This window comes from Lates calcarifer, linkage group LG6, assembly GCF_001640805.2.
Source record: "Lates calcarifer isolate ASB-BC8 linkage group LG6, TLL_Latcal_v3, whole genome shotgun sequence".
In the NCBI taxonomy this organism is placed as follows: Eukaryota; Metazoa; Chordata; class Actinopteri; family Centropomidae; genus Lates; species Lates calcarifer.
In genome coordinates, this window is record NC_066838.1 from 15,963,175 (window position 1) to 16,105,160 (window position 141,986).

The 141,986-nt window shown below is 41.6% G+C and overlaps 8 protein-coding genes across 13 annotated transcripts; 7 read left to right on the forward strand and 1 right to left on the reverse strand.

Moving 5' to 3' along the window:
• Positions 1 to 2,590: 2,590 nt before the first annotated feature.
• Positions 2,591 to 12,749, forward strand: LOC108877935 (tumor protein p53-inducible nuclear protein 2). 2 transcript variants are annotated; one of them, XM_018668190.2, is made up of 4 exons: positions 2,591 to 2,893; positions 7,114 to 7,493; positions 8,236 to 8,809; positions 8,920 to 12,749. In XM_018668190.2, the coding sequence occupies exons 2-4, from the start codon at positions 7,370 to 7,372 to the stop codon at positions 9,185 to 9,187; spliced, it is 966 nt and encodes a 321-aa protein (XP_018523706.1). In that variant the 5' UTR covers positions 2,591 to 2,893; positions 7,114 to 7,369; the 3' UTR covers positions 9,188 to 12,749. The 2 variants fall into 2 exon arrangements, with proteins under 2 accessions (XP_018523706.1, XP_018523707.1); XM_018668191.2 differs by having other exon boundaries at positions 2,593 to 2,893; positions 8,653 to 8,809.
• Positions 12,750 to 14,006: 1,257 nt separating this feature from the next.
• LOC108877921 (glutathione hydrolase 7) lies at positions 14,007 to 23,633 on the forward strand. Of its 2 annotated transcripts, none has more exons than XM_018668170.2 (16): positions 14,007 to 14,567; positions 14,971 to 15,571; positions 16,147 to 16,373; positions 16,554 to 16,705; positions 16,821 to 16,938; positions 17,025 to 17,092; positions 17,641 to 17,714; positions 17,885 to 18,078; positions 18,602 to 18,689; positions 19,631 to 19,758; positions 19,856 to 19,944; positions 20,044 to 20,196; positions 20,322 to 20,436; positions 20,528 to 20,665; positions 20,940 to 21,039; positions 21,780 to 23,633. In XM_018668170.2, exons 2-16 carry the CDS (start codon positions 15,352 to 15,354, stop codon positions 21,950 to 21,952), a joined length of 2,037 nt encoding a protein of 678 aa, XP_018523686.1. In that variant the 5' UTR covers positions 14,007 to 14,567; positions 14,971 to 15,351; the 3' UTR covers positions 21,953 to 23,633. The 2 variants fall into 2 exon arrangements, with proteins under 2 accessions (XP_018523686.1, XP_018523687.1); XM_018668171.2 differs by lacking the exon at positions 14,007 to 14,567 and adding an exon at positions 14,600 to 14,724.
• Positions 23,634 to 24,167: 534 nt separating this feature from the next.
• Positions 24,168 to 36,508, forward strand: ncoa6 (nuclear receptor coactivator 6). The gene is given in 18 exon segments (XM_018668169.2): positions 24,168 to 24,303; positions 25,146 to 25,483; positions 26,088 to 26,243; positions 26,387 to 26,509; positions 26,818 to 26,940; positions 27,050 to 27,865; positions 28,023 to 28,154; positions 28,895 to 30,197; positions 30,304 to 30,422; positions 30,576 to 31,105; positions 31,194 to 31,292; positions 31,294 to 31,434; positions 31,535 to 34,586; positions 34,902 to 34,958; positions 35,097 to 35,127; positions 35,592 to 35,633; positions 35,877 to 36,010; positions 36,123 to 36,508. Coding segments are annotated over 17 exon segments (7,203 nt in total). The 5' UTR covers positions 24,168 to 24,303; positions 25,146 to 25,185; the 3' UTR covers positions 36,170 to 36,508.
• A 1,752-nt stretch (positions 36,509 to 38,260) lies between these two features.
• On the forward strand, positions 38,261 to 51,237 carry top1b (DNA topoisomerase Ib). The gene is made up of 21 exons (XM_018668215.2): positions 38,261 to 38,424; positions 38,751 to 38,775; positions 40,912 to 41,008; positions 41,694 to 41,826; positions 42,170 to 42,225; positions 42,385 to 42,486; positions 42,591 to 42,681; positions 42,770 to 42,855; positions 42,994 to 43,109; positions 43,199 to 43,320; positions 43,447 to 43,569; positions 43,657 to 43,844; positions 44,821 to 44,965; positions 45,079 to 45,222; positions 45,366 to 45,551; positions 46,197 to 46,265; positions 46,401 to 46,515; positions 47,296 to 47,423; positions 47,529 to 47,623; positions 47,857 to 48,006; positions 50,009 to 51,237. The coding sequence occupies exons 1-21, from the start codon at positions 38,392 to 38,394 to the stop codon at positions 50,109 to 50,111; spliced, it is 2,307 nt and encodes a 768-aa protein (XP_018523731.1). The 5' UTR covers positions 38,261 to 38,391; the 3' UTR covers positions 50,112 to 51,237.
• A 1,563-nt stretch (positions 51,238 to 52,800) lies between these two features.
• On the forward strand, positions 52,801 to 79,625 carry plcg1 (phospholipase C, gamma 1). Of its 2 annotated transcripts, none has more exons than XM_018668120.2 (33): positions 52,801 to 53,069; positions 54,455 to 54,742; positions 61,726 to 61,878; positions 62,245 to 62,338; positions 62,497 to 62,544; positions 63,100 to 63,184; positions 63,346 to 63,429; positions 63,838 to 63,860; positions 63,959 to 64,028; positions 64,122 to 64,223; positions 66,223 to 66,341; positions 66,907 to 66,992; positions 67,390 to 67,510; positions 67,741 to 67,909; positions 68,001 to 68,123; positions 68,515 to 68,616; positions 68,844 to 69,031; positions 69,682 to 69,882; positions 70,097 to 70,216; positions 70,406 to 70,586; positions 70,795 to 70,872; positions 70,985 to 71,088; positions 71,340 to 71,433; positions 71,627 to 71,699; positions 72,546 to 72,709; positions 73,010 to 73,106; positions 73,240 to 73,464; positions 73,565 to 73,713; positions 73,933 to 74,047; positions 74,929 to 75,090; positions 75,189 to 75,277; positions 75,944 to 76,212; positions 76,328 to 79,625. In XM_018668120.2, exons 2-33 carry the CDS (start codon positions 54,526 to 54,528, stop codon positions 76,368 to 76,370), a joined length of 3,948 nt encoding a protein of 1,315 aa, XP_018523636.1. In that variant the 5' UTR covers positions 52,801 to 53,069; positions 54,455 to 54,525; the 3' UTR covers positions 76,371 to 79,625. The 2 variants fall into 2 exon arrangements, with proteins under 2 accessions (XP_018523636.1, XP_018523638.1); XM_018668122.2 differs by having other exon boundaries at positions 52,802 to 53,069; positions 71,630 to 71,699.
• Positions 79,626 to 82,071: 2,446 nt separating this feature from the next.
• zhx3b (zinc fingers and homeoboxes 3b) lies at positions 82,072 to 98,449 on the reverse strand. Of its 3 annotated transcripts, none has more exons than XM_018668123.2 (7): positions 97,875 to 98,449; positions 90,523 to 91,429; positions 90,332 to 90,433; positions 88,663 to 90,243; positions 87,334 to 88,071; positions 84,663 to 84,945; positions 82,072 to 83,481 (listed from the first exon to the last, which is right to left on the reverse strand). In XM_018668123.2, the coding sequence occupies exons 2-7, from the start codon at positions 91,264 to 91,266 to the stop codon at positions 83,471 to 83,473; spliced, it is 3,459 nt and encodes a 1,152-aa protein (XP_018523639.1). In that variant the 5' UTR covers positions 91,267 to 91,429; positions 97,875 to 98,449; the 3' UTR covers positions 82,072 to 83,470. The 3 variants fall into 3 exon arrangements, with proteins under 3 accessions (XP_018523639.1, XP_018523641.1, XP_018523640.1); XM_018668125.2 differs by lacking the exon at positions 97,875 to 98,449 and adding an exon at positions 92,176 to 92,380; XM_018668124.2 differs by lacking the exon at positions 97,875 to 98,449 and adding an exon at positions 91,571 to 91,854.
• On the forward strand, positions 97,646 to 105,611 carry rab5if (RAB5 interacting factor). The gene is made up of 5 exons (XM_018668129.2): positions 97,646 to 97,794; positions 101,532 to 101,716; positions 102,791 to 102,894; positions 103,001 to 103,130; positions 104,046 to 105,611. The coding sequence occupies exons 2-5, from the start codon at positions 101,609 to 101,611 to the stop codon at positions 104,085 to 104,087; spliced, it is 384 nt and encodes a 127-aa protein (XP_018523645.1). The 5' UTR covers positions 97,646 to 97,794; positions 101,532 to 101,608; the 3' UTR covers positions 104,088 to 105,611.
• Positions 105,612 to 106,587: 976 nt separating this feature from the next.
• Positions 106,588 to 114,533, forward strand: dhx35 (DEAH-box helicase 35). Its single transcript, XM_018668127.1, has 21 exons — positions 106,588 to 106,651; positions 107,060 to 107,187; positions 107,327 to 107,419; positions 107,803 to 107,880; positions 108,024 to 108,128; positions 108,207 to 108,268; positions 108,527 to 108,596; positions 108,725 to 108,784; positions 109,196 to 109,308; positions 109,401 to 109,497; positions 109,662 to 109,820; positions 110,235 to 110,445; positions 110,643 to 110,767; positions 111,021 to 111,075; positions 111,234 to 111,424; positions 111,528 to 111,605; positions 111,743 to 111,872; positions 112,013 to 112,094; positions 112,207 to 112,278; positions 112,445 to 112,556; positions 112,753 to 114,533. Exons 1-21 carry the CDS (start codon positions 106,612 to 106,614, stop codon positions 112,789 to 112,791), a joined length of 2,100 nt encoding a protein of 699 aa, XP_018523643.1. The 5' UTR covers positions 106,588 to 106,611; the 3' UTR covers positions 112,792 to 114,533.
• The last annotated feature ends 27,453 nt before the right edge of the window (positions 114,534 to 141,986 follow it).

The window sequence follows — 141,986 nt, forward strand, 5'->3', positions numbered from 1 at the left end:
AAAAATCTGACATGGATAAAGGAAAAGAGGAAAACAATGGGAAACCATAATCTCCTATCTTTCTGTATCCTTGAGCAGTGTGTATTTGTGAATGATGTAGTTGTGATCACATCCATTAAAGGATAACGTTGTGAATTGTATTTATTGTGCATGATAAGTTGCTGACATGGTAAAACGTGCAACAAGGACATGACATAACAAGTTCTGCTCGGCCTGTTTGCGACTTCTTCTGATTAGTTTGGGAGCACAAACATTAACCCAAGCGCAGATGCACAAACTGTTCTTGCTAAATGTTTGTGTTCACCGTGTTACCGGGGGTTTGGATATCATCATCACTGTAGGGTCAATGTGTGTGTGTCTGCGTGAGTTGCCTAGCACCTGGTAACTGTATAGGCCGAAACCTTATCATCCTTCCTTTAGAGAGCTCATACTGTGCTGGATTCTGGCTATCGTCTCTCTCGCCGGTGTGGTAATAACATGACAAAGACTAGTAGAAAAAAGTGGATTGAAAAGAAATCTGTGTGAGACATGGGCAGCTGGAGGCACGAACCTGTTAGGTCTCGTGGTTCATTTGTTTTCAAAACATCCAGTCGCACAGCCAGGCCTGATTATTCACATTCACATGTATTATAAGACTTAAGATGACATAAACTGAATGCCATGCATAGTCCAACAAAACATGTCATTTTCATAGTCAAAAGCTTAAGTATGCAGCACACCAAGAGTCTGTGTTAATCCCAGTTAGCTGTACTGAAGTAAAAGTTCCAGGTAGTGTAAAGTAGACTTTACTTAATATAATATAACCACACTGTACCATAGGCTCTCTACTAACCATAAAACTACAGTTTCTTCTTGAGCTGTGGTTGACTAATATAGGAGGAGATATATTAAGATCTCAAACCAGGCGTAACTAGCACCACACAGTAACTGATTAAAGCTCAATTGCAGGCATTTTTCTGATTAACAATATGGGTGATATCATCATGAAGGCTCCTACTGGCCTGAGTTTCAGTGGGCAGGGAGGAATCCTAACCCCCCACCTCCCCACCCCCGTACAGTACAGGATAATATGCACCGACTGTCTGGGTGACCCCTCCCAGTTTTGAGCTGGCTAGTGCAGATGAAAGATCTTGAAAACCTGATGTCCTGGCCAGATTTTGATGATAATTAAGTGATCAATCGTGTAGTGTGTTCCTGCTTTACTAGAAGAATTCACTGTTCCACAACAAGCCTTGTCAGGATGCAAGTGGACATAAACTTTTCTCATCTTTCAGTGTGTTTTTGATTGTCATTTCTTTTTCCTTGTATTCTGCCAAATCATGTTTAACGGGTATGTTTTGTTTGTTTCTTGCTTCCTCCATGGTATAAGTCTGTGGATTCTTGATCTATCCTGTCACATCTGTTTTATTCTGTTTTTCAGTTTTAGACTGCTGCATTAAATGTGCATATGAAATAAATCATCAATTAAAATAAACACAAGCAAACTGTGAGTATAGGATATAACACTCTTGAGGTTTATGTGTAATATTCTATAGACTTAATACGGACACAACGCAAGATAATCTTTCACCTAAAAACACACCCACAGTTATCAGTTTTCACAATCTGCTATAATAAAAGAAGGTGGATATTCTTTAAGCTTTACAGACTGCAGTGTGTCAGAGTGACCACCAGGGTTTTTTCCACAGCTCATTGGTCACTCAAATGCTGCATTCAGAGAAAGCCAATGTGATTGGCTGGTATAAGTTGAATGGCACGTGGAGGTCCTCCCCATCAAGGCACAGTGAAAAGAGGGATGTTGAGGGGGAGGGGAATGAGGATCTATTTACAAATGAAATTTAAAGTAACATCACCAGCATCTGCAGACAAGGAAAGCTGTGAACTGGAACTATTCAATAAATAGAATATTTAAGGGTTGGCATCAACATTTGTTTCAGTAAATAATTCATTTTATGACACTGACACACAGATGAGAATATGCAAAGAAGATTAGCTTGTTTATTATGTTTTACAATATTCAGCACCTGATTAGAAATAAAAACTAACACAAATAAATAAATACAGATAAAATGAAAATTATGTAGTGTCACACTTTAAAATAAGAATTCACATATACATATACAACACAGAGATAAATGTGCGCTGTCTGTGGTCCAAAGTCTGTTCAGTGACTGATATAACAGGTGAGTTGCAGACGTTTCAGCTTCTGCCTCTCTGTGTGTCTGAATTTATTTAATTAAGCACCAAGTTGACAATTTAATCACTCTGCTGTCAACAGATCTTCATCTTTCTGCTGTAGGAGGCCTGTATTTGGAGCTATGTAAGCACAGACCCGGGATCAGTTTACCATCCCCCCTGTCCTGACTTAGTGCAGCAGGGGATGGTGAAAGTAGAAGCTGATCACGGATCAGCCTTCGACCGAAGTCAACGTTTCCATCTGGGTTGCAGGTTGACAGCTCCTCTCGCCCTGCCCCCACCCTGTTACCTAGAGGCCCTGCTTGTGGCTGGTGTAAAATTCTGATTGGCCGGTTTGTTTGCTGTGGGCGGGGCGGAGAGGCGGGGCCGAGAGTATTGTGATCTCACAATCAGCTGTTTTGTACGTTCTACATTCTGATCCGAGGATCAGCTGGAGGCAGCAATAAACAGAAGCAGAATTTGCAGCGGAAAAAAATAAGAGGAAAGGAGGAAAAAAGCTGCAGATGTTATGATCTGAAAACATCCGTGTAAAATTTTTACACGAAGCCCTTCTTCTAAGAAGAAAGCCTTTTATTTTTGTATAATGGTGTTTTAACTACCTCACTTAAAGGCTATCTAAAGCTATGCTTTAAGAATTGTTGTCGTTTCTACTGTGTGTGAGATCTCGTTTACAACTTGAATAATATTGCAAAGGCAGGTAAGCCATTCTTTTTTTTTGTGCTTTAAATTTCATAACTGGTGTCTTTTGTGTCAAACTATGTGCTCATAGAGGTATCAAGCTACATGTCTCTGCCAGTGAAGCTGCTGCATTCCTCACAGGCTTATCCACAGAAAGTATCCATCAGATATATCAGCCATCACGAAATCATAGAACATGTATCATAACAGAATTACGTCGCTTTGTCTGTCACTGACTCATTACATTACCTATCTTTAACTGTTGTGCGGTATAATTGGTAATGACCTATTATTAGGTCATGAATAGAGCTGAAAGCAGTATAGCTAGCGTCCCAAACCAAACGGTTTAATGAGGTGGATTCGACGTCCTATATTCTGAAAAATGACACCGGCCTGTATACGTGTTGGCTGTATCCTACAGGACACCAGCAGCCGTTGTTTTGCAAATTGCACCAAATACTGATGTGGAGTCAAGTCGATGGCGGATGTTGATGTTTTTTTTCTGGGAGGCGGACCTTGTATATATATATATATATATATATATATATATATATATATATAGTCACTTATGCTATCCAGAGAAAAAACACTTTGATTGCATTGTCGTGAGCCTATCCAGTCGATGTCTTTCGTGCAGAGTCGCTGAGCCACAACTGTCATTGCTTTGACCCTTCAGCTGGAGAGAGCTTATACGGATAATTCATGTTTAACCTGGATACCATACACAGAAAGTCTTGTCTTCTCTCGGCTGTCGACAGTCTGCGGTCGAGGTCGATGTATTATTTTGCTACATAAATCCAGGACATCTTCGTGTATTCGAGATGTAAACATTGTCGCTGTGAGCTGCATTTTTTTTTTCCTAATGTCAGTGGATTCAAGTCCAGACGATAACCGTCGACAGTAGCGACCGTACATATATCGATTGATTTCGGCTCAGTGTTGCAAAATGCAGATCAGATAGAACAACCCGCGTAGGTTGCATATACACTGTCATAAGATCTTATATTTTCGCTATGTTCGCTTCTCAGACTTTTTTTTTCCTCCGGTCGCCTAATAAGCTGGAGCCTCTCTGTCAGCGTCAGTGACGTAAAGATGACGCCACATGCGTCTTGTTTTTATTCCGCGAGTTCCCTCCCATCTCGCTCCACCACGCCCACTTTTTTTTAAAGGACCAATGTCAAAATAAAGATAAATCAATCAGTCAATATCCTTTCTATATAACAGGATGTGCATTTGTGCGTGTTTATAAGGTGGCTTTGTGGCACATGTGCAAATAAACATAAGACAGTATCTCTTTCAGAAACATGGGCTGGTGTAATCCTGTGCTCACTGATCAATGGAAAAACATGAGCCAGAGTTAGCCTGGAGGGCTAATTTAGACCTGTTGTGCCTTGCCAGATGTTAAATTGCATCCTAAGAATAGAATAAAATAGACATATAAAACAGCATGGCATCTAAATTTGATATTTCCAACATGATAAATATGCACAAGATAGTTCCATACTCACAAAAAGATTAATGCGATACACATGAATAAGGACAAATGGGGAACAAAACAGAAAAGAGTTATTGAAACCGGGCCAAGACAGTCAGACTTAGATCAGCCAACACTGTCTTGAGTTTTCAACTGAATGCTCTGCATTTATCCCTCTGCTCTCCCCCACTGAATCCTTATTTCAAAGGACATTTATTAGAGTTTATGGGTGGTAGTTGTTATGTAATGCTTCTACACAACCTATGCCATATATTCAGGGACTTTCTCCTCCAGGATATAAGCCATATCAATGTGGCTGTTGTTTGTTCCCTGTTGGCACTATCAGTGGCTATATTTACACTAGTCAGATAGCCCTGAGTTAGCTTGTACAGCCACTTAAGTGATTATATATATACACAACACTCCTTTGATTATATGTATATATATATATATATATATAATCAAAGGAGTGTTGCGTTTAGTCCATGTTTGAGTGTGATGTCTACTGCGCCTTATTCAAAGCAGCCCTCAGGCCTTTTCACCAAAATTTTGTTTATCTAGATTTTTTGGTCATGGTCTCATGACTTAAGTTTCTATTAGTCTCGGGAATGCATTTAAAACAATCTCAGTGTTGAGGATGGACTGCAGTGCCTCAGTTCACAGTAACTTCTTGGATTTTCTCAGCAAATTCCCCCAAAATATAACAACCATTGGTCTTTTTATTTAATTGACCAGATAGCATTTTTTAAAAAACATGACCTGAAAATGGAGTCAAAATGAACTCATATAACCCAGAGTATTACAAATACAGTTAAGAGCCTGCTATTTACCATAGTAGGATAATGATTTTTTTTTTTTTTTTTTTTTTTTTTGGAAGAGGCTTCTCTCTTTTTGGCTTTTGCTCCATTTTATCCCCACCTTTCATAAACAACTGGTGAACAGTTTCTCTTGTTTTCTCAAGCATACACCCATGAAAACAAACTCTTTGACAGTGACTTTATTCATTAAAATGACTATTATTCCTTCTGACACAAGAAGTCTCAGAGGAATGGTTGCAATTAGGATGTCTTTTCCATGATGAGTCTCCTAATATGGACAGAAAGTGTCAGCTTCCCAACAAGCATCCATGCATATCTCCTTCCATGTTTAAAAATCTGTCACAGATGCACTTTGTTTCACCTTTTAATCTGTGCCCCTTCAGTTTAACTAACCTCTGTCAATTCATAAATATTCATTTAAATGAAGCTAATCTGATTTAAAATTCAAGCGATGTCTTTAAGTGTGTCAACAGGTATTGGCAGAGGTTTCACACTCTGATCTGTTCAGTCATTCCCTCCTCTGCACTCAGTTTAAATAAACACAACTCAGCCTTTGAACATGTATTGTCAAACATCTGTTCAACATTACATCATCATATTCACATTTAGGTCAGGCACTTGTCCTTTGCCTCTGCACCTTCTGTCCCCATGTTTCTGTCTTTCTTTGCATTTTAACACTGTGCACACTCACTTTGTTTGACTTTACAAGAGTATGGCCCTTTGTCTCACCTCCTTCCACCTCCTCCTCCTCTTCTTCTCCAGCCTGTCCATCTGTCCTGAGACTTGTGCTGATTGGTTATCTAAATTTCATGGGGGAAGGGACTGCAGCCATTGTCCACCAGCTCCTTATTTGCTGATGAATTTCTTTCTACATTAAACACATTCTCATTGATGACCACATACTGTAGCTCAGTGGTCCTCTGCCAGTGTATTTCACACTTCAGGTTACATGCTGTCAGGTGCAAGTTTAAATGGAGATATAATTTCATATACATGCTCCATTATGGGTTGAAAAACTGTCTGACCTGTTGTGCATTACTCTTTCAGAGCCAAAATGTACAATCAAGCTTTTAAAGCCACTATAATGACTATTTTTATATCAACAATGGCTCAAATAACTATGTGTATGTGAAACTGTTCACTCGTAGTGACAAACCCACTAATTAATAATGGAGCCAGACTCTGGAGTTTCCCTCAGTTCTTCCCCATTGTTGTGGTTTTGTGGTCCCCAACTTCAATGTGTAGGTTCAGTCTCACCGCTCTCATTATCATCCCAGATGCACCAGGAATCAGTTTCAGTTCAGTTCATTTACAGTGAGAAAGCTCAGACAAAACCATCTGTATACAGCAGACAGACAACATTAGCCACTAGCTGGCAAACCTATTGGAGAGTTTAGCTGCTTAAGAGCCAGATATTTTCCTCAGAAGCTAGTGGAGACCAAAACATCTGGTGGCCAGAAACATCACTTCAAATGAATGATCATGCTGTCTGCTGGATGTGTTAACTGGTGTGTTTGCATGTTCACCATATCAGTTTTATAAGGTGATAATATGTCAGTGTTTTTATAGCGTGTTGCACTATCCCCAAGTGGACAAAACACCAAGTCATCAGGTTTTAAGAAATGCAGTTTTCACTTAAAAAATAACTAAACTTCTTCTGTTTTCAATGACACATTGTTAGTGTCAATCTGTCATATCAACATGCACCGAGGCTGGAGTGAGAAAAAAAAGTTTCAGCTTGTAATGTGTCTTGAAATAACCCTAAGGAAGCTCTTACCACACACATTGCACACTCACGCTGCTTATCTAATGTACTCTGACTAAGCACCAGGAAATTAACCCAATAAATGACTTGTCTTTTTTTAGATAGCTTTTTTTAAATGTGTTGACAGTGATGCACCTTATCTTCTTATTACCACTAACCACCCTCTCTCTCTCTCCCTCCAGGCCTTTGCTCCAAACCAAGTGAAACCTTACATTTGCACTACAGAAGCCTGTCCACTCCTGTTTGTCAAAACTGAGATCCAGCAAAGGGCTTCAAGTGAAAAAAAAGAGAGACTCAAAAGATTAGACGACAAATTGCATAAAACAGCAACAAGCGATACATAAACACAAATAAGAGACTCAAAAAGGCAGCTACAGCTTTTTCTTTGTGGACAACAAACAGCACCCAAGTCATCGACCCTTGACAGTACAAGCAGTCATGTTTCAGCGTCTGAGCAACCTGTTGTTTGGCGAGGTAGAAGAGGTGGCAGCTGAGCTGAAGGGACCCAACCCGTGCGTGACGGAGGCTGACGAGGAGGGATGGATGCTCGTCAATCTGCCTGGTGAGTCCCAGGGTTGGATTGGAGGGGTTGGTGTGGCATTTTAAAGGCTACGCCAAACTGGGAAATAGTCAAATTATACTAAAAGATTTAGGCAGCTGAGAAATACGTTTGCTCTGTTTTGCATGTCTGTAATACTGACTAACATTTAAAGTGTAGAGGCAATGATGGGGTGGGGTGAAGAGTCAGTCAGGGCGTGGCGCAACCACAGTAGTGCTCACCCATATGGCTGCCATACCAAAGGTGTTGTCTGCCAGAGGACGGAAACACGTGATTCTCTGTGAACATACATCTCCTTCGTCTTTGTTTATGATCTCAATCATGACAAAGGCAATTACTGAGTATGAAAATTTGTTTTGCCTGTTCAGAAGCCAACCAAAACATCAAACGCAATATAAAAGTACCTCTCAGCAGAGTCGAACATTACGTCGCTGACATAAACACAGCCTTAGAGGGTCAACACAACTAATGATGTGACTCTTTTATGTCTTGTGTTTCCCTACCCCACCCCCCACCCCCCTTCTTCCCCTCCTCCAATTTTTTTAAACACCCTTACATTCTCCACACTGGTATGTGTGCGCGTGCGTATGTGATCCCTTTAAAATTGCCCCCCTTCAACCCGCATGGCTCTTTGAAAATCTACTACATTTGCATCATTTCTGCAACTCCCCCTGCCCCCTCCCACCTGAAACATCTGTCTTGACTGGCCGTCCCATCCCTGATCTCATCACTGCCATGCGCCCAGGAGAGTCTGACTGCATGATGCAGACAGAGGATGAGACGGGAGCCCTGCCAATTGCACAATCATTCCCAGACAGTAACCTATCACATCATCAAGACACACGTACGAGGACTGAGTGCCAGGCCCCCATTCCCCGCCCACCTCATAAACGCCGTAGGACGCATAAAGGTCAGGCACGAGGTGCGGTAGCATCATCAGACCCCCTGTCTTGCCCCAGCGCTAGCCCATCAGACCTGGGTGCCGCTACACCTGTCACCCTTCCGAGGCGGGCCAGACTGTCCACGCCCTACTCCACCCCGTCAATGTCCCCTGGCTCTGGGAGTGAGTGTGGGGGCAGTGGGGGTAGCAGTAAGGCAGGCTCAGAAAGAGGCTGCATGGATGAGAGCTGGTTTGTCACCCCTCCCCCCTGTTTCACTGCAGAGGGAGCCACAGCAGAGGCCAGCCCGATGGAGGACCTGCTCATTGAGCATCCCAGCATGTCCGTGTACGTGTCCCCAAACAACCTGTCCATGGTCTCCAACAGCAACCTGTCTGTGGTGGGAGAGGAAAGCATCATCAGCCTGGCAAGCAGCGTGAGGTGAGAAATAGCACTTTAAAAAAAAAAATGCTAGCTTCGTTTCACCTTCACCTCCTTTTTCAGCATCAGCATGAATGTCACAACAATCACACCTCCTCTTGTCCTTGCAGCAGAGTGGCTGAACCCGCTGCTGTCCCCGCCGCCTGCAGCACTATGCCCACCAGGGTGACCCGCGGAGCAGCTGCCCAGGCCGGAGCTCTGGCGAAGGTCACCCAGGTGGCTAGGGTCCAGCGTAGCAAAGCCCGCATGGAGAGGCGCCATCTGGGCCGCAACCGCATCCAACGCCAAAACCGCACCAGGGAGCAGGTCCCCCGCCACGCGGCCCACGCCAGAAACACCTTCCTTCACCAGCCCAGCAAGCGTAACTTCTGCCACTAAACTCCCGAGCAACCAGGGGGGCATCGTTTACTCTGAGGGCATTAGACACAAACCCGAAGACACATATGATTATATATTTTCACCCACAGAATATTTGCTTTCATTTCTGCACATTATATCACATTAACTCAGATACCAGTAGACCAGTAGCTCTTTTGTTTTGGTTTATACACAAAGTGGCTCCATCTGGTAGTTTTATGCCCCATTCTGCCGTTATAAACTAGCCCTCTGAGTAGATCTGTGTAGACCTTTATATACTTATTGTCCATTGCAGTATCCAAACAACTAAAAAAAAGTCTTCAAAAAATATTTACACAGGTTATACTTAGCAACAATAATGTCTGAAAAACAACAAAAAATTTTAGCTCTACTAATTTTTTCCTATCTTAGTAAAATATTCTCCTTTCTTCTGGTTTTCCTGAGGTCATGATTTTTCCCAAATCCCCAAATACTTAATGATTTGAAACTGAAATAACCAAGTGTACTTTACTCTTTAATGGAGGGACAGACTGTTCTGGTGGAACTGACACAAGACAGCGACAATTTAAGTCTTATCATCCTTTCAGCGGAAACAACTCATCATGTCTTCAACACTTTAAGTTAAAAGTGATTCTATCAAAATATGACTTTATTTTTATTAAGGGGGAAGGATATATACCGTGTGTGCTGAGAGTGAGAGGAAAATGACTACAAATTTGTTTCTCTCCACTTTGGTTTGCCGACATGCAAAGTAAAAGGCAAAGGTGGGGAAACGTGGGGCAACCCATTTCATCACAGGAAACAAGTGTTGTGAGATTCCTCTCTTCTCATTCTGTGAAGGTTGAGAGCAAGTAGAAGGTGGTGAGAGAATGAGCAAAACAGACTAAAGAGTAAAAGAAATGACACGATGAATTAGAAGTAGTATTAAAATGAACGTGGTTATAATGAAATGGGAAAGGAAAGTGTTATGTAACCCTCAGAGCAGCCTGGGAATTATTAAATTCAACAGGAAACTCTTATGAAGAGCATGTAGAAAATAGCTCTTTTTATGTTTCTTGATAATGAGTAATCCTTTTGTGCAAATAAAAGTAGGTGTAATGGGCAGTCATAAAATTATCATTGACAAGGATTATGAATGCAATGACAGGATGTATGGCTTGCCTTTGGGTTACAGGGTATGGCAGGTTATTGTAAGTAAAGAGCGGTATTGAGGGTAACTCTTTATTTTGTTTTGTCACACTGTTTTCTGCTCATTTTATCTTGAAAATTATAATATTATTTTACAGTTTTTGGTTCCACGAAAGAAAGAAAAGAAAGTCTGTTCCTGTCAGACAAAGAGAAAGTACACATTTGGCTTTTAATGCCAACAAATTAAAAATCACTCCCCATATGGATCATACACAGCATGATGATCATTAAATGGGTGCTTTGTAAACTAAAGTAATGTGCCCAGCACACATCGGTCACATTCATCCACACAGTGTGCTGTGATCTTATGTTATCCATGTGAACACCAAAAAGAAAGTACGATCTATTTACACATCAATCTCTTTCGTTGAATAAAGTCACTGATGTCCAATTGTTAGGAAAAAAAGGGGGGAAGTAAACATCTCCTTATAAAGCCCAACAACAAGCATCTTCCCCCCCAGCACCTTCCTCATGGACGTGGGACTCATTTCTTTCCAGCATCTGCTCCATTACTGTCTGTCCCACTCTCGTTAGCACATCGAGCTCTAACAGTGTCCACTTAAAGATCTAGCTTACTGATATGTGTTCAACAACAATAGTAAACAATGGTGCTGAAGTGTATACTAATGTTTGTAAATTATTTGAGACATGGATGTAAGTTTGCACTGTCATACATTTTGTGAGTCAAAGTTTTAGCGGTGTGCTGTGTGCTTGTTTTATTTTTGTTTTTTTCTTTTGTGATTTTTGTTCCTTTTCTTTTTATTTTGATTCAAAATGTGTGTGAGAAGGTGTACTGACACGTTAAATGCTAGAAACTCTTAAAAAAACATGAATAATGGTCGTTTATTTCTCTTGTAAATATTTAAAAAAAAAAAAAAAACAATTTATAACGCTTCGTTAGATGTCAAAGCCTCTCAGGATTTGAGTCCACAACGTTGTGTCCGATGGGACTGATTGGAATCCTCTCTCTGCCTCACCTCTGTGCTCATTAACAAACCAAGAGGGCATTTCAGTGGCCAAAAGTGGTGGGCTTTTTTGCCCCAACTTCAGTCTTATTTTGTTGAGACGCACCATACAAGCAGCACTAGACTCAGAGTTGATGTGCCATAGGCAAACACTGCCCTCCAGAGGGTCCACTTAGCACAGCATTTGCTGCATGGATGCTGGTGAGGATACAGTACAATGACATGATTTTAATAGAATCTGTACTGGTGTGTTCAAAGGACAGACTGAGAGTCTAGGGATTCATTCAGATTGTTTGGAAAATGGAAATGTATTTTCTCATTCAGAACATCCAGATAAATAAGATTAATTATTTTCCCTTGAATTACATACCACACATTTTTCATTTCCGCCAATATTCTTTTAAATGTCTCTGATGATTTATCATGTAATTATGATTCTTACCTTTTTTGTTATGTTTTCAAAGATGGCTATTATGTATCCTGTTGAATCCTCTGAATGGTGCCAGGGATGCATCGGAGATTATGAGTCTTATACGCACACACCCACATAGTGATCTCTTTGACAATTAGGCTTCCTCATACCCTAGAGGCTTACTATTCTGACTGTGCCTCAGAGGTTGAATTTTGTTTGCCTGTTGTAAAAAAAAGAAGTGAGTGCAGAGTGAAAACATTTGAAAGAGATCAAATGAGGATGTGTGAATAAGATCACCGCAGATACCTCTGCCACTGCAAACCTGTCCTGTTTTCCTCCGTTTTTATTCCTTTTCTCACCAGTGTCATGTAAAAAGGCGACGTGTTCTCAGTATGTTGTGTGTGATTATTGAAAGGTGTGATTCAAGAGTGGAGGTCATCCTATAACGGGGAGAGGGAGTGGTCACCTAGTGTGTGGAGCCTATATTACATGAGAGATGTGGGCAGGGAAAGGATGAGGCAGGAGACAGATAGTTTATATATTTAAAAAAAAATGATATTAAATGTATCAGAAAAATACAATAAAATATGCTTGTATTTTCCCTATATAGGTATTAGAACAGTTGTTCACCAATAGGATGTTTTAAATGAAAGGCGTTGAATGTCTGGGGAGTTTCATATGTTTTTTGTTGTGCCCTGAAATGATGGCAGCTTAAAAACACTTGGGGTTTTGCCCATGTTACATCTCAATTAGTACACCCCTCCCCCCCATAAAAATGAAATATATAGACATATAAAATTTGGTGTATCTGATATCTATGGTGATTGTGCCTTTCACTATTTCTGCATGGTTTTTGTGATGTACTGATTTTTCCATCCCCAAAGTGGATAGTCGTCCACTGACAGGCAAGACCTATGCAAAAGTCAACGGATGGGTTTTCCAGCACCCATTCAGAAAACACAGGTACCCGCCAAAAAAACAACAACAACAACAATAAATTCTCAGGTTAACACCTGAATCTTGTGTCATTATTTTTCTGCGGGAGAGCAGAGGGGAGTGGGATTAGCATTCGCATCCTTTACTTAAGTAAAATTAGCAACATCACAATGTAAAAACACTTAACTACGAGTAAAAGATCAGCATTAAAATTATGCTCGAGTAAAAGTAAGGAAGTATTATCAGCAAAATGTGATTACAGCACTTATTATGCAGCAGAGTGATCTCCCTCAGTATATATATTATATTAACATTTTTTTAATATAATTTGATAATTATTACTGAGCATTATTTTAATGTTGTAGCTTATTTATATACATTTGGGTGGTTAAATCTTTAACAATGCATCATATTTTATAATGGACTTAATTTGCAAAGTAACTAGCTATCAAATAAATGAAGTGGAATAAATAGTACAATATTTCCTTTCAGGACCTGGAGAAGCAGAAGTATGAAGTCATCTTAAAGCATCTTAAAATGGAAAGTAAAGAACAAGTACCTCATAATTGTACTTAACTACTGTACTTCAGTGAAGGTAATTTGTTACATTCCAGCACTGTCAGCCTCAGAGGTGACTGTATGAATGCAGGCGGAAGTTTACAGTATGCAAAAAAGAGAAGAGGTGAACAGACGGGTGTGGTAATGGAGTGTAAATACAGTCTGTGGACTGAATATGGGTGGGGTGCTATCAAGTACAACATGGACTTGCTGTGTATTGTATTAGACAGAGGAAGAAAGAGGTTTGACAAAGAGAGAAAATAAAAGTAGGCATACGATGTATGAAGGGTGACTGGGTTTAAATGAGCCAAATAGAGCGTAAGAATAAGAATAACATCTATTGCTGCAGCAGAGTGGATAAGCTTTGGTGTGGTGTGCTGTGCTGTGCTGAGACAGATGCTGAGTCCATTGTATCTGATCTCTGACCTTTCTGTGGACTGAGGCAAGTAAAATAATTTCCTGTTGAGGGATCACAGCATTGCACACTGAGACTCCTAGAGCTTCTGCCACCTATTTAAAAGCTCGAGAAAAAGAAAAGATTAGGGCCAATTAAAGGGCTGGATTATAACGTGAGAAAAGCAGGCAACTGCCCAGGGGGCCAAAAACCATATCTCCACCACACTATCAGCTATCAGCAATATCAGCTAATGTGTCCAGTAGGTCCAGTAGGAACCGAAATAACAGTTGTTGCCCCCCCAGGAGGTTTATGGGAGGGACAGGTTTGTAATTGGAGCTGGTACTCTGCAAACCCTCTATAACCTGTTTATCCGGTGGAGCAGTCACAATCAAAAATACTTAACGGGGAAACTTGGATGACTTGCCTTCTTGGATAGTTTCAGCATTGCCAAGAGTTACAACATTGAATGGGAAATAACTTAACCCACCTGTGCTGAAAGGGGATTTGGTCATCAGCTGTGGAGATGAGATTTAGTGGATCATCATTTGCCATGAAGCGAAGTCTGATATTGGTACCAAGGCGGCAGTACGTCCAACAGCCGTATTTCGGTTGCGAATATATGCAGTCTAAGAGTACTTTAATGTGAGTTGCATATTTAAAAATATTTCTAAGTTACCCTGGATACTCTGACAACAGTCTAAGGCGTCTTCAAAAACATGTGCCGAAAGTCCAGCTAGCTATCTACTATACAAGTCATACCGGTTGTGCGGAGCTGCAATGTGAAGCTAACTTCCCTGTGCTGAGGTGTCGTGATTCAGGAGCTGTTGTAGTCCTGGTGACGGAGAGCTGCACTCACCTCACCTACACCGGCCCTGCCAGAAACCCCTCCATAATAACACCGTCCAGGGATGGTTTTTATGTGACTACTGGTATTTTACAGCAACTGTAAGTAACACCGAGTTAGCTCCGAGCTCTCTGTAGCCGCATGTTTCTTACAGAATTAACAGAAAGATGTGTTAGCTTGTGACAGCGCGGTGAAGAAACAGGATACGCAGATAGCAGCTGCACCTTGTGGGCTGGCTTTGTGTTTGGTGTTTAAAAGGTAAAACAAATGTTCTTTTAAAATATAACCAACCATCAATATAGTTTATCGATTTCCTGCGGCGTAGACACACAGAGGCAGACATATTGTCGCATGTCAATATTTGCAGCAAGCTATGTTTGCTTAGTGTAATGACCCTGCAAGTTAAACCGAGGAGGATATAAGTTGAAAGGTTGGACGCTTGCTTCTCGTAGGAAATTCCGTGTCGATAACCAGTGAAGTTACATGCTTTGTTATCCTCCGCAGGTGGCAGCTTACAGGGCTGGAAAAATGCATCATCATCGGAGCTACACACCCGTGTCTTGGCCTATAAATATTCTCTGAGAAGAAGCAACTGCAGTGATCTTGTAGTAAAGGTGTCAGCAACACTCAAGGAAACTACAAATCCCTGTTGTAGGAGAATTGTGATGTTGCAGATGAAGTAATTCCTCAGGACAGCACAGCAACAGTAGTGCTTCATAGGGGTGTATTTTAGGGATTTTACGGCTGGATGACAGTGGCAGTGGCTGAGCATCCCAGGCAAGAAACAGATGTGACTGGAAATATGGATGTTCTACTTTAATTACTTCCTCACACCCTCAAAGATAAAGATAGGTTAACTGTGCGACTGCAAGATCAACAGTAGTCATGCACAGTCCTGCTCCTGAAATCATGGCAGGGTACCCGAGTGGATGTGTGGCGGATAAAGATGCAAATCCGGAGACAACCTTGGGAAGTGCCTACTCTCCAGTGGACTACATGAGCATCACCAGCTTCCCCAGGCTGCCAGAGGACGATACGATGTCCGGGGAAAACACCCTCAAATCCCGTAAAGACGATGACAACGTCCTAAGTGAGCAAGATACAGGTGAGTTAGACACCATTCTACGCAATGCCTTCCACAAACATTATAAATTTATGTCTTCGGGTGCCTGGATGTGGATCCATGAAGCAACACTGTCATTTAAATTATGCTGTGTTGTTTTCACCACTTACTGCTGCAAATTATTTAAGGGTTGAATTCAAAGTAGGGCTGCAACTATTGATGGTTTTCATGATCAATTAATTGATTAATTAAAAAAACAAAGATATTTATATATTTATTGTGGCAAATCCTCATATCTTTGTCATGGGAACCTGAAAATATTTGGACGTTTTAATCTAAATAATCCTTAATCAATTATCACAGTAGCTGCAGGTCAATTTCTAATCAATCAATAAATTGTTACAGTTCAAATTTGAACTACACAGGTGCTACTTTGCACACATGCAGAATTCAGAAATAGGTTTTTGTCCCTCTGTCCTTTTGTCCACTTAAAATGGACAGAATTTTGAATGGAGTTTGGTGTGAAGGAATAGAACATATTCAACATATCAAAAATGGTGGTTGTCCAGCTGTTTCCTGTTTAGTCTAAGCCTTTTGGTTTATGCTGCATGTCCCAGACCCAGATCTGTTTCTGAAGTCAGCTCGCCTCCAACGTCTCCCTTCCTCTGCCTCTGACCTGGCCAGCCATGACATTGCGCCCCTGCAGGAGACCAGCAGAGACCCCTTTACGGACGAATGTGCTTGCCAGCGAGATGGACTGACAGTCATCATCACTGCCTGTCTTACCTTTGCCACAGGAGTTACTGTAGCTCTCATCATGCAGATCTACTTTGGAGACCCACAGGTAGGGGTGTGTGTGTGTGTGTGTAGGTGTGTTCCCTTGCAGATGTACTTTTGTAACTATGTCGCAATGTTGTTGCTTTTCTCAACTAATTACGGGATTGTGGTACCTCCTCCCACACAAGCCCAAATCATTATAAAGACATATTAAGAGCTTCTCTCTTCTGTCTCTGTTCATTGTAAGGTTTTTAACCAGGGAGCGGTGGTGACAGATGTGGCTCAGTGCACATCTCTAGGCTTTGACGTTCTGGGGAAGCAGGGGTCCAGTGTCGATGCTGCCATCACCGCTGCCCTCTGTTTGGGAATCGTCCACCCTCACACTTCTGGTATAGGAGGGTGAGTGCCAGGAAAACATACCCATCTCTTATGAACAGGACTACCACTGCATTTCTTAGACCTGGCTGGATACAAATGAGGAGACAACTTAATGCTCTGTTGATGTCTTATACAGTGGTGGAGTTATGTTGGTGCACGACATCCGTAAGAATGAGACGAGGGTCATCGATTTCAGAGAGACGGCCCCATCTGCTATCCACGAGGAGATGTTGCAGACAAACCTTGATCATATTGTATGACATTTTTCTGGAGTACCCTTCAATCTAATTATTGTTATGTATCAATATAACATCTGCACACTGTTCTTGTTGCATTTCAGCCTGGTCTGCTGGTAGGAGTACCAGGCATGCTCAGTGGGATGCATCAGGCACACCAGCTCTATGGCAGGTACAGTAACTATAATTAGTTCTATCTCTTCTCATGCTATTGATAGTTTCAGTCCTAATGCTAGTTTCTGGATTGTCTGCATTCTTTTATTCTTACATATTGTTTGTTTCACTTTGTGACACACCTGTGTTTCAAGTGCCCTCTATAAATAAAACAATATGATATATTGTGTTCCTTCATTTTGTCTTGTGTTAGTAAGACAAGAATAGCAAAGCTTGTGCTTGTTTCAGTGCTTAGAAATAAAGGACTGAGATTTGATAATGAAGGTATCACCAGCTGTGTTAAAAGAAAAGACATGGGGTGTTGGGCTACAATTATACTGATGCTGTGTAATTACCGTTGTCCTGATGCCTCAGCTGCTGAGGATGATGTTGCAGCACTATCTAACTTGCCTGATCCATGCATGGAGAATAAGCGTTATGATGGGCTATTGTTGGTCATCAGCTTGGCAATATAATCTCTCTGAAAAATGAGGAGTTCAGATTGTATGTGTTGGTTTTAAACACTTGTAAGCTAAGCCAGACTCGCACAACCTCTGATTTCCTCAGGATGCCGTGGAAGGATGTGGTTACCATGGCAGCTGATGTGGCCAGAAATGGATTTAATGTTACCTCTGACTTGGGTAAGTGTAGTGTGATGTAGTATAAATCATTGGGTGAAGTCACTGTCGCTTATGTCACTGCTCATGCGGTTAAAAGCACGCCAGCCTTATGTCCCGGCCTCAGTGTTGTTCCTCAATAAAATGAATACAAAGATAAGATGATCTCATCTTTCTCTCCCATCTCTCTGCAGCTGAAGCTCTCTCTAAAGTTGTACATCAAAACATCTCTGATGCATTTCGGGACTTGTTCCTTCCCAATGGCCAGGCTGCCCGCTCTGGATTGTTCACCAGGCGGCTTGATTTGGCATCCATATTGGATGCTGTTGCAGATAAAGGCATATCAGAGTTCTACAGTGGAAACCTGACTCAGGAGATGGCAGCTGCAGTAAGGACAATTTGTTTCCCCTGTCTCCCACTATGATTATATAAGAAGTCATGAATTCTGCACAGCCCTAGTCATACTTGACTCAAACACTAAATCCCTGACTTCAGCTTTTTTACATTTTGGCCAGGGTGTGATAATAATTCAATATCTGTCATATTGTGACAAAATATGATGTCAGGTAAATATTACTCATAACTGTGGGGCCTAAATGAATGATTAGAATCTTACAAAATGAGATCTGAACCTAAATATGGAATATTATTTGAAAATTTGCTCTGTAATTAACATGCAGTTCAACAAAAACAGTGTATTTAAAATCAGCTCCTTATATATGTAAACATGTACTGTTATCATGAGAGCTGTTCATTATTTGACTATGAATAAATGTGTGAGTCTACTGGGTAAAATAGTAGAACATCAAATGAGTGAAATATTTTTGACTCTTGAATTGCCCTGTTAGTGACGACAGTGGACAGGATAACTCATCAACTTTACATTTAAACTCATCATGCATTTTTGATAGGTGCAAGAAAAAGGCGGAGTGCTGACAGATGATGACTTTGGAAACTACAGCACAGTCTTACGACAGCCAGCAGAGATCACCTATCAGGGTAAATCCCTGTTCAGACTTTTTATTTATTTATTTAATCCTTTATTTAAACAGGTTTTCTCTATGCACACATCTTTCAAGTTAGACCTGTGTATGAGTAAACACATAGAGTTACACAGAGATAAGAGGCTTTAAGGTGGTGGGAGATGCATGCATGTATAGAATATCACCATTATCAAGAATGTCATTCTAAATTACCCATTGGGGAACACTTTGTTTCTATACAAAAAGCCAATATTGATCTTCGGTTTGCTTGACAGGTGTTCCACATGGGTCTTGAGAGTGAGTATAGTGTTCAGCCAGATTTCCAAGTATTACAACTCCCAGCAAATTCAGTTTGAGAACCCTGAAGCTGTAGGTAGTAAATACTGTATATCAGAGCTGTGAGAGGAAAACTCCATATGTTCACACAGCATTAACTTGACTTAACCTGAATAGTTTAAGTTTAATGTTTCTGTAAAAACACTTTCATTCAAATAAGTATTTCGTAATGCTCAAAGACGTGCATGTTGACAAGGTAATGCGTGTAAACAGTGTACACCTGCTAATGTGAATATTTTGTTTACATAAGCATTTGCTGTTGTTGACCCAAATGCAAATACCGTAATGTTTAATGGACATGACTCGCATCCTGTGTATGCTGTACATTCAAATGTTCTTTTTCCTCACATTGTTCCATTTTTCTCATCTGTTGTATAATTCTGGTTTCATTGCATTTTTGTAATTATTTTAGAAGGTTGCTTTCTTTAGTACACAGATGCATGCAAAACGTTTGTTGCAGTATGTTGAAGTTTTAGAATTCTCCTTTGCATTGGAGTTTGTACACATCATTTCTGTTGTTATTCTGTGCCTTATCATCTTTCATTTTACCACTGAAATCACTCAATGTCACTATAGAAATCATTAAATCCTCCTTATTATGATTTGTTGGTGTTTCTGAAGGACATCATGTGATGTCGGCCCCGGCCCCACACGCAGGTGTTGCCTTGATCACTGCGCTCAACATCCTGGAAGGCTACAATATCACCAGCCAGGTTCCCAGGAACAGCACCTACCACTGGATTGCAGAGGTAGTATACTAACTGCTTCATCCCTATACAGCATAAACAATATACCAAGTGCAGTAATTGATGTGATATTTGTCTTCATTTTGTTTTACTTTCCTAGTCTTTGAAGATAGCTTTGGGCCTGGCTAGTGGGCTTGGAGACCCTATGTACGACTCTTCTGTCTCAGAGATTGTCGCCAAAATGCAGAGGTAGATATTATTCATCTCATATATAATATATAATGTTTATGTCCATCCTAATTCAGTGAGGCATTTTCATCAAACCCTGTATTGTGTTGCGTCTTCAAGCAAATCACAGGCGTCCCTGTTCCGCCAGAAGATCAATGACTCTCAGGCGTTCCCTGTCAGCCATTACACTCAGTCATTTACCCTGGAGGAGGGTGCAACAGCTGCCCAGGTCATGGTCATGGGCCCAGACGATCACATTGTGTCTGTCATGAGGTATGCCAAGCTTTAGCTGAGCTGCTATTGCACATTTCCGGTTTAAGCACACCCCTGTGATACTTAAGGTTGAATTGATATCATTGGAAAACTTAGACTAAGACCTTTCCTTTTGGCTTTTGTAGCTCCTTAAACAAACCATTTGGCAGCAGGATAGTGACTCCTTCAGGAATCCTTTTGAACAGCCAGATCCTGGACTTCTCCTGGCCTAATAAAACACAGGGTTCATCACCTAACCCAGTAATTGTGCCTTTTTTGTTTGATTATCATTTTCTCATTGGCAAATTTATCATACTTTCTCTTGGTTCTCATAGTCTCTCATTTTCTCCAGCACAACAACCTCCAGCCTGGGAAGAGGCCCATGTCCTTTTTGATGCCCACAGCAGTGAGGCCAGCCGTGGGGTTATGTGGCACATACGTGGCCGTTGGATCTTCCAATGGAGACAAAAGTCTCAGTGGCATTACACAGGTTATTTACATACTGGGAGCATTCATTACATTCATGACTGATTTTTGATTTTTATCACTGTGTAAATACATCTTTCTAGAAGTGCATTTTGTTTTGGCCCCATTGTTCTGTCAAATGAAACATAAAATATAACAGATAATCTATAATTTAGAGAGATTATATATCTCTCTGGATCCCCAAGAAGGAGCTGGAAAATGCTGTGGCTGAAAATGGATGGATGGATTTATTTATTCTGCATTATTCTATATATGTATTGTTTTCTTATCCTTCACAGGTGCTGATGAATGTTTTGTCTTCACGTAAAAACATGAGTGACAGTTTATCATATGGGAGACTCCACCCACAGCTGCAGCCCAACATCCTCCTGGTGGACGGTGAGTTTTTTAAATTATTCATCCATTGTGTGGTTTTGGCCTAAGTTCTTTCAAAAAACTGTGAATGGTTTGGGACTATGTTTCTAATTACAGTTCTTATATAATCATATTCCTACACTGCCCTTGGGCAGCTATTTACAATGTCATCAGATCACAGTTTTGTGTACACTATGCAAAGCAGATAAGTAGTTGGGAAGGTAGCAAGTACCTCTATTCTCATCAAGAACAAACATGGCATACATTGTACAGTAGAGTTACCATGGTATAGCATAGTGTTATGACTCCCCTGTGAAATTGGCATAAAATATCATGATATGTTCAAAAATGCTGCAAAACCCATATCACACATATATATTCACATTTTTTGCTGGCACCAGGAATGATCAATATTAGTTTCTGATACATAAGCAAGGTGATCCAGCACACAGCAAAGATCAGGATGTTCCTGGATCTGAAGTTTTGGATCGGGCTGAGGTCTAAATATAATCTGATCATAGTTTTAAGTTCTAAGTCAAGGCTACTGGAAATGTGCTTAGTTTTAAACATGATATACTGTGACCTGCATGACTCAAAGTCCTCATCGACATACAATCTGAACGCACTGTGACTGCTACACCTGCTGTGTGAACTTGCACTGAGTGTTATTTTCCTTGACCAGATCTACATTACATTTGAATAACAGGCGTAAAGGAAGTCTTACACAGTTCCTCCCTCTCCCACTTTCTTCTTCTTTCTTACAGCTGAGTTTCTGATTGAAGACGTGGAGGTGCTGCAGGCCAAAGGTCACAAAGTTGAGACAAGAGATGTGCTCTCATTGGTGGAGGGCACCCGCAGAACCAATGACCTCATCATTGGGGTAAAGGACCCCCGTAGCCCTGATGCCTCTGCCCTCACTATGTCCAACATCCCCTAATGTGCTCCCCATACTAACACATAAAGAAGGGGTAAGAGTAACACTATAATTCATGTTTGTTGAAGGGAGTAAGGAAGATGCTGATCAATCAAAAGCAAACAGCAGAGTATTACTCTTTGACAGAAAAAAACATTCAACAAAATGACATACATCTTTCTCTGGGATGATTTTGTAGGAAACTAATAGGGATCCACTGATAAATTTGTTTGCTGACACATTAAAAACTGCAAAGGAGCACTATTTCATATACCGATGTTGGTCTGCCCTCTCTGACAGCCTCACATAATGTTTAGTCCCAGCCTAGATAGTGTTGATAATATATGTCCATCCCCTAAATGGCATCAGTCAAAGTCTGCAGCCTGTATTATGCAGAGCAGGGTATAGAAATGCAATGCGTGCTCATAAATTAAGACCTGATGCATTCCAGTTCCACTTAAAGAAAGCAATAAACTTTAGAGGTTTAGGGTGGATTTACTTAGTGGGTATGAGAAAAAGGAAGTAGATGCAAGTGTAATGGTTTTTGAAGCTATTGCGCTCTGAATTTATGATTAGGAATTCTGGAATAAATTAATGGTGAAGAAATGGATTCTCCATAAGAATGAGCAGATATGGAAAACGCAATGATGCCACACCAGGAAGCCACCATTTACAGCACATGCATGGTCCTGGGTGCATTTATTCCACCTTTCTGCTTTTCAGTTCTTCCACTGAATTTCACCATTATTCCAGATAACACAAGATAAATCACATGGAACAGTGAAAGTAGTAGTATTTAAACCACTGATTAAGTCCTGCATTATTACATCCTAACTAGATGAACCTAAACTGAACACTGAGGCTAAACCGTCCACTCTTTTGCTCTCTATATGGTGTGTGACTGTGATTAGATGTTGTTTGGTACACCTGCTGGAGTTTTAACTCGAACAAAAAGTGGCTCCTTGGGACCATGTTAAGACTAACATGTTATTTACACAATATGTCATACAAAAATGTGGTAAGACCTTCACATCTCAGTTGATTTCCTCCAACAAGAGGATTTGCTTCAGTTTGACAGGTGTTAAATATCACTAATCATAGAATAAATGTATTTAAATATATAGTTTAAGAAATTTGAGTTGTTGCATGATTTTGTTCTTATTCAAAGCTTGTGGCATAGAGCTTTTTTAAGAGTGGGGATACTTGTTTTTAGAATGGGAATAATCTGATTCTTTAGAGATGGATTGAATGTAGTCTGTCTATTTTTATATTAATATTTGTTGGGCTGTATATATTATTTCTACTGGTGTAACACAATGCATTGGACCAGCAGATTCTAGAAAAGGCTGTCATCTTTACTTTTTACTTTTTCTTCTTTTGTGTACTGGTGTAATTATTTTAGGTAATATATTTGAAGTAAGAACCAACTGCTTTTGTAAAGCACTTCATTTATAAAAATGGTTTGAATTAACTCCAGAATGACCAATGCTGACTGATCAAACACTTCCTCGACCTCATTGTCTCTGTTGTTGGATACCAGTGCAATATGACTGTTGATACTTGTTTCCTGTACTGTAGAGTACCATGCCTTAAGGCACCCATTTGCACAACACCTCATGTTTGATTCCATTTACATTTGTATCTGATTTTAATAAAAATCCGCACTGTCCAAACCCAAGAAATAAAACGTTTGCACACATCCTAATACTTTGCCACTTTTTTCATCCATACATGTGCAACCCTAACTCTAACCATATGACCTACTGTAGAATAATTGAATGAGCTTGCTTTTTCTAGATAATGGGCCTAGGCATTATTGGATGGCTGGACTTTTAAATATGAGGTGATGTATTTTACCAGTTCCACTTAGCCTAATTATATATCAGCCTATTGTCATTATTAATGAAGGCCACTGTCCAATGAGTCAAGATTCTGTTGTACATATTTTAGAGAATATGGCAATGATTAGACACAAGTGTGTATTTTATTTGTATCCACAGAAAAATGTTAACTTTGGATCTCTGGATTTGTTAAAAAAAAAAAAAAAAAACAAGTTCTTAGACTTAAAGAAATGCTTGTAAATATGGTAGGAACCAAAATTTTAAATTTAAGTGGAAATACCCAACATGCTATAATTTTGCAGACGATACGTTTGGACGAAACATAACTGAATTTATTTTTGAACTACCCAATTATTAACTTCCGCTCAGAGGCGTTGCTATTCCTTCCTCAATTGGGTTTTATTTTGAAAAGCGCCACCGGAAACAACGTTCTGTTAGTTTGATGTCGTTCACTTGCTTGTGATTCATGTTTTGTTAGCTAATCTAGCTAGCAGATGTCGACTGGTTGAACTTATTTTCAGATGAATATATGTGGTAAGGGTTTTGCTTTTTTTGGGCGTAATTTACTGCTGATAATATTTAGCATGTCAGCGCTAAGGAATATGGAAGCTAATAAGTTGTGGTCCAATGCATTCATGATGAATTACCTGCAGTACTACACAGCTAACGTAGCTAGCGTTGGCTAACCGGAGCTTTCGGAGAAGCCAGCAGGAACCGCCTTGGCGTTATTTTATCCTCTTTGATGATGCGGTGTCTGCTAGAAACTTAATAATTTGAGTTTTAAGTGACGCTCATACAGGCGTGAAAATGCACAATGACACAGGGCACGCAATATTTTTGTTCGTCGTGCGGATTTCGAACATTCACTGTTAGCTTTCGTTTGCGCTAAGGCCCGTGCTACTGCTGGGCCGATCATATTAACTAAGCTGTCCACCGTTTACGATAGGGTATTCATACAGTGTGTTTGATATCAAAACAAAATCACACAGCAGTTTAGATATCTTGACTACTTACAGTCCTTTTGTATTCATTTGACACATCTGCTAAAAGTTTAGAATCACCGGTCACAGTGATGTCAATGACGTACAGGTGTTTTGTTAACGTTCACTATAACGTCATCTTATTGACTTTACATAGATTTGCACAAAGAGATTATAAGTTTGACCTTGTCTCACTCTAAGCTTGCAGGGAACAGCGTATAACATGCAGCTACCTCCTTATTCCGCTTTTGATCTGCTAACTGTACGTTTTCAATTTCTGAATGTTTCCGCTTTACTGTGACATCCCTGTCGTTTATCGACCATGACAATAGTGTGGGACAATAGTGGTTAATTAGGTGGAGTAGTGATCTATGTCTTTGTCGTGTGGAATTTCAGCATAAAACCGTTCAAACGCCACTCCTAGTTAGAGGGGAGGATGGCACATCAACGTACTCCACCCGAGCTGTCCCAGAGGACAGAGGACCTGGAACTAGATAATGATTCCGACAGGGACTCTGGTGTTGGGGATGATGCAGGAGAGGATGCTGACAGTTGCCATGGAAGCACAGTAACTGAAGAGGAGAAAGTCAACAATCAAGATGGCTTTGAAGAAACCTGCCAGGATGGAGAAGATTTTACAGTTTTTGTTGCCTTTCAAGGGAATATGGAGGATGAGGACTTCACACAAAAACTTGACACTGTCCTCAGTGGGATACCTAACATGCTTGATATGGGTTAGTTTTATTATTGTTATTTAATTATTATTATCAGATGGGAGCTGCCCAATATGGCTATCAACTGATGGCAGCACTTGCTGTCAATCTAGGAATATGTCCACAGATTCTTGTTGCCCTATTGAATCGAGTGCTTTCCTTTGAACCTTTACATGTTTTATCTGTTACAACAACCACAGTAGTTGTGAATAAATTTTTTGGACAATGGTCAATAAAAATGCAATGCCAGAGTGTGGTTATGTGGGCATGTCAGAGTTAATAGGGTGAATACATCCCTCATTTGTTTTGTATTTTATATTTGTGCCAAATTTAGATTCAATTGTGGAGATTTGTTTTGACACAGAGGAGTCTTTTATTCTGTGTCAGAATATCTGGGATTCATCCAGTTTGATTCTTGGCTGTAAAACAAGTTTTACAAGCACTGCAGATGTGCATTTTATCATGCCCCCACTTCTAATTGCTCTTGTATATTCCAGCAATAGTTTATGCCCATCCTTTCCTTGTAGTTCTCTGACCAGTACTTCTCTATTTATTTATTTTTTTAAAATTCCATATTGCAAACACTGTAATTGCATCGTGTATCCATTTATTGTCCCCCTTTCAGGCTCTGAGAGGCTACAGCCACAGCATGTGGAGCCGTGGAACAGTGTGCGGGTTACCTTCAACATTCCTCGGGATGCTGCTGAGCGGCTCAGACTGTTGGCCCAGAACAACCAGCAGCAGCTCAGAGACCTGGGGATTCTCTCTGTGCAGATAGAAGGTAGACAGTCTTCAAAGTCTTTGTCACTTCAAAACAGGATGAGAGGAGACAATGTTTGTTTTGTTTTTTCTCCCATCTGTGGCACTTAAAACTAAGAGATACGAACTGGACCTCCTGTAGTAAATCTCTCTGTTGATGTTCAGGGGAAGGGGCCATCAATGTGGCTGTGGGACCAAATAGAGGACAAGAAGTCAGAGTAAATGGACCAATTGGAGGACCCGGGCAGATGAGAATGGATGTTGGCTTTCCAGGTCAGCCTGGTCCAGGTATGAGTTTTTGGAATTCATTACACAAATTCACTGTATATTAACTAGACTGAAACTGGACTTGAATTTTTGATTGAAGTAGTGATTATTTGGGGCGCCCTGATGGCTGAATGGTTAGGGCGTGTACCACATTGGCCTTTGTGCCCTCAAGAGGCATACTCTGGTTCCCCTTCTCCCTCAGTTACAACATGGAATAAAAAGTTTGAAATAAGCATTAATTAGATATTGGCTTATACAGTGTTAAGTCATTTTAGTCAAGTGTTGGCTATTTTCCTGTTTGCGCTTAATGACTTATTAATTTCCTGAAGGAGGAATTAGGATGGCTAATCCGCAGATGGTTCCCCCTGGGCCTGGCATGGCAGGTCAGGCTATGGTACCAGGCAGTAGTGGACAGATGCACCCACGTGTTCAGAGACCATCTTCACAGACAGGTTCAGGTCTTTATTTCTTGTGCATCAAATGATGCAGGTTGTAATTTAACTATGGTATGGCTTGGCCAGTGCAGTAATGGGAAAAAAAATGCATCCTCCTCTCTCACAGATGTGATGGACCCAATGATGCCAGGTATGTCAGTTCAGCAGCAACAGCAGCTTCAGCACCCTCAGGCTGGTCCCCATGGCTCAGGCCCCATGCCTTCTCAGGCTGCCCATCACATGACTCTGCAGGCTGGGAGACCACTCAACCCTGTTGCATTGCAGCAGCTACAACAACAGCATCACCAACAGCAGCAAGCCCAGCAGCAAGCTCAGCTCTCCCAGCTTGGACCTAGACCTCCATTCAACCCATCAGGACAGATGGCTCCTGGCTGGAACCAGTTGTCCACTGGGGTCCTCCAGCCACAAGCGGCTCAAGGAGGCCCTGCCTGGAGAAAGCCTCCACCCCAAACCCAAATGGTTCAACGGCCACCACTTGCTACAGTTCAGACACCCAGCCATCCTCCGCCTCCTTACCCATTTGGCAGCCAACAGGCTGGGCAGGTATTCAATGCCATGGGGCCGGGTCAATTACAGCAACAACAGCAACCAGGAATGGGTCAGTTTGCCGCCCCCCAGCCTAAAGGCCCTCAAGGTGGCCCTGGTGGTGTCGCAGGACAGCCCAGACCCCCTCCACCCCTTCCACCAACTTCTGGACCACAGGGCAATCTCACTGCCAAGTCCCCTGGCTCCTCCTCGTCTCCTTTTCAGCAGGGTTCGCCAGGAACTCCTCCCATGATGGCTCAGAGACCTACAACTCCACAGGGTTTTCCCCAGGGTGTTGGTTCACCAGGAAGAGCAGCTCTTGGCCAACAGGGTAACATGCAACAAGGATTCATGGGAATGCCCCAGCATGGACAGCCTGGGGCCCAGGTTCACCCAGGTGGGCTGCTTTTGATAAGTGTGTCTTGTTAGACTGAAATGCACCTTTTAAAATAAATGTGTTTTCTGGTCATCGTAAATTAGTATGTTATGCTAAGTCATTAGAAATTTTGTACTCTGATGTTTAAAATAACAAAATCAATCAATGCTGATTACAGGCATGCAGAAGCGCCCCATGGGCTTTCCAACCCCAAACTTTGTCCAAGGTCAGGTGAGTGCCAGCACTCCAGGAACGCCTGGTGGAGGAGCCCCTCAGCAGCTACAGAACAGCCAACCAATGACTCACACAGGTAAAGTGTCTAAAGCACTGATGATGTATAGAAATATGTCTTAAGGGAAATACATATGTTTTGACTGAGTTAAATAAATGAAAATGACATGAAATGAGAAGAGACCAAACTGGATTTTTGAGGCCAGTACCAATATTTTAAGGGATCTGCTGTTACATAATCACAAACATTTTTGGCAAAGATGCCTTAACATTGGTTATTACATAACTGATATGGGTTTTGTGGTTACTGGCAATACAAGCTGCTGACATCATGAAACTTTGTCACAGTTTAATCAAGCATTTTCTGTGATCAGTAATCCTCAGAGTTCACCATAGACTTGTTGAGATCAAGTAGTGTAAGACAAACAAATTTCACAATGGTCCTATTTTACTGATTATTTAGTCTTAAGTTAGAATGTCACATAATATTTTACATATATTTCCTATGCTGTTGAGTAACTCATGTTTAAGTGAAATTTAAAGAAAACACTGCGTTGGGTCATTAGGCGCAGACTGCATCAATTTGTTGCTTTAAAATTAAGAGGCTTTAATATTTTAAGACTTAACTCATCAAGTACTGGCTATGCAGTCTATTGGTTGTTCACACTGAGACTTGATGAACTGCTTTGACGTGTCTATCACCTCATCTGACATGCCATGTCTTAACACATAGCCAGCAGAAGGCATAATTCCTTGGTACCAGTTGTGAAACCCATTCAAGTATTTTTAAAAATATTTTCCCTCTTCATTTTGCATCAGGAGCTCAGCCATCAGCCTCCACACCAAACTCAATGCAGGGTCCACCGCATGCACCACCCAATGTTATGGGTGTACAAAGTAGCATGGCAGGTCCACCCCCTGGTACAACCACTGGGCCTAGTATGGGCCAGCAACAGCCTGGCCTCCAGACCCAGATGATGGGCCTCCAGCATCAGGCCCAGCCCGTGTCCTCCTCCCCCAGCCAGATGGTTCAAGGCCAGGGTGGAGGTCAGACTGTCCTCTCAAGGCCTCTCGGTCAAGGGCAGAGAGGAGGAATGACCCCACCCAAGCAGATGATGCCTCAGCAAGGCCAGGGGGTGATGCATGGGCAGGGTCAGATGGTTGGAGGCCAAGGGCACCCGGCCATGCTCCTGCAGCAGCAGCAACAACAGCAACAAAACTCGATGATGGAACAAATGGTTGCCAACCAGATGCAAGGCAACAAACAGGCATTTGGGGGCAAGATTCCAGCTGGGGTCATGGCTGGTCAGATGATGCGCGGCCCCTCGCCAAACGTTCCAGGTAACATGGCTCAGTTCCAGAGCCAGGTGGGCCCACAGCAAATGATTCCACAGCAACAGCAGCAAATGGCTCAACTCCAACAACAACAGTTACAACAGCAGCAACAGCACCAGTTGCAACAGCAACAGCTTCAGCAGCAGCAACAGCAGCAACAACAACACCAGCAGATGAATCAGCAACCGCCCCAACAGGTTCCTATTGCTGGCAATCCTAATCAAGCTATGGGCATGCATGGGCAACAGATGAGACTTCCGGCTGGTCACCCTCTTATCCAACAACAGTTGCAACAGCAGCAGTTACAGCAGCAGCAGAAACAGCAGCAACAGGCCATGTTGCAGCAGCAACAGCAACAGGCAGCTCAACAGCACCCACATCCTCTGGGAGATCCCAATAGTGGGACAGGGGACTTGGGAGTCCAACAGATGGTCCCTGATATGCAGGCACAGCAGCAGCAAGGCATGATGGGCGGCCCTCAGCACATGCAGATGGGGAATGGCCACTTTGCAGGACACGGCATGAACTTTAACTCACAGTTCCCAGGCCAAATGCCAATTGGGGCACAGTGTGGACAGCCAGGTGGCTTTCCTGTCAGCAAGGATGTTACACTGACTAGCCCACTGCTAGTCAACTTGCTGCAGAGTGATATCTCAGCCAGCCAGTTTGGGCCAGGAGGGAAACAAGGAGCAGGGGGAGGCAATCAGGCCAAGCCTAAAAAGAAGAAACCAGCACGAAAGAAGAAGCCCAAAGAGGGAGAGGGACAACAGCAAGTAGAGGGACTTGGGTAATATATGTACTTGTGTTTAGCTTCTGTTATGGCAGAAAGTTAAGTAAGTTTTATCGCTGTTACATTGATTCTTTGACTCATCTATTTATTTTCTCTTTCTTAGGGGTCTTGATGTGGCTGCTGGCTTGGAGGATTCTGAGCTGCCAAATCTGGGTGGTGAACAGAATCTGGGCTTAGACAACTCTGGTCCAAAACTACCTGATTTTGCCAACAGGCCTGCAGGTAAATGACATTGAGTAAATGAATTTTTGCAACTGTTTTGTCCCTGATTTTGGTGGCTGATTTTTAAATTGTAGCAATTTCGCAGTATTCCTTACTTTTCAGTGTTTGTAATTTTATCTTTTTTGTACATATGCTTCTCTACACGTTATGTAGGCTTTCCCGGCCAAGCTGGAGATCAGAGGGTATTGCAGCAGGTACCCATGCAATTTATGCAGCAGCAGCAGCAGCAGCAGCAACAGCAACAGCAACAGCAGCAACAACAACAACAACAACAACAACAGCAGCAACAGCAACAGCAACAACAACAACAGCAGCAGCAACAACAACAGCAACAACAACAACAACAGCAGCAACAACAACAACAACAAATTCAGCACATGCAACAGCAGCAGATACAGCAACAGCAAATGCAGCAACAGCAACAAATGCAACAACAAATGCAACAACAGCAAATACAGCAACAGCAGCAACAACAATTACAGCAACAGCAGATACAGCAACAGCAGCAGATGCAACAGATGCAGATGCAGGGTCTCCAAAATGCTCAAGGGCAGCAGGGGATGACAGGGCCGCAGACTTCAGGTCAAGCTCAGCCCCAGATGCACCCTCATCAGCTGCAGCAACAACAACAACAGCAGCAACAGCAGCAGCAGCAAACTCAACAGCCACACCTTCAACAGCAGGTAATACTATTATTTAGTAGTATTATTATATACACTAATGACAGTGTTTGGTTTATCTGTTCACACTTAATCTTCATCTTTATTTTAGCAGCAACAGCAGCAAATGATGATGATGCTGAAGATGCAGCAGGAGCAGGCAAAAAATCGCATGTCCATCCCACCAGGAGGCCAGCTCCCTCCTCGTGGTCATGGGCAATCCATCTGAGGTGCAGAGGCTTCCTGTCTCACAGCAAGGTAACATGCCTGTAATGATCAGTCTTCAAGGACATGGAGGGGTACCACCGTCACCTGACAAAGCCAGGGGGATGCCCCTGATGGTGAACCCACAGGTGGGTGCTGTGGCATGTGAAAACATGATATTGCCATTTACATCTCATATTCTGAATTTTAAGTATTTGTACATTACATACTTTTTGTTCTCTTTTCTAGCTTGCAAGCACTGCACGAAGAATGTCCCATCCTGACTTAGGCCAGGGTCCCCAAGGCACTGGATCTGAAGAGGCTGCTGCAGGGGCACACGCCAAGCAGGACAGGCCTGTTGGCCCAGAAATGGGGGTGCAGCCTGGAAATGGGACCCAACAGATGATGGCCAATCAGGGCTCTAACACTCACATGATGAAGCAAGGCCCTGTTCCATCACCAATGCCCCCCCACACTGGAGCCAGTCCCCAGCAACAGTTACCCACTCAGCCTCAACAAGGAGGCCCCATGCCTGGCATTCATTTCCCTAATGTCCCCACAACCTCACAGAGCTCCAGGCCCAAAACACCCAACAGAGCTAGCCCCAGGCCGTACCACCATCCACTCACTCCAACTAATCGCCCACCCAGTACTGAGCCCTCTGAAATCAACCTTTCACCTGAGAGGCTAAATGCCTCGATTGCAGGGCTGTTTCCTCCCAAAATCAACATTCCTCTGCCTCCCAGGCAGCCTAACCTAAACAGGGGATTTGATCAGCAAGGTCTTAACCCAACAACTCTGAAAGCTATTGGGCACGCTCATAGCTTAGCTCTATCAGGCAACAACAATAATGGCAGTACGGGTGGAAATAACACTAACAACAGTCAGCAGCCTTTCTCTACTGGCACTGGAGCAGGGGGGGCAGGTGCTAAACAGGACAAGCAGCCTGGAGGGCAGGGTAAGAGGGCAAGTCCTAGTAATAGTCGGCGGTCAAGTCCAGCCTCTAGCCGCAAGTCAGCCACCCCAAGTCCAGGAAGACAAAAGGGGGCAAAAATGGCCATCGCATGCCCTCCCCACCAGCAGCAGTTGGTCAACCCTCAGGGGCAAACCATGATGCTAACCCCTACCTCAGTGCCCCCAAGTCCAGTATCAATGGCTTCACAAGTGAGTGGGGGCATGGAGGCACAGCAGACTCAGAGCCCTCTTCATGGGATTCAAGGTAACCCTGCTGAGGTAGTCAGGGAAAGTCAGGGAATGATGACAGCAGAGCAGCGACAGATGCCTCAGCCTCAACAGCCCCAACCACAGCCTTTGAGGGAGTTATCAGCTCCCAGGATGGCAAGTCCTCGTTTCCCCATGCCTCAGCAGCCTAAACCTGATGGAGAACAGGCTGGCACAGTTGACAGGCAGCCAGCACATCCGGCACCCATGCAGGACTCTGAGGTCTCACCTGCTCTCAGGGCAGCTCCAACCTCCCTCAACCAGTTACTGGATAACACGGGTATCCAAAACATGCCTCTTCGGCCCATACAGAATAATACTGTTAGGGATGTCATGGGAAAAGACAGTCCCAAGTCTGCTTTGGATCCAGACAGGCCACTCCACAGTAATTCCCAGAGTACAGATGTGTCAGCCTCTGTCCCTACTGCTGCCACTGTAAATGAATCAGAAGCTAAACCCAGACCTGCTGTTCCAGTCCCTACCAGTAGTCCCAACTTGCAGCCTGCTTTAGTTCCCAGCTCACACCCAAGCACTATAGCTAACTCCAATACTACCCCCAGCCTTAACCAAAACCCCATCTCCAGTCTTGGTGTCAGTCCCAGTCTGAATGTAAACCCAACAACTACTCTTTGCAACCCCCTCAGTACTAACACTAATACCACCCAGAGTGTAAGCCCCAACCCAGTCACTTCCAGTCAGAGCAGTTCTGCCCCTACTGTTAGCACCAGTTCTAGCTCCAGCTCTGCTCTAAACCCAGTCAGTTCGGCTCTAAAACCAAACCCTAGTCCTAAACCTGTGACAAATGTTCACTCAGTCATACAGATCCCTGCCTCCTCCAGCAACATTTCTCCCAATCAGATTACTGTCTTTGTCACCTCTAATCCCATCACCTCTGCCCCCACTCCCCAGGCACCCACATCTATGGTCTCCACCATGGTGGCTGTCCCCAACAAGAACATTAGACCTCAAGACATTCGGCAGCAGACCCCTGTCCCCCGACCTCCCCAGTTCATTGCCACCACCCCTGTATTTATCAACCCAATTTTCCAAGTCCCAGGTGCATCTGTGGCTCCCAATACCACAGTGGTATCACAGTCAGTGACCATGGTGGGGCCTATCCAAGTGTCCACTACAAACATCCAACTCTCTCCTGCTCCAAGCTCCACCCAGTCCTCAGGGGCAAACATGACCAGCACTCAGTCTGCTAGAAGTGCTGTTGGACCGGTCCAGATTGCCACCAGTATGTCTTCATCAACTCCAACTGGTTCTCTCACAGCTCCTCAGCAGATTAACCCAGGGGCTGTAAAAACAGAAAATCTAGGCGAGGCAGGTTCTGCTCAGAAATCTAGTCCCCCAGTCCAGCAGCCGTCTCCCCATCCAAGTCCTTCAGCAGCATCTCCCTTTCAACCACCCATGGCTTCTCCTCCTCCCTGCTCTAGTCCTGGGACTGTAAACACAATTCGAAAACCTCCCATGTCTCCATCTCCCACTGCCCAAGTTAAAAGTAAACCTGCACAGGCTGCTGCAGCTGCCTCTGCTACAGCTGATTCCCAGCAGAGTCCTGTAGAAAGGCCTGTGCAAGGGCCCACTGTGGCTGTGCCACCACAGGTCTTTCATCCTCCAGCTAGTCCTGCCATTCAGACTGAAGCACCAGCTCCCCATCCTAATGCTACTGCTCCGAACAACATTTCTCTGCCTGCAGTCTCCTCTCCAGTTCCAGTTTCTGGCCAGGTCACTGTTCCTTCTCAGATTGTTACCCAGGCTCCAGTTCCTGCACCAGCTACAGTGTCAAGCCCAGCCCAGGCTGCAACTCCTCAAGCTCCTGTTGTAACTGTAGTTGGTACTACTACAGAAGTCGCTTCTGCTACCTTGCTCTCTACAATCGCTCCTGTACAAAGTCCCGTGCCGTCCATTGTTCCAATTGTTGCTGCACCTGCACCTGTCCAGGAGGCTCCCCCTACCACAACCTCTCCAGTTGCTAACCCCCGTGGAGTTGCACCAGTTCACTCTGACCCCCCAGCTATGGATCCTCCTGTGCTGCCAGCTGCTGCACCTCATGAATCCACTCAGACCACCCCAGGTAAACACACAGTTACGAGCTAAAAGAATCATTGGGAACATCTGCAGGAATCGAGTAAAGACGATTAGAACCATATCCTGGCCGTGATCCTTGGTCAGGTCAAGCTGACAGTCACACACACTGTGTGTCATTGCTGCAGTAAGGGTTAATTATTACATGCCATAGTGACATGTTTAATGCAACCTCAAGTGTCAGGCTTTCTTGGGTTTGAAAACTTTGCATGTTTTAGTTACGTAATCAGTGATTTGTGATCATTTGTTTCACATATTCATAATCAGATGTGTCAGTTCAACTATTTCACCCCTTTTTGCCCAGCGCCTATTCAACAAGAAGCCCCACAGTCACAGGAACCTGTTGCCAGTGAGAAGATGGGTAAGTGTGGACATACTTGTTTTAGAAATTACTGAAAATGCTTGTCTTTTCAATAGAAAAGAACAGTTCCATATGATCTTGTATGAGTCACTTGGTAGTAGATGACATAGAAATAAATCTTGTTTTTGTTCTGTTCAGGTGAAGAGGTCTCAACAGGTTCTGAGCCGGGGTAAGACACCTTATAACATTTCTGTTCTTTTAATTACTGTGTTGTTGATTAGCTGTGAAATGCTTAATGTGCTGGGGTTTATTAAGGTGTCCCTTACTATTGATCTCTGAAAAGTTGGCCTAGTCTTAAAACCTGTGCTCTCGAAGGAGAAATGCTTAGACATTTCTAACTCTACTGAAACTCAGGGAGTTCATTTGGTTGGCCAAGGGGGTACATGGTGAAAACAATGAGCCACGTGGCCTCAGCACTTGGTATGTATGATTAGCATGCAACAATATAAATATACTAATGCATGTCAGAAGCTTAAACAAAGAACAGCCTAGTCACAAAAAAATTGTACTACTCCTCTGACCTTTATGGCCACATCTCTTTTCCTGGGGATTGTCATAATATGATGGGGAAGTGAAGCCATGTTTGTTCAGCACAGTTTATAGTTTACCGCTGTTTTTCCACTTCTATCACAGATGGGCAAAGAAAAGAAAGACGCCCATCAACTTAGTCCCAAGGTATGTATTTTAACATGTTTGCGCTGCAAAGACACAAGCAGTGATCATGTCGACGTAGTGGATGCTGTCGGGATGAAGACGGACAGTATCTGTGGTAGACGAGGAAAAACAGCAGTCCTGAGTGGTATTATATCTTTCTCTGAGTAGAACAGAGTTAACTCACACCCCTGCGTGTTTAATGACACATCCTTGTGTTGTCCTTTCCTCCTTGTTGTCTGTTGTTTTTCTGTCTGGTCCTCCCAGAGCTGCTGTGGAGAAGCCCAAGGGACCGAGCAGGCGCAGCTCCCGGGCAGAGAAGGAGGTGGAGGAGGAGCCAGTAGCAGACAGTGGCATTAGGAAGAGATCAGCCAGGCCTGGAACCAGTGCTGCTGTAAAAGGTAAACACTCAAGCATCTGTAAAAGACAGAATATCTATCACTGCACCTAAGCTATACACATGCCATTACTACCTTTTCCCTAATACACTTGTATGCACTTGCTTTTTAACAGAAACTGGAGCGAGCCCCACCCAAGCCAAACGAAGGAAGTCTAAATAGGCACAACTACAGTTGTGGCAACCTGTGAACTGTACTGTAAATGTTTTTGTTTTCCGCTGTGAATCATTTGATATCGGTTTCTCTGTCCCAGATTATGAATTTTCGTTGGAGGAGGAAACCATGTACAGATTGTTTTAAAAAGAATTATGCTATTGTTTTGTCCATGCTATCATGTGAGATTGTAGTTAGAATGTGTGCAAACAGTATGTGTTTGTGTGAATGTGCTTTTTATATTAAATGCTGGATTAATCATGTGAAGACTGATAATGGAGCTCGTCATGATTGTATAATTATGTTGTAAAACTGAATTAAATTTTCTACTGCTTTTGTTCTGTGAAACTGCGTAATACAGTTTTTTGTTCACTGCCTCTGAATTCTCCACAGTACTGCATTAAACTCCTAGATTATTAAACTGTACTTAGCAGAGTGGGATGTAAATAGTCAGAGCTACATTTAGATGAAGAAAAGTTGAAGGACTGCCCCATACATGATGCTGGGGATTGGAAATGCAGTTAGTAGCGAGGGGAATAGTGGAAGTAACTACTCAGGACCCAGCTATACGGGGGGCCCACATGAAGTCTGAAATTAAAGGTTTAATTTAGTTCAGTCTTGAAGTAATGTCACACACCAACCGGTTGCCCAGGTTTCAAAACACAGTAATTGTGCTGATGCTTATTCAAAGAAAACTTCCAGGCAGAATTGTCTTACAAAAAAGGAATTTTGCTGCCAAAAGAGAATAAGGAAAAACATTAGTCAGCAAAATCCTTCTAAGAGAGTGAACATACATGTTTTACAGTTTTACGTGGATTGGTATAGAGATTGAGCTTAACTAGCAAACACAACAATTAACTTGCCGATAACTGTAGCAGTATCTCCATTCCTCTATTTTCTCATGTCACTGAGGATGTGAGATAAGGTCATAAACCGGTTACTAAGCTACCATTTTCAGAAGTTTACACTGACAGGAGATTTGCATCTAAAATCAAGAGGCAGGTGGTTTGCAACTAATTTGCAGTGCAAAGCAAAACTCCAATGAAGTCCTCTTAAGTTCATTATAAAACACAATAATCTTTCCTGAGTGTGACCTGCAAAAATAGCTTTTTTCCTTCCCTTGTCTTAATACCTACTACAGACCCAAACAACCATTAAAGAAATAATATTCTACAATAATCTGCCTCTAAGCCAACCACTGTAGTAAAAGTGCCACAACAATTTGGCACTACTGGTAGAATAAAGAGTGATCAGTTGCTACACTACCAGCTATTTCTTACTGCTCAACTACCACAACCTTGAGTCTTTTATTCAGAGGATGGCAGCTGAGCTTCACAGGTAAAATGTGAAGTGTGTGCAAACAAGCTTTCTCTTCAGCATAAATGATTAGAATTTTATCCAGAAGTCAGCATAACTTTGTCTCTATTGGCAGTTAGTACTAAACAGCATGTTTTTCTCCAGGATGTTTTTTTCTTTCCAGGGTTTGGGAGTTCAGGATGCCCCCTGTGATATAGCGTCTGTATGAAGGGACTGTTAATAATTGTTTTCAAAGACACAAAATGATCCCAAAGAGAGGCAAAAGGAACATAAAAAGACGCAAAATGAGCCAATAAAAACTGACCACTGAGAGTCAAAGCAACCACAGTGAGATGCCAAGAAGTTGGCAAAATTACCATTCAATCAATTTGTCAATCAAAATGACTACAAATGACGGTGCAGGGGGGCTTTTCCCTGTCTGTGCCCAAGTTCCCAAAGCCATCCATGTGTTTTGGTTAATATTTGCTTTGAAAAAGTGTCATATATGTAGTATTACAGCATAAAAAAGTGAAATGCTGACTACTACAATATTACTACTGATCACTGTTTGCAGTGTAAAAGCATGGCGTTGAGGGGAATTGGGGCCCCTCTGAAACTGCATATACACAGGGCTCAAATTTTTCTACTCCGCCCCAGCAGAAACGAGTATCCTCTATGAGTGTAATAAAATAATAATGAGAGGACTTTGAAAGGATAAAGTGTCCACACGGCCTTGATAGCTGATATTTGGATACTGGTTCAGGTAGGGGACTACACAGAGTGTTTTCTGCGTTCAGGTTGGTGCGAGCATGCGCAGTCCGTAAAGGTTGGGACTCCATTCCAGTGTGTCAGTGAGGTTTCCCTAAGCCTCGCATCTTTGAACAGCTGTCTACTGTGATAACTTCACCTGCTCAACAAACAAAAACAACTTGACCATGAGCGGAGATCATGGACATGGAGGCTCTCAGGTAGCTCTTTCCCAATAATTCATTTTTTTCTTTTTTCTTTTGTCAGTTTTTTATGAATTCCATGGCAATAACTGACATAACTGACAAGTATAAATCGTCATGATATGAAATAACGGTAAAGAAACGTTAGCTAACGTTACAAGTTACGCTCTTTTCTTTTGTGTTTTCGATGAAAACTTTGAAATTATGTGGAGTATTCGCATGTTATTGTAGTAAAATAAACGTATTTCTAGGGTACATCTGTATACCAGTTGAAACTTGAATAACCGAGCTACCGGCATTTTCAAAATTTAAATATTAAAAACATCCTTTTTCACAATTTTCAGGTCAATTCTGGATCTAAAGGAAGCGGTAGGTCCACTGATGATGATTTTTATTCACAATGACTCCGATTTCCAGTCGGAATCGTGATGTGTCTACTGTTAGTTTTTAAAGGACAGAAATGGCGTCCCAGAGACTAAGTCCCTTCTCCTCCACTCTCTTGCGGCTATTGTTCAAAAAGAGGGTCTGAAACGTACACTTGCGACCCCCGTTTTTTTAATCTGACAAGATATTCCGAAAGGGCCTGGCATCGTGTTTATTTTGCATGCTTCAGCTCGACGATATGTGCGTGCAATTGCAACGAATTTTGGAGCCGAAAGTGGCAGAATTGGGGCTGAGGACTTAGTCTCTGCGCCATTTTCTTTTTCTGTGTGTAGCAGCCAGGGCGCCGATCAGTGAGCCAACTGTCTGCCGTGATATGGAGGCGAGAGCTGGGTGCCTATCGCCTCTCCCTGCCCGTATCTCACCACCAGCTGTACTGTGCCTCCATCTCTGTGCAGATAGACGTTTATCTTATTGTGCACCGCTAACAGGGGAATCAGCACACATGACTTTAAAACTTTAAGTCACAGAAAAGAAAGTTAGTGCACTTCATGATTAAAAGCATATGCCTTCAGCAGTCATTTTTTGCACAAATTATAACCTCCACACCAGAGTATCCGCTACTCCTATAAAGTTGAGAGCACTGTTTTTTCTTGAAAGCTTAATATCCTGCCTGATTTGCTGGAAAGAAAAGCAGTCTGTTGGGTTTTATAACTGGGATGTGTGTTAACTGTTCCTTATGACAATAGCTGATAACGCCGTTATTAAGCTGCCATGACAACAGGGTGCCACGAGGTGATGATCAAGCTAAACCAGGTCTATCTCAGGAGGGATTTTACTCAGCAGGAAATGTTTTTAATATGAAGACTCGTGTAAAATGATTATAGCCTAATCATGTTGAGTAGCTGCACTGAGAGAGATCTCTCACATTTATAATATCTATTAAAAAAATACATGAAAAGTTGGCTAACAGCCTGCTGAAAAAAAGCCTCTGTTATGGTCAATAATAGAGGCGATGAATATTGTGAGAATATAGTTACAACATTTCAGTGATATTGTGGTAAATACCTAAGCAGAGGTATGCAAATCTGGCCCCACAATGAAAGTTTTCCATAATTTTCATCTAATCTTTTACATAATTTTTAATAATATACTGTAGATAACAATGTATATACATGGCTTATGTAAATCCTGGTAAATATGACCATGTCACATCTAACAATTTGCTTTTCAAAGTCAAATACTTGGTGGTCTATTAGAAATAGCCTGCCCATGAAAAATTATTTCTAAGGTGACAACAGTATTAACAACAGCACTTTCAGTCAACCATTAATGTGAATTTTGAGTCTTCTTTTGCCAAATAAGTATCACATAAGCTGCTGTGGTGCCGTTATCCATCACTAATTCATGGAAAATTGGTGGCTGCATTCATATACAATCCTAGAACAAACCCAAATGAAATAAGATTCTCAAGAATAAAATATTCAAATAAATAAATCAGTCTGCATCATACAGTAGATACCTGCATCACCATCCACATTGGACCCACATTGAACTGTGGTGAAAAAACAGGCCTGTGGTTGTGCCTAATTCTGGACCCCTGTAATAAAATATGACACAGTTACTATCACCTATCAGTATATCCAACATCACCACAGAGGTGTGTCCTGGGGTCATGGGTCAGCCTCAGATGCATTACTGAATGAGCTTGTCAGGCACAGGCACATGGTGTATCTGGCAACCAAATACAATCCAATATTTGTTTGTTTGTTTGTTGTTTATACTACAACTGGGCAGCATAGTGAGGCTAGAGTAATATTTCATTAAAGTAAAGTAAAATTTCCAGTAATAATTTTGGCAGACCAGGGCACTGAGAGCTAACAGGAATGTGACTTTTAAAAGTAGTGTGGAATATAGAAGAAATACGGAGTGTGCTTTTTTCTCTGTTAGCTCATGTGAATACATTTCCTAGCTTAAATTAATACGAGGCTCATCTAAATCTGTAAGTGTAGACTACTAAATGTAAAAGACTGATTTTCAGATATACACAATGGGCAGAAATATTTTTTGTTCAGATTTTTTTTTAATGCTGCTACACAAGTTGATCTCTCCTTTGTATCGTAGACTCTCACAAACATAAAGACAAGCACAAAGACAAGGAACACAGACACAAAGATCACAAGAAAGACAAGGAGCGAGAGAAATTCAAGCACAGCAACAGGTAGGAGGATATCTGCATCTTCTTTCCTTGTTTTTTAAATGAAATACATGATACTGAGTTGATGACGTGACTATTACAGGTTTCTTAAGCCCGTATTTATGTATTGAAGTAGCCCTTGAAATCATCGAAAATTTTCAGTGTTACCTCTTAACATGCACTTATCATTGCAAAACTTTGAATCCTTGAATGAGAAGGATAGTGACAAAGTCTGAGCTTTTGGGTGCAGATTCTGCCAGTATGAAACATATTTTTAAAAAGGCTAGTGTTTCAACAAACATGAGAGAATCTCAGAGGGTATTGGTGATTTAATTGAAACTAATAGAACCCTGCCATGTTAAATCAGCAAACATACATCACAAGGACTCAGTAAAATGTGTTTTTATGAATGACATCTGCAGAGCATTTGTAATTTGAACCAGTGTGGACGTTTGCCATGGTTTCTTTTTGTCTGGTTGAAATACTTGTGGGCTGCAGTATATTAAGCAGAGTCACGACTTTTTGCCATTCCCGTTGGCAGCTGTCCACGACACTGTCATTGTTTGTCAAAAGTGGTTACATTTGTATTGCTGGTGTTTGCTGCTTTGTGGACGGCATCTTTTGTGTCTATGCATCTGGACCATGGCTGACCTTTTGCACTTGATCTCTGACACCCCACCCCCACCACACACGACTTCTGTGTTTCCAGCGAACATAAGGAGCACTCTGAGAAGAAACACAGAGACAAAGAGAAGCTGAGGCACAGCGACGGCAGCTCAGACAAGCACAGGGAAAAACATAAAGAGAAAGACAAGGACAAAGAGAGGAGGAGAGAAGAGAAGGTTTGTTCATAGTCAGTCTGCCTTTTACGAAAGGCTGCACAGACCCATCGTGAAGATATTATCTTTTGTCATCATTACAGAATAAATATTTTCTTACATTAACATATCATTATTTTGTGCTTTTGATAGATCGCTTGTGTTTATTGGTGTATTGCAATGTCTTCCAGAGATTTTCCTCTTGAGAAAACAAAACATAACACTAATAACTACACAGATGGCTACTCTAACCTTACATGAACTCTGTGACTATAAGTAAAAGTTTAGACAGTTTAAACATCGTTGAAGTGCATTTTAATCATGAACAGACAAGGAAATCTAATATATTTTCCCCTGTCTCTCACAGATCAAATCATCTGATGTAGACAAGCCTAAAAAGGAGAAAGAAAATGGATATGTAAGGTAAACAGCATCTGATTTGAAATAAAAGTAATTATAAAGCAGCTCTGGCCATAAATCATGTTGGAAATAATTTACCACAGGCTAGGCTATAGCTTGGTTATGATTAATGGGTTATTGCTTTACTAATATGCAGTTCAATATCTTCAATGTGTGACTTAGAGACATGAGCCCAGCTGCCATTAAGAGTGAGCCGGAGGAAGACAACGGCTTCTACCCATCTCCCCATCACAAGAACTCCAAGCGAGAGTACGATGATGAAGAGTGGGTATCATTCAAATGAATCCAGATTCACTTTAGTAACAGTTAAGATATCATTGTCTATAAATCTGTGCTCAAATACAATTCAATTCATGTACTGTTTATAGATTTGAATTCAAGCCCAAAAAAGTGAAGACAGAACATGACAAAAAGGCAAAGAAGAGGAAACATGAGTATGAAGAAGATGAGGAGGATGAGGTTAATTTTCTTCTTATTTTGATTAACATGTTGTCATATTCTCCAGGCTGGAACGTCAGATTTATTCTGTTCTCTCCACTTGTGTTAGGACATCAAGCCCAAAAAGAAGACAAAAGACAAAAAGGTAACAGAAGGAAAGAAAGCCAAAAAAGAAGAAGAGGAGAAGTGGAAATGGTAAGATAATCTTGGGGACAAAATAGTTCTTTTCCTCAGGAAATTATGCACCAAGAACAGTTAGCTGTTATAAACAGTTAATAGATACCATAGTTTTCTTTTTTCTCACGGGTTGTTTTTTGTTGTTATGGTGATTAGGTGGGAGGAGGAGAGATATACTGATGGCTCCAAATGGCGCTTCCTTGAACATAAAGGTCCAGTGTTTGCACCTCCCTACGAACCCCTGCCTGGCAACGTCAAATTTTACTATGATGGTTAGTTTTGTCTGTGTAAAAAATAACTTTTTAATACTTTATTGATTATCCTGGGTCAAGACTACAATGCAGTTGTTCTGTATTTGTAGGTAAGCCCATGAAACTTAGTGCTCTTGCAGAGGAGGTAGCAACATTTTTTGCTAAGATGTTGGACCACGAGTACACCACTAAGGACATCTTCAGGAAGAACTTCTTTAAGGACTGGAGGAAGGTGAGGAGAGGAGACACAAAAAATAATTGTGTGTGTCACTTCGAGGACAAGAGCAGAATCTACAGAGGGTGTGAAGTTCAAGCATTTAAAGTGGGCATGCTTCAGATTCCTTCTCTTTTATTGTAGGAAATGACATCAGAGGAGAAGTCAAAGATCACCGACCTGAACAAGTGCAACTTCAGTGAGATGAATGAGTACTTCAAGGCCCAATCAGAGGCTAGGAAACAGATGTCCAAAGAGGAGAAACAGGTAGACCTATATTCATGCTGAGTCTCCCAGCCGAGAAAACATCATGAAGTCTCTGATTGTACTTTCCTCTTTTCATACCCTTTGTAGAAAATCAAAGAGGAGAATGAGAGGCTCCTCCAGGAGTACGGCTTCTGCATCATGGACAACCACAAGGAGAGGATTGGAAACTTCCGCATTGAGCCGCCGGGCCTCTTCCGAGGACGAGGTGACCATCCGAAGATGGGCATGCTGAAGCGCCGCATCAGACCTGAAGATATCATTATTAACTGTAGCAAGTGGGTAATCTTATCACCGCTATTATCAGTAGCCTCACTGTCAAGAATTTTAAAATTTCTATTTAAATTCAGGGTCGACAGGAAGAACACAAAACCTGTCATAGAGCAGGAGTTGACGTTAGGTTGGCCTTGTCAAACCATGTGTGACAATGTGTGAATTACAAGGGCAAAGTGTGAACATGTGTGATTGTGAAAAGAGAATATATAAAGTGGGTGCTTGTGGAAACTATTAGTCTGTCTAAAGGTCACGTTCAGACACATATCTCACACTTCTGTCCTGTTCTCCACCAGCCTTTTTTTTCTCCTCCCTTTATCTCTTCTTCCATCTTCTAACGGTCATGTCGTAATTGCTGGATTTATTTATAGATGGTGGGAATAATTAACTTTTTTATCTCTGTCATTCCATGCCTCCAGGGCAGTGTGTGTGAAAAAGAGTTTATGTAAAAGCTAATTTGTTGCGTTCAGTTGCCAATACAAGGGATGTCAGCAAAAGAATGTACGTGCTGCATGTGACACATACAGTGCGGCAGATGTATGACACATGCTTGCAAACATGCCAGTACTGTGTCAAAGGTAGTCTTCCTGTCCTGCTGTGTGTGTGCAAACAATAACACTACTCAGGGAGGACTTGTTGACCCCCATATTCTGGTCACAATGGGGTTTGTTTTATAGTGATGTTTCTCTGCATTCTATTGTCTCATAGCTGCGTTGTTTATACTATAAAACTAATCTTGGTCTGGTCCATTAAGATGAAAAAAAAAAAGCCCGGTTAAATTTCTGTTGTAGATTCATTAGAGGGCTGTAGCTTATTGGACCAATGAGGAATACACCGTAATCGACACATTGTAGCCTCTGTGGAGTTAGACAACACCACACCTACAGAAATACTCCAAGCTGTGGGAAATGCTGTGCTAAACATAGAAGGAAAGCTGTGAACATGTTGCCCATCTATTTAAATCTGCCTCTTTTTCTACAGGGACTCCAAGCACCCTAAACCTCCCCCAGGGACAAAATGGAAGGAGGTTCGTCATGATAACAAGGTGACCTGGCTGGCGTCTTGGACTGAGAACATCCAGGGCTCCATCAAGTACATCATGTTGAATCCTAGCTCCAGGATCAAGGTGCCTGTAGTCTCAAGACTGAGCCTCCAGCAACACTCTTGTGTTAATCCTAACCCATTTCTGAGGTTACATATTTAGCAGTTATCCTTTAAATTGTGTGTATCTTTGTGCAGGGGGAGAAGGACTGGCAGAAATATGAGACCGCCCGACGGTTGAAGAAGTGTGTGGATCGCATCCGAAACCAATATAGAGACGACTGGAAATCAAAAGAGATGAGGATCAGGCAGAGAGCAGTGGCACTGTATTTCATAGACAAGGTGATTAAAAATACAGTAAAATTGTTACGATAGTGATAAAGGCTCCTTTCATCCATTTGGTATGAGTAAAACAAGTTTATAGAATACATTTTTCACCCCTACATCTTGATAATAGATCACAGTGTATGGTGTTTCCCTTGTAGCTGGCGCTGAGGGCGGGTAACGAAAAGGAGGAAGGTGAGACAGCAGACACGGTTGGCTGTTGCTCACTGCGGGTGGAGCACATCAAACTGTATCCCAAGATGGACGACCAGGAGTACGTGGTGGAGTTTGATTTCTTGGGAAAAGACTCCATCCGCTACTACAACAAGATCCCTGTGGAGAAAAGGGTGAGAAAAGGGAAGAGAAAGAGAGGAGCAGAAGATGGGAATGGAGGGAGAGAGGAGTTAAACACAGAACTAAAGGGAGAAAGAGGGCTTTTGGCAGATACATTAAAGCACTGAAGTGTGATTTCTGGTTTTATGAGGGTGGTTCTGGGTGTGGATGTGACAGTTATGTGAATTTAGTGTTAATGAGATAAGAAGTTGCTACACTGAGGAGGATGTTTGCACAGACAGGTGATCAGGCACTAAAAGCTTTCCGCCTGGTCTGCCTCAGGGGGTGGTCTGTTTCCTGCTATTACTGGAGTGTACCCACACACAGTCAAACACACTGACACACACACACACACACACACACACACACACAGAAACACTATACATGTATAATTTTCAGTCACAAATTCTTCAGCATCTTTTGCTATTGCTATCTATTTTGCTGCGCTTCCTCTGTGCACTCCTGCTTACATACAGAAGCGCAAACAAAAAACTAACCTACAATGAATAAACCACCTGCACTTGTCCGCATGAACATAAATAATATAGCTCCCCCATCTGGCAGAAATGTGATATTGCATACATGAACATACAGTTACCTGTCAAGTGGTAAATACAAGTCATTTCATGCTCAGTAAATCTTTGCTGGTTTCTTCACAGGTTTTCAAAAACCTTCAGTTGTTTCTGGAGAACAAGCAGCCAGAAGACGACCTCTTTGACCGACTGAATGTAAGAAACACACACGTGAATATCTGTCTCCAGGGCCTCTCTCTGAATGAAATGTTAAAATTAATAATTGTAATAATTTGTGTCTTTTCTGTCTTTCCCCTGGTCTTTCATACCCTCTTTCTGTGTCTCCTGCAGACTTCCATTCTGAATAAACACTTACAGGAGCTGATGGATGGACTGACAGCCAAGGTCTTTCGTACCTACAACGCCTCCATCACCCTGCAACAGCAGCTTAAGGAACTTACCTGCCGTGAGTGACAGAAACTTCAGCCAGTTAAAAAAACACCTGATGTAATAACAGGAATAACTTTAGACAATGTATGGCAGACTGATTTTTTCAGTGACATTGTTTATCAACATCAAAACTGAAGTCAACATGAAAAAATAATCAAATCCGTTCATCCAGTAAGTTAATGCCTGTAAGGAACTGTAAAGTAATACAGTATAGGATTCTGGTTTAATGAGTCTCTTCAGTTATACATGTAAAGATGCTATGACACCAGGATCTCTTTGGAGTTAATACGTGTTTGTTCTGACAATCGGACAGATAATTAAGCGGAACCTCTACACAAATAAACCTGATCCTCTCCCACAGGAGAATAGTACAAAGTCCCTCGTAATAAAATATTTAACGTGGAACATAAACTTGTGTACAGGCAAAATACATGTGACAGGGACATATAATAAAGCATAACCACTATGTAAACAATGCTTGTCTGCTCCAGCTCCAACATAAATGAAATTAATTAAGAGCAAAATGGGAATGTTAGCTAACTTTGGAGGCCTTTCCAGTCAAGTAATGACTTGACTGAATATTTTGACAGATTTTGTATAATTACTTTAAGAACAGGTCACTATACAGATGGTCCAGTTACAAATACACTATACCTGTAATTTACTGTGCATGACTAAAACTTGTTGTGCCTTTATATACATATACATACAAGCACTGTAATATTTGGATTGGTGATTTCAAATTTCAGGAATTTTAAACTTCTCCTACCTTGTCATGTTGTTTTTGTGTCTCCAGCTGATGACAGCATCCCAGCTAAGATCCTGTCATACAACCGTGCCAACCGGGCAGTGGCAATCCTCTGTAACCACCAGAGAGCTCCGCCCAAAACATTTGAGAAGTCCATGCAAAACCTTCAGACCAAGGTAAAACCTTCATCTACCAGATGAAGATATTGCCCTATCCTCAAGGTAAAGATTCTTTTCTTTTCTGAGGTATTTAGACTCAGTGTGTGTTTGCTGTGATTGCAGATTGACGAGAAACAAAATCAACTGTCTGCAGCCAGGAAGCAGCTGAAGGCCGCCAAGGCTGATCACAAGGCTTCCCATGATGAGAAGAGCAAAAAGTAAGAACAGTTTAACTTACTTAAACCTCTTCATCCCAGGTGAGATGGAAGGCCACAAGTTTTATCTGATGAGCATCAGGTTGTCAGTCCATCTGTATAATTCTTCCTCCCTGTGTCTCCCTCTTGTCTCTGTGCATCTATGCATCTTGATCTTTGTCTTTTTCTGTATTTGTATATTCTATATTCTGCATCTGTATTTATTCCTTCCTTTGTCTGTCTTTTGTCCCTCTCAGGGCTGTGGAGGTGAAGCGCAAAGCTGTCCAGAGGATAGAGGAGCAGCTGATGAAGCTCCAGGTGCAGGCCACAGACAGAGAGGAGAACAAGCAGATTGCTCTGGGCACCTCCAAGCTCAACTACCTGGATCCACGCATCTCTGTTGCATGGTATTTATTTAATACAGCTGAGGCTGTTTATCTCTGTTTATGAACCACCAGCTATTATTTGATTACAGGTGTCACAGTACAGTAAATAAAAACTGTGACATTAAATGAGTAAACCACCCACTGCTTAATAGACCAGCTTTCTCTGGGCGAGTGGGTGTGTGGGGGTGCATATCTACCTTGGTGACAGAAAGGCAGGAAATGCTCTTGCATTGTAGGAAAAGGAGCAGCACAAGCAAAAAAGTTAACGGCTGCAGAAGGAAAATAAGAGGAAGAAAAGCGTGTGAGTGCGAGAAACAATGGGGTTTGTTTCTAAAAGCCAGGGAGCGTCCCCAAACAGCCCTCCTTCCTCCATGTGGGAAGTCAATGAGGAGTAGTCTGTGGCTGAATGGAGGGCCAGGCCACAGAGAAGGGGAACAGTGGTCCGCCCTCCCTAACCCATGCCCCACAGCTATTTATGGACAGCCTCCTCCTCAAGCACAATGGATACAGGAATGCTCCATGTTTTGCCTGGTTGTAAGGCATAAGGGATGGGGTCCCCCCTTACAGGGTGGTGCATGGGAACCTGGTCTACACTGTAGTTGTATATGTGTAACAGAGATGAAAACGCTGAGGTGAATCGGGTTGTTTGGTAGCTGGGCTCGCATGTTTTTCTGTTGTGCAGAGTGTATAGTAGATTCAAACAGTAAAGACACTGGTTGAAACAGTCTGTTGTCCTTCCTATATCAAGTGACTTTACTATTGAGAAACTTAATTAAATTAATTATATAAATAATTCTAAATTACAGCTACAGCCTTTGCCTGTTTTGCTGTTTAGTTAGCTACTACGATTGATTCTCATAAGAGAGGTGTTGAATGTTTCTCATTTCTATAATATAGTATTTAGTAATTCTATTAATGTCACTTGGGTTTACATATATTCAGCTATATTTATTTATATTCATATTACTCATTAGCAGTCCAACCTGAGCCCTTTTTCAGTAGTTCCTTCATTCTTTGTCATTACAGACAGAAAAACACAATTGGTGTTTAATCTGGAATGGGAAATACAGGTGTACCTTAAAATGTAAACAATTATCACACAGGATTCATGGTAGGCCTTAGTTTTAAATATATTTCTCTGCTTGAAATCTATGAAATGCTTGAGGAATGCATTTCATAGATCTTGGTGCATAATACTAGAATATAGCTATGATGTTCCTGCACTTTAAGTGAAGAGAGGTCATGACATCTGAAAACATTTAAGGCCACAGTTTTCTCAACCAAAATGTGCCACAAGTTCAGAATTCTCACTCAAGACTGAAAATGTGAATAGTTTAGCCAGGCTCTCCAACAGGCCTTTTCCACCGCAGGCATTTTGACCTGTCATAGAAGAAAAAGGACAGGTTTTACTCGATGGCTCTGCTCTCTCCAACTGCCCCAGAAAACCATAACAGTGTAACACAATAGAGCTTCCTCGCAGCAGACATTTTGGCATGTCCGAACAGGAAAAGCACAGTTGTAATCAATAACGTTAATAAGGAGCTCATTCCATTCAGGTGAGCTAGTTTCAAGGCTTTGGTGTTATTATGCAAGCTGGCTCACTGTTACAGCTCAGTGGGACACTCAAAATTAGTTTGACCTGTGCTTTTCCTGCTTTTCAAAATGTATGTTGTGAAAAAGGATTGTAGTTTTATCATGAGTTCAGTGTATTGTACATATGGACCGTCTCTAGAAACAGTGTATTATAGAAGATATACCAGTATGTTAACACATAGTGGACTTTTTCTCAGTTCAAAATCAGTAAACAAGCAATGGTCTCTAATCAAGTCCCTACAACATTAATGCAGCACACATGAGCTTCATATATACAGCTTCATTTATTTTCTGTTGACATCTGACTCACTGTCTAGCCTTCTTCATGGAATTTTCCCATTTGTGAACAGTGACTAGTGAACACGGGTGGTGAGTGGGTGAGCTCAGTCATTTTTAGCCCTTAAACTGGTCCATCTTCCCTCCTCTCCAGGTGCAAGAAATATGGCATTCCCATCGAGAAGATCTACAACAAAACCCAGAGAGAGAAGTTTGCCTGGGCCATCGACATGGCTGAGAAGGACTACGAGTTTTAAACACACTTTAAATGTTGTACCTTTTCTACCCATGCCTTCGATTGTAAAGATGGTTTGTAGTTGATGTCAAATGACTCCACTGTGTGGTTATTCCAGGGCTGTGAAGGAGGGAGCTAAGGCTGTTATCACAGATGAATAATTGTGCTGTATATATGGATTGGTTGTGAATATAGGAAAATCACTCCTCAACTATTTGACCAAGGAGGCATCACTCTTAAGAAAAAATCGATAAAAATCACAGTAGTGTGTATGTAGCTGCAGGTATCTGCCCATGATCAAACAACTATGAACGCATTAGTATTACCTTTTGTCAGATACGACTGTACTGAAATTTGTAAGCCATCAGATTTATTGAGAAATTCTATATTCTCATAGAATAATGACTTAATAAATGTTTGTATGGGAGACTGTGAGGAACAACATGAAAGAGATAATGATATGATGAATTTCAATTTGTGGAATTTTAGTATGAAAGATTGGTACAGTGAAATGAGCCTGACAGACTGATGACAGTGTGAAGAATAGAAACCCAAGCACTATACCCATATAATTGTTAGCACACAGAATGTCATCATTTTTTTAAAATGTAGTTTGATTTTGCTGTTTTATTTCAGGGATGTACATATTTTTTGTCATTTTTCAGTAACTATGATTCATGTTTTTTTAAATGTGTGCAGTTATGCATCAATAACAAAAAGCTCTTCATTGCTCATATGCAACTCGTGTGTGTGCTTGCGTGTGTGTGTGTGCGCGCGCATTATGCCTGTTTCCGCAGTTTTACAGTGAATGAGACGTAACATTCCTCTTGGTTACTTGAAACAGCTGAAGTATAGCATAATGTTTTTTGTGTCAGAGCTAAGAGAGACAGATGTTTTCTAAGAGGGATGTGGATTTTGCCAAAAAAAAGAAAAGATCACAGAAGTTTATCATTGTCATGTGCTGTTTTTTTGTAATGCTGTTATTACTCAGAAAGTGTCCTCTCTGAATTAATTTCCAAATGTGAATGGATATTTGAACTTTTGTCATTAATATTTCCTGCTATTTGATCATTTATCACTCAACTCCTGATTGGTTGGATGCTTATTGTTTTGAGCTTTGTAGTCTTCAGAATAAAACGTCAACCTGGTCCCTTTTGCCCTTACTACTTTTGTGTGTGGGACTGAATACGGGACTGAAAACAGCAGACTCATTCCCTGACTATACAGAGAGAAACATAATCCTGTCAGAGGTAATCAGCAGCAATCAGTCAACTATAATTCCCAGTAATATGTCTCTAAAACAATTCATTTATCATTATTAATTCCTATTTTCACTCATATCCATCCCTATGAAGACAAATGGTCAAAGTAAATGCTTTTTCCCAGGAAGGAGAGAAGTAGAGAACAAAACTACCAGAATGAGTTTCATATCTTACACTGTAATTAAGCGCAGTATTAATGAAGGGAGAATAATTACAAAGTTACCTATTACTTGACAAGTTGTGATAAAGGTTATATTGAAGAGACAGCTCATAATGAAGTTCAGTCTAAGCAGTGAGGCTGCATCTTTAAGAGGCCGATAACAGGCGCTCCTACTGGAGAGATGAGCTGCGTTAAGCAGACGGGAGATACACGAGGTCATACCGGAGGTAGGGCAATTTTCTCCAAAATAAGTGCATGAAGTTGTTTACATCAACACAGTAGTTAGGTGGATGGGGGATTTCAGAACAGACTGCATGCAATTGTTGAAGACATTATAACAGTTGACATAGCTTCGAAGATGCAAAATATTCAACAAAGTAAGTAAGATTTACAGTCAAATGCACCAATAATGGTTCTAAGTTGAAGTCGCTGAGTGATGAGCAGCCATTATTGTAACCCAGACACTAAGATACAGCCTTAGAAATCCACGGATAAATGAAATGAATTAATGCTGCTGTGTTGTGAAGTTCATAAAAGTATTCATGGCATGGTGCCTACTCATAAATGATTTGTGTATACTAGCAACACCAAAAATCCCATGACCTCGTAAGGAGCAGGAAACTTGAAAAAGTGATCTAATCTGACAAATCATGTCTCAGTCTCAACCATTAACCATGTGCATCTGGGTGGGTTTACATTTAGATACAAATAAAATGCACCTTCAGTCAGTACCTCTCTTCTCATTAGGTCTGATGATCATCAACAAATGAATATCAAGCTGTTTAAAAGTGCCAGGTGCATTTTTGGACATTACCTCTATGTCCTCAAGGTATTGCCTCAGCTCAGTCTAAATAATATAATAATAATGTGAATGATAACAACTTTCATTGATATACAATTTTTTTTTTTTTACAATTTATATGATAGAGTCAAGGAATGACGTACTTTGTGAAATGTGTTGAAACTCTAATGTACCAGGAAAAAAGGCCCATAGATGTGTCACAAAAATGTAGTTGAAAATGTAGTTGACTTCTTTTTTTTTTTTTACAGCGTTGACATCTAATTCTAATGTAATTGAAAAAACGAATGTCTGAAGTATAAAATTAATAACTGAATGAAAGACACAAGCTGAAGCGACAGCTATTCTTTGTTATAAACAACACAGTGCAACAAGTTTTTTGGCACGGCTTTAATTATGAAAACCCACATCGGAAGCTTGGTTTTTGACTCCGGGCCGTTGACACTGCTGGTGGTCGGTTTGGAGGGGGGAAGGGCCTATGCGCTGGCTGAATCTGAGAGCAGACAAACTTGCGTAGTCTTACCACGGTCCTTGCTGTGTGCCTGCCTCTCTCTATGGACGGCCGGAGGGAAGAAGAGGAAACTGGGATTGTTGTCCTCGGGAACGCCGCGCCTTTCCAGGCCCTAGCCATGATTTAATCACGGAAAACCGGGGTTGCGGGGGGAAAAAAGGAGAAGGAGAAAGACGACGGGAGCGCGAGAGGAGAGAGGAGCAGCCTCACAACCGTTGGAGATGTGCGGTCGGGCCGAGATTGCGGCGGTAGGTACAGCACAGCAGCCCCTGCGACGTGTTGTTTTCCAGTTGATTTTTCTCCGCACGGTAAGGCGAAAAGAGAGGGGGGGAGAAAGGGGCAGACTAGCTACTGCTACCTGGGCTTTTTTTTCTAGGGTGAAACCGGCCATGATTCTCTCCTTTTGGCCCAGCGAAATGCTAGCACACACCGGCCCCGTTTCCACGCTGTGAAAATAGCCAGACGTTTCTTGTTACACTGTTATCCCACTCTGCTGCTGCCATTCGCCACCAGTTGTATTCCCAATAATAATGTGATGTCTCTTGTATCCAAAGGAAACTTTTGTTTTCCTCTGCAGCAGGTTACCGGCCTGTTGGTTGTGTGTGTTTTTAAAAAAAGCAGTCTGCATCAGATTAAACCTTTCCACTGCCTAATAAAAGGCTAAAATCATATTGGAGAGTAAGTTATCTGATGTTATTAGCTTATTTAACACGTTTTCTCCTTGACAGACGTTTTTTTGGTTGCAGCTGTCATTTATTTACATCAGTGTTAATGATAAATCATAGTACTATTAATGTAGAGACATGACTGGCTTCGATTTGTACACAATACTCAGAGTAACCATACCCATGTAGGAAAATCAATAAGATCATACATGTTATGAAATCTGTAAATTGAATGTTTTGTATATCAACACACAATTTATCTGTTTTTACATGATTTTCTATAGGTTTAATACAACATAGCTACATTTGATTTTATGTTTAGGCTCTTGTAGTACCACAGTTGCTCTGAACTTACTACTGCAGGTTTAGTTTCTAATGTACCATCATGTTCAAAACATGAAATAAGTTCTTATTAATATAACACATAATACGCAGACATTGCATGCTCATATACAAAGCTTAGAAATTGTACTTTTTAAAATGGAAAGTGTTTATTATTGATGTCATTGATTTCATTTCTGAATTTTTGTCTGTGTGATATATCACCGCTATTTCATTATTTTTAGTCATAAATGCATCTTTGAGATACAGTAGCCTGAAAACTAACAAAAGATTGTTGTTAAAATGTGATTTAAGAACTGGATATAATTCAGTTTTTTTGAGAATACTCATACTACAAGTTAATGTTTCACCTTTATGTTAACATACAGGAATAGGAGTATCTATCAAAATAAACAATATTTGTTTAAATTATCTGTATACATGAAGACAAGAGTAATTGAAACTCATTTGGATGCTTGTTGTATCTTGTACACATTTGGCGTACACTACATGTGTGGTAAAGTTTGCATTCTTATTTAAATCATGTGTCAACACTGCGGCATAATGTGTGTACAGCACAGACACACTAGAAGTCCCTGGGGAATTGTTGTTTCATGGGTTTCCCCCTCTCTCTTGTGCTGCTGTAGGTATCCCTGTCTAGGCCTGGACTGAGCAGATTGTTCTGAGAGGAAGCGGATAACAAACAGGGGAAGTGAACATGGCAGGGACCTCGGGCTTCTTTTCCAACGGACCTGTTCCGTGGATGGACAACGACACAGAGATGAACAACCTGTACCGAGACCTGGAGCTGGGGACAGTACTGACACTGTTTTATTCAAAGAAGTCCCAGCGGCCAGAGAGGAGGACATTTCAAGTCAAGCTGGAGACCAGGACTATTATCTGGACTCGGGGCACGGATAAAATAGAGGGAGAGAGTGAGTAGCAAAGTGGACACAAACACAAAATACACACGCAACTAGACAGTGATGCTCCTGAGTGCTGGCTGTAAAATGACAGCACTCATGCCAGAACTGGTTGGTTTACATACATTCAGAAATATGACAACTACAAAGAGTTGTCAGGTGCTTGAATGCCTCACAAAAGACTTAATGGGCACAGATGACGTGTTGACATGATGGTATTTTGAATGGCTGGAGAATGATGCCAGTCAGGACTTAAGAAGTCCCCTTCAAAGTCTTTAAAACCTGGAAAGATTAAAAGTCATATCACAACATTATTGACTGATGCTTTAATATTGGTAATGCGACAGTACTTAAGGGGACTGTTAGTGCTTTCAGAAGAAATTACCACACAAGAAAATTTAGGGAAATAATGGTTAGAAATGTGGAAATGAGACTGAAACAGGTAGAGGCATTAATTGTTCATTTCACTCAGAAAAAACAATACACTATTAACCAAACATTACATGTTTTATTTAATCTCAATTTGACTGACTGTTTTTCTGTATTGCTAAAATGTACAGGATTCAGTCTGTTCACATGTTTGTTGTTGTTTGACATTTAGAGTATGTATAAATCCAATGATTAGTTTTATTTTGTAGTATTACAATAATGTTTTGAAAGAGCAGGTGTGGATATTAAAGGAACAACCCAGTGTTATCCAGAAGCAGATAAATCACATCTCAAGTACAAGTCCAGGGTCAACAATAAGAAAGAAATAACGCTTCCTGCAGTGCTTTTGTCACAGTAATAGGAATATACTGTAATTTACCAGGAAGCTGATGTTCAGGTTAATCTTTAACAAAACAGAGCGTCTGACTGAGGATACGCGAGGCTTCAGTGTGTCGTTAAGTTCTCTGTCTCTCGGGTAGCAGGATGCCTTGTGCACAGCTGCACTCTGCTCCGGATGCAGCAAAAAGAGCACACACACACACACACACACACACACACACACATAAAAAAAAAGAAAAGTAGGCTTAGGCTTAGGTCTTTTTTTTTTTAACACCACCATATCATCTTCTCTGTGATGAATGGTTTCATACACATATGAGTTCATAGCTGCCATTTGATATGCTTGGAGATGTGAAATTGGCCTAGGCGGCTCATTAATGTACAGAAATAGAATATGAGGGTTTTTACTGGAAGTGTGTGATCATTTGGGAACCATTTGGCCCGCTGGTTTTACCCCTTATCAATAGCAGTGAGGGAACGATGTCCATTAACCGTGGAAACAGCACTTTAGTTTGCTGCTAAATATAAAGTGCTGAGAAGCGTACCTGCTTCTTCCCTTAATGCTTTTTTTTTTTTTTTTTTTTTTTTTGGGAGATTTTCTCTCACCACAGATTGATTTCTTTTTTTTGTGGTATCATTGTATTTGTAGAGAGAGGCTTGCTTAATAACCAAATAACTGGCAGCAGATATTTATACACACATCATATTATGAAGCAATAAAAAGTAGGGCTGTCTTGGCGAACAGGATGTGGTCTTGCAGAGCAATTTGTGGTAACAAACTGGTTAGAAATATAGGGCACGTCATAAATGTAAAGGTTTGAGTATCTGACATATACAATCACATTTTTTTTAAATGATATAATCTCAAGAACATCTGGTTCCTTACTGTGTTACTCTTAACAAATCAACTTGAATCTATGTTTTTGCTTCTTTATCATCATAAGTTCTGAGAGACCAGTTTAGACGTTGACATGTTCTGAATGAGCCAGTTTTGGGTTTTTATGAATGAGCTTCCACATGTGTTTTTACACTCTCGAGCTATGAATTGATGCCCTGGTAGAGAGACCTCCCGTCTCAGGTTTTTGACCCCACCGCAGCGTCAGATCCTCTCATATTTACAAGCTCTTCTCAGGAGGGGGCTTTAGTTTGCAGGCTTTCAATTCAATGAAAGACTGATTTCACTGATTAGCATTAGTATGACAGCATATACTGTGAGGCTTCTCTCTGGTTGTATTAGACCATAGTTGGCAACGTTGCCAATCAGTGAGCGGGACTGCTTTACAATGATAATTGGTGTTCACACAAGGTTTGCATCAGCGTAATGAAGTTACTTGAGGTACCTTTGCTCAGTTGAATTTACAGAAAATATACCACCTCTAGAGCCAGACTGATGAATCTGCCTGGCCAGTATATTGTCTGATATTGGCTTATTGCAGATATACACTGAGCTGGCTGTTTTAGGTACACCTAGCTAAAACGAACACAGTCTAATACAGCAGTCGTGCAGTAAATCCTGCCTTTGTTGATGGTTGTAATGTTCAGTGTGCATTCAGTCTGTTAGAGAGGTGTTGATTCCCCTTTATGGGCATTTTGGAGGCTGCAGTTTGTGGTGCTGTTGTATTGTACTTTTAATTTTAGGGATAGGTGTTTCTGTTTTGTTGTCCACCCCATTTATGTCAATAAGAGTAGGCTAAATAACAGAAGCACCTCTTTACATAATGCAGTACAGTTCAACAGCACCATAAACTACATTCTCAAACATAATGCAGTTGAATCAACACTTCCTTTCAACAGTTTCAACAAAAACTGAACATTATAATTGCCACAAAGGGACTGTGTATTAAACTTCATTAGTTTAAGCTAGGTGTTCCAACAAATCTGCCTACTTAGGGTATATCGACACTGATGTATGTGTCGACTGATGAGTGATGAAAAGTTGATGTACAGAAATACCAAACTAGGTTTGAGAGGTTTTAACAAGTGCCATTATTATAGTTTGATCATCAAAGAGCATCAACAAGTTGATTTTTCAACTGTAAAATGTCCTACTCAGTATGCATCATTGGTGCAGTTCTGTAAACAAATCTAAAGGATCCATATCAACATTGTTGTTTATGACATATCACAATATATGTTGATACCACTATATAAAATCAAATACATTGTGATAGAGGATTTTATACCGCACAAACCAGACAAGGAGAACCAGTATATGAAATCAGCTGAGCCATAGAATACGTACTACTTCTTCGGTTCTTTATAATTACACAGTTCTTAATGAAGTTGTAGGACAAACATACGTAATGTACTTAACACCTTAATAGGCGTAAGATAGATCTACAGATACACACGTCTGTGGTAAGTAATGATTCATACGGCACAAGTCTGAATATGGGTCTGTGTTGGTGTTTCCACAAGGCCTCTCTGATAAACAGTAAATTGGTGCTCAACCTACATTTAACAAGTCACACTCGGTGCTCTGTCAGGCGCCTGTCCCTCTCACACTGAGCTTTCCCTGCAGGACTGACTGAACCAGTCAGTTAACACACAACTGTGACACCAAATTAACTTTGACAGACATGACTCCAGATTTTTCACACTGCAATGATGGCATGCTACAACTACTGCAGAATTGATCCACTAATGTCACAGTAGGACAATTCACATGCTAACTCCAGTACTTGACAGCTCTGATCATGCATGGCTTTGCAGTTATTATTTGGATTAGAGCTGAAACAATTAGTCAGTTAATCAATAAGGCGATCAACAGAAAAATAATTTTCAACTATTTTGATGATTGATTGTAGGTAATTTTTTAAAGCAAAACTGCCATCAAGTCCTTAGTTACTGCTTCTGAATTGTGAGTATTCGCCGTTTCATTTAACTGTAAACTGAATGTATTTTGGCTTTGGATTGTTGTTTGGACAAAACAAGACATTTGAAGAAGTCATTTAAGATCCTGGTAAACTGGAATGGATGTTTTACCCTACTGCCTGACATTTTACAGACTAAATGATTAACTGAAATAGTAGTCAGCAGATTAATCTGTAATGAACATAGCTGTTAGTTGTAGCCCTAACTTGAATGGTGAACTGACCCTAGGAGTATGAGGTGTATTCAGGAGAGGATATTGGGGAACTGTTCAGTATGTCTTTCAGTGGAGTGTGAATGAGCAAGTGTCACCAATCATTTAAACAACGTACTTTACGTTACGTTAGTCATGGATGAACCGATGTTGACCTGCATTTAACACTAAATAACATAAATGTTGTCACCTGGAAATTTCTTCAGAAAAGCACCTTGTAAATAGTGAGGAAATCATCAGGTAGTTTTTGTTGACTTTTCAGTAATATAGAATTACCTGCACACGTCTGTGGAAACTGTCATCACTGTGACCTGCTTTTTCCATACCCCCCGCGAAGGACACGCACATGCTTTGTCGCCTCAGATGTCTGATGTCATTTCTGGATGACAACACCGCTCCTTTTTTCAGTCACACATTTGGCTGCCAGCCCAGTTTATTTCCAAAATATTTATCGACAGGTTAGTCGGACATTAACCCGCAGGCATCAGGGAGGTTGCACAATCAGCATCTGCCTTTAGGTTGCTTATGTATGTGTAACAGCACTCTAATAAAGATCAGGTTGTTGTGTCACTGGAAAACAAGCACAGCTCCACAGTTGACTTGCTCCATTTATACCGTTTTGGAAAGGGGAACAAAATCCATTGGGCTGCATGACAGTTATTTGTCAGGGGTAAAGTCCTCTGCTTAATTTTATCCGATGTGATATCAAAGGAGCTGATATGATCAGCTGATGTGGAGGTGTTCACTGAAACAGTGTCAGGCCGTGGACTACACAGTCACTCAAAAGTTACAAACAACTGACAAACGATTCATCAGAATAGTTGTCGATTCATTTTCTGGCAGTAGACTGATCGTTGCAGCTATAAATGTAATTTATATCACAGTTGCATCAGCAAGTAGAATGATAGCACATGATTATTTGTCAGTATCACTCAGTTGTAGTTTTCCTTCCTCTACAACGCACAGCCAGTGACCGCTGTTGAGATGCATTGAACAATCTGAAGATGTGATGAGGGTCATTCAATTTGTCTGAATGAGGAGTAGGACTTGGTGCCGATTAAACCTGTTTTTTGTCTGTCTGTCGTATCAACCTATCATTTACCAAAAGTTTGCATCAGTTGGCAGTTGGCCTGTTATTCTTTAATCATAGCTACTGATTTAAACCACACTCAAGCAGTTTTAGAGTATGAATGACTGTGTGTAATGATTATTTTCACTGTCAGTTAACCTTTTGATTATTCATTCATAAGTTAAATGTTTAGTCTATAATAAATGTCATGGTTGAAATGCTGAAAAATACCCATCACAGTTTCCTAAAGCACAACGTGATATATTCAATCGTTCAGATTTTCACTGACCTAAACAACTCAGAAACTATGATTAAATAAAGTTGGTAGCAACTAATTGACTAATTGTTTCACCACTAGACTGTATGTTTTTTTTTTCTTTACAGTTCTTGTATGGCTGCTTGTAGTAAAAGTAAAGTATCAAAACCGATCAAGTGTTCCCGAAACTCAGGTTTTTTCCTGGCAGTGGTTTTGAACGGTTTCATGCAAAACTAACCCTTGTGAGGATGAGTAGTAGAAATGGTGTGGAAGTCAGGACGGTGCTCTGGAGGAAGTGTGGGAGTGTGTTGCAGGATACCTCCTCTCATCTCGACCTTTAGTAAGGTTACACCTCTGGCTATCTCTTTATTTCCTGCATCTGTCTGAGGCAGGTTCCAAATATTTTGACTCAAACGACTAAAAGTATATTGTAACAGATCAGCCTGTCAAAGCCGCCCTGCTCTCAGCGGAAGTCTGCTGGCCTGTATAGCGGGTAAAGTAAACTAAGATATGATGTATGATTAGAGCTCAGTGCAGCCTGGTGAAATTCTGCATGAGAAGACATACTTCTTTTTTTTTAATGCTTGAGAAAAGAATATGCACAGTCTCACCTATACGCAAGCACAGATGTGGTGTGTAGGCGACAGAAGCACAGGATGTGTGGTTCGGGTGCAGGAAGAGGAGCAGGAGTTGAAAAAAGTGTGCGTTTGTGTGTCTGTGTGTTTAGCAGGAGAGTCCTGGTTGTAGATCTTTAACTGCTGCTAATGTATGGCTGATAGGAACCTGTTGAGCTTCTTTACAGCCTAACACTTTCACAAAGTTTCTGACTGCTTTTAACTGCTCATAAATGAAGACAAGACTAAATCATACCAGCTCTTTTATCTCAGTATCATTCCTAAAGACAAACGATGAAGCAGTCTTTGCAGTGCTTTTCTGTAACAGTCTAATGTACGGGAAATTAGACGTACAATTAGGCTCTAAATATGAGCTTGGTTTGCAGTGTAGTTAAATGGCATATGCCCTTTGTGTTGTAAATTATTAAAACCATTACAAGCACTCTTAAAGTCACACTTACCCAAATACAATATGTCTGCAATGGGTTTGAAAAACCCAGGTAGTCCCATTACAAAGTGATTTGATGTGCCTTTCCCAAGGTGTCTCGTTTGCATATTAGTAAGTGCTGGTTTCATTTGATCTCAGAGGTAAAAGGGAAACCAAGGTTAATTTGGGGTCGCTAACTTCATCATCATCTTCATATGAAATCCATACGATGTCTACTTTATGTCTTCAATAGAATTGTAACTACATGTGGTTCATGTCAAGGCCTCGGTTTCATTGTTTTATGTGGTCATGGGGCTTGAAACTCCTATATGTTGTGTTTTGAGTGGTTTAGTGAAGACATGATCACATTGTGTTGTCTTTTTACAAGATTCTCTCGTCCAAATCAATATTAACATGTTGTGACTGAAAAGAACGCGAGTCAACAAAAATGTTGTCGACAAGTGGGAATGATTATGTTCTTGTAAAATGTTATTATGTATGCAAGGAAACAACAGTATTGCTCATTTATTGAATGTGGATCAATTCTGAGAAGCACTGTGCACAAACATTTGCTTTTAGCTGATGCAAGTGAATCATCAAGAACTGATTTGAATTTGGATCTGTGCCGGTATCCTGCCCTGTTGTTCACAACATAAACAGAATGAGGAACATTTTACCAATATCATGAATTTAACTTCATCCATATTGCCCAGCTTTTCTGGGGAAATGATGGTTCTGTCCTTCGCTAACTGTTGCATGTGCGTCTGTGTTCCCAGTCGACATTCGAGAGATCAAGGAGATCCGACCTGGACAGAAGTCCCGGGACTTTGAGCGCTACGTGGAGGACTCAGCAGCACGGACGGACCAGGCGCACTGCTTTGTCATCCTGTATGGAACTGAGTTTCGCCTTAAATCACTCAGCCTGGCAGGTACGCACAGTTCACAGTGAGAGGCTTACATACACTCAGATACAACTCGTACATTACTACTTCATCTTACCGTCATATTTTGAACAGGAATACCTCTGGTTAAGGTCATGAACTACACACCTCCACCAGCCAACCATTATTACCATAGCTGTTCACATTTTTGTTTCTAACTCTTTTGTATTTATTAAATGTAGAGACAAGGACCAACACAAAAGCTGGTGTAGGCTGGCAGTTCAAAATTTGATGGAGTTTTAATGCTGTTATTAAGTCAAGTCAATTTTAGTTGTGTTGCCAAGGATCATAGATCACAAGAGCTTTACAGTCTCTTTACAGTCAAAAGAGAATCATGTGCTGCTTTTTTCTCAGCAACATCTGATGAGGAGATGACCATGTGGGTGAAGGGTTTAACCTGGCTTGTGGCTGACACGCTGAAGTCACCAACACCTCTTCAGATAGAGAGGTAAACAACACTAACATAAATACACACCACATGCAACGCTCAAGTAGCTGGAAGGTGATACGAACAGGAGGCATTGTTACTTAACAACGTTCATCATTTTTGTTTTTGTTTTATTCTTTTTTTTTTTTGCATTTAATCTTGTAATTCTTTTTTTCTAGGTGGTTACGCAAACAGTTCTATGCGGTTGATCGCAACAGAGAAGACAGGTAAGACGGCTCAGTTATAAGATGAAAACTGCAGAGTAAATCAGATCACCCTCACAGGAAATGGACCTAATTAGATGTAACTCAATTGTTTGGTGCACCAGTTGGGTGCCCTTTCCCTAGTGTAACATCTAGAGCAAGTAGAAATCAGGCTGGTAGGTGTCTGTGTGTTTGTGAGACAGAGAGAGACGGCTCTGTTGAGGTGTAGTGAAGGAACTGAGCTCTCAGCCACACACACCAGCACCTCTTCCTGCAGCAGGAAACAGACTGCAGAGGATGGAGGAGATGCACAGAGATGTTTGTCTGTTATATCCCTGACAAAAGAGCGAGCCTTTGTTAACGCTGCGAGGGCATTGTCTTCTCTGGGCCAAAATTCCAGACTTAGTGGTAGTAAAAGTGAAGCCAAAAAGCCTCAGCAGAGCATGCGGGGTGGGTGTTGGCAAGTTTTCAGTGAGTCTGTGTGTGCGAGTTAGTAGACGTCTTTGCATTTATTGTGCCTGCATGTCCATGTTTGTGTTTGATTTTTTTTTTTTGACGAAATGTGTATATGTGTTTTAGGATATCCTGTAAGGATCTGAAGAACATGCTGAGCCAGGTCAACTACAGGGTGCCCAACATGAGGTTCCTCCGAGAGAAACTTCCGGTAACCTCCTTCTACTTATCACAGACCCCCTCCCCCCCAATCCACTCCCATCCCTCTGCCCACTTCCCTTTCAACATGAAGTTGTTGGAGGCTAAAGATTTATGATTTGTCATTAACGTTCGTTTTTTGCTTTCCCTCTCGCGTGGCTGCTTGTTTTGAAGGACTCAGAGCTGAGGAACGGAGACGTGTCCTACAGTCAGTTCGCCCAGCTCTATCGCAGCCTCATGTTTGATGCTCAGAAAAACGTAAGTGTGGTCATTTTATGTATCCACAGATAGTTCTGTCCCAGCACTTTCACTCCCACCCCACCCCCTCCCTGGCTCCCCATCTGATGCCCTGCCAAGGCACCCATCCTCCCCCATCTGTCTGCTCTCAAATGGCTGTGGGATCAATATGGACCAGTTAAAAACCCACCAAACCCCTCTGGTGGAGGCCATTAGGATACACACACACACTCACAGAGATGAGCAGGCAGGCAGGCAGGCTGGGGTCAGATTAAATGGATGACCTCAGTGCCCCCCCCCCCCCCCCCGCAACTAACCACCCAGCCCCCTACAGGATGTCTTATGTCCATCTACATGATTAGCACAATATACACGGAAAGAGCACTTTGATTGATTAACAGAAATTGTCCTTTTTGACTAATCTTTCAGATGGAGATCCCCTTTCTACAAAGGTAGGTCAAAACTAAACACATACACAAACACTGTGAATCTTTCTGCAGCGTCACGGGTGTGTGTGTTTACTGAAGTGAACCATTACTTTCTCTGCCAGGTTCACTGACAGACCAGAACAGAGGATCTCCCTAGAGGACTTCAAGAGCTTCCTCCTGGAAGCTCAAAAGGTAATCCCTGCGGGCCATTGATCATTTTGGTTTATTGCAGATTTGCTTCGTTTGCGTGCTCCAATATGTCTGTGTTCGTACGTGTTAATCCAGGAAATGTGGGCTACAGACAACAACAAGGTGCAGGAGTTTATGTTCGGCTACCTGAAAGACCCCCTGAGAGAAGTGGAGCAGCCGTATTTCTACCAAGAGGAGGTAGATGCACTCTCACCACCCCCTGACACTTTCTTTTTTTCCCCTCTTTTTCTCACCTTTTTTCTTGCTCTTTTAGGGTCTTTGCTCACTAATGGGAAATTCAAGCATGTTTTTCGCCTGTTATGTTTTTCCAATGTTGTTAGTGTGGGTGGACTATGCTCTGAAATTGACATGGATAGCCATGAGCCTAAAGCACCTCCTCCCACACAGATAGGAAAAGGTTATTGACTGTGGCGCTGTGTGAGAGTTCTGCAGAAGGCAAGGGATGCTTTTTGTGGTCACTGTAAAGCTATGATTGACTTTTTTTTTTTTTCTTTTTTTTTTTAAAAAAAGAGGAAGCTGGTGTTAGTTGGAGTTTGAGCTGTCTCTCTGTGCCTGAGGTTATATTAGTTTAGGTAGCAGGTGAACAGGCTGCGGCCATGCTGAGAATAACACCTAAAGAAGCAACATTTTTAATAATAAGAAAAGTTATTATTGTTGACCTGCACTGGGATGTCTATGAAAGGCTAAAGTGCAGGGTGAAGTACAGCGCTGCTTGAGCTGTGCAGTGTTACAGTGTACTGATAGGACAGCAAATACCACCACCACCACTACTACTGTTATGCCACAGACTGAATAGAAATTATCACCATCTGGCCTCGTTGACCACAACTCTGCAGACCTCTGATACACATGCTGTGACTTAACTGAAGTGTTCACTGTCATCATGTCAAGTCTGCTCATAATAGCTGACATACACAGTAAAACTCTACCTTTACTTAAGCTTGAACTCTGCTAATATTATATTCATATCAAATCCCCAACTGAGGATTCGTGCATCATAGGTGGGCTGATTTTGAAAGCCAAACATAACTTGTCTAACTCTGAAGATTATAACAAATACATTCAAATTCTGTTTGTATAAAAAATCAGATGTCATTTATTACCAACCTGGAGGGTGAGACTGCTGGAGAACACCACTAACTTATACAGTCCCCACTTGTTAACATATGCATGTGGTTTCCCAGATATTTATGAATGTTTATATACTATTTAGGAAATGCATGTGTTCCACTGCACTGTCACATCTGTTTAAAGTATAGGTAGATTAATACATTGAAATGTATGATGTAGGTTTAGTTAGGGTTTGATTGTACATTCATTGAGGATTTGCCTCTTAGGTTTTGAGAGAACAGTACTCACAGGAGATGCTTCATCACTTGTAAATATGGCACAAAATTATTTATTTGGAGTAGTCTTGCTGCAGACATAGACTCAACATCCTTGTGGTCCAAGGCTGGGTCTGATCCTGGCAGTGTGCCCTACATGAGGGCTTTCAAGCATACAAAAAGTGTGCAAATGTGGGTTAAACTACCTGTTAAAGTTCTACTCAGTGATGCTTTCGGCTTCCCAGTTGCCTTGGACCGGTGAGGCACCAGGTCAGACTTGCTTCAGAGGTGTTTGGACCCTGTTTTATCTGCTCACAACACTCATTGCATTGTATTATTATTTTTTACATTGTTACATCAGCTGTATATTGCTGTGAATTAAGGGTAGTCTTCAGAGAGAATACTGACTTTAGTGCAATCTGACTCTGTGGAAGTCCAAAGAAAGACAGTCCCAGTCACTTGGAGACTTCCCCAGGAAAACATTAGTTACGTCTGTGAATCTGCAAGTACAGGAAAATGCATACATTTAAGATAAGATAATCCTTTATTAGTCCCACTACAGGGAAATTTACATTGTTGCAGCAGCATCAGAGATTGAAAAGATAGAAAAAAGAGATAAATACAAGTAAAAAACAAGGTATACGCAAGATAATATTATAAAAAATAATAAACACAAGAGTAGTATGAACAGCACAATGTAAATAAAATATGACCAAAGGAGTAATATACACAGGACTATATACATAGAGACAGATTGAACTAAATATAGATATTGCACATTTTGAAAAAGGTATTTCACACAATGAATGACTGATAGTAGCATTCTCATTGCTCTCTTTTTTCCTGTGTAGTTCCTGACGTATCTGTTCTCCAAAGAGAACACCATCTGGGATTCCTCCCTGGACCAAGTGTGTCCTGAGAATATGAACAACCCCCTGTCCCACTACTGGATCTCCTCTTCGCACAACACGTAAGGATGGCGGGGTGGGGGATATTTACACTTACATTTAGTTCAATCAATTGTAATTACGGCCTGGGAACTCTGAAGTCTGGCGTCCTCTCTTGAAACCTCTAACCAAAGAGGGCTTTTGAACTGACTTCATACATCAGATGAAAGTGTATTATTTAACAATTATGTCCCAGAATGAGACCCAGGCGTGTATTTCGCAGGAAAATGTATTTTTCCTCCCATTGAAAAGTGTGTGAAAGGCAGGTCAAATGATAACCTTCTGTGCCAGTTGTGAAACAATACACACTGGAGCTGTGGAATGAAAACTGCCATGTTGCTTTGATTATGTTTGAATTGACCAGCTGAATGACTAAGACGTGTTTACTTCAGTCAACAAAAGACAAAGAGCCCTTTTGATTTAGCAGTGTCAATGTATTTAGGCTACGACCATATGAAGTTGTGTGTGTTCATGGTAAAGTCCCTGACATGTGAATCCTTTGAAAAACTGGTTAGATGTGTGTTTTTTTGTGTGTGTGTGTGTGTGTGTGTGTGCGTGCGCACTCTGACGTTACTTGCTTATTTTTAGCTACCTGACAGGAGACCAGTTTTCCAGTGAATCTTCCCTGGAGGCATATGCTCGCTGTCTGAGGATGGGCTGCCGCTGTATTGAATGTGGGTAAACGCATAAAACACACACACAGTAAATCACCGCCACTTGCTTTTCAACCTAGTAATTAACTTTCTTGGCCCTCCTCCATACAGTTCAACTTTTAATGCAGCCGCCACACCCTCACCCACACTCTCACACACTTACTGTTACAGAACAGTGCTATAGATTACCTTTACGCCAAACCCTTGTCAAGCAGGTTTTTATGAATAGGACTGGTTTATAGTGAGTTAAAGGCTCACTTGGCCTCATGCTGGAGTAAACAAACATGACATAAACTTGTGTGCCTTCAAGTTTAAAGGTCGTAAAACTCTTATGTAACTCTGCAGGACATGTATATAGTATAGCATACAGCTATGTAGAAAAAATGACATTGCGTGCTGTGTGTGTGTTTATTTTCAGTGGACTGCTGGGATGGTCCTGAAGGAATGCCAGTCATCTACCATGGACACACTCTCACAACAAAAATCAAGTTCTGTGATGTCCTGGCCACCATTAAAGAGCATGCCTTCGTCACATCCGAGTGAGTCTCCATGAGCGCAGCCCGCCCTGTTTCTTTTTACAGCTATCAGTGATGATGAAGAGATAAGAGATGGCATGGTTTAAGAGAGATCATACCAACACAGAAATGTACGATGAAACAATGCAGACAGGCGTCATCATCATTGTAGTGTGTGAGAAAATAGACCTGAGCACAGATTAAGAGGGAATTTCTCTTAACTTGCCACTCTTAAATCTGTGCTCCTCCCTCAGGTATCCCATCATCCTGTCCATTGAGGACCACTGTAGTATTGTGCAGCAGAGGAATATGGCCACTCACTTTAAGAAGGTGTTTGGAGAAATGCTTCTGACCAAGGCGGTGGACATCGCAGCAGATGGTCTGCCTTCACCCAACCAGCTCAAGAGAAAAATTCTCATCAAGGTCAGGAGCCAACTGCAGTCAATCATTTGATCCCTTTTTTTGTTTTTCCAATGTTTTCTGATTTGTCCTCCTCTCCCTTCATCTCCTGCAGCATAAGAAGCTTGCAGAAGGCAGTGCTTACGAGGAGGTGTCCACCTCCACTCCCTATTCAGAGAATGATATCAGCAACTCCATCAAAAATGGCATCCTGTACCTTGAAGACCCCATTAACCATGTAAGCATGTTCACCAGGTTTAAGCCGTGCCTCGAATGCTGAGCTTGAAAAGCTAGATTCTATACCAAGCCTGTTCCCTGTGTTGTTTTTGCTGTTAAGTGTTTGGTTTTAAGCTGTAATAAATCAAAGATTCATCATAATCTTGCATCTTACCACTCTTCTCTGATTAACATCTATTTTATAACTGGGTCAGGCTTGTTCTTGGAGCCATGCCTTGACTTTATGAACTGTTTTTCTTGGTCTGTAGAATTCTTTGTTTAAAAAATGGCACTTTCTTCTTTCTGCTTACTTTGGCCACTTTTCAGCAACACATGGATCCTCTCAATAATTCATCTAATTCAGACTCATTTAAACTGTCTCTCTCCCTTTCGTCCTCTCTTTCTTCCCCCAGGAGTGGTACCCTCATTTCTTTGTCCTGACCAGCAGTAAGATCTACTACTCAGAAGAGACCTCCAATAACCAGGGTAACGACGATGAAGAGGAGCACAGAGAGGTTAGTAGGCCTGATAGATGAGAAGTACACACATAGATACATAGAGATGAAAAGTGCTAGACTTTGAACTTGTAGTTGTAGCAGGACCAGACATTGCCCTCAATTTACATACAGCATGAGCAGTACCGTGATTCATGTCTTATTTAATATTGTTTGTTTGTGCATGTGTGGAGTCAGTTGATAGCTATGAGCTTAACGGCATCTCCCTCTGTCTCCTAACCCCCCAGGTGTCCAATGGTATGGACCAGCACGTGACGGAGAAATGGTTCCACGGGAAGCTGGGCGCAGGGCGGGACGGGCGGCAGATAGCCGAGAGGCTGCTGTCTGAGTACTGCCTGGAGACTGGAGCTCCTGACGGCTCCTTCCTGGTCCGAGAGAGCGAGACCTTTGTGGGAGATTACACACTGTCGTTCTGGTATAGTGCACACAGTTTGCCATTCATAATATTCCAGTGCACTTTCCACAGACTGCAGCTGCATTTGTTTGGCAGTAATGGGCTGTAAATGGGGCGGAAGTATATAGACAGAATTATTGGTTATAATAGGAAATGGATATTTGTGTTCACTGCATATAACTGGATGGTAATATACACTAAACTGCTAAAATTGATTGGGAGTATTATTTAGAAACGTACACTTCTTTAATTGATCATTTACCGTTTGAAATTAACAGCAGAATTGTATATCACAGCAACATGAACTCTCCCATACTCATTCTGTGTGTTCCATAGGCTCAACTCATGCAAATAGGAGAGTGACACATTTGCAGATCAGTCAATTTCAATCTCTCCATCATTGATTGAATGTGGTTGTTTTCATGGTCTGAAGTGTGATCTTTCACCTTCTTTCTGCTAATGCACAGGCTCTGCATGAGTGGAGGTACTGCAAAGCTAATCAATATGTGTGTGTATGATTCACTCTCAATGTATCGAAACAACTTATAGACACTCAGTGCGGCATGTTCAAGGTTAACAACAGGGATGGTGTTTTTCAGCACGTTCTCACGTGGTCATAAAGGTCTAATGATAAGCCTCTCTTCTCTCCATCTCACTCATCTCTGAACCAGGCGGTCAGGGCGGGTGCAGCACTGTCGTATCCACTCACGTCAGGAGGCCGGCAGCCCCAAGTTCTACCTGACTGACAACCTGGTGTTCGACACGCTCTTTGCCCTGATCACCCACTACCAGCAGGTGGCGCTGCGCTGCAACGAGTTTGAGATGAAGCTGACTGAGCCAGTACCTCAGACCAATGCCCACGAAAGCAAAGAGTGAGTCTTAACAGGGATTGGAAATAATGTGGAATTATGGAGCACTGGGCACTGACCTTCAGTGATGTGCTTTTTGTTGTCATTTTAGAGCTACAGTTGACATTGTACATGGGTGGCTGACGACCTCACCTATAATAAACGAGGTGTGAAGTGAAAAGTTGTGTCCCTGCAATCATCTTCTGTCTGTCTGTCTTTGTTGTCTTGTTCACATCAGGTGGTACCATGCCAACCTCTCCAGGAGCCATGCTGAAAACATGTTGATGAGGGTTCCTCGTGACGGGGCTTTCCTTGTCAGGAAGAGGGCAGAACCCAACTCGTTTGCCATTTCCTTCAGGTAGCTCGGTCCTGTTGCCCTAAAAAGTGATATTTGTTTTTGTATCTCAAGTTTTTTACTTAAGGGTCCTTTTAAATGTGCTAGAAAGAGAGTAGAAAAGAAAGAAAGACAAATGGTCAAGATTATCTTAATCACCAATATTCAAATGAATGCATAGTACCTGATATCATGACTGTGGTTTCTTCACAGGGCTGAGGGTAAAATAAAGCACTGTCGTGTGCAACAGGAAGGTCAGACCGTGGTGCTGGGCACCTCAGAGTTTGACAGCCTAGTAGATCTAATCAGCTACTATGAGAAGCACCCTCTGTACCGTAAAATGAAACTGCGTTACCCTATCAATGAGGACACACTGGAGAAGATAGGCACTGCTGTAAGTACCACTGTACAGTCTAAGGCATATTTACTAGAGATTGATAAATGACAAATATTATCTAGGTTAATACTCATCAGGAATAATAATCAGAAGAAATGTGACAGTGTTTTGTAAGCAGTGTCAAATAGCGTAATTTGTATTTTGTCGTGAAATCACTCGCAGTCGAATCAAAAGACCTATTAACACATGATATGTTGTCTAACAGGAGCCAGACTACGGGTCACTGTATGAGGGCAGGAATCCAGGATTTTATGTGGAGGCCAACCAAATGCCAACATTCAAGGTGAGCACACAGTAGCGAGCTCTAGACCTTTGGACCTGTGTATGGGGATGGAGAACATGTGTGTTTAAAAAAAAAACAAACAAAAAAACCCCATCCTGTCTTGTCTTTTCAGTGCACAGTCAGAGCCATGTACGAGTATAAAGCCCAGAGAGACGATGAGCTCTCCTTCACCAAGAACGCCATAATCTCTAATGTGGACAAACAGGAAGGAGGATGGTGAGTGACTGGCTTAACAACATTCATCCAGGAAGAAGCTTTTAATTATCCATGTAGACAGATGATATTTATGTAGTGAGGGAGAGCCAAAGCATACAAAGGGGATGGACTATCAGATTAGCTAATAATACATTTTTATAATGTTGACATAGCATTATTTTAACATTACAGTGTTATTAATTTTTACTAAAGCTCAATCATACCCCCACCCCCAGCTCAACACTTTTTGTAACTTTTTTTTTCCCTCTTAGGTGGAAGGGTGACTGTGGAGGGAAGAAGCAGCTGTGGTTTCCTGCTAACTACGTGGAGGAGATCAGTCCATCAGCGGCAGAACCTGATAGAACTGTGAGAAGTGTGAAACTAAGAGAGGGACTGCTGCTAAACATTTGTATATTTAAAGTGATATGAGACAGTGAGGTCAGGCCTCGTCACTCATCTGTCAGTTATCCACTGTCACAGAAGAAACATGGGTAATGTGCATTATAACATTAAAAGTGGGACAATGACTTTTATCTTAATCCTCCTCTTTCCTATCAAGCAGGAGATGACAGAGAATAGCCCGCTGGGAGATCTGCTGAGAGGAAGTGTGGACGTGTCTTCATGTCAGATTGGTGAGTGGCCCCTCCACTTCCTGTTTTCCTGTGCTGCAGGGTTTGCAGAGCAGGCAGTCACCTTGCCAGAGGGCAGCCTCCATTTCTGGCTGTCAAATGCTTGCACATAATCTCCTTATTCTTTCTTTCTAATTGCAAACGGACACCATCGCCACTTTCTTTATTGTCTTTTGTTTTGTCCATTATCAGCTCCTCTATAATTAATTCTTCTCCTTTCTGTTTTATTATTACTCACGCTTTCCTCACAGCTCTGTATCTGGTATTTTATTGACATCCTCCAGCCCAGTCAATACACACCCATTAGTGTTGGCACATGCTGTCATGCATTATTGTGGCCTCTGCTAATCAGTTAATACCTGAGTTTGTTCCTGTGTGTTTTTGTGACTCCCTGGCTCCATCTAGTGGTAGTTTGGGAAAACTCTAGTTACAACTTGAACACTTTGTTCCAAGGCTTCCTTCACATGGCTTCCTTTTTGAGAGCACATCTAATTGCCTCACACATGGAGTCTTGAGTTTCCAGAGTGCTTCTTATTTTGATTTTGATTGCATAAACAAAAACTTAACCAGAGATGCAGCGATTTGTTGATTCATCGATTAGTCGATCAAAAGAAAAGTTAATCTGCAACTTTTTTGATAGTCGATTAATCATTTCAAATTTGAAAATTAGCTACTTGTCTTTGTTTTACACCATTGTAATTTTGATATTTTGGGTTTTAGACTCATTTACAGACAACAGTCTTTTCATATCTGAGCAAAATCATTAAAATTATTTTGGATTTGGATGGCTGTAGGAAGACAGTTCAAGTTAAAATGTTTTTCTAACCCTTTTCTCTGTCTTCTCTTCAGTTGTGCGTTCTGATGGGAAGGGCAGCAGGCCCCACGTCTTCTCCCTGGTGCCGAATGCCTCCATGCGAACAGGCCCGGTGCTGGAAGTCGCTGCCAGCAGCCAAGATGAGCTCAAGGAATGGGTGTTCAAGATCCGCGAGGTCACCATGACCTCAGAGGCCAAGGTAACTGTACTGTATCACGTGACTGACAGGAAATGCAGGCTGAGGCTTATCACATTCTCATGCCACACTGTGGGTTCAAAGAGCCAGTTTTGACTTGTGTTTGCTGTGTTACACACACTCACACCTGGAAGCTGTTTTGTTTTGCTTGGTACAGCCACCTGGGCAGTGGTTGTTGGGGGAAGAGTAAATCTTCAGGCTAGCGTCTGCATTCAGATTTAATTTTGTGAAAATGCAAACTGAGAATGATGTGATGTGTGTTACTGTTGGTGCAGCTTTATTTAAAGTTGTCTCTGTACACAGCTGGAAGAGGGGAAGATTATGGAGAGGAGGAAGAAGATTGCACTGGAATTATCTGAGCTGGTCATCTACTGTAGGCCTGTGCCATTTGATGAAGATAGTAAGGATTACACACTCACTGGACTGCAAACGTGTTGTATAATGTACATTGGAGCACAGATATGACTGGTTTCATACATGTCCAATACCAGTATCGGTAGTTCAGCTCTGTCTTCTATCCCTGCCTCATGTAGAGATCGGCACAGAGCGGGCCTGTTTCCGGGACATGTCATCCTTCCCTGAGACCAAGGCAGAGAAGTACGTCAACAAGATCAAGGGAAAGAAGTTCCTTCAGTACAATCGACTACAGCTGTCCAGGATCTACCCCAGAGGCCAGAGACTAGACTCCTCTAACTACGACCCGCTGCCGATGTGGCTCTGCGGTTCTCAGCTGGTAGCTCTCAACTTCCAGACAGCAGGTACTGTATCTTTCTTCTTGTCAGAGCAGATAAACAGTGTATTCCACATGCCTGCTACCTATTTTTAATTTAACTTTCCTCTTCCCTCTACCACATGCAGATAAGCCCATGCAGATGAACCAAGCCCTGTTCATGTTGAATGGAAAGAGCGGCTACGTCCTTCAGCCATCCATCATGAGGGACGAAAACTTTGATCCGTTTGACAGACACACACTACGAGGCCTTGAACAAGTCACTCTAGAGATAGAGGTACATTAGCATGAGGATTGGACCGCATGTTTGCATGTATGATGGCATTATGCAAAGGTTTTCAGACCTACAACTCGTGAAGGCTGTTTTAAAGCCCTTTGTGCCTGATTGTTGCAATTTGTGTCAACTGCTCTTGGAGGGAGCACAGATTTTGAACTTGTCAAATCTGAACACAAGATCTAAAGCAGTAACCTGTATTCCTCTTCTTTTCCTCTGAAGGTTTTGGGCGCCCGGCATCTGCCCAAGCACGGACGTGGCATAGTTTGTCCTCTGATTGAGATCGAAGTGTGTGGGGCAGAGTATGACAGCGGCAAGCAAAAAACAGACTCGGAAGGTGAGAACTGCTCTAATTTTAACCATGCGTTCTTCTGCTGATAAAGTGATACTCTGCCAAAACTGAAGAAACCAGTGGTTACTGTTTATTGGATACATTACCCACATGTAATTTCCTGTCTGGTCCTAGAAAAACAGGAAGTTGTACAAACAACAAAGCCATGTGTGGGAATAAAAAGAGAAAACACTGCAGAGCATGGTCATAGTTCGGGCACAGCCCCTGTCAGGTTTCAGTCAAGGCTTTGGCGTTGTATTGCACTTTTGTGTGGTACATCTGTGGAAATGTGATGCGTGGAATCTGTGGGAAAAGTAATCACACTACTAATTACTTTTATTTTCATGCCATTCCATACATGGTGTTGGTTTATTGGTCAGAATTAGGGAAGTTAAGTATTTCCACTACTCTGTGGCCTCTCACTAGTCTTTTAATTTGTCCTTGTGTTGTCGCTCTACTCAAAATCATCATTAAACAAAGTCATGAAGTAATGAAAGTTTGGCCTGTTTACCGGATGTGGAGGCATTCTCATGCTGACAGATTTCTTGAAGAATTTGCAATTATGGACAGTGGATTCTGACCCAAGAACAACCAGTATTTCGTTGTAATACTCAGAATAAATTAAAAAATTATGAGGATGTCTGCTATTTTCTGCTTTTTATTTATGGACCTCCCTGTGTTTTGAAAGTGGAGGGAGTGATGAGGCAAAGCAAATAAGTTTTTCTCAGTGGTTGTGGGTTTAAAATCTGTGTGTAACACAGAAAAACAATTTTTATCAGGTCACTGACTGTAATATAATTACTGAGAAAAGTAACATTATTATACTAACAACACCATATTTCTCACACTTCTAATCTCTCTCCATCGTCTTTTTTTGTCTTCCCCAGCTGATAACGGCCTGAACCCCACGTGGCCCCGGAAGCCATTCCAGTTCACAGTGTGCAACTCTGCATTTGCCTTCCTACGCTTTGTGGTTTATGAAATTGACATGTTCAGTGACCAAAATTTCTTGGCTCAGGCCACATTCCCCATTCACCGTCTCAAGACAGGTACACACAGCAATAATGTGTTCTCTTCAATGAAATTGTGTTCCAAATCTGTGCTGTGATAAGAAGCCTTGTGTCTCTGTCTCTCTGTGTGGCACCAGGTTACCGGTCAGTACCTCTGAAGAACAGCTACAACGAGGATCTGGAGTTGGCTTCTCTGTTAGTCCACATGGATATCATCAGAGGCAGGGTGAGCTACTGTTTGTTACTGAGCCAGACCTAAACCTGTTCCATGATGTCTTCACTATCAATAAACACTGCAAACACTAATATACAAACACCAAAGCAGCCCAAGCTAAAAGATGTGGGTTATATCTGAGGCCTGGTGACTTCCTGGACACCAGTAATTTACTGCACGCACCAAGAAATAGTCTAGCACGTAACACTACAAAGTGTTGGTTTATACTTTCTAATCTTTTTGTACAGATGAAAAAAATCTGGTAAAACATGTTCAGTAGTGAGCCTTAGACCTTTGGACAGAGCCAGACTAGCTGTTTCCCCATTTCTAGCCTTTATGCTAAGCTAGGCTAATCAGCTCCTGGCTATAGCCTTATAGTTAGTCAGTTAGTTAGTTAAAGTCAAGACCATAGAATATTAGAACAGAGAAACCCAACAGTTGCCACCATGAGTGAGCACTTTGCAACAGTGGAGAGGAGAAGGACAAACATTATTTTGTTACATCAGGGAGGTCAGTAATTATTTACCATACGGATATCAAGATTATCAATCTCCCAAAATATCAACCTGTTCTTTGTAAGAGAGCTTGTGCGAAACGATCTAAAGCTCATATTTAACTATAAAAACATGAACGCTTGATTAGTGGCAGTTGACATTTTCATCTCTCTTCTTCTCTCAGGATGAAAACGGAGAGGTTCTGAGCCCGTTTCTCGCTGCCGGGGCCACATCAGCGTCGGCGTCCACCCAAGCAGGACGAGAACGTGTCGGGGACCTGAGCTCGGTGTCTTCGACTTCGTCCAGCATGTCTGCTCTGCCCCAGTCACCGGCCCAGGCCATGGCCTACAGGGGGAGAGAGGGCTCCTTCGAATCCCGCTACCAGTCCCCCCTGGACGACTTCAGGGTGTCCCAGGAGACGCTGTTGGACCACATGGACCCACAGAACAGGAGGTGAGTGTTGATTTGGTGTGTGTGTAGTGATTTTTTTTTTTTTTTTTTTTTTTTTTTTTTCCTTTTCAAGCGACAGAAGATTCCAGACATCCTCCTGTCTTTGTCTTTACCTCAGGGTGTTGCGGAGGACCAGAGTGGGCGGAGAGAACCGTGTCTAAGTCCAAACCAATCAGGATGGAATTTCTGTTGCCCCCCCCCCAAAAATAAATCCTTACTCCCTCCTCCTCCTGCTCCTCCTCACCCAGTCGCCTCTCCCCGTACTGATGATGTCACTGACTGCTGTGAACACTGTTTCCATGGAAACGCCCACCACCGCTTTGGCCTACATTTCAGGCAGCTCTCCCTCCCTCCATTCTCCAACACCCACTTTCAGCCACCCCCCACCCCCCCATCCACTCCTACCCCCCTCCCTCCCCACCTCTCTCCTCTCCCTGCCGCCCAGCCTCCTCACCACTCGCCTGACGAGAGAGAGAGGGAAGGGACTCGGACATAAGAGGAGGGAGGGCGGTGAGAGGAAGCTGACCACCGTGGACAGGAAGAAGAAACAGACATTCACAGGAGAACAAAAACAAGGCTGAACAAGTTCCACCTCTGGACTGGTGGTTTGCGGGGGCGGGCTGTCCTCTCTTGTGTTTTTAGGTGTGCACAACAGCTGCTTAGTTTTTGGAGGCTAAGAGGAGGGAAAGAGAGAGCTCTGAAAGGTGTCAGTTTGAAACTGTTTCCCGGTTAAGTTTCTTTGCTCTTCTCTATTTGGCGTATATGAATATATATATTTATTCCTGCTATGCTGTTGGCCAGAGAACAGCAGCAGCTGACCTGCTCTCAAAGAGCTCCTGTCTCCATGTTTTTAATTATTATAATTATTTAAACCTTTAAACATTCATAATGTGACTTTTAATTTCTTATTTCCTTTTTTTTTTTTTTAATGTATATGTGTAAAACATGAGGGCTCTCTACGGCTTTTTTTAAATGTCTCTCTCTTCTCTGCTTTGTGGAGGAATGCATCTCCAGTCCAACACCCTAATCCTGGAGGCATATTACATTTTTTAATTTTTTTTTTTCTTGAGGGCATCAGGAAGAAGTCATAACCAGTTTGTGTTGGAGGCATTGGAAGAGAAGGCAGCATCATATGTTACGTCTGCACACACATACGCACACACACGCACAGCCAGGCTTTTTAAAAATGTTATTTTGAACTTACATTCCAAAACAACTGCACATCATTCCATTTTCCTGCATCGCAGGCGCCTTTCCAAGCCAGTCTGACACATTCAAACATCTGTCTCTCTCACTGAGAGTCTTACTCCTGCATGATCATGTCTGTAGGGAATCTAACAGCTCACTGTGTGATACAGTAGGACCAGGGATATGTGTTGACCCTAAAAAGGGGCTGTGTTGAATGATAATTGTGTCTTTCAGATTTTTTGCTTGTATCTTCCCCTGTGTTTTCAGGCGTTTAATGGCAGCACAGTTGTCTTGTCAATCATGGATGGATCACAGGGGCTGTGAGCTAAAATGACAATAGTGATAACTGCTGGATAATGTGATCAGTTTTTGAAATAACAGAGTTGTTTGAGGAACACATGGTAAATGTCTCAGATTTGTCTGTATACCATAAATACTGTAATTATGGAAATTGGAGATGGAGATTATTACATGTTTAACTGTGCAGCCCTGTGTTCCCAGGATTTACAATTGAATGTTTTGGAAACATGGATGTTTTTAATGACATTTTAAGTCTTAATACAAAATGATGGGCCCTTTTATTCAGTGTTTTAATTTGTTCCCAATAGCTCTGTGACTACAGTGAATATAAAAACCGTTTCTTTTAATCCTGTATTTTTGAGAAGTGTGTTTTAATAACGGACATCTCCCAAAGTGGTTTCTGAGGTCCTTTCGAAAGAGTGTTTTACTGTGACCAACTTGTTTTAGTTTTCATTTGTTAACATTTGTTCAATAGGAAGTATCCAAACAGTGAGCAAGTGCCAAGGTTTGCATTGCCATAGTGAGGTGTAAAGAAATCTTATTGCCATATTGCTCGCCTTGCTGCTATGTTTTGTAGCACCACACACAGACATAAGGGACCTCCTGTGTTTTAGCTGCCATGTTGTGATGTTCTGGTGAGTTTTGTCACAGCACTAAGCTGCTTCACAAAAAACCTGTGAGGATTTTTAAGTTACACTGCCATGAGACACAGTTAAGTGGTCACTGCCCATGAATTTTATTTGTGATGAAATGTGCAAAAATGTGACCGGCTCAAGAGTGAAGGCCAATCGCTACACTCCACAACTCATCATTCCCAACTTTAGATCCTCATTCTGGCTTCTCCTCATAAATGTTAGGTTAACTCGGTAATTAAGACTTCTCTTGAGGTAAATGTTGGTGCCCTTAAATCTTTAAATGTGCAGAGAGTTGTCATTTTCTGAGAGAGAGTGAGTGAGTGAGAGGAACAGGCACAGTCTATGCTTTAGACTTTGTTGTAGCTGTGTTGCTGTGGCTGATGGATGGTAAAGGTGCTTGGGGATTGAGGGGGTGGGGGGGTTAGAGGTCTGGGCCTTCAGTGAGCCCTTATAACTGATGGTGGTATCTTTCCAGGTTTGCATCAGAAACAGTGTTTTCTTTGTTCGTATGTGACGACTTTATGACGTAAACTCAGTATTCTCACTCAGTGTTTGACCACTGAGACACACCTAAGCCATATGGTATGATTTAAGGTAAAAGCAGGGACAGGAGTGAATACTTGAGGTCTCACTGAAAATTTTTGGCATCTTTTGTTGTGTGTGTGTGTGTGTTTGCACGCCAATATTAATCCCAAAGCTCCTCCATATTACATTTATTTTTCCTCCAGCGGTGGATGAATGGTCTTTTGTGGAGAGCTCTCCCTCCAATGCTGCATTTTCTCTTATTGCTGACCTGTCTGCTAAACGTCATGTGCCTCCGTCTGTGTACACATCACATTTAAAAGCCACATCATTCACCTGCCCTGCTGGGCTAAAAGCACCTGCACAGCCATGGTGTACACCCACACAGGTATTGTGTCACTTTATTTTGACTGGTCGGACCTCCTCTTCAGCACTGTGTGGGCATGTACGGACTGCGTTTGATTGACATGTCCCTGACTGTCCTGTTTGGTTTGTTGTACTTTGTTGTGGCGGGGCAACAAACTGTAAAGAGGTCAAATCAAACACAATAACTAAGGACACCTGTGTGGGTGTACAGGGCCCTTAAGTGTCACTTGTTTTTTCTTTTTCTTTTTTCTCCGATCTTGTCTGTTTTGTTACTGACAGTCTCATTTACAGTCGCCTTTCTGTAATGTGCCTAAACCATGGAGAGGAAAAGTATTCATTTTAATTTTGCCTTTCATATGAAACATATTCAAGCCTGAAAAAGTAAATAAAATACTTACTACTTTATGCAAATGTGTCCTGTTTTCTTTGGATTTAATGTAATCCAGTTAGGTGTATTTATTGTCAGTTAAAAACATTGTTGAGTGCACCAGATAGAATTGGTTTCAGTTGCTTCAGATAGCTGCACCACAGGAAGAAGGTACTGAAGTTTCAGTCGCGCAGCAGGCCGAGTGTAGGTGGATTAAACTGTTGCAGTATTAAAATGATTTCGCTGATAGAAAATATTCAAGCAAAAATGTCAAATATTCCCCAGTGCCAGCTTCTATCTTGTGAGGCTTTTATATCTTACTTGATGATAACGTGAATATCTTTAGGATTTTGAACTGATGGTTGCACAAAAACAAGCTATTTTAACAGATCACTTTAGGCTTGAAGAAAATGTGATGAAAAATTAAGAAAGCAGTATTTTAGTTTATAGTCAGCATCAGGCAGAAGTGATATTTTTAGTACCACCACCCTCCTACACTGTACACCAGGGGTCAGCAATTAGGTTCAACCATTGAACAGTTCTTTTCAGCACTGTTCACTGTGGGGCCAGTGGTTTACATGTGCAGTGGATAAACAGGCCTGTACATTTATGATGTTTTATTTCTTTGAATGCATTTAATTGATTTATAAAAGTTATACTGTTATAACATTTATAACAGTATAAAAGTTGTTTAGGATTGCACCCAAGGACAGATAAATGGTTTCCCATCACTGAGAAGCTGATGTTAATATTCATTTGTCAAAGAAAATTAAGACTCACCAAGCACTTCATTAGAAACACCTGTACACCTGTTTATTCAGGGGATTATCCAATCAGCCAATCATGTGGCAGCACTGTAGCACATCAAATCAGGCAGATCCAGGTCAGGTGAAGTAGAAGTTGTGAAGCAGTTGGATCTCCTGGGATTTTCACATACAACAGTCTCTACACTGTAGATGGTGAGAAAAACAAAAACATCAAGAGAGCTGCAGTTCTGTGGATGGAAAAGCCTGATGAGAGAGGTCAGAGGAGACTGGCTGGTCTGGTTGGACCTGAGGCTACTCAGACAACCACTGTTTACAGTTGTGGTGAGAAGAAAGGCATCTCAGAAAGCACAACATGTCGAACCTTAATTGGATGGGCTGCAACAGCAGAAGACCCCGTCAGGTTCCTCTCCTGTGAGCCACGAACAATCAACATTTGAATGCTACAGCTTATCTGAGTATTGTTGATGACCATGCGCATCTCTTCATGGCCACAGTTTTCTCATCTACTACTGGCTACTTCCAGCAGGATACTGCACAATGTAACAAAGCTCAAGTCTCAAGCTGATTTCATGAACATGGCAATGAGTTCAGTGTACTTCAGTGGCCTCCACAGTCACCAGGTCTGAACCCAGTAGAACACCTTCAGGAGACTGGCAGTATGAGAGCACAGCTGACAAATCCTCAGATATTATGTGATGTAATCATGTAAACATGGACCAGGATCTCAAAGCAATGTTTCCAACATCTTGTGGAATCAATGCCACGAAGAACTGAGGCTGTATCAAGAGCAAAGGGAGGCCCAACCCAGTGTCAATATGCTTGGTGAGTGTACAGTCTATGATGTGTGTTGCAAGAAAACAATATGTAACTGACAGTTAAACAGTAACAACAAGGTCCTGCTTATTGGGAATGAGTCTTAGTATTTACATTGACATCTACTGTAGATTTATTATTAAAGGATGAGGCTTGTGTCTTTCTATTTTTTTTTTTTTTATTGTCAACAAATCCCCTGGAAAAGACCAGCTTTGTTGGTCTGTCTCTCAGTACTTTCAGATTTCCCTACCTTGTCTGTAGCAATTAACCTGTAGTCAAGTCATATTAATCATACAGCCTGATATCACACATTCATCTTGAGGGGCTTTCCAATTTGTACGGTACACCCTCTGTCCTTAGACCCTAGCTTTGGTTCCCACTGAATATATGAATCTTAAACATTCACAAATATATACTTTTACTTTCACAAAAACACAACAAACACAAACTTCATAGAACAGCTGGGCAGGTAGTTTTTGGCAGATGCTATTAAAACAGAAATAAATGGTGCATTTTTGAGGGACTACAGCTGTGGATTAATATATATTTGGTGTGCTTGAGTGTTTACAGGAGTAGGATGGCATAAATTGGACTGACTCAAAATGAACTACGGTGTGCATGTTCATTGTAATAAAGGAACATGTCACAGTGTGACAGTGTGACTCACTGATGTGGTTTTTAATAGTTTTTAAACAATAGAGCTTAAAGTCACAGAGGAATAAGAGATCAGGCTCTGGCTACACAGGCAATAGTTGTTAAGGGGACCAATTTATTGTTGGTTTTGGTCTTTTTATGGGATTTGCTACCAAGAAAAAAGTAGAACAGAACCAGAGTTATCCTTAAAACACCACATGGAGGACTCTACTTAGAGAACTCAAAGGCAAATGACACTCAGAGCCACAAATTTATTACATTCTGTTTATTCTGCAAATACCATCTGTAAAAATTATACATCAAGCCTAAGTATGGAACTCTGGTAAAAGTTCACAGTTCTTTTACAGTCAAATTTATTTCATAAGAAAGTTCCATTAAAAACAACTGTACGTACACGTCAGTGACGTAAAGAAGAAGCACTTGATGCTACAACACAAACCAGATTCCATACAGTCCAATATATTGTGTCATCTTTTTTTATTTTAGACACAACAGGGTGCTTGCCCTCTTTGGATGAAACAATTCCAGACATTTTCCCATACTGAACAACTTTCTGTTCAATTGAACCAAATAGTATGTACATATATGAAATGAAAAGGGAGTACAAAGAGATGTCCAAAAATAACTTCAAGACTTGCGCATATCAACATCAGTGCTGTGTTTCACGTAAGATGCTATGAACAGCCCAGCTAGTACGTTTCAGGGGAAGTTGCAAGCATGAAGTCAAAGTGTGAGAGTGCACGGTGGTTAAAAAAAAAGAAAAGAATAGAAAGAAAGAAAGCATGAAAATGACACCATGGAAAAAAGAAAGTTCATTTGCTTTACTTTAAGGCCTAGGCAAGCACCCTGTGGCAAAGAGCTGTGCAGTTTTTCGTACCCCAAAAACAAACTATGAATAGTATCTCAATGCTCTGCAGATCCTCATCTGAGGTTTGACTTGGTCGACAACTGTCCAAACCCAACCCCCACCCCTGAACAACATCTGCTGAGGTCTGAATCTCGACCACACTTCCTCCCTTTTTTTCTTCCTCTTCTTCTTCTTCCTCCACATCTACCCCTCGTCTCTTCTTTTTTTTTCTTCCTTTCTTCCATCCCAGCAGGCAGGCGGAACAAACACGGCAGAAAAAATGCCTCACCCCTCCCTCCACCAGCACCACCTCCACTCCTGCACCTCTCTACAGGAACTTCCTTCTGAAGGGAAAATGGTGGATGGGAGGATATCGGAGAGGGTGTGAGAGCGTGCGTGTGTGTGTGTGTGTGTGTGTGTGTGTGTGTGTGTGTGTGTGTGTGTGTGTGTGTGTGTGTGTGTGTGTGTGTGTGTGTGTGTGTGTGTGTGTGTGTGTAGCAGAGGGGTAGACAAAACAGGCCAAGGAAAGCAGGGAGTGGGTGGGTCAAAGGATGGCTGGATGGTGAGGGGGAGGGGGGTTAGTGGCTTTAATGTCCATCTCACATAGTGGGGGGTGGGGGGTGGGGGTCATGCCTACCTCTAGGGGTGTGAGCGAGAAGGAGGGAGAGGGATGGGTGAGGATGGTTTCAAGGTCCATTTCCATCCAGTGATCCTGTTTCAACAGCATCTGCTATCTTTTACTCAGACTCCCAACAGAAAGACCACCTGCATCATGAACTCCATCCTTAGACAAAAGGCCTCTTCAGTCAGTTCCTGTAGCAATTAATTAAAAAAAGAAATTGAAAATCCATTAGCCAGACAACACACTCCAGAAAACGTGTATAAATTTTCATCATGATTACACAGTGCACTGGTGTCAGACATGAATTTGTTTCAAACAAATACCTGTCACAGCATGCCTCATTACTCACAATCATGATCACTGTGTTTTTGTATGTTCCACCTTAATGCTTCTGTGTCACCTCAGAGACAATTACACACTTTACTGTGGTGATTCATCCCTGTTTATCACCATATCACCATACCACCATATCACAACAACCAGTATCAGCCAAAAAACAGGCAGACGAAAAGTAGAATCTTCCTGCTTAAGCCTCAATAGTTACCCATACATGATTCCACTTTATTTTATGACAGGTCTAGTTTAGGGCTGCAAGGATTAGTTGCTTAATTGATTAGCTGATCCAAAGAAAATCAATCGTCCTATATAAACAAATAAATAGGGCTGATACGATATGTTTACAATGTGGGGTCTGTGGTAGCCTCTAACGAAAAGACGAGAAATGTGAAAATTTTGTGTTCTTGCCTGGCTGATGTGGCAAATGTTACGCACATTGACACTCAAGAGTAACCTCTTTTTCTTTCTTTTTTTTTTCTCCAGAGTTGGAGGATGTGTAATTGAGCAGCTGAGTTTGGATCCTCTGTACAGCTCTGTGCAGTGTCACTGAGGCTAAGCGAGCTGCTGGAAGGTCAGTAAAAACCTTCAAATTGCAGGGCTGCCTGCTTGTTAAACTGCAATGTCTTGCGTGTTAAATACAAAAGATGTGACATGTGGGTGTGGAGGATTTAGAGTTGTTTAAAGGCACCATTGACAGAGCTGACAGCTGAGTAACGAAAGTAAACTAACAAGTAATGTAACACATTAGTTTTGCTGCAGACTTTTTAAAGAGTTTTTTAAGTAATACATAATTAGCAACGGATTAGAGTTCTCAGGTTAACTGCCTAACACTGCATATGTGACAGTGAATTGAATATCTTGAGGTTTTGTACTGTTAGTCGGACAAAGAGCAGATTGGAGACCTTGGGCCCTAATCAAGAAAACAGGCAGCAGATTAATCAATAATGAAAATAACAGCCCTTGTCTGATTACAATCTGTTGTACCCTGCTTAGTCAATCTTTACTCTATGCATCATCCTAAAGACATATAGACTACCTTTAGTAGGATTCACAGTCTTGTCAGTGTTGGCCTCTGCTTCTGTTGCGACACCACACACCGACTGCTCCATTTTCTCCTCCGTTCCTCCTCCTGGCTGCGACTCCAGAGGGGAGGATCCTGTTGTTGGTGGTTCGGCTGCCACGCCCGGTGCAACTGGTCTCTGCCCTGTCGCATGAGCAGCGGCGGCAGTTTGTTCTGTCTGGGGCGAAGACGCGTGGGAAGAGAACCAATATCGCACCAAGTCTGTTGTTAAACCAGTAGCCTGAGCCAGTTCCTGCAACTGAGTAGAAAGAAGAATCTGTGTTAACCCGAAACTCTCAAGATTTGGCCTGTTCCATTTTGATCACAAATTTTAAAAGTCCTCATTAAAAAAAAACATAGCGTAACAGTAGCACGATTAGAGTAATAAAATTCTGACTCAGTAATGTCAGCTACACAGCAATATCTATTTAAAGTTAATAGGCCATTTTATTAGGTACATCCAATGTACTCCTGTACAACATATTCTTCCTTTACACACCTTATAATGGACAATTTTTGTTCCAAGGTGTTAATTCAACAATGTTTATTACTGAGGTCATAATTGGTAGTGTTGTAAAGGACAGCATTATATTGAATGGGTTTCTAATATCTTCTCTCCTTGTGTTTGTAAAGAGGTAAAACATTAGAAATTTCAATATAATGTTCAGTTCAACACCACTGCAGACTACAACCTCAATACACAATAAAGTTAAATACCTCTCTGACGGTCAAAACTAAACATTATCATCTTTGTAGAGGTGGAACAGATGACTGAGCTGCATTAGGGTTTACAAGTGGACCTAATGCGGTGGGCACTGAGTCTATATTCAAGTGCAGTATTCTCCAGACCAACATGTAAATTTCTAACACTGATGTCTGTTATGTCCGTCGTATAAATAGAACAGTAAATATTGCAAAATATATTTTTAATATCTATCTGTAAGACTTATCCTCCTTGCTCTTCTTTAGACAATCATGTCCTAATCAAAACATCTTTTTCTTTTCTTCTACCTTTTATTTTTAGCTTTTGTTCTATTCAGTAGAATATGAACTTCACGTATGGGCAACCTTAGTCAGCAATAACAAAAACAAAGAAGTAGTACTCTAAACATCAAAACCTGGATGTAGTCTGAGGATGCATTAGACAAAATCAATAATGGATGTTCATGTTAATACTAATAAGATAAACACTGTCAAACACAAGGAGATTATATTGCTATGTCCAAGACGATCATGTGTTTCTCCATTGTCATCTGGCTATAAAACTTAACAAACATCCTGATCACGATGTGAGAGGAAACATGATCAAATACATCAATAATTTTTTTATTATCCTTTTTCTACTATCATACTTCATACTGTAGTTGCTCATAATCTATTCTAATTCTGGTTAACTTATCTATACCACACATCTGTTTTCTACTTCTTCGCTGCTGTGAAACTTTAATTTCCCAGCGTGGGATCAATCAATTGATCTTATCTGACATACTGTATGTAGTCATGTAGATTAAAGTAAGGGGAGAGGAATTTCCAAGTAACCCTGCGAGAACAAAAATAAAGACAACTGGAAGCTCTTTTGTTGCTAAAATGAATAAATAAAAAAACGTATATATGCCTCTGATGCACACAAATCAAACACGGTATCACACAGAGCACAAAATCAGCATAAAAGTAGCTGGTAACACAGCACACACATCAGTGCCTCTCCTGCAGCTGCATATTGAAATCTTGCAGGAAACCGCTTTATAGTAAAGAGGTATGAGTGTTTTTCCTTTTAAACGAACAAAGGAGCTCTTTTGAGTCAAGAGCCACAACAATTGCAAATTGCAGGGAAATCCAAGGCACTCTGAGTCCTGAGTATAAAAAAAACTTGATTATGTAGCTGACAAGTGCTTTTTGATTGAAATCCTGACAAACACCTTGATGAAGACTTTAAATATTTTCACTTGCTGCAACCAAGGAGCTTCCAGGTGTCTTTATGACATTTCTGAACCGGCTCACCATCCTTGATGTACAACAGCATATGGCGGCATAAGTCTAGCACAAAGTGAAAATAAAATACAGAATGGAAAAGTGGTCTCAGACTTTTGGACCCCACTGTATGTACTTTGTTAACTGTGTTTCAAAAGATTAAAGTAAAACTCAGAAATCAGCTAAATATAGCCATTAATACTGGTGAATTTGTTTCGAGCTGAATAAAAAAGAAAGAAATCAAAATCATTCATATTAAGCTAAGTTGAATTATTGAGGATGTTGCTGGTTCTTATACACACTTACATGCATTTAGGAAGTGAAATTCTTTAAGTTTTTTATCACTTGTGTGGCTACAAAGTAATTTGCATATAAGCCTTCAAAATAACCTCAACCTAACACTGAAGTGTCTTTTGCAGCAGTTAAGAATGTGCATCTTTCAAAGAGTAAGAAAAAAAGGTACGGCATCTGTGTCAGCAACAGACACTTTCTGCAATGCCTTGTTACCAAGAATATGAGCACATTTTCTCCCACAGTCCAGTTAAAAAAAAACTAAAAACCATCCTGCCACATCTTTTATTGTAGCAGCACAGATTAATAATTTGCCCCTCAGGTTTCAGGTGGTCAGAGCCACTGAACTGCTTAATGAAAGTGTGTAAACACTACTTGTTGATACCTGTGACTCCTCCGGCTTGCCGTGGACGCTCAGGTGGTCCTGAAGGATCTGTGCTTTCCCCTCCTCGAGATCCTCCTCCAGAGCCATGTTCTGGTACGACTCCAGCCACTTCAGTAGGCCGTGCTTCTGCACATAACGGCAGTCTCCAAAAAAGCGCACTACTTCAGGTCTGGGCAGTCCAGTACCTGAGATGAGTTCATCATACTGAGTAGCGCTGGGCCACTGGGTTCGAGCGTAGGCTATTTTGAGCAGGTGAAGCTGATCCGCTGTCTTCTTACCCCGGATGTTTGTGGGTTTGGGAGAGTGGGATGGTTTGGGTGTCGGAGTGGAGGACTGGGATGGCTTAGGGGTGGAGGATGAGGTGGGACCCGGGGAGGATGCAGGTGTGCTGCTGGACTGAAGCGGTAAAGCAGGGCTATCCAACCCTTCACCCTCCGCTTTGCCGTTGGCCTCCGTCACCTTCAGCATCTTCAGATTTATTTTAATAGGGTTGACTTTCAATTCTCCTGAGCTGTCCTCTTTCTGTCGTTCCTCCCCCTCAACCTCTGTCTCATCCTCCTCCTCTCTCATGGCCCGCTCTGCCTCTTCTTTCTTCTTCTCAGCTGCCACTCTCTTCCTCCTCTCAGCAAACCAACCGTGGATCTCCCTTCTGGTCATCTTGGTCTCAGATCGCAGTCGGTCTACTTCCTCTCCAGATGGGTCAGGGTCCTGGGCAAAACTGGCTTCTAGTGCTTTTACCTAAACATGATACATGTATAGATAAGGTTAATAGCTTGGAGGTACTGAGTAGTAATAAAGAGATGTCATGCATCATTGTAAACTAAACTTTGGCTTTTGGACTGTTGGTTGGACAAAACAAGATATATGAAGATGTCACCCTGGGATCTGTAAATAAATGATGGGCATTTCTCACTTTTTTCAAGCCAGATACTTTCTTTTTTACAACCACAGATTATTCAGTCAAGAGATTCAGGTGTGTTATGCCTAGAGGCTAAGGTAGCCTCAAACTGCTAGCTTTAAGAAGAGATGAGGAATGGATTACACAGGTCTGGTGAGCTCACTTCTTTCTAGCCTCTAGTGTGAAGTTGTCTGAATGCAGCTCCATCTGGACCCACACAAGGTTTTTTGTATAACTTTTACATATTTAACAGTACTCCCCAAGATCTGTTAAGACTCGGATGTGTAAAAGCAGTGAAGTTCCCCTTTAACTGAAAAAATAATCAAGAGACCAATCGATAATTAAAACTATTGTCAGCTGCAGCCCTAAAACTAAGTAATGTCAACATGGATAACCAGTTCAGCATTTTATGCCCAAGGGCAGAGTCTCACCTGGTGGGGTTCTCTCTCCTTGTAGCGGATCGCCGTGAAATCAGGAGAAGGTGGTCTGGGGAGTCGGCGAGAAGGCGTGGTAGGTGAGGTGGGAGTCTGTGTTGCAGTTGGACTCAGGGGTGCAGAGCTGTGCTGGGGCGTTTTTGAACCAGAGTTGCTGCTACTCTCTGACAGGTCAACAGGGTTGGCACTGCCAGCGGCGCCACTCCCTGGCGTAGTTGAACTGCTACCAGTTCCTGTCGCAGAGCCAGACTTGTGCTGCACACCTGTGCTGGCCCGTGAACCTTTGAGGTTGCGAAAGTGGTAGCGCCGGTCGCTGAACCACTTGCGGACCTCTCGCACTGTGAGCCCAGTCAGAGCGATGAGGCGGTCAACCTCCTCCTGGTCGGGAAACTGGCTGACCTGAAAACTATCCTTCAGAGCGCTGAGCTGCTCTTGGGACTTCTTGCCTTTATAAAAGTTGGGGTCAAGGAAGGCGTTAACAGGTGTCCAAGAGCCTGGTGTGCTGCTTGAAGGAGCTGCGGGAGAGGGGGAGGAAGATTTGGAGGCAGGGGAAGATGCATCCTCCATTTTGATGGTTGGAGAGTCACTGGTGGTGGGTTCAAGATCATCTGTGCTTGTGTCAGTTGTGTTATTTTTGTTGCTGCTACCGTTAGCATCTTTGCTCCTCTGTCCATTGCTGCCTGTTTTGCTGTTATTGTTGGTAGGTTTGCTGTCTGTGGTGTTTTTGCTTTCTGTGGTTACGTTGTTATCACTCTGCACGATGCTGGTGTTGGTGGCTTTGCTGATATCAGTGTTCTTAGCATGGCTGGTGATATTGCTATTGCTCTTGTCGTTGCAGTCTGCATTAGCGCTGCTGTGTTTACCATTGACACTGCTCACCTTACCATTACTATGATTACTGTTTCCGAGACTAAGGTTAATGACACTAGCTTGACTGCTACTCATAATGCTGCTAGTGCCCCCTCCCCCACTCCTACTACTATTACTGCTGCTAATGATGTTGCTCCCGGTGCTGCTGCTGCCCACTGTTCCCACCACCATGCTGATGCCTTTGTCTGCCACCAGGGCTGCGGCAGGTCGGGCCTGCATCATGGGGCGGGCCGCCGCCTGGGGCTTAGGCGTGACGGCCAAGGCCACGGGAGCACTGCTAACCTGGATACCGTTGGCCATTACAGGCTGCGTGACGATTACCCCTCCTTGGCTGACGAGAGATCCCTGCAGAATATGAGGGATACCAGTGGCACCCAGTGACGCAGGCAGGACTGTGATCGTGTGTTGGGCTGGGCTGTGGTGACTCTGGCTCTGGTTATGTGAGCTGGAGGGGGCTGTCTGGATGATGGTGTTGAACATCTTCCTCCTGGCCTCTTCGATCTCCTCAGGAGACCAGCTGATGCCTTGTTTAAGTCTCTGAGCTGTGAACCAGATCTTAATCTGCTCTTCTGGGAACTTTGTGACCACGGTCAGGTAGCAGAGCTCAGCCTTTGTGGGGTATGGGAACTTACTGAAGGAAGTCTTCAAGAAGGAAGAGGAGTCCATGGAGGCACTGTAGGTAGGGATGCTGCTCAAAGGAATCATCACCTGGGAGGGAAGTGGGAGATGGTTATGTTATTTGATATCCACTTAACTTCAAAACAGTGAGGAACAAAATAGAAATAAAAACAATTACCTTGGGGAGGTTTTTGGAGGAAGAAGGAGAAGTGGAGGAAACAGAGGAGGCTGTGATTGGTGCAGATTGGTGTAGGTTTCTGCTCTGAACCACTGAGACCACCTGTAGGGAAACAGATTTAAAAGAATCTTAATAAAGGAATCTGCATTACTCAACCTAGTCAAATCAAAACAGAAGGAGCTACCACCTACCTGTGTGATGGGGGTCTTGAGCATCTGTAATGGTCCAGAGCCGTTAACTATCTGGATTGCGGAGGGCAGCGTGACCTTGGTGGTTCCATTGTGGACTATTGTGGGAACATGGGTGACTGTCACTGCAGCAGTCTCTTTTCTATCAACCTCTCTGGAGGAAGAGAGAGACTGAGGGTCTGAAGAAGACTCATCAGAGACTGGGTGGGACACCACTATCCGTTTGGGCTCAGATTTGCCCTTCAGCATCCTCATAATTGGGGTTTTGGTGATGGAAATCTCACTGTCCTTCCCCAACTCTGTCCCATTTACAAGATTCTGCTCCACCACGACCCTCCTGTCCCTCTTCCTCAGCTGTAAAGTGGTGTTCAAAGTGCTGGGGTGAACCCTGGCGTTGTGCAGGGCCAGCCCCTCAAACTTGGGCGCAGAAACCCCGCAGCTCACGCAAAAAAAGCTGGGGTCTGCGCGGAAGTCTGGGTGCCCGGTGTACACGTGATCCAGGAACAAGTTAAGGTCATGGGTTTCAAAGTTACAAGGCTTACAGGTGTAAGTGCCAGCACCATCTTTGACAGCGTCCCCTGCCTCGGATTTGGAAGACTCTCCGGGATCTAGGGGGCTGTGTCTGCCCCCTCCAGAAATCCTGGACTGACGGAGAAGAACAGGAGAGTCCTGCTCAACATCCTCTGAAGGGCGTATGACTTTGCTAGGTATCATACAAGGAGTAGTGGACTTCCTTTTGCTGGCCATCGTGTGACCACAGGGTGGGGAGGGTTGGTCAAATGGCTGAGGGGGGTGTGAGTGAGAATATGAGTCGTTTCCGGTTGACTATAGACCAGGCGTGGGGGAAGGAGGATGGTGGGACTTGTCCATAGGTCCACTTGCAGTTCTCACTGCAATTTCAAGGGAAAACCTGGAAACAGGAGAGGAGAACATGATTTAGTACAAGTTGTCAGTCACCATACAATACGATACACCTGTAATTTGTTTGATAGGCATGAAATGTTTCATTTCAAGCACAAGTGAGGGAAGAAATGAGAGAGGGTGAACAGACTGTGAGAGGAAGAAATAAGATGGGGTGTCTTGCAAGCCGGTTTCCTCTCAGCTGGACGAAAATCATGCGCAGCTAGGTGTTTTCAAGTAAAATATCAACAGTACAGGTAGTAATAAGGCCTGATAAAAAGCTTCAGCTGAGGCCCTTAAAATCCAGAGTTGCTCGTAAAGCTTTGATTAAAAAGTCTTCCCCTCAACTCTCCTGGCTATCTCTTTTATGAGGGCATTCAAACAAGCTCATTCTGCTTCTTCACTAAAGGCTTTTTGGGAGAGCTCCTGTCCTACCCCCTTCTTTCCCCTCCCCCACACAACTCTGTCTCACTTCCCCTCGTTCAGACACACCCCCACAGAGAGAGCACATTCTGTATTTTTTTTTTTTATCCAGTGCCTCCGTAGCTTCACTGAACACCTTCATAAAAATTGCCACAGAAATACTCACTTGTGAATGTTTTGCTTAAGATAGGGTCTACTTGACAATTGTGCGAGTGGGTGGTTCAACAGATGTTCCTTGGAAAGATGGCGTTCTCCAACAATGGTACGCACAGTACAGAGATGGAAAACAGACAAACCCGCACATGAAAATGAATCTTAAAATTTCCAATTCACCTCTTGATCCCTTGTCTCCGTACAAAATGGCGAAGCTTCCTGTGGAGGAGTTTTCCCCTCCCTCCTTCCTTCCCTTCCCTTTCTCTCTCTCTCTCTGACAGAGAGGTAGTGATGCAGTATTGGAGAACAGCTCTAGGGCAATTACTCTCCCAGTCACTCTGCACCAACATGACACCTCACGCACAGAGCAGCAAAAGCTCACAAAAAGTTCAAAGGCTTGCAGAAGTTCAACAGGAAAACCTTTAAAACCTCTCAAAGTCCAACCCCTCCCTATGCAAAGACATTTTACTAACAAATCCAAAGCAATTGCAGCTTTTCTGGTAGACGGACCACATCTAAAATAATCTTCTTGTGCACAAACAGAGCGGTTCTATGCAAATATTAAATTTATCACCGAGTAGTTTCAGATTGAGCATAACCTGTTTGTGCATGGTGCTGCTGCTGCACCACCATCTCTCTCAGGTGAGAAGGATATTCCAAGTCAGTGTCAACATACAGTAAATCTTCCATTCGCCAATCAAATATGAATTGTTAAATGGCAAATTATTTCTATCTCTAATTCCCACAGACACACACACACAGAGGCTTGCCTTGCCACAGAGAGGTCACGGTACATTAGCTCAAAGCCCAGTTAACCCTCACAGGGCTGGGGTGAGAGTTGCCCTTTCACACACTAACTGAGCAAAAGGTATATAGAGTTAACATTTCTGCATTTAGAGGCCTCCAACTTCAGTTCCAGTTTGAGTCAACAAAAGTTAACTCTACCTTCAGTTTATCTCCAGTCTACATATCTTACTTACTTTTTGGATTTTTTTATTAAATCAACACCATACAGACACAAACAATAATGAGATGCATTAGTAAACCTCTGATGAAAACATAATTGGGTTCTAGATGCCTGTCTTTGGATGAGAGTGTGAGGAGTTAACAGGCAAGTAAAGTTTGCTACTGTGGAGGCAACGTGATGCCCCTTGTTCCCCCATGCACCCCCTAGAGAGAGTAACTGCCCTTGGCTGGGGCTGTTGTGCACCCCTCCCACTCCCCTGCCATTCAGTTCTGCATCAGGGGGCACTGCTCTGCCAAGGCAGGCTGGTCACATGACCAACACAAAGGCTTATGGGTGGGCAGTCTCAGCCATCCATCACGTGGTTCTGTTGGGTGTGGGTGGGCAAGTGAAGGGAGAGGAGAGGGAGAGCGAACGAGAGAGGATGGTGGGGGATGGGCAGCCGGTTTGGGGTGAGGAGGCGAGGGAAGGAGGGGTGTTAACTGTCGTGGAGGAAGCACTGAGGTGTTTCAGTGAGGAATTTTCCTCCCTGATGCCCCCCTCCAACCATCCAAAACCATCCCACCCTACCCTGCCAACCCCCGCTCCTCAACGCCCCCTTCTTCCTCCAAACTACAATCACACAGTCCTTCCCTCCTCTCTTCCTCCCTCCCTCCCTCCCTCCTCGCTGCACTGCAAAGCCTGGAATGTTCCAACCCGAGCTCTTCAGCCAGTGGACATAACCTGGAGTTCAGCTTCAGTGTCTATATGTGCACCCACATGCATTTTAGCGCCATGGGCAAAATAATTACACATACTAAAAAAGAAAAGCCAACACATAAGGTGTCAAAGTATAAATTCCCTCCATATATGCATATTGACAGCCGTTAAGACTGACATACTGTGCTACACCGCCAACAAAGTTTGCATTATACGCTGAGGGCATGTGAGAAATCACAAACCACAAGTGTGTGAATACATCTGCATAGAGAAGTTGAGCCTCAGCTGAGGGAGTAACCAACAGAGACCCACAGGCCTCACACAGGTGAGGACTGAGACAAAGCACAGTGCAAGCTGAGCTATTATTGGTGAGTCGAAACGGGCAGCTCATGCCTCAGCAATGCCAGGCGTGGACGAGTTCTGTTGACTCACCGGCATGAGCACATCGGCCGACAACATTTAATTTGAATGTAGCGCATACGTTGACTGACCATGTGGTGGATGATGGTGGGTTCATGCCTGTTATGTGTGTCAGCATTTGCATGTGTGGGTTTCCTGTGAGATAGAGAGAAGAGAGAAGAGTGGTGGGGTGGGGGTGGGGGTGTGTGTGTGTGCGCACGTTTTTGTGTGTGTGTGTGTGTGTGTGTGTGTGTGTGTGTGTTGGGGGGTGGGGGGTGGCTGCATGCCTATGTGTGAGGCTTGTTTACTGAGGTAGTGAGGCTGCCATTTTTTCCTGTGTGTGAGATCTCCCAGTGACACACAAAGACAATGTTTTTGTCCTCCTGGATCATAACCCACATTATCTACGCCTCGTCAATGGCTCAGCATAGCATGACCTCTTTTCATCCCCTGGCCTGACTCTTGTCGAGGCCTGGGCTATATCCTCTGAGTGCGGGCCAATAATAGCACTCACACATGCTAGAAATCCTACAGCTTGGCCACATAGTGTAGCTGCATGCTAACTAAACTACTCATCTCCTCACCGTGCAGAGAATATAGGTGCAATACTGATATCTGTGTGTGACAAATGTTTTCTTTACTAGGACAGAGAATAGGTGTACAACATAAGCAGCCCCTTTCCCCGTTTGCTCCATTTCTTGTTTCTCCTCTCGTCTTTTTTTCCTTCCCTCCTCTCCTGTCTCTTCACCCTCACTCCCCCCTCCCTCTTCCAATCGTCTCTTCACCCTCCGCTTCCCCTCCCTCCCTCCCTCCCTCCCACTGTTCCTTCTTCTCCTCCCTCTCCGAGCAAGTTTGGCCCAGGGAGACAGGTCGGCAGCGCCACTGGTGTGTTACTGTCCCCATGGCAACCACCTCCTACCCCCCCCCAGCTCATTTCTCAAAAGCTCATGCATGTGGGTAAACACACACATGGCTACTCAGACCTATACACGCATGCACGCGCGCACACACACACGCACACACACACACACACACACACACACACACACACACACACACACACACAAATACACAGCTCCTATGCCATCCAGTCCCTGGCTCTAGCGGGGTTTGTTTGTTCCACACACCCCTGTGAGTGGTATTTGGAGAGTCCCTGCCCTGCTCCTATTTCAGTGCCTCCCTCACGCGGTGTTGATGTCTCCCAGCTAGGTGTGGTCGCCGTCGCCAAGGCACACTATTGGCCAGAGCTGATGTCGTCTCTTCCTGTTAACTCAGTGCCCAAGTCCCTGTCCAGACATCTGCCTGGGCCACTGTTCCCTAGTCTCTGTGGCTCTTGTGTTTGGCCTGTAGTGGCCTGAGGCACACAGGGGCTGCTGCATTCACTGTAGGCGACACAGGCACGGGTACGTAAACAGGCCCGAAATCCTGGCAGATGCTATCTCTTTCAGAGAACTGAAGAACCACCTCTGACCCCGAGTGTATTCAAGATAATTATCAGGTCTGCACCAGAAGACAAGCCCTTCGTCATGTGCAAATCTGTTCCAAAACTCTACGCTTCGTAGTCCTCTGTACCAAAACACAAATCCTTCACAGTGTTTTCTTCTTTGCCAAAACACAAACACTCCAATTAGCTCCCACCTTAAAACAGACATGGCTCCAGCTAACCTCCTCCTGTCAATCAACTCAAGGATTTCACTCAGTCATATCTCTGCTGACAACCCATGGCTCACCACTCTAAATGCTTACATGTTTTTGTGTGCGTTTGAACTTCTTTCCACTCCCATTTCAATTCTTCACACAATACTGGCAACGTGAAGAAAACCTCAATGACAGCGTTCCTACAGTGTCATTCCATCTGCTCCTGAGTCCCATTTGGGCTGCTCTCAGGTCAGGGAGCGGATGGCTGCGTGGGTTGCAAACGGCTGCATTGCCGTGGCCACTGCCAGTGCATGCGTTAAAACTGGGTTGCTGAGAGGGGAGGGAGAGAGAAATGGCGGAACACCATGCTCTGTGCTGTCCAACCTAAAATGGCTGACATCACAAGCTGTTAACCAGCCAAGCAGAGCAAGAGGCTGCTACTGCTGCTGACCCAAACCTACTCGCTCTGGACGTGTGAGAGGATCCCACTGCTCTCCCCCAGGATTGTGAAAAGGCTCCTGAGCAGGCAGCTGACTCTCTCTCTCTCTCTCTCTTTTTTTTTTTTTGTGGTCATACTTGGTAGAGATCTGCAAGTAAATTGTCATTACATGGGTCAACACAGAAAACGGACAGAACTCACTGATGGAAAGTCACTGCTGAGGGACTGACACACAGAGAGAATTACTTTCATGACATCAGCTGACAATTTTATGCTTTATAAGAGATTAATAAAGCAAATCAAACAAAAAATTCTCAATGTGTGAAATGAACAAAAGCACAAGGCCGAAAATAGGATTTCAGCGAGTGTTGTGCTGGTGAATCCTTTCCTACAAAGCAGCTCAACCTGTGTCAACTGCAAACCTTAAACTGAGGGAAAGACAGGGAGAGGAGGAGAGAGAGAAGGAGGGGTGGGAGGTGGCAATGGGGAGTTGGGGGGTGAGTGAGACTATTCAATGAGATGTACTGCCATTGAGCTCAAGCCATCACCACAGCAGCATAATGAAATACAGCAAGATGAGGCATGATGATAGTAAAAATAAAATAAGAATGATAATAATAATAAAAAAAACATCTGTACAGCTGTTAGGAACATCTAAGACTGACTATTCCTTACATCCAAGAAGAAGCAAGACTTACTGTTATTATCTCACTTGTGATCACCAACAATGGCATGCAAACTGTCTTCTTCTGAGAGCAAAAGGTGAACTGTGCTTGACAAATAAATAACTGGATTAAGCTGCATGTCTTTGCTTGGGACTCACGTGGTTATCAGACACAAATTAGCTGTCTGGGAAAGCTTTGCTCTAATCCTTGGAGTCACACACACTCAGGACAACACTGACATGATAAATAACCAAGGAAACAGTATGCAAACTCCTATAGGTGACTGGCAACATGGAATAAAGCATTAATTCTGCTTATAGTTTATGAAATGTCTTGGTTTTAAAATAGTCTGCCAACACAAACATTAAATACATTGACATAAATAAAGGAAGCAATAATAATAAAATAAATAAAAAATAAAGGCCTATTCATATAAGCTTGTGGGCAAACCACAGTGATTCACTTGTACAATTTTCAAAGGGCAGCTATGAAAAACAATATTAGTCATAACTGATTGGAGGTCAAAGTGATTTCTAACTTCTTCATTCATAACTCACACTTGGGGAAATGGGGAAATTCTGCCAGCTGCCAACGCGAGAATCTTACAGGTCAGACTTTCAAGAGACAGACAGATAACATCTAATTTCAACTACTGTGACAACACTATTTCTAAAAATGTAACCAAATAGCGGTATTTTTGAGAAAATACAGAGCACAGAGCGGTTGGGCTGTAACGTTAGTCCCTGAGCGCAGCGGCGTCAAACGTTTCGGAAAATGATGCGTGTTCATCTTCCGTTCAAGTTAGGCGGAGTGAGTCCCAACTTAATGGGCTTGTCTATATTATATGTTTGGAACATTGCGACCAATTCAGAGCGGAGGAAAAGGCAAGCCCCCAGCCCAAAAAACTACTCTCTCTCCCCCCGCTGGCTGTCGCCATTTTAAGCAGGCGACATGCAGCTGGCCAACACTGCTGAGCCAAAGCGCAGCCCGCAAAGGTAAGGCTTCACAATAGCTCACACAAGTTTGGGGAAAGGTGAAACACTTGTATTAATGTGTATCATAAAACCACACTCACCTCGCTTTGTCGGAGCTCAGTGTATGCAGCGCAGGATTTAAAAAGTTTACAATGATATGGGCTCAGTGGAGCCAGAAACTGACGGGAGGACTGGGTTTCACTGATGGCAACTTATAGGTGTATTGTAAGCCCCCTCTGTCCATCGACTGGTGATAAACGTGACACTGGAGCCAGACCGGTCCCCACAACGGCCCCCTTTTTTGCGCTTGTTTATTTCGAGTGGCTCTCAGTGTTAAAGCAGGCAGTGGAGGGGAGGAAAATACGACGGACGTACCGAGGGAAGAGACGGACACGTGACGCAGACGTCACTGACGGTGGAGTTGGCGTGAGAGCTTGAGCTCCGCCGCGCAGAGAGCAGAAGTGAGTCAGACATCCCGTCCTGACTTTGACCCAACGCAGTGGGGGGGGGGTCGCGGTCAAGTTTTCGACAGAGACAAAACCGTTCACAGACCCGGTTAAGGGTGATGTTGCAGCAGCTCACACCTGTCCCCCTCCCAGGTGACCTCTCTTAAAGAGATAGTACAGATATTATGTCAAAAAAATGCCCCGCAGTTACCCCCTGAAATTACCTGTGCACATAGAGAAAGAACTTAAATCTATAATAATATGCAAAAATCTAAAAATTCACAGCCACATGACCTAATTAACCAGCTGCTGGTGATCATGAACGTTCAAACCACACATCTAATGCTTCTAAGTTATAGTTGTTAGGTTTAGAGAACTCATTTTGTGCCTTTGTCAGCCTCTTTGTTTCAATCAAAACAACTATCATGTGTTTTAACACGTATCATGTTAAAATTTCAAACTACCTGGGGCTGTTTTCAGGGCCTGGGATGCATTTATACTCATAGATGGGAGGAGAAAATGTTCATTACTGTCACTTGAAAGTGTGCAAGTAGCCTAGATGTTGACTTAAACAGGTAACAGAAGAATGTATTTTGTCATATGTTTGCTGTGAAAGGGCCAGTATTGTATCCTGACCATATCCATTTTGATAAACACCCCAGTTTGTTAGGGTGCATGTAACTAAAACTAACCAAATAAACATTTCTCAGTATAATGCATCACAGTTCATCAGCACCACAAAGTACTGCCTCCAAAATGACCATAAATTTGAATCCATACCTCTCTAAATAAGCCTCAGTAAAAACTGCAACACTACCTGCTGTAGACAAAGTGGTGTACCACTTTATTAATAAATGTGAATGGGCTATGCCTTAGTGGGAGACCCTGCAAGCTTTTGATGAAAGACAGTGACCCTTAGCGCCTCTGTTGCATCCTCTGCTGTCGAAATCAAACACAACCCAGTTAATGTCAAAATAACACATCTTTTATGTTTGGGGTCAAATTGATCCCAGTAATTTAAACCTACAAAAAATAACTGTAATTCAAAGTGTTACTCAAGTTTATACTTGAGAGCATCAGCAACAAACACTACAACTACAAGATGGATATGTACCTGAAAAGCCTCTCAGCTACAGCAGCAACGACACATGTGGTCATTGGAGTATTAATGTGGCAGCAGATGAAGCTTTCCACACAGTACATCAGGGTCACAGTAATAACTGTAAACTATAAGCACATCGTATAAGACTATTCAAAGACTATTATTGAATTTCCATTAAACTGTGTTTATTGTGCATGTGTGCAATCAGACTCTAATTCAACGCTATGACACATCACCCACATCTTCCTGAATGAGTCAGTGCCCACTGGGTACATTTTAAGACTAAAAAGATTCACTAAAATACCCTCTGTGACATATTAAGGGGCTTTAAAGATATTTTAACAACACAAACTCCATGGCCTACAATACTATAATGTCACAATACATACATACTAATGTCGTGGAGCCAAAATATATTTAGATATAATTAAAGGCTGTGAAAATGTACAAGTCGATCAATATTTTTGTTCTTATGTGAGAAATGCTGTCATTTTATTTTGTGTTGTTAAAGAAATTTTGATTTTTCCAACATACTCACATGCATATTGAACTGATTTAATTGTAGTTTTAGTTTTCACATGATCATATTTTGTATCCACTTTCAGCTTAATTGTCAGTCATCTTCATGTTTTAACAATAAATTGATTGGTTGTCTTTTCTTCCATCAAATATAATTACATAAAAATGTATAATTTATTTGTCCAATTGATTTTAAGACTGGGACTATGTGAGAGTAGTACATTTAAATGATTGGCCAAACCACTCTATTTACACTTCTAGTAATATATCATTTTAGTTAAAAGTCAGATAATTGTGCTTATCAAGTAGAGGATGGCGCTGGATAAGACTTCGAGGGAAGTGAAGCTTATCATTACAAATGATGCTCTCTGCTGGACAGTTGAAAGAATAACAGAAAGCTCTCGATTATTGCCAAAACAGTCCATGAGATTAAATACTGAGGAAACAAAATGTGAGTGAGCATCCATTAAAGGTTAGTAATAAAAATAGGTGTATAATTTAATGTCATTATTTCTTACGTTGGTTCAGTGATTAGTTCTAAAAACACATTTGTTGTAAAACATACATCAGCCTGTGCCTTGATTAGTTTTCAGCATATTTGTATCAGTGGCTCCAAACCTTTGTGTCTGGCGACCCCTTAAAATGAAGCATTGTTTCATCTGAATAACTGATTGAGGTCTGAGGAGGAGGAGACTTCCCAGTATTTCAAAAGAAATTATGCAAAAGTCAGAAAAAAAAGAACCAAATTTGCAGAACAGTATTTTTCTGCTTTCCAGCCTCATTAATCATGTGACGACTCCTCAGACACAGGTTGGGTACAGCTCTGACGCCATAAAACTTTTCTTTTTTGTGTGTGGCAGTGACATATATATATATATACATATATATATATATATATATATATATATATATATATAACAGTTTTGTTAATTGATGGGTCATTTTGAGTAAAAAAAAAAAACTGAAAAAAAGAAAAAAGAAAATAGTTCACTGGTTTCAGCTTTTCAAGTGTTTGTATTTTATGATTATCTCTATAAATGCAAATGAAATATCTCTAGATTTTGGATTAGATTGGAAAAAAACAACACATTTAACTGATCGTGGCCCTAAAAGCCACTGAATTACTCAATATCACTTAGTTCTACATAATTAGATTATTTGCTAATTTGTTGGAAATTTGCACCACCTGAAATAGAACATCACCTCCTACAGTTCCTTCATCTGGCATCCTGTAGCCTGGTCTTGTAGAAGGACTCTGTGTCAAAATTTAGTTCCTGGACTTTGTAGTTTATATTGCGCTCTGGTATCATTATCAGTGTTGGTTTCCCATCAGCTGACTAATCAATTTATCAAGTCACTCATTTCATTTATACTGTACTGTGGAAATAATGAAACTGACATGTATTGTGTGAGTTAGCGGGGGGGGAGCATCGTGGGAGGTTGATTCAGCCATGGCGACTAGCAGGTCTCCACCACTGGGAGCCGCTGTGGATTTTACAGTAACTGTCAATACAGACGCAGAAACGTCGCATTCTCTCATTGGCTGTTGGTGACTGGGGTCAAACTACATTGCGCATGCTCCGATGGCCTTCTACGGTTAGCCAGAGAAATCTGTCAGATCAGCGGACCGAACATTACTCCTATACCTTCAAATATCTCACTCTACTTTCTTTTCTTGGTCAACACCGCAGGCTTAAATCTAGCTCGAGGTGTCACCAGATTTGGATTCTAACTTTTCGACGTCTGTAGCCGAAGGAAACAGCAAAGAATGACGAGCAGTTCAAAGCGGAAAGAAGAAAGTCATCTGCTGAATGGGGGTGTAAAACAGTCCACATGGAGCAAAGCCTTCAGCAGTAATGCTGTTTGGGAAGAGAAGGTCAGTCACTTGCCCTTTTTTTTTTTTAGCGTAGCCACTGTATTGTTGTATCCGCTTGTGAGTGCACCGAAGTTAGCTAATTTATGGTCAGGTGTGCATAAAGACTGCTGTGTGGAGCTAGCTGCCATGCTAAGGATTAATCTGGTTTGATTGGTTTACCTGTCAAATCGAAAGAAATACCATTAATGGTCTGTGCGATTTGGGCTTTGTCGAAAACAAAATGAAGTCGACGACTTATAATTAGTTGCTAGAGTTTATGACCCCCACCGACTGAATTTAAGGCATCAGGTGATGAAAATGATTTTTAAATTTGCCATAAGGTTCTCTCACACAAAGGTGTTTTTGCCTTAAAGTAGTCTAGGCCTAGGCTGCAAATAACGATTAATTTGATTGACCTGATTCACTTCTTTAAAATGTTAATACTGAAAAATGCCCACCAGTTTCCCAGAGCCCAAGGTGTTCAATCAATAGCCTAAACCTAAAGTATTCAATTTAGACTTATGTAAAACAGAGAAAAGCAAATCCTCACACTATAAAGACTGGAACTAGAGAATTAATGTCTTTTTCCTCATGAATTATTGTCTGGATTGCTGACAATTGATTTTCTGTTGATTTGACTAATCGATAAATTCAGTAACATAGTCATTCTTGTGCTTTCTGATGTTGTGTTAGAGTCTAATTCCCCATTACTTTGCATTTCCCCAGCCTTAACTAAAACACCTTGTTATAGCCTCAGTTAACCCAAATTTAGCTCTAACCCACACTTCAGAGTATAGTGCCACTGGAGACACTTTTTGAAGGAGAAACAGACTTTGACATTAAACTGGAGACACATTCTCACTGTTTAGTCAAAACATTAGATCATGCATTCTTGTGAACAGTTAAGCTGTGTTTGTTCTGTTGAGGGAAGTAGAGCAAGACTGGCCCTGAGTACTTGCATCAGGGCTAGACAGGGATATATTTTCCCATCACACACACATATGCCAAAAATAAACCTTATTATAATGCACTGCTATGTTAACGCTGGTGGGTTTTTTTTTTTTTAAAGTCAAATTTCTGTATTTGTTTTTACAGGATGAGTTTTTAGACGTGATTTATTGGCTCCGACAAATTATTGCAGTAATCCTTGGTGTGATATGGGGTGTTGCACCGTTGAAAGGATTTCTGGGAATAGCCATGTAAGTATTCTGTACATCGTATCTAAATCCTACGTCTTTGTTCATATTTGATTGTCCTAAAGAAAAATACAGAAAATCTAACATCTTCATGTGTTTGCCCCGTTAGATTCTGCATCATCAACGCTGGCGTCCTTTACGTATACTTCAGCAGCTTTCAGCAGATCGATGAGGAAGAGTATGGTGGCACGTGGGAACTCACCAAAGAAGGCTTCATGACATCTTTTGCTCTGTTTCTGGTGAGGCTGCTAAGTTTTATGGAGACATGTCAACTCTTTGCAAAATAAGATAAATTTTGAGCACCACTGTTGCAGCGATAGTAGACGATTTACATTCTCTAGTGGCATCTTAAGTCGACCTAAATTCTACATTTTTTTTCTGTCTGACTTGTATTTTGATGGTTCCAGTTTGATTTCTTGAGACAATAGAAACCTGCTAAAAGCTTACACATACTTAAAGCTGACTCTTCATGTTTTATATGTTATCTGTGGAAGCCCATTTGTGAAAATGTGTTGAAAAAAAGATCGTGTTAGTCAGTACAATGAGAAACCTTCTTGAAATAATGACTTAATATCTCAAAATAATGTGAAACATTCTTGAAATTTGCACAGGCCTATGCAAAATTCTTTCTCCTTCTGTTCCTTCTTTAATTTGAAAAACTAAGTCATTATTTCAAGAGAGTTTCTCATAATGACTTACAACTTCAATCTTACAATCTTTTCTTCTTCATATTGGTGGAAATGGGCTTCCATAGTTATCTTATCGTGCCTTAGTGTTGTAGTTTTGAAACATAAGTCATTATCTTCAAAATAGTAATAGTAATAATTTTTCCACATCTTGTACACTCTGAATGTTGTGGTAGAAAGCAGGTCACCATTTTTCATGATTTAAAAATAGTGAAAATGAAAAATGTGAACCTATCTTTTAATGTTTTGGAGTATGAGCATACTGTAAGTCCATTTCAATTGTGGTGTATAATAATCTTGTCATAAATCTGGGGCTAATCTGCGTTTTTTTCCCCCACCATATAAGTCAGTGTTTTATTGCAGGTTCATGAATTTTCCCTGTCATGCCATAACATGACAGATGCAGCTGCTTGTGAATCATGTGATTTGATCATTAATGTCTAATCTGTCATTTTTTGTCGTTACCAGGTGGTGTGGATAATCTTTTACACAGCTCTACATTTTGACTGAGAGGAATCTGTAGGACACTAAATACGAACATTTCCGTTGAAGTAAATTGTCAAGACACAGGAACTCCATGACTTGAGGAGTGTCAATGCTCCTACATACAATATGACTTCTCAGTGTGCAGTGCAACATGGGAATCCTAGTTTGAATAACAAGATACCGCAAGACCACCGTGATGAACATGTTCAAATACTGTGCTCTCTTAATTTGAGGGCTCCTTCTTAAGGAGCTCTCCAATACACTACCCATTTGTTGTATTTCCTTCCTCACTTCATTCTCATCATCTCTGACATGGTTGTCTCACCACAGGGTCGTTCCTCTGCTTTAGCAGAGTGACATGAAAACTGATTTTCAACTGTAAAGATGCCAACCTGAATGTGTATTCATCCCAGTACACTGCTCATGAGCTGAGAACTGGGCAATAAAAACAGTCATACAGTCATTACAATTCAATCTGTCCATGAGTGTAAAGTGTTACTTTTAATTTAGGGACAAAATACACCATATCAGATGTACTAAACTACCAATAATGGATTAATTCTGTGGCTTTACAGTTAAAATTTCACTCCAAAATGATGTTTGTCTTTATAAGGAATTAATTTAGACCTGGCAAAACAATTATATATAAAGTTGCATGACTGTGAAGCACCTTATAGATTACTGTTAAGGTTACCAGCTACAGTATGTGTCTGGTTTCAAGGGTGGAGTTGTCATTTTTCATGAATCATTATTAGGTGACTAAGAGCTTCATTTTTTGTTTTTTTTTCCCACTAAATATAAACAAAGCATCTTTGAATGAAATCTGTCAATTGTTATTTCTAAAAGGTCTGGTGTCCAACTAATTGTGAAAACTCAAGGCTGACCCCTGCTGAAATCTGACATGTGCTACTTTCAACATCAAACACTGGTTGTAAGATACATCTATCAGCTGATATCTAATCCTATTGCCAGTATCTGCCAGTAGAATCAATGAGCTGTAATGTCAGTCAGGAGCTAGTAATCATCTGAGTTATCTGTCCATCCAAATTAATTCCTTAAAGCAAAGAGGGAGGAAACTTGCATGTTGTGTTCAGATACAAATGTCCACAGATTTAAGCGAAAACCTGGTCTGTGCACTGCCATGATTTGCTGTTCGTATCTAGATGTCATTTATTAATGGCATTAGTTAGGGGGGTAGAAATAATTTAAATTTATTATTATCTCACATGTAGCTTCCAGATCAAAGTCTTACCTGTTGTTTTGGAATTAATTTAAACTTGTCTGTAAATTCTGTACAATGTCCCATTTGTCAAATCCACCTTGTATTACACAGATTTATTTGTACTGTTATATGTGTTATATCTTGTTTGATGTAACATATTTCTCAGTATTTTATAGTGAAGAACTTTTAAAAACAGTTCTTGCAAAGTTATTGTAACGATACTGTTATATTAGATATGCAGCTGGTGTTTGAAAGGATTGTATTTTCTGATCAAATCTTTTGGGAATCATTAAACATGGGCTTTATTTGGCCTCCATTTTCAAAGAGATGGTATCGTTTTTTTTAATTGAAATATAGGAGAAATTCAAGCATGTCAGTTGCTGTCACTTGATTTGTTCAGGGATTGTTAAGATTTGCATCTACCTCTATTTGAAAGCTGAACCCAAGGACTATTTTCATTATTGGTTTATCTGCTGATCATTTTCTGGAATTAATTGTTTAGTCTAAGTGTCATAAAATAGTGAAAATGTCCACCTCAGGTTAATTAACTGTATTTGCTGCTAGAAAAATGTAGTAAAAATAATCCAGTTTGTTCTTGTATTAATGAGAGTCCACTATGTTTGAACCTTCTGATATAATTAGAGCTATTAATCCTGTATAAAGTTATCTTGCACTTGCTAGAGAGTTGAAACCATGATCAGCATGTTTTTAACTGGTTTTGTCCTGATGATCTGTTGTACTCATCATGCCCATCATGCACTGGGGTAATAGATTCATGGACACGTCTTATGCGTTTTCCTCCATGTTACTGCTGTTACTGCGTTCTACTCAAGGCAACACAATGCTTAAATCACTGCTGTACATTAGATATAATCAGTGAATATGGTTGGACCTTGAGTGATGTTGGTGATGGGTGAGGTTCTTTTTTGAACATACAGATTTTAACTTGTGTCTCCTACATCCACAGATTACAGTGATGTGTTGATAATCCACATGTTTTCATAATTATATCAGCATTCAGTCCTTATATCTCATTCATTATACCATTTGTGTCTGAACATTAGTTAATGTGTGGGTTTCACCATAAAACGTCATGGTCATGACCTAGCTAACTGTCATCGAGCCACTTCGGCAGGTTTTAGCTTAAGTACTTGTTGCTGTGACCATCCTCGAAGAACTAAAACTCCTGACTTAGGCCAAATTGTAGCTTGAAGCTGTTTTCATCTCCGCTGATGTCACTCCAGATCTCTGGAGGAAACCACAGATGGTGACGTCATCCGCAAAAAAAAAAAAAAAAAAAAAAAAAAATGTGACGTAGAGGGCAAGATGGCGGCTCCCCTCTCCACGATGAAATTTTGGAAGCCGGGTAAGTACGAAAATAATGAATAAATTAGGCATTCTGTGCAAGTTTTTCGGATTTATATTTGTTAAAATACAACTGCTAACACGAATAGGTCAGTCTCGGTTTGACTGCAGCCTCCTTCACAGCCGCTGCGTGATATCTGCAGCCAGCTCAGTCAGTTGAGGTAACGATAGCTCTGCGGAATCAAAGTATAACCTGCCAAAGTAAAATAGGCAGGCTGTATGAGACAGAAAGTACCACAACTACATGAAAAGATGTGATCAAATGCTACTAAGTGAAGGTCTTTCGTGGCCCATCGCGTTAGTGCCTAGGCATTGCACAAAACCCTTGCTTCCATCCGTCTAAACCCTCAGCCTGCTTACTTCTAAATAAAACATCTTCTTTTCACCTTCACCATCTGCTCCGCTCCAGGGGCTGAGGCACCGGGGATCTCAGAGGAGCGGGAGCTCAACACGGAGACCACCGGCTCCCCCATCATCTTCAACCCGCACACCGCCCTCTCCATAGAGAAACAGCGGCAGAAACTCCCTGTTTTCAAGGTTTCACACCGCCCTCTAAAACATGCCTGAATGAAACTATAATGACGAGTGGATTGAATGTGGTCTATGGTGCTTGCGCCTCTGTGGGTGATCCTTAATGACTGTTAATGAGCTGTTTTGTTGATTGTTCCCTATCCAGCACAGAAACAACATCTTGTACTTGGTGGAGAGCTACCAGACTGTCATCATAGTTGGTGAGACGGGATGTGGGAAGACAACACAAATACCTCAGGTTAGTATAATTATTATATGCAACATTTTGGCACTGTTAAATTAAAACTGGTGAATAAGATTTGTTATGTCTACTCTTAAAAAAGGCAGCATACCCTCATTTCAAAGTCACATTATGCAACAAATTTAACAGCCAAAAGGTAAAACATTGCCGCAGTGGACTGATACCCTTCGTGTGACTGAACACCCATACATGCCCTTGTCTTGATGCTTAGTAGCCTCTTTTTTTTAAAGAAGGGTTTGGACCACATCAGCTAGAGCTTAATTTATGCAGAGTTTGCTGTTCTGCAACATCAACGTTTCTATCTCATGCTTTGTACTCTTTTTCTTTTTTTTTTTTTGGCGTGGGGGATCTACCTTCTCTTTTCATCTGACTCCTCTCAGTACCTGCTGGAGGCTGGCTGGGCAGCGGAGGGGAAGGTGATTGGAGTGACACAGCCCCGCCGCGTGGCTGCTATCTCTGTAAGACGAGCTCTGCTGATGTTCTACCACTGCTCAGCTCCCTCACTGTTTTAATGTCTTTTCACTGTAAGAAATTTAGGTCACGCTGAAGGACACAGGCCTGCTTCAGATAATGTATTTTCGCTCCTCTTTCCTGCTGATAGGTTGCTAACCGTGTTGCAGAGGAGCGGGGGGCCCTGCTGGGACATGAGGTGGGCTACACCATCCGATTTGACGACTGCTCTGATCCCCATGCCACGAGGATCAAGGTATTCCACGAGAGATGTGTGTGTCTGTCTTCCTTTGATTGGTTCCTTTCAGTGTCTAATTGTCCCTGTTTTCCTCAGTTCCTTACAGATGGCATGCTGGTGCGGGAAATGATGGCTGATCCTCTATTGAAAAAATACAGGTACACGATTGCAATTGAACAGGAAGTTTTCACAGCAAATATTTTGATTTGCCATAGTGTGACAGCAAGCCAGTGTGCACTATAACGGGACCCTGAAAATAAAGCAGCTAAATGCAATGCAGTCATCATTATTTGTGCTTTTCCTACTGTGACATGTCAAAAACTCTTCCTGGGCATATAAACTTATTTTTGAAATCAGGACTGGTTTGGATTCACTTTTGCTAACGCTAATGTTCTTTGGTGTACTGTAATCCTCAGTGTGTTGATGCTAGATGAAGCACATGAGAGAACCCTGTACACAGACATAGCCATTGGTCTACTAAAGAAGGTAAAATTGAACTGAACTATTTAAATTTAACTTTTTACTAGCCATGAAAATAATCTTCAAAAGCTGTGACTTCTTTTCAGTTTTTAGCCTGACTCTCCCTCTCTTCATTTTCTCACTGTCTTCAATAGATACAGAAGAAGCGACGAGACCTGCGACTGATTGTGGCCTCTGCCACTCTGGATGCCAAGGTGACTGCATCATTAAGATGAGCAGATATGCTTGATTAGTGAGAAAAGAGAAACAAAGACAGACGCAGTGGAAGTTGATGTCGGGTCAGATCACATTGTACTGACATCTGCGATACACTGATGAAAGAAAGACACAATCAGGCCATGACTGCGCTCAGCATTAAACAAGTCAGCTGAAATGCCATATCAGACATCTACTGTACTTTCTGTTTTAAAAGGCTTTTATCTACACATGCAAATTATTTTGTTATACCACGTTACTAAGTTGCATACTTTCTAAAAAAAAATCAGGGGCAGCAGGAGTATTTCATTGCTTTGCTGCTGCAAAACATGTGGAAAATTTGTTTTAAAAAAAGAACAGTCCCTTCTTAATTCTTTCTTTATTAACTGTTATGTCACTTTCATCCAAAGAAATTCCATGACTTCTTCAACCTGAATGAGACTGGGGATCCTAACAAGGACACATGTGGTATTCTGACAGTGGAAGGACGCACCTTTCCAGTGGATGTCTTCTATACTGTCAGGTACTCGATGCAGATTATTCACTCACTAAAAAGTGTATGTAACTTGTTTATTTTTATTTTTTAATTTTGAAGTGTCTTTTGTCTGTTCTTAGCCCTGTTCCAGACTATGTGAAGGCCACAGTGGAGACGGTGCTGAAGATCCATGAGACAGAGGATGATGGAGATGTCCTGGCTTTTCTTACTGGACAGGTTAGTGACTGTATCCTTAATGCTACAATAACATCCATTTGATAGAAGGGTTTAGATTGTAGACATTGTTCCATTTTATTACTTTAATGTATTGCGGTCATTCCTTTTTTCCTTATTTATCTTAATTATCTTCTTATCATTTTCTCTTGTGTTTTTCCTCTCAGGAGGAGGTGGAGAAGGTGGTGTCCTTTCTTCAGGACCAGGCGAGGTCTCTGTCACGATATGGTATGAAGAAACACCTGAGAATTTTGCCCATGTATTCTGGCCTACCATATGCTGAGCAGATGAAGGTCTTTGAGAGGGCGCCGTCCTCTGTTCGTAAGGTAACCGCTGCCTTATTTTGTGCCTGTATAGAGAGGGGATTTTTTTGTATATGGCCTATAACACTTTGTGTAAAATGTGAATGGAATTTACACAAAAAAAGAAGATCAAAATATAAATACACTAGCATGTGTTACACCTGCTTACCACACTTAAATGAGATTCCATGGATATGCGTTCATCACCATCATCATCTCTATTTCAGGTGATTCAACCACATTGTGTTGGAATCAAGGAAATGAACACACTGTTCTTACAGCATAGAAAATAAACAAAAACCCCACAATAATAAGTGATGGGGACAGGCCTTCCTCCAGAATGTAACCGCTGCAGACAGGTGTTAACATGAGCGTCAACAGCAGCCACTGAAACTGCGACATGAAACACTTGACTTATTCCTGTATTGTTTCTTCCAGATTGTGGTGGCTACGAACATAGCTGAGACCTCCATCACCATAAATGGAATTGTATTCGTCATCGACTGCGCATTTGTGAAGCTCCGAGCATATAATCCCTGCACTGCCATTGAGTCACTGGTGGTCACCCCCATTTCCAAAGCTTCGGCCAGTCAGAGGGCCGGGAGAGCCGGACGAAACCGGCCTGGGAAATGCTTTAGACTTTACACAGGTATGTGTGAGTTTTCAGGAACAGATGAATGATGCTAAGTGCTAAATATTGTCTGTTAGAGGAAGTGTGCATTGCTAACATTTGAGGCAAATTGCTGTAGTCTGGTATCCTCCTCTTTCCACTGTCTCTGCCTGTTTTTCTGTCGCTCTTTGTCTTTCCCTCACTGTGTTTCTTATTGCCTCTGTTCTTTTCCTCAGAGGAGGACTTTGAGAAACTGCCTGCCTCTACTGTGCCAGAGATGCAGCGCACCAATTTGGCCCCTGTCATCCTGCAGCTCAAAGCGTTAGGCATTGACAACGTGCTGCGGTTCAGCTTCCTTTCTGTGAGTCGCCCACGTTGCCATCCACAGGGCAGTGATGTGTTCACCCACTGTGAAAGGAATTGTACTTTACATTTTAATTAGCGAGAATGGCCCCTTACCTCTGGGGAGAAAAATGCATAGAAACCATAAAATTAATTCAGCCATTGTCTGTTTATCCTTTTAAAAGAGTCTCACTTTGTTCTGTCTTTTAGACTAAATATTTGTAAATTAATGTTGGACTTAACTTGCTTTTTCATTTATTATAATTAAACAGCCTCCTCCAGCCCAGACCATGGTTCAAGCTCTGGAACTGCTTTACGCTCTGGGAGGTAAGAAACAAGGTGGTCAGCAGGGTGGTGGAATAAAAAGGCGTTCTGTCCTTCAACTGCAAGACTAGTGTTCAAAGTTGTGTGTTGGCAAGCATTTATAAACTAAGATGTCCTTGCACAAGATGTAGAATCTTAACCATTAGTGTGTCTGTTGGCAGGTCTTGACCATTACGGCCGTTTGACTGATCCCACGGGTGTGCGGATGGCAGAGTTTCCTCTCAGCCCCATGTTTGCCAAGATGCTGCTAGAGTCGGGAAATTTTGGCTGCTCCAAAGAGATTGTTACCATAGCAGCAATGATGCAGATTCAGAATATATTTGTTGTGCTGCCCAATCAGAAGAAAGCTGCTGTAAGTGGAAAAACAGGCTTTCAAAAGGAGCATGTTTGTACATTTGGCAGAAATGCTTTGTCAGCATAACAATTATCCCATTTTTTGCTATCTCACCCTGCAGGCCCGAGAGCACAGGAAATTTGCAGTTGCTGAGGGAGACCACCTCACCATGCTGAATGTGTATGAAGCGTTCATTAAGGTATAGTGAATGTGTAATATGCTTACAGCTCAGTCAGTGGTGGAGAAACACTTTGGGGCGGTTGTGAGCCTAGCAAAAGTCAGGGATAAAACTGATTCAAATCAAGGCTAAGCGATTTTGTCCTTTCTTTCCTGCAGCACCAGAAGAGCTCCCAGTGGTGTCAGGAACATTTTCTCAATTACAAGGGTCTGCTGAGGGCTGTGACTGTACGAGAGCAGCTCCGACGTCTCATGAACAAGTTTAAGGTGCCACGGACGTCCAGCGAAGGTTGGTGTGTGTCACGTTTATCCTATGTGATGTGTGGGGTCATATTAGCTTAGTAGGCTGAATGACATGTAGTGACAGTAGCTGGTGACCTGTTGTTTTCACCTGTTTTTTTTAATCTTGTAAATGTCTGTCTTGCACAGGTGATCCTGATGTGATCCTGAAGTGTATTGTCTCTGGATTTTTTGCTAATGCAGCCCGCATTCACCATTCTGGTTCCTACAGGTGAGAGAGTTCTTGGCTGGTTATCAGTTCTCTTTTTTTCAGCAAAGAAATTGTTTCTGTGCTCTCTGTGCTCGTTCAAATCACATCACCCTCTCTTTCTTTGCTTTGCAAGGACTTTACGCGATGATCGTGAGCTTCACATCCACCCCAACTCTGTGCTTTTTGGAGAGAAGCCTCCAAAATGGTCAGTACATTTTCCTTGCACATTGTCCTACTTAAGTGTTACAAATGCGTGTATCTTGTACAATAAACATGCTTTTTTTGCTTCTTTTTTCTTGGACATTTATGGAGATTTTTTATTTTTTATTTTTTTAAATTTTTTAAACTATACTACATTGTCTCCTCTCCAGGGTTGTCTTCAATGAAGTGGTGCAGACATCAAAATACTACATGCGTGATGTGACTGCTGTTGAGTCGTCCTGGTTGGTTGAGCTGGCTCCTCACTTTTACAAGCAGGCTAAGGTAGGCCAAAGACAAAAACCCCACACTCGAGCATATTGATAATTGGCTTCACAAAAGCAGAAGCAGTTATATTGCTATGTTAAATAATTTTTGTTTGTTTGTTTTGTTTATGATATTCTATCGGGGTCCTGATACCACCGTAATGGTGCTACTTCGATTTAACTGTCTTAATTGTCCTGTCTCTTTCCTCTTTTAGCATGGTTCACTGGCCAGCAAGAGATCCCGGGTCCTCTAAATCTCACCACCATTTCACCAGAATAAAACAGGAAGACTCATTGAACTAGATGGAGAAAATCCCCCTCAAGTTGCCACTGTGCCCCTCTCCATTTCACTGTATATAAAGATGTAATATATATTTATTGCCCATGTCCACCTGCGCATCCTGCCCACACTATGTGGCCATGCTAGAATGGGAACAAGTGGATATATTTTCAGTGCTTTAGTTGATTCATTTGAAAGTCTCTGTCTTGACTTTTTTGGCAGCAAAGTAGTTTATATTTGATCTGTGAGAGTAAATGATGATGAATGTGAGTTGAATGAAAGGCTGCGCCTGACGTGTGTCCATTTAAGCATGGTCGTGTAGTTCATTCATACTTGTACATAGTCTGAGCATCCTGAGGTCCAGGGAATGACTCCTGTGCCAGAGGCCCGTCCACACCTGGTTCTAGGCTTCATTATTTTTTTAATTGCTATATGTTTTCCAGTTGCATGATGAATAAAGGAAGAGGACGGAATGTGAAGATGTTTCCCTTTGAGAGATTTATGGTTTAGTTCTTTTTGGTTAGTTTGCTCTCCTCTCATATCCCGGGTGCCTTTATTTTTTTAATTGGTTCACTTTAACTCCAATTTAATTTCGATCTCTTAAACTTTCTATACCTTCCCACAGAATGTAATGGTATATATTTTGAGACAGACGTGAAGAGGGAAACATATTTCTTTATTTTTTTCAGTCAGCTTAATTTCTTAAATCTAAAGATGATACTGTGAAAGCACTTACTTTTGGATCCTTGTTTTTTTTCACTCTGTATTACCACTTAACTACAGTCTAGCTCAGAAATAGTGGCCTTGTCACCACTCTGTGCCAGTTTTCGTTATCAGCCTATTTCACATTTCACTTTCAGATGGAATGTGCAGATACACCCAAGCATTGTAAATGAAAAGCTGTGAAATCAAAACTAAAAATGAAGTGCCATTTCTTCCTGTGACAACATGAAGTGCATTCAGATGTGCATCCAAAGCCTCAAAGAAACAGTAGCATTTATCAGATTTCAGCCTTCTCTTTGGCTATCATTATTGCCTTTCCTCTTATGGTTTGTCTCACTTTTGAGCAAGGCCGTACTGTACTTTTCTTTCCTTGTTACCACTGCTGTTCAGTAAAAGGGCCGTTTACAGTATCTGTGATTTCTATCCCACATAAAGTGCATACATTTCCTACATTCCTTGCTTTTGTCTTTAGTTGTACTTTATGGTTTTGTTTGACCTCAGAGGTATTTGGCCCTGAAAGAGTCAGTGAGCAGTATATTAAAGGTTTGTCATTTTACTCTGCTGGGATGTACTTTCAAAACAGTAAGGTCACTGTCACCAAGTTTTTACATCTGCCTGCATGGTCTTTCGTAGAAATTGTTCTTGAGGTTGCGACTGTAGATTCAGTGAACCTGTAATCAAACTGCGGAACAACACACCATACAGTAGATAAACCAACACAAATTAGATGGATACACAAATGTACTTAAAGTACCTTTGCATGTTAAATGGTACTCTAATGTAGACCTGTACACTTAAGATCATCTTGTAGACTTATTGCAAATGAAAACATTTGCAAGATTAATTGTTTATTCTCATTTGTGCTGATACGTTTGAGTATGTATACAGCCAAAGCAGTAATCTGTAGACCTGTGTAATTGCTCACCTCTGAGATGAAAACTGTCACTTGCCATTTCTTCCTCACGTCCTCAAATAAAGCCTTATTGTCATGCACTGAGCGTTTGCTTTGTGTTATTTGCTGAACCACTTTTGTGTCTGTATATGCAGTGTTCATTTTCGCCAGGTGGTGTCACTGTTGTACCACGAACAGGGACTAACCAGAATGATTAGGAAAATAATCAGTTAGGTGTGAGGGATCTTTTGAGTTTCTGTATGTGTTACTTCTCCATTGTGGCAAGTATGGAACTTTAAAATGGTTGTTTTTGCTTGAAAAAAGGTTAAAACTTAAAATTTAAGTTTATGAGCATATACCTCTAACTGTAGTGATCCGTTGATATGCAATAGGTAAAATATACACGGCTTATATAATTTTAAAAATATTTTGCACTTGTCTGTACTGTCCTCCCACTCCGATGGATGCCTATTGTGCCAGTTAAGAAAATGTATGTAATGTACTAATCACTGCTTGGGGGATACACGACGCATTTACCAACTGACCCTTTGCCCTGATGCAAGACCATCAAGACTATGCATCCACCTGTCACGGTCTAAGGTTTATCTCAGTTTTGTGCTTATAAATATATTGCATATTTCTAAATTAATGTGTTAAATCAAAATACCACGGTTCAGATCTGTGTCTAGTCGATTGTAGCATTAAAAGACCCCACTGGAGGTCAGGTGAATCTCTGAGCAGCCGCGCAGGTAACACGCACTGCGCACATCCTTACGCATCACGGAAGTGATTACGAAAAAAGGCGCCAACTTGACTTAACGCAGGTACGTGGCGGGCGGCCATCTTTATTGTAATTTTGTAAGGGCTTGCTGTAGAAGAGGAATTAAAAAACGTTTTTTCCTCATTCGGTGGATGGAGTACAATTTCTTCTAGGTACTTAGAAGAATCTAGAGATAACTTCAGTACAGCGGTGAGTGTTTTTTAAACGACCTTGTTGGTTTTTCAAAAATGGTTGGTTAATTAAATAGTGAAGAAACCTTTTAGAAACACCTAACTAAAACTGATGGAGTTGAAGAAAACAGTCCTGTGTTGATACAATTTTATGGTCAATTTGGAGGCTGCAGTTTGTGGTGCTGTTGAAACATGTTTCCTTATACTGTCAGGTGTTTGTATTAGTTTGTATACTCTAATAGGCCAAATAACAAAAACACCTCAATGTATAATGTAAAACAATTCAGCAGCACCACAAACTACGTCCTCCAAAATGACCATAAATTTGAATCAGTGCCTCTTTAAAACAGTATACTTCATGAAGGGAGGCTTTATTGCAGGATAGTTGTACTAGACTGCATTAATTTTAGCTAAGTGTACCTAATAAACTGCCAACTATATGTTGAGAGGCAAAATTGAGGCTAGTATAACTGTAACAGTTTCCAATAATTTTTGGCTAATATGAAAATTGAGAGGAGATAAGTACTCCCCAGAGCAAACTAAAATATGAAGACATTTTAATGCCAGCTGCTTGTATTGCCTGTGTGTAGGGTATCTATATAGACGTCTTAAAAAGTCTGACATGTATGAAATTTGAAATTTGAAAATGAAGTTAAAATGTATTCAGTGTTACATTTCTTTAACAAGGGTCTTTACTACCACTTTTAGCTACAGCTACAAATCTTGTGTTGTATGGACAAGTGAAGATTTTAACAAAAACTCAAATTATAATATACTATTATACAAATGAATTGTATTTTCTGCTGCAAATGCAAGTCAATTCTATGTATTTAAAAAAAAAAAAGTTTTAAGTGTAACTTGGTGAACCTTGCAAAAATGGAGGGACCCTCATTTGCTTTATGGCTCAAAACCTGAAAAAAGCTACAGTTCTTCGACAGAAAAAGAAACAAAAATGTTTCAAAACTCCCACAATTACAGATGTGATAAGTGAATAACGAGTTGAAAAATAATTTCTGTCATGTTTTGCCTCTCCACAGCCAAAAGAGAGTGGACCACATCTGACTCCAACAAGCTTTAGATTCAGGGTCAGCTCTCAGCAAGAAAACTTAAGGCTAGAACTGAGCAGTCATTTCCAGGTATGTGTTGATTTGTTGTGGTCTGTTAAAAATATAGTTACATTTTGAAGAGGCAGTTGTAGCCTTGCCATCAACTATACAGCACAAAAGTTGTATACCCATTTGTTTGGGATTTTTCCCCATGCTCTGTCTTTTATATTGGTTTTAGAATAACCCTTTAGCTGTTGGTCAGTGCAACTGCCTCTTGTCAGATAAAAAAATGCAATAGAAAGCTTCCTGAGAGGGAGTTAAGAGTTTTGCAGAGTAGAGTGACGGAGCAAATGAAGGCGAGGGTAAATCCATATTTACATGCAGTAGCACATAGATATTGACGACAGCCATTCTCAGTCTTAGGAGTGGGGTTATGCAGAAACATCCCTTTACATGCATCCTGAAATTCACGTTGATAGATAAAAATAGAATTATTTATAGCAGTTGAGTTTCAAATTCTTCTGCAGCTGTTCAGTGGAGGGCAGCAGAGGGACTGTCCCTCCCTGGTGTAAGCCATAAGTAGTCAGAGGTGAGTTGAGATAAGTGGGTATTTCCGAAGATGTATCCCTGCTCTCCCAGCTTACAGTTGCTCATCTCAAGGCATGTTTTATCAGCTTATCAGTTTTGGTAGCACAGCTTGTTAGACATTTAATGTACACAGGTTAAATGTGTACAGATTGCATTTACCTGCACGTTTAACATAAAAAACCCTTTAAGTGAAGGTAAATTGACTGATTCCACAGAGGATGGGTAGAAGCATTCAGATTTTTTTTTGCATGTTTCTTTTGTTACTGGCAATTGGCACATGGATATAGTTGTAAATAGGACTGCAACTAACAATGTTATCAATTAATCTGCAGATTATTTTCTTGATTGGTCACTTAATCGTTTAGTATCAAAGAATGTCGAAAAATATTGAAAAAAGACCTTGTAATGTGTTAGAGCCTAAACTGATGACCAACCAACTGTCCAAAACCCAAAAATATTTGACTGTCATATAGGACAAAGAACAGCATCAAATACTCTTATGTGGGAAACTGAAATTAGGCTCTGTTTGGAATTTTTGCTTGAAAAATGACTGAGAAATGACTATAATTAATTTGCAGCTGCGCTCCTTTGCAAAGTGAATGTATGCTCATGGTCTTTAAGTGGAAATCTGGGTTATGTTTTTGATGGTTGATTCCCCAGCTGTGGGCTGTTGGTAGAAGGTAGATGTAGTTTTGTACAGGAAGAAGGGAGACAATCATATAGAGTAGAAAAAGACAAGCTGTGCTTACCCTCACAACAGAGTCAGTGTTGGTATCTCTGTAGATGATATGAGGTGATTGTGGACTGGCGCTCTGGTCTTTGGGCCAGTCACCTCAGACCTGCATACTGACAAAGGCGTAACCTCTTTGTGGAAATTAAATGATATGTTTTTAACAGTTACTGGGCGACAACATGCAGCGTCAGGATTAACCATTTGTTAAGGCTACAGTTAAATCAAGTGACTCTCTAAGTCACCTGAAATGCAGAGCCTGACACTATAGCCTGACACTATAGTAGCCACTACTATAGTGTCAGTTTATCACCAATGGTTATTAGTTACAACACAATTAAGTGCAGTAATTAGGCATTAACTATATCAATTAAGAAGCAATACAAAGTGCAGCCCACATATTAGTCAATCATGACTGAATATCCCACTTACCTAAATATATTTATAAGCAAAATACAGACTGTCTTTCAATACTTCTGTTTATCCAGAGCTTGACACTTGCCTGCTACCTGAGGTAATGAGTTTTGTGCTAATGTCAACCATTTTATGTGTTCAGATTGCTCTCTCTCAGCAGATACTTTTCTTGTGTTTATAAATGCTGTATAAATTGCCTAAATTAATCAAAATTCTGTCTAACTGTTTTGACTCTATCCACAATGACAAAGTGAATTGTATTGTATTACTGTACTAACCCACTAAATAGTGGTACTCTTTATTAGGCAGGTGAACTTTCAAGACCAACATTGTTTCTGAGAACCTCAAAGCTTAATGAACAGATTAGAGCTATTAATATAATCTGAATTCTACTAAATTAATTATCTTTTAACACACTTATTCTATCATAAATTAGATTTTTACTTTTTTTTTATGGGGGTTCACATTTGTTGTGACATCCATCTCTGTGTCTGTAACAGAGAACTAACAAATTTCACTTTTTTATCACTTGGAAATAGGTGCAGTTGTATTTCATCAATTCATTAAATGTTGAGTTTCTTATCAGACAGCAAATAATTGATAATTAAACAAGGCATGAATTATGTCATTCATATATAATATAGCGTATTTAATCACAGTATCTTGCAAAGGGGGTTTAGTCTTATATCCTTGGTTTCTTGTTTGTCCTGTATTTTAGGGATCTTTGGAAGTTTGGAGAGTGAAGCTTTGGTGCATTAGTCTCAATGTCATCTGACAGGAAGGAGGCTTTTCTCTATCCACGGTGGATGGCAAGGATAGCGAGGAAAAACAAGTAAGAGAAGAAAGGCTAAATTTCTACATGTTTTTCAGTTCCACTCAGTTGCCCATTAGTGTTGTGCAACAACATACATGTGAGGTGACAGCCGGACGTATTTGTGATTAATCGCGTGCATGTGACTTGGACGAGGCAGCAGTTTGAACAGGTTGTGTGTATGTGGTTGAGTGTTCCTCACCATATTTCAGTTGTGTCAAAAAATCATTGACATGTTCTACCCAATTCAAAGAATGTTTAACTGTTTCTAAATGGTTTGATGGGAAAGCAAGTCATGTGTGAATTGTAATTACCCCCGTTCAAAGTTTGTACATGTTTTGAAAGAAAACAGTGTGGTTAATATTTCTCCCTTCAATGAAAAACCAGTAATAAGTGCCAGTTCCCAGTTTTTGAGAATCTTGGTTGTTGAGTGGAATCACAGCGTATCTTAGATTTCTATTTTTTAATCCTATGTTATGTTAGTATGGGATTGTGTGATATCATGATGCATCTACCCAGAGGCTGCATACATTTGCTATCCCTTTACATTGTTAGGCCATCGTGGGCAATAGTGCAAACCAATAAACAGGACTGCTTCACAGCAGTATTGGATTTTTACATGATTTTTGCATCACTGTGATGAAGAATTTTGATTTGTCAGGCATTTCATCCACTGGATTAGCCAAAAACAGAGATTACGATCTGTTTTATCCATAAATGTTTTCTCAGTTAATTTTCCAGAAAACTGACCATTTCACTATACGAATACTAAAAGATTTTAACTATTCATGTAATCATGATATAAAATATGCACATGAGCTTTGAGGTTAATGACATAATGTCAGGAATCCCTGCTTGAACCCAGTGATGGTTAAGCACAAATTTTCTGGCTTGTAAAGTGGCTTGTAAGTGACAGTGCTAAGCATATTTTCAAAAATGAACATGCATGGATGCTGTTATATTTAATAACCTATTGATCTATACTTTTATTTAGGATCTATTGATCAGTTAATCTGTTGATTTAAATTTCTCAATTAACTGATAAATCATCAAATGTTCAGGATAGGAAAATGTGGCCAAGATGACACTTTCACCTAAAACTATAAATATTTACTATAAATGTTTACTTTTATAGAAAAAAACAGTAAGTATTCATATTTGAGCAGTCGAATAATCAAGTATATTCGATTGTATAATCACTAATTGATTAATTGTCTGACAGATTGTTATAGCTCTAGTTTGTTTAGCAGGATGAAGTGAGAAAATAATTTTTGCATTCAACTGCAGAATCATGAATAATAATTTATTATTTTACAAATACAAATTCACTTTTACTGTATTCAGTAACAGCAGATAACATTTAGTTCTGGATGTGGCGCGTCTATGTGATCATTTCTCAATATTTTCTATAGCATGAACAAAAAGCTGTATTTCCAAGTAGCTCTATGCATGAAAAAAAAAAAAGATTTCAAGCATGGGAGGAATTTTTACATTTGGGAGGGAGGATGCAATCAGTAGCATGGGACTTGCAGAGGCCTCTTCGGGTGACAAATTGAAAGTGTCTCGGTCTAGTTTATAGCCCTGATCAGGTCAAACGAAAAATATTGGAGGTCTGGGTGAGGAGACAGGCCCGCCTGGTGCAGATAAATGGACTGATCATTTCTTATTGAGAAACAATTCCTAAAAGGTAGTTTACTGTGTGACTGGGGAAGCGGCGAGCGGAGAGCAGAACACGCACCCACTGCTCCCTCCCTGACCCTTCCTCCACTGCCGGAATTAAATGGATAGAGAGAACGCGTGTTTCTGATGGCACTCCTCCGCCAGAGAGACACTCCATTTGTTATGAAGTAGGGGTTCTGATGAAGTGTAGGGAGCTCCTCTTTCTTTTTTCCCCCCTTTTTTCATCCTTCCTTTCTCAGGCACTACAAGGCCGGCCTTCAGTCTGCTTCACATGAAATGGATGGAAGGAGCCGATTGAATTTTACACTCCCCTGGTCATGATTAATGTGTTTGGTGTGGGGCGTCTTGGCAGTGAAACTCCACTGCCACTAGCTGGTGCTCAAGCTCCTCTATGGCTGTAGCCTGATAACTTTGCAGAAGGGGTTACTGTAGGAGGAGGGGTGTAGCTGTGAAAGCGGGGCAGTTTTGTTCAAGAAACCGGTCCTCTCATAGCCCACAACCCCTTTAACTTCTTTCCCCTTGTGTTAATAGAAAATCTCTCCTCTTGCCTACTCGCTCGTTATTACTTCACGGTCAGTTTCTCAGTATGCTCTGTACCCAGTGTTACTTGGCAGGCTGTGCTGTAAATGTCAATTTATCACTTAACCCATTGTTAAAGGGTGAGAGACCTAATAAAAGATGCCAGGTCATGTTAGCGAGTTCCTTAACAGATACTCACAGTGTTGGATTACTTATTCAGACTTCATGTGTGGACCTGAAATTACACTAGAGTGGATCATTTGTCTTTGAAAAAGTATTGTTTTTTAATCAGTCCTTTACAGCAGGTTGAAAATGGCAAGGGCAAAGTTGTAAGTAATGTGTAAAGTTCAAGTGCTAAACAACAGAGAATTGCAATAGCTTATTTTTCTACAGGACATAAACTTCAAATAAACACAGGCGTTTCGCAATGATAAGATAATTGTATTATCCTGTGAATTAGAGAATGAAGCCAGTATCGCGACCTGGATAGGTCCAGACGGACATCTTCAAAGTATCTGGTGATAAGGGACCCATATTTAATGGCATTAATGGCAGTAAGGCTGGAAGGAACAGACTGGATTTACAGAAGTGCCTTTAGATGAGAGATCAATAAAGAGGTAACTGAGTGGATGAGCCAGACTAAGCAGGAATAGGAGCAGGTTTAATTTTGCATAAATAATGTACAGTCAGAGAAGAGAAAAGGAGATAAAGGTAGTACAATGAGATACCACATCCATCCTTTTTTATAATTTGTTTTTTCACTGTTCAGATGCAGTTTAATTTCATTTTATCTTCCAATGTCTACACCATATTTTTCCTCTTGTCATAATCTTGTTTCCTCATCACTGCTGTACATCTGTTTCCACATTAATTTTACCATATACACATATCAAATGTGTTTATACAGTTACAGCCCAATAGAAAAGCCTTTAAGTTGATTGTATATTGCCCTGTTGGAACTCCCAGCGCATCCTCCTCCGTCGTCCAAACCCTGCTTCGATCATCAGGGCTTCAACCGATGATGGATGGAGCTGTCTCCCTCCAGGTTGTCATAGCATCTGTTGCACGGTGGTCATTGTATCCTGCTCTGTCGACGCTTGCATGCACACGCATAGGTCTCTGCCACTGTTTGTGTGCGGGCCGTTTGGTGGGTAATGATTGAAAATGAGAAATGCAAGCCTACCTTTCTGCACAGTCCTCCTATGGTTTGAATTTGCTTATCTTGCATATTATTAGTGACAAGGTGAAGTGATTTTTTTGGATAATATTTTACTAACTCTCATTAAAAGGTGTAGCTTTAGCTTGACCTAAGCTGACTCTTATCAGACAGGGTGTCTGTGGATGAAATGGTTTAAATGGTGGCTGGAGGGTCCATCCTCTACTTGAGGAGGGGGAAGGAGTGAAAGTATAGCAGGAGGAGAGAGGAGATAACTGGAGATAAAAACAATGGGAGAGTGACGAAGGGAGGGATGGCTGAATGAGGGAGAAATCAATAGGAAATCAGTGTTTGGGGAGGGTCTGTCGTTTATCAGGTGACACGGTTAAACAGCGTTAAGGCACTAAAAGTGAGAAAAATATGGACCATCCCCATGCTTGTATTGATCACAGCGGAATGGGGCGGCAGAAGGCCGAAGCCACTAATAAAATAAGACGTATCTGAGTGGGAATCAGCCAGGGATCGATGGGCACGGTGATCAAGGCCAAAAACATCTTCACTGGGATTTAAGCTTGTTCTGCTGCCCTGTGCCCCCCTTCCACACCTCGGTGTGAGCAAGGGTTGGTGTGATGGAAGTGGTAGGGTCACTTAGAGGCCCTTCAGGCTCGACTTAGCTGTTCTCAAAAGATTTGTGAGAGAGAGAGTGAGGTAAAAGCATGGATTGGATGAGAGAACGTGAGGGAAGGATGAGGGAGACAACATTTGCTCTTTATGCTTTAATTTATATTAAATGTAAGTACTTTTTTCCCCAAATCTATACTGTAATTTTTATCTGTCTGGCACGGTGACGAAACGTCTCATTTAAACCAGTGTTCAGATCCTTTATTCACTACTTTTTAGGTAGTACACTGAAAGGCAATGAAGGCGTTGTCCTTTCACTGCATTTATGTTTCTAATGATTTGATTGCTGGTCTAGGTCCAGCAGGAATTGTTAATGAGAACAATTTAAGAGTTTGTAGGGCTCTAAGGAAACCTAAAATAAGTGATTATGGAGAGTAGGCAGCATCAGAATGAATGTTTAATTTGTGAGGCTAAGCAGAGTAACTGGGCTGTGTCCATCCCATGAAAATAATTTTCACACAGAAACAGTGCTAAGAGCAGATATAGCCTGCATAGATACAGCCTGAGGATCATCTCTGTACCATGATACAGCCATCACCATACCTCATGGTAGCTGTTGTTCCAACCAGCTGATGAATACTTGGTTTATGGTACACACCGACAGCCACAACATGTTTTAATGGTTTTACAGTTACCAGTGTTGTGGCTGATCTGTGTATATGCTTTTTACTTGGGTGGTACCCTGGAAGTATGACGAAATTAATATGCATGCCAGGTTGTAAACTGAAATGTTACTGTTGTTACGACATTGCTTCATTTACACTAATGGAGCCCCCTGTGATTTTTAAGTGTTAGAAATCTTTATGACCCACACTAATGCTATTTCTCAACTTAGTTTTATCTTACAGATCCATTGAGAGTTTGTTGGACTTCATGACTTGGTTTGTAAACTGTAACTTGATAGAGACAGGTGTGTGCCTTTCTAAACTGCGTCGTTGAATTTGCTGTGAGTGTGTTTGAATCAGTTCACCCACGATCATGAATTCATAATTCATGTGGACAATTGAGTATTCCTTTATTTTTTTCTTTGTTTTATTGTTGAATTTATATATGTCTAGGAAATAACCCACCTTAATAAATAATAGAAAAATATTCTCAATTTTAAAAGTTGAAGTAGTATGATATTTTTGATGTTGTTAGGTTTGCTGCATCAACCAATGCTAGTGCAACACTGAAAATCCTGTGACATCTCTCACTTTTTTCCCCTTCTACATCTTTATCCGCCCTCATCTAAAAGCTGCTGTGTTGTTGTTATCATGCCAGAGGTTTTGTCTCAAAATGGGCCATAACAAAGAGAAAAAACACTGAAATCAGTTCCTGTGGCTGTTAAACATCTGGCAGTAGGCATTTAACAAGTGTAGAAAGGCATAGAGAAGGAGGGTTAGTATTAGTATTATTCCAGTTTGTTCTTTCTGTTTTAGCATTGGAGCAGTGGTGTAAACAAACAGAATATCTCTGTAGAGACCAGTTTTCTAACTTCTTCCAGTTCCTCTCCTGTTCTCCCCTCATTTATTGTTCACCAGATGGTGCAACAAGGATTCTCTGACACAGATATGATAGTGGAGGTGCTAACAGAAAAGTTGAGGCCTGTGGTCTAAGGTGACACTCATTCCAGTAATTTCAAAATCTTCTCTATTGTTTTTGTGTACATTGAGTTCTTAGCTTTAGTTCCTAAGTGTGAATGAGGACATTGGATGTTCTTTGTCTTTCAACTCCCTCTAGACCATGTCTGCTTTCTGTACTCAGTATATCTTTCAACATCACATACATAATACTACAAAAACATTCAAATATGTAATAACTACTGGCCAGCTGCTGTCATTCTTGGAAAGTTCTGGTCACTGCAGGATGCTAAATCTTTCAGCATGTTGATCCATGAACAGTTACCCTTTACAGGATTTGGAGGAAAGTTTCCTGTGTTGAGCAGAAAATGGCAACTGGCTGGTGCAGTTCAGAGGCAGTGTCACTGGACAGCAGAGGGCTTGATGAAAAAATCTAGATAGTTCAGAGTTTTGTTCAGGACAGTGAGGTTACATGGGCCATGGCAGACTTACGAGAAGCAAGAGGTTGTACTAAACACCCAATACCCAGAATCAGTATCAGTAAGAGATGGTATATATTTTTTTTATCTCCACATTTTTCCAAGCCTCGTACTGCGGTATGTTTAACAAGTGCTACAAGTGAGAGGCGACCAAAGAGAGAGCAGAAGTGTGACAAATAGCAGCAGATCATGCAGAAAATGTGCAATGCTAAACATCAGTTACTGCACATGGGAGAAATTGTGTGTTTGTGCAGTGTTTGCTGTCCAAGGAGTTCTGCTGGAGAAGTTAGAAAAAAAAAAAAAACAGGGTCGCTCTCACAGCTGGGGACTTGGAATTGAATACATGGCTTCATTTTCACAGTTTAAAAAAATTATGTTGAGGAGGGCAGAAAATCTTGCTGGGGTTTTGAGTTTCTTTTGATGTGTCCTGATGACGATTATGAAATCCAATAAAAACTAATTAGGAAATTAGGAGGCAGATCAATAAAGTTTGCTCTGGTGGAGCATGCTGTTTGTGTGAGTGTGTGTGTGTATGTTTGTGTGGCGGTCAGTTTTTCGCCGACCCCCTTCTGTCCAGGGAGTGTGTTGCAGCACTGACCTGGCCAAAGCAATTGTTACTGATACTCCTCTGTGGATTCAGTCTGCTCTCCCCTCATATGGCTGTAATTTATATTTTGTTGACTGCCGGTTTCTTCGTCCATGTGTAATCTGATTCCACGGGTTCTCATTTTTGCTAATTCCATCCTTCTCATGTTACACCTAATGTACCCTGAAACCTCTTTATTGGTCTTTATTGCTCCAGCTTTGCTTTACTTACTTAATTTATTTATTTAGAGTTGGTTTGACCACCACAAAAACAAGTGACGTAGTGGTGTTGCATTGACAGGAATGTGATGGAGAGTTGTATGAGGTTTCTGTCTCGCCCTTGTCTTGAAAGATGAATGACTGCGTTCAGTTTCTGTATAGAAAACTGTGCTATCTTGAATTTTACACTTTCAGCACTTTGACAAAAGTGAAAAAAGTTTAATATTCATGAAATTAATATCCATGTTTGCGATTGCAGTTCCTCCCAAACACGGCTACACATAAAGTACATCAGGAGTGTTTCACTTCAAACCATAGTGTAAGAAGGAGGAGTAACTAAGACCAGTCTGGACATGAAGCCAGGTTCCAGCTGGGATGGGGTTGAGGGGTATGGTGGTGTGCAGTAGGGGTTTAGTTTGGGGGTGTATAGGTGACAGGTGGGTTCAAACCATGGGCCGGTAGGATAATAAATGAATTGCTAGACCAGGCCAGGCCAAGAGGATCGCAGGGTGTATTGGACGGTACTGACCCCTCCCCACGTCTCTCTTCCGCACCCCGGTCCTCTCCTTGGCCCTACGTGCCGCCCACTAGTCGGTATGGTAACAGGGCCTTATTTAGCGGCCGGACTCGTCCGTGTCCGTGGCTGGCGATTTGTCCTTGTCTAATTACGGCTGCTGGCTGCTACCCGTGTGCACATGACTAATGGAGGGGCTGGGGACGGGGAGGGGCGAGGTTGGGTGCAGGGGAGAGGCAGCGGGGGAGGAGGATGCAGTGGACGAGCAGACCAGCCGCTGGTGATTTGTGGACCAGGCACTCTGTCATTGCCCTGGACCCATTTGTCTTCAAGAGGAGTCGGGAAGAAGAGGGGTGGAGATGGAGGGGATGGTGGTGGTGGCGGTGGGGGCTTTAGGGCAGAAAATGGTTTACAATGACTCCCATTTTCCAGCACTTTCATCCTTGGCCACAGCAGTGTGTACGTTTTGCCAGCAATGGGATGGAATGGGCGGCTGGCGTGATGTAGGATATGACAGAAACCTTGACAGCTTGCCGCTGTTATTTCTTTTTAGGAGGTTGGCTTGATGGCCACCCTCCCTCTCCCCTGAGAGCAAGCCTTATCTGTTTTCTCCTTGTCATGTGGTAAGAGCAGAGGCTCAGTAGATTCAATGCTCCGCTGTCTGGACTCTAACTTGGAGACCAATTTTATCTCACATGTCTCAGCCTATACACATACATCACCCACAGCTTAGACTTTGGCTGTTGTTTTTTCTTTTTTATGTCACTGTTCAACACTCAGCATGTGTAACTCATTCAGAGATGGCAGTGATTATAGATGGTCAATGAAATTAAACAGTACTAAAGTCTTGTTTGGTTAGTCCTTTATTAGAAGTGTAGGAAAGTACATTTTAGGTGCATTCTGTGCCAGCTTCTCATTCTCTTCTGGCCTTTTTTCTGCATTTCCCTACAGTTGTGTGCAGCTTGCTGAAGCCACCTGCGTCCCTTTTCCACCTGGGGTCCTTATTAGACCCTAGCTTAGGTTTCTTCTGCCGCACAGACAGGAAAGAGCAGCAGTAGGGCAGGGACTACTAACTCTGTATTGATTTTACACAGTTTTTTATTTGCCCCCCTTTTGCTCTTTCTCCAGGTCTTTTTAAGTAAATAAACACCAGATTTGTCATGTTTGTCCAGGGAGAGGAGGGGGGTCGATGGAGGGTATGGGGGTGGTGGAGAGAGGCCAGACCCAGGCCTCGTGCTGGGTCAGCCATGATTCATTCTGCCATCTCATGGATGGAGGGATTTGGGTAGGATTGTTGAAGGGTGCCTGTGGAGCTTCTCCCTGACCTCCCTCGCTCCTGTCCCTCCCCTAGTGCTCCTGGGCAGCCCCGGTCCTAAATCACCGGCTGTCAGTGTTTTGGCAGAACAATGGTGCAGGGTCTTCTGCTCCATCTCAGGCTCCAGCCGACTGGACATGGTTTCCTCCATCGTTAGTGTAAGCTCGTACCCTCTCTGGTCCTTCCTGGCCCCTGAGCCCCACAGGGCCCAGAGGAGGTTTGGGGTTAGGCTTAGCCTGACGGTCTGATGAGTTGCTGGGCCTGAGGACTGTTGGTGTGGGGGCAGGGAGGAAGAAATATTGTCTCATGGATATTTTATCTTGTCTCTTGTTCTATATGCATATCATTTTATTATAGTCATGAGATGCGACTGAAGTTATGATAGCAGTTGGTTATTTGTATTGTATTATATGAGAATGTTATTCATAACCTGAGGGATAAGGAGGAAGACAAAGTAGGAAACTTGGGAAGAGCCACATTTACTATATGAAACTAGAGCTGATACAATTACTTGGTTCATTGAAAATTGTCAACAATCATGATAATGGTTTATCAATTAAGTAATGTTTTGAGGACAAAAATCTATGGTTGCTGTTTATGGTTTCTCAAAATGTTAAGATTTGCTGATTTTCTCTGTTATAGTATTATTGCAACTTGAATATCTTTGGGGGTTGGACTGTTATTTTAAGATGACACTTTGGGGAATGTATATTTTCTGTTTAATTTATTAATTATAAATTGAATGCACAGAATAATCAGCAATGAAAAACATCTTCCGTTATAGCCATAAATGAAACTGATGACTGAATTACTCAGTTTCTCAGTAACTGGCATCTCTTTTAGTCTTTTCCCCATTGCTTCGACTGGTTTCTCTGACTTCCCGATTTGCCCTCCTCCTTTTACTGTTTAAAGTCAAGAGTCCGAGGTCAATCTATCAAATCTCCTAACTGAGGGTCGATCAATATGTCAGCAGCCCAACACTCCCTCAGCAGTTATGATGATGTCCGTAGTCCTGCGCCTGCCTCGGCTGCTGTTACTGCCGCTACAGCGCACTGAGCAGGGGATCGAACCCAGCCTGTCAGGGGGCCTGACGGAAAGCATGAATCACTATTACTGGAGCTGCTGTTTGCTCCCCGGTGCTCGGCAGACATGCGCAAACTCTGATGCACCCTAAGTAGTGTACGCACATATACAGGCACACACGCACCTAGGTTGTTTATAACCTAAAACTTTTTCATATACAGGAATGTAAAGGTGAATTAGCCACACACACACACACACACACCCCTCTAAATGTGCACACTCTATCACTCAATTAAAAGTCAGTTGGTATTTGACCCATTAGCTCCTGGAACCTGATCCAGCCTGCCCACCACCTCTGGACTTGTTAGCCCGGTGTGAGCTCAGTTCACTGGGCCTGGAAGGGCTCCGGTTACCCCTCTAATCTCATTGGAACGCTTTAGCCATGGGTAGCGGATGCCTGCATGTCCGACAAACAGCCCACACACTAATAGCACCATGCTTTGTGTTTATGGTTTATGCATGTGTGTGTGTTCATGCACATGCACAAAACAATACTTGAATGGATCTGTTAGTGAATAGTGAGCACAGGGCTAGGGAATATGATGTTGAAAAATGGTTTTTGTGTGTGTGTGCGCAAGCAGTGTGTTTGTGTGTAGAAATAATATTCTAGTTTACAGGATGCAATTTCCCCTTAATATGCCCATCCTAATGTAATTTGGCGTCTATGGAGTGTCTGTGCGCTGGGCTGGGCTGGTGTGTGTTTCTGCTGACTGCTCCTGTTTTGTGTTTATATGGATGAGTGGCTCTCTGGGAGAGCATTATGCATCCTTTTCAGCATTTAAAGATTATGTGCACGGTGGCGGCAGAAGCATTAGACAAACAAGGAAATATGTCTTTGATTAAAATATCTTTTATCTCTTTATTGATTAAAAGGCTTTGTTTGGTAATAGAATGTCTCTGCCCCTCCCCTCTGGGCCTTTCCTTTTCTTTCTTGTGCTTTCTGTTTTTTCACTTCCCACCCCATAGGTAAGGATAAAAGAAGGTTGATGTTTTAAGTATACAAACTAAACAACTAAACTAAAGACTGAATATAGCCAGTGTATATAAGAAGATGTGGATTAACCAATGATTATCATACTGTTGGATTTTTATTTGGGAAGTGAAAGTTGACTGACAATGCCTTGTGTCACAAAACACTTGCAGTACATGCTTTGGAAAGGAGTAAACCAGATGTGGTTGTTGAAGGAAAGTAAAGAACCTCTATCATTAGTATTCAAATTAGTATTCAAGCATTAAAATTGGTGACTATTTACTTGTCAACCTTTCTAACCTATAGGTCAATTTGTCCCTTATTTTTTTTAACATATTTATTAAAAAATACTGCCTGGATTTATTGTGTAATTTTCCTTCATTGCATTTTGTGTGCTTTGTATACTGTGCTGGATAGTGATTTGTTTAAAATTATTAATTTTGATGTGTCTGACAAAGAAGAAGGAAAATAGTGCTTCAATTACAGTAAAAAACTGGCCATAGTAATTAACCCTCTGATTACTGCTGAGATGATTTGTTGGTTGACTCACTAGGGCTTTGACGGAGGAATAATCATTTGTACTTTTGAGAATCAGTTTTATTGCTTTCATCAGTTATCAGCTAAATAATGTTCTGTATGCCAAACCAATTCAGGTTACAAAAAACCTGACACTAAACTATAACTAAATCCTCTTTTAGACAAATTAAGCAATTGCAATTGAGAGTAAAGTAACTGTTAGTTTTGGACATCAGATTTCTCACAAAACATATTCCATTACTTGCAATTCTAACAACAATACATCATCTATTTACTAATGAACTGGGTTACTGGAATTTCCTTTTTCCACCAGCATGTGCACCTTGTGAGTGGAAAAAGTTGGCCCAGAATACTTTTTGGACCTTGACTTCCCCAAAGGATGACATGCGACAGTGGCCTGTCATCCACACTTACACAAACAGTAAATGTCTTGCCTGTTAAGGCTTGTTATTCTCTGGTGACTTCAAGACATCAGAGGGTCAAGCCCCATCTATACCTCATTAGTCAGGTCACGAGACGAGCTAGGTCAGAGGTCAGATTGTGTCTTTAAGTCAAAGCATGTTTACCTGTGTCCCTGTGAACACCGTACTTACAAGTTTTTTTCATCCATGCTGATGACAAAGAGCGTCAGAGGAGGAAGGGTGTGATTCAGTGCCTGTGTGCCTGTGTGCGTGTGTGTGTGTGTGTGTGTCTTGCGTGCTTGATGGGGTAGAGACTGAGCTGAGGCTGAATGAGAACAGATGGAGATGTGCTCTTTAATTAACCCTGCAGAATCACAGGGCTGAAAACAGGCCTCAGTCCGTGAATAACATCCAGCACATCCAGGGTGTGTGTAAGGTGCAATGTTAGTGTATATGACTTGTGAGTGTGTGTGTGTGGAGTCTGCTGTGGAGTAGCCGGAGCATCGACCCGTTCCCCCATCCCCCTTCCCTAGAGCGGGGCGTTTTATTTCTCATTAGCGGGCAGCAAACTGCTGGGGGATGAAATTTGCTAACAGGAATTAAAAGTGCATTAACACATCTGAGAGATTCATTTCTGCTAATAGTTTTATTAGTGCTGTGACCTTTCAGTTCATTAGAGGACTGTGGGAGAAGGGAGGGGTGGAGAGAGGGAGAAAAGGGTGGATAAGAGGGTCTTAGGGCTTACTGTACTTGGGTAGACCTTTTGAAAGTAGATGCAATCACAAAACTGATATTGTGGTAGCAAATGGCTGCACTTGTAAAGCTTTTGTGACTTGTTGGGCTGTGATTGTCTGTTCAAAGACTTATATACAGTTGTGTGCGTCCTTCTCCATCAAAAAGTGTCTCACCTTTTTATAAGATAATGATGCAAACGTGCCACCCGGCTGATTTCCAGCAACTGCTTCAAAATGGCACCTACTCAGTCTCAGTGGCCTGATGCTCACCTCCCTCCACTCAATTACCAGAATTTATAACACAATGTTTTTCAGGTCTGTTAGCGCTTGAGTGTATCACTTATCCAGACAGTTAATTGTTTATGAACTGTGCCCTCCCCCTCTTTCAGATGAGGTGAGAGAACCAAGAAAATAGCAGTGAGTGGGACAAGAATGGCATTTGGGGAACAGATCAGAATAGTCAGCACTGTTTTTAATATAAATTCCACCAATCAAGTCCAGCAGTTGGTTACAGTGTCCCTCCTAGATGCCATAGATAGACAGTGAGAAAGTGTTTGAATTTACCTAACCGGGGAGGGCAGCTAAAATGGGATTAATGTTGTTTTCTTTCTGTTTTATTGGAAAGCAAGTGAGGCAAGTTACAGTGCAATTTGCTTTCCCTTGTTCCCTATAATTAGCACCTTACAGAAATGAAATAACATTGACGAGAAGGTCAATAATCCTGATCTATAGTGAAATTAATCCTGCTATCGACACAACAAGCAAACAATACAATTAAGAGCAGAGGCAGGAGAGAGCGGAAAAAAGAAAATAGGAGGAAAGGAGCAGGTCTGAGGAATAGGATGCGTTTTATCTCCTGGGTTCACTGTGCAGAAATCCTTTGAAGGTTTCTAATTAATTCATCCATTGTTAATGAAGGCAAAGCGAGGACCTAGGGATTATACATGAGGAGAGGAAGGAACACAATTAGAGATACCAGCCTAATGATTGCTTTTTTAACTTGCTGTTGTTTCTCCCTTGTACTTAGTTGACTTGCTGGGATATATTTATTGGCCATTTTAAAATGAGCTTAACCTCTTCTGCGTGCCACTACACTGAAAGACCTCTACAAAGGCAGTTAAGTTCAAGTTTAATAAAGTAACTTTTTGTTTGATTTTGGGTCAAAACATTGGACAGATCATCATCAGCCCTTATCTCTTAAGATGAAAAAATAATACAGTAGAAGTTGCACAAAATATTATATGTCCTTTAAGTATGTAACACAATAACCCATTAATTAACTACTTTTTAAAAACTGTACAGAGTTGTGGTGGCAGGCAGAGCTGCCTAGGAATCCTGTTGTGTTCTATTTGGTGTCTGAAGGCTTCACCTAGCAGTCTGTCCTTCCAGTCTGTTATGGATTTGCTTCTCCTTCCAAGTTACTATGTGCCGGTTATATCTGTAATACCGAGACATCTGAATTGTGTTCCAGGTAGCTAAACCACCTTGAATGGCTCATCTTGTAGCCAGTTGCAAAGAATACGTAATGCTGAACTCTAGGATTTCTGAGCTTTTTACATTTTGTGTCCTCTGAACGTTCATCTAAAATCTCATGTTTGCCCAAATGTATCCACACTTTTGTTCCTTGGTTATTATTATGCAGTATCTGTAGCCATAGGTCAAGATTTGTGTGAGGTAATTCTGTATTTACACTTTATGACCCCGGACTGACACACTGGCTGCTAGGACTGTCCCCTCGAGGTTTATGAGTGGATGCATCAGTTGAGAAAACCCTGAGTTGACTTGAATTTTGCAAGTCCCTTTTTTTTTTTTTGTTCTTGACTGAACCACAAAACTAACTGTGATGAACGTAGATACTGGTGATGGGAACATGACACTGCACAGCACAAGGCAGCACAACTCATTTCTTTTGGCTGCTCCCATACTCTTAGCTCCAGTATCTGCCTGACAGTGCTGTCAGCAGTCCGGCAGGAGAGACTCTGGTGTGGTAGGATTTCAAAACTATGACCGAAACGCAAAATTTAACTTTCTCTGACTGTGTGGAAATCTAATGTTTTCACATCCCAGATGAGGATATGAAAGACATTCAGACATGAGTTTTTAGGTGAAACGTGGAGTCTGTACAGGATTATGATATGGGGTGGCTGTTCTGCAGCTGAACATAACTGCCACTACATGTGCAGGGGAATGAATGATATATTTCTACTATATGTAGATAGGTTGTAACAAAGAAGAATGTATAAGTGTGTGTATAAAAGCAAAAGATGAGGATGGGAAAAAGCATGAACCCATGACCCACAAGCACCTGACCAATTGATACATCAAAGATGTTCATCAAAGTTCATTATACTATGTCAGTACTGATAAGCACACAGGAAAAAAGATCCACTGAAGTCACGAAGGACAGCTTCATTTACAAAGAGCAGAGATGCCTCCCCTAGAATCATCAAATTGGCTTAATGTTGGCTGTGGATTGATATCTTCTTTAAATCAATATCACAAAGAGGGGAGAATACACACAATTCTTAGAGCATCATATACATATCCAAATAACATCTTCCTGTTGGCTCTGATCCTGGAACAGACTTAAGAACAGGCTGGGAAACCTCAGTAGCATTACTCACACATCTACAAAAAAACTTTTAAAAGGAGGCTCTGTCAGCTCACAGCAGATAATCCAATGCCAGTGACAGAAGGGGCATGGTGCTGTTTCCAGCTGAGTAGTTTTAACTGGCGTTTGGACTGGCCTGGGGATCCAGAGGGGAGCTGAGGCCGAGCGTGTTGGGCTGCCGGAAGGATGGTGCATCTGAGCGTCAGAGGGTGAAGAAGGATTGCCTTTCAAGAATTACGAGCCATTAAATCAGAGCCTGGAAATCTCAAGGTTCCCCAAGACTGCTGCACAAGGAATCTGGGCTGGAGAAATATTGTTTATGGTTTAAAAGGCCTGGCGATGGATTTATAAAAGAAACATTCATCATTGCAGGAAAACGGAACAAAACATTCCGGAAATAAATACTCACTCTATAGGTATACTTGTCACCCAGACAGCACAATAACAAGTGAATTGGGAGGGAGATCCTTCATTTGCTGGCAGCTGGCCCCCAAACATGCTCTGTGTGAGTCTGCGTGTGTGTGGGCACACAGTGGTTTGTCTGAGTGGCTGTAAAAATGTCTTATTGCATAATGAAGCAGATTAGGATTTCTAGTCTAAATGTCCCATGTGTTTTGATTTGCGTATGAAAGAATATTTTCACAAATGGATGATTTAAAGACAACAAGGTTTTGTCTTTTTTACTCAACATATTAACATATATTTCCCACTTGATGCACAGATATAAGGGAGTCTTCCAGTAAACATAATTAACAATATTGATTATCTCTGACTGGCCCTTTCCTGTGATAGAAAAATATGGCTTTAGTGAAGTAGCATTTTACAGGAAGGTGATGGGCTTTGGTCAGTGATGTGACCTTGAGACAGTGTTAAAAATCTATGCTGTGGTCTTAGTAGTTCTGGTACACGAAATGCACTGAACACATGGACATTGAACACATTGAGCTGCTTCAAAGTACACGCTAAATTTAGCTCCCTCACAAAAGTTCTTAGTAGAAAGTCTTAAATTTTATTTACAAAGGTCTTGGATATTTCTCTTGCTTGCTGTAGATGGTTACATTTCATATAGCCTTTTTCATATTCTTGTGGGCTTGCAGGAGAAATTACATACACTGGTATGACTGTGAATTTTGCATGTATGAGGCCATTCAATCCTTTTTTCAAACCCTGTCACTACTGCTAGCTACAGATAAAAATTTCCCATTTTAGAGAAAACTTTAGTTTACTTTTTACTTTATCTGGGTCTAGGTCAAGTTAACTTTGTATTGCAAGGAATTATTGTTACAAAATTGGGACGTAATGACAAAAATGTGATGTACTGTGATTGTCAATATATAAACTTCATTGTAGACCTTACACTCCCACTGATTTTCCATCATTCTTTGACTGGTATGGCCATGAAAAAGATTTAAAATTTCATCCTTTGTGGTTGGTGAATACTGCAGAAACCCTGGAATAAGTGCATTTTAGGTGCATCTTGTCACAAGAATATCTGCCAAAACTGCCTCAATTTAAAATGTAAAAATCTGTAATATGTTAAAGCTTCCATGTTGTTTAGATTTCAGACTTTGCTATTTAAAAAGTGACACTTAACTTACGGTCACTTTGTTTGCATGTGATGTCACCTTCAAAGCTTTGACTTTTCTAACAAGATGTCTTCTGCATCTTTGCTAGTCATAATATTAGAAATAAGTGTTTCCCTGTAGATTAGCAGTAGCTTTTTAAAAAAAAAACAAAAACAAAGCAAAAAAAAACAAACATACTTTCCTTCTGTACCATTGCCACCATTTTCACAGACCCCCTTGTGGGATAGCATGGGCTGTGGCCAGGCATTTGTGAAAGTATTGATTGATGAATCTATAAGATTATGCATATTGACTGATTGATGAGTGAGGATTTGATCAATGCCACGCTTTTACACACACTTGTCCTCTTGGGGATTTTGAAACATGGGGGGAAGTATCTATAGAATGAAAATGAGAGTAGAGGAAGAAATAGAGCTAAAGAACAGGTGACAATGATGGAGTGCTGTGACAGGAAAAAGAAGCGTGGGAGAATTCACCATTTAAGCTACACGTGTAAGTGTATGTTGTTGGGGCAGCGTATGTGGGTGTAGAGATAAGTGAAGCAGTATGTAAGTATGTATGTGTCTCAATGTCCAGGAAGGCAAGGTGGTGACAGTCAGCGGGCAGACGCGTGTATATTTGAGCCCGAGAGTGTCTGTGTGTGTTTGATGGATGGGCTGGCAGGGCAAGGCCGCGGATAAGAGTGCAAACAAACTGGGTAATAAATGAGAGCGACAGAGGAGCAGTGATGGGGCCCACTCCTGAGCTCCTGATGCATGCCGACCAGCACCGGCAGCCATTTGTATTAGAGAAATGAGGAAGCTGTCACTGGGATGAAGAGACAATGTTCATTCTAAAGAGGAGAAAGGTCTCTCTCCTGTTCTTTTTCACTCTTTCTCACTCTCTCGGCCTCACACACACACACACACACACACACACACATACAAAAACACACTTGCACTGTGGATTTCAGCTCAGCGGGGGACTAATCAGGGCGAGGTAGGGAGCTAATGTAGGCCATAATGAGTGGAGCTCTCAGTGACACATCACACACCACTAGCTCTGTTAGGGGAAGCACAGTGGTGGAGCTGCTGCTTGTACCACACACACACACACACACACACACACATAAACACACATGCAGACACAAATGCAGGTGTAACTCCCAGCCTGGTGTCACCTGGGGACAGCAACCTCACAACAAAACCAACAAGATAGAGTTGGACAGAAGTGAAGTGGGGAGCAGATGAGGGGGGGTTACCAAGTATTACCTATACTTGTGTATAGGTTCTTAGTTTAATATAATACATAGTATCATTGGAAAATACCCATTTTTTCAATTATTTGACCGCTGTAGGTGCTTATTTTTCAGCTTAAGATTTTATACTCAAAATATAAGATGAATTTATACATTACAACTGATTTCTGCAGTTCACACTACTTGACACACTACTTGATTCACAACATCAGAATAATAATCACACATTAGAAAATCAATAATTTAACTCAACCTATATTGCATTGGTTGGGCTATTACATAGGGCTTTTACTTTTAGTCTTTAAGTCCCACTTGAAGACTCAAGAATGTGTTAGTTCTTCTGAACTTTTTAAATGCAAGACTTGTTATAGAGTATACTTCCATAGTGGTATGGCTACTCAAGTAAAGGATTCACTAGTGGGTCACTAGTAAGAGAAGAAGGTGAAGTGGAGGCAGGAAAACCTGTGCTGCATGAGAGGACACTCCAGGACAAATTCTGTTGGCGTGCGTGTATTTGTGTTTGCCGTTGGTTTGTTATTTGCGTTAGTGCTAAATCTGGGTGCGCAATCCTTCACCGCCATGACGGCCAATGTTCTCTGTGCCACCCAGACACTATAAGTACAGCATGGCAAGGCAATGGGGGCAGGCTGCATGTGCCTGCTTTATTTATTTATTTGTGTGTGTACATCTGTGTGTATGTGACTGTATCACAGCATAGGACTACAGCTGGGGGGGGGGGGGGGGGGAGGAATTTGGGCCTGCACCTGCATGGGGATAATTAATGTGGACGAAGTGGTACCCAAATAAATCAGTGCCTCTCGCAGCCTCAACAGGACTTTTCTGTTTAGGGTCAAAATCTTCCCACTCTGCACTGGATTAATCATGCCTGCAAGTAGAGACGAGGTATAGGCGGCAGGGACACAAGCTGTATTTGTGTGTGTACGTGTGTTTGTGAGTTTGTTTTGTGGGTGTATATGTGTGCCCGTGCCTTCATGTGCCCCCTCAAAGAGAAGCTGCGAGGCTATTTTTTTTCCGCTTTATACACCTCCATCCTCAGCATTGTAATCTCTTAGAGGACAAACAAAACAACAGAAAGTCATAATTTTCACAGTTGTATAATTAGCCCCACCCTTCTCTCTACAGTGATGAATAGGTGAACCTTTTGTTTGCATTTGTCATGCTGCGGTGGCATTGTCACAGATGTGAGAACGTGCGGTGCAGAGGTGCAGGGGGGTCAATGCATGCAGAGATGGGTGTGGATGCAGGCGTATGATGAGATGTTTCTGCATGTGCTTGTGGGCCTCTGGCAGTTTTCTATCCTTCTCATTCTGTACATTTGCACTGCAGCCTCTCTAGTCGAGCTGTCCCCAGTCTATAGTGCAGTTCTTATCTCCACCTCTTTTTTTGCTGCTATCTCTGACAGCAGGTCTGCTGTTCTAGTCCAGTGCAAATCTACGTCCTACTCTGTCCACTCCTATCTCGCAGACTGATAGCCTCTGATTGATCTCATCACCCCTCTCATCTATTATTCATGTTACCTTTCATGTACTGATGGAGGAAGGGCAAAAAGTGGAAAGGAGACACTACCTGTTTGCTGGGACCTCTGCTGGGCTAGTAGGCAGAGAAACCAGCCTACACACAATTAGGAAGTTGTTGTTATTGCCTTCTGACTCACTCAGCCCCAAACATGTGTTCACAGATCTCCCCAACCTGATTGATCTGTATAATGGAATAGAATAGCTTTGGAATTACCGCCCCATGGGGATACACAGAGATGGGCACAGGGACAGAGAGACATGTACTTACGGCTGTTTGGGGAGGAAATTAATGGTGCATTTTTTGTTTTTATAATGTGATTTAATGATGCAATTCGTCTAATAAAAAGAACATTTTTTAACATTTACACATTCATTTACGCATTCCCTCCTTCACAGAGGGGAAACCCAGTGGGCCAATACAAACATCTCACTCCTCTCACCCACTCAGAGCGCTGCAGGCCTTTTTATTGCATTGTGATGGATGATTTCAGTTTGGCATTTTTCACCACCGCGCAACATCCAAATACTCCCCCCTCACCATTTGAGTGCATAAGGAGGCCATCCTATATTCACAAAGCCGACATCTAATGCATATTGAGTGTGTTTTGTAAAGGATCATTTGATTGTCTTGTAAATGAAGCTTTGCCTCTCAGCTGCTAATTTAGCCACATTCCATCTCATTAGAGAGGAGAAGGAGAACAAACGACAAAGACATTCTCTGAGAAATGAACCCTTCTTTGATTTCAAGCTGCCATCACTGCTGCTAGAGTACCACTTTGAATAATCTCAGATTATAGGAAGGTATAGGAATGTTATAGCAGTAGAACAAAGTTGGAGGAATGGAAATAAAATGCAGATTTCCCATTAGAGTGACAGGGTCTTTCTCTACCTTTATCTTACACTTTTACTTTCAACCCTCATGTTTCCACCACCTTCCCACCCTGTCCCTCTATCTCTTTAGAGGATGTGCAAGTGTATCTGGTTTCCTGAAGCGTTTAGCACCTTAGCCACAAAACCGGGACAGGAAGCCCACTCTATTTGCAATGTATCAATTGCTCTGAACAACACTCCCCTTACCTCCACCTCCCTTCAATCTGCAGCTGGCTCAGCACACACTTCTCACATACCTCCACATGCAAGCACTCACGATCAAATTTGCAAATGCACAGAAGGATTTTTCTTGTAACATTTAGTACCACAAGTATACTGTAACCAAGCATGCAGACTTCATCAGCACTAACACCTTGAACTAAATGCACAAATGCATCCCTGCGTACACCTAGACACACACACGCACACACACACACACACACACACACACACACACACACACACACACACACACACACACACACACTCAGAGAGAATCTGACCTTGGCTCCAGTTAGTCCTGGGGTTCATCCTCCGGCCAAGCTGGCAAGTCAAATGGGTCCGGTAGCCAAGACAGCGGCCCGAGCCACTGCAAGGCTGCTGTCATCTGTTACACCGAAAGACACACAGAGGGACAAAAACAGACACAGTGTAGAGAATGGGAGAGATAAATCTTTGAAATATAAGAATACAGAGAAACAATTTTGTCTGTCTTTATGTGAGTATAAACGCAGGTGTGTGGGCATCCACATTTCTTGTACGTTAGCACAAATGTTTGCATCTGTGTGCGTGCAAGTGTGTATACGACTTCACGCACGTGTACATGTAGATGTATGTGTATGCCTACGTGTGTGAGAGAGCAGGAATAAGCGCCTGAGGTGATGCCTTTTGAAAGGCACTTTAGAAATTAAAGCAGTGCCACTGTTCTGTAATGGGGCTTAAATGATCCAGAAAACACAAGATATATTGAGCATTTAATGAAACACACAGCACACTCCTTAATTCTGCTCTCAGCTTCACCAGTGTTTGCCAAGCCTGCCTTATGCCTGCCACACACATACACAGACACATACACATTTTTTTCACACATTTTCTTTTTTTTACAGTAGATTTAAATTTATAATTCACTTTTAGCTTGTTATATATGACAACCTTGTTTTCTTTTTTTTTTTTTTTTACTCTTTCATCTTTTGATGAATAAATTAAATAAACACCTCCATAACTTTTTTGTTACATTTTTACATGTTTACACATTTATTTTCAACAAATGTATGATCTTTTTTTTATTATTTGAAATTCTTCAATGTGATACTGGCACCAATGCCAAGCCTATACTTTTCTTGATAACTTACTTTGACAAATATAAACATAATTTCCTACAAAACCCTTTTTTACATTTAACAAGAGAAGCCAAGCATCTCAAATGTCAAATGTTGTCTAAACACAATCACACGAACAAGGACTATGCCAAAATAAAACTGGCAGAACTGTGACTGAAATCAGGAACTTTCCAACCAAAGAGTAAGACTAAACATTCATTGTCTGCTTGTGGTACATGACAGTTTCAGTGGACTCATTTGGATCCAAAGAGGTTTGATACTGAGCCCTAATATTAGAATTATATAGATAATGTTATAATAAATCATTCATTGAAATTTTTTGCACTGAATGTCGTGTTCAGCGGTGGTCTGATGTGGTCAGTTAAGGTGCATGCTACATAGTTTAATTCAGAAATCTACATTCACTATACGTTTCACTGTAGAGAGCAGAGAAGCATTCACTCTCTACCTCATTGTCTGTGAATGTCCTTTGTGGTTTGGCCATACATTAATAATGTAAAGGTAATGATCTCTAGACTAAAGGCCCTGTCCTGTCTTGTCTACCCCCCTCCCTCCTTCTCTCTCTCCCAGTCCCTCCCCCTGTCTGTCTGTAGACCGGCCAAAGGAAGAATAGAGTAGAGGGTTGAGGATGATTGTTGGCCAAAGAGGGTGAGTCAAAGAAACAGAGGAATTCCTGGCTGTCCTGTAGAAACAACACAGGCACTGTCGTTTTGCTTCATTGATTACTTGAGGAAAAGGGGAAGGAAGTAAAGAATCATTCTGAGAAAACATTTCTTCTCCACCTTTTCCCCTCTCCCTTTCCTTTTGCTTCTGAAGTTTTGCTCTTACAGAATGATGGATGAGGAACTTGCACTGTGGCCTCCGATGTCCTCTCCTCTTCCTCTCTCCTTATCCTCCTCCTCTTCCTCCTCCAGACACACACACGCACACACGCATACACACACTCAGATGCACAGTGTTAGCGAGTGATGGATGGGGAGCTGGCAGTGTGGCAGTAATAGCAGACACCCAGAACTACACTGCCACTTATTCATTTGTCTCCGTATTCACATCTTTATTTATATGTCTGTCCCCATACCAACAATCTAAATATAGATATACATGATGAAAAATTGAGCTTTTCTTACAAAAAGTGTAAAACTTAAGGTTTTTTTCTGAACTACAAATGTGTGCATGGGCCTTATCATAGAGAGTTTAATACAAATACAAATGTATCTATGCATTTAATGTCCACAGAGATGTGGTTTATATTTGTTGGAAATTCATATTTTATTTCATGGCTTTGTGATTTATATATAACCTGATTTGATCTGGATCTGGTTTTTGTTTGGAGTAGAGAACATGTATGTCCTCTGAGTTCAGGTTTTGAAGACTGTCAGACAAGGAAGGAATGATGG

What these genes read in the sequence shown, in the direction of transcription:
- plcg1 (XM_018668120.2), top strand. Translation starts at nt 54,526, where the DNA reads ATGGCAGGGACCTCGGGCTTCTTTTCCAACGGACCTGTTCCGTGGATG. An exon ending in TTGAAGACCCCATTAACCAT is followed by an intron (nt 68,124 to 68,514) that starts GTAAGCATGTTC and finishes TTCTTCCCCCAG; the next exon opens with GAGTGGTACCCTCATTTCTT. An exon ending in TGGAGAAGATAGGCACTGCT is followed by an intron (nt 70,587 to 70,794) that starts GTAAGTACCACT and finishes GTTGTCTAACAG; the next exon opens with GAGCCAGACTACGGGTCACT.
- zhx3b (XM_018668123.2), bottom strand. Translation starts at nt 91,266, where the DNA reads ATGGCCAGCAAAAGGAAGTCCACTACTCCTTGTATGATACCTAGCAAA. An exon ending in CCTCCAAAAACCTCCCCAAG is followed by an intron (nt 90,244 to 90,331) that starts GTAATTGTTTTT and finishes CTTCCCTCCCAG; the next exon opens with GTGATGATTCCTTTGAGCAG. An exon ending in GCAAGCCGGAGGAGTCACAG is followed by an intron (nt 84,946 to 87,333) that starts GTATCAACAAGT and finishes CTTTCTACTCAG; the next exon opens with TTGCAGGAACTGGCTCAGGC.
- dhx35 (XM_018668127.1), top strand. Translation starts at nt 106,612, where the DNA reads ATGGCGGCTCCCCTCTCCACGATGAAATTTTGGAAGCCGG. An exon ending in GATGAAATTTTGGAAGCCGG is followed by an intron (nt 106,652 to 107,059) that starts GTAAGTACGAAA and finishes GCTCCGCTCCAG; the next exon opens with GGGCTGAGGCACCGGGGATC. An exon ending in CGCCGTCCTCTGTTCGTAAG is followed by an intron (nt 109,821 to 110,234) that starts GTAACCGCTGCC and finishes TGTTTCTTCCAG; the next exon opens with ATTGTGGTGGCTACGAACAT.
- LOC108877921 (XM_018668170.2), top strand. Translation starts at nt 15,352, where the DNA reads ATGCACAGTCCTGCTCCTGAAATCATGGCAGGGTACCCGAGTGGATGT. An exon ending in CACACTTCTGGTATAGGAGG is followed by an intron (nt 16,706 to 16,820) that starts GTGAGTGCCAGG and finishes TGTCTTATACAG; the next exon opens with TGGTGGAGTTATGTTGGTGC. An exon ending in CAACATCCTCCTGGTGGACG is followed by an intron (nt 21,040 to 21,779) that starts GTGAGTTTTTTA and finishes TCTTTCTTACAG; the next exon opens with CTGAGTTTCTGATTGAAGAC.
- top1b (XM_018668215.2), top strand. Translation starts at nt 38,392, where the DNA reads ATGAGCGGAGATCATGGACATGGAGGCTCTCAG. An exon ending in TTCTGGATCTAAAGGAAGCG is followed by an intron (nt 38,776 to 40,911) that starts GTAGGTCCACTG and finishes TTTGTATCGTAG; the next exon opens with ACTCTCACAAACATAAAGAC. An exon ending in AAGAAGATGAGGAGGATGAG is followed by an intron (nt 42,682 to 42,769) that starts GTTAATTTTCTT and finishes CACTTGTGTTAG; the next exon opens with GACATCAAGCCCAAAAAGAA.
- rab5if (XM_018668129.2), top strand. Translation starts at nt 101,609, where the DNA reads ATGACGAGCAGTTCAAAGCGGAAAGAAGAAAGTCATCTGCTGAATGGG. An exon ending in ATGCTGTTTGGGAAGAGAAG is followed by an intron (nt 101,717 to 102,790) that starts GTCAGTCACTTG and finishes TTGTTTTTACAG; the next exon opens with GATGAGTTTTTAGACGTGAT. An exon ending in CATCTTTTGCTCTGTTTCTG is followed by an intron (nt 103,131 to 104,045) that starts GTGAGGCTGCTA and finishes TGTCGTTACCAG; the next exon opens with GTGGTGTGGATAATCTTTTA.
- LOC108877935 (XM_018668190.2), top strand. Translation starts at nt 7,370, where the DNA reads ATGTTTCAGCGTCTGAGCAACCTGTTGTTTGGCGAGGTAGAAGAGGTG. An exon ending in GATGCTCGTCAATCTGCCTG is followed by an intron (nt 7,494 to 8,235) that starts GTGAGTCCCAGG and finishes CCATGCGCCCAG; the next exon opens with GAGAGTCTGACTGCATGATG. An exon ending in AGCCTGGCAAGCAGCGTGAG is followed by an intron (nt 8,810 to 8,919) that starts GTGAGAAATAGC and finishes TTGTCCTTGCAG; the next exon opens with CAGAGTGGCTGAACCCGCTG.